The sequence below is a fragment of the Struthio camelus genome, chromosome 3 (genome assembly GCF_040807025.1).
Source record: "Struthio camelus isolate bStrCam1 chromosome 3, bStrCam1.hap1, whole genome shotgun sequence".
Classification (NCBI taxonomy): domain Eukaryota; kingdom Metazoa; phylum Chordata; class Aves; order Struthioniformes; family Struthionidae; genus Struthio; species Struthio camelus.
This window is the reverse complement of record NC_090944.1, coordinates 107,022,883-107,167,061: the sequence shown is the minus strand read 5'-3', so window position 1 is coordinate 107,167,061 and position 144,179 is coordinate 107,022,883. Positions and strand designations below refer to the sequence as shown.

The 144,179-nt window shown below is 40.6% G+C and overlaps 2 long non-coding RNA genes across 2 annotated transcripts; both read left to right on the top strand.

Annotated features, from left to right (window-relative positions):
- The first annotated feature begins 23,968 nt into the window (after nucleotides 1-23,968).
- On the top strand, nucleotides 23,969-142,344 carry LOC138066827 (uncharacterized). The gene is made up of 3 exons (XR_011140348.1): nucleotides 23,969-24,097; nucleotides 87,030-87,081; nucleotides 142,267-142,344. It is a non-coding gene; the product is annotated as an uncharacterized lncRNA (long non-coding RNA).
- LOC104140393 (uncharacterized) lies at nucleotides 62,550-82,748 on the top strand. Its single transcript, XR_693295.2, has 5 exons — nucleotides 62,550-62,720; nucleotides 63,784-63,932; nucleotides 64,039-64,166; nucleotides 81,131-81,222; nucleotides 82,632-82,748. It is a non-coding gene; the product is annotated as an uncharacterized lncRNA (long non-coding RNA).
- Nucleotides 142,345-144,179: the final 1,835 nt, after the last annotated feature.

Sequence of the window (144,179 nt, the reverse complement as noted above, 5' to 3'; positions counted from 1 at the left end):
ACACTTCAGAGCTTTGCTGAAGGGTGAGAGCCTATCGGATTGGAGTTGAATCAAACTATTAATGTTTGCATTTATCTGATATTTATATTACTGTTTTTTCCTGGCTGCTCTCTCAGGATTAGGTCACTGTTCAGCTATACACTACAAATATATAGGACAGTTGATCCTTGTCCTAAGGCTTAAAGCAGAATAAGAGGTAAAAAGGGATAGCTCTAGTCAAATGTAGAGAAAATATACATAGTATATGAAAAGCACCTCTTTCATTTCAGTGTCCCTTAGCCAGTTCTCATCTGAAGGCTTTACGGAAGAAGTAGGGCTTGTAGACACGGGTGAGGGAGGAAGAGTGCTCATGTTACAGATCAGAATAGGCAGATTCTGATTTTAAAATCAGGATCCAAAATCTGTTTGTGGGACTCAGATACGCTTCTAGTTTCCAGAGGACTCTGAACAAGCAAAAGCTCCCAATAGCATGCAGCGCTCTCAAAACCTTGTGTAAGAACACAGGACTGGCTGCGTAGGGTCAGACCGGGAGTCTGTTTAGTTAAATATCTCTGCCAGTGGCCACTTTCAGGAGCCTCAGGCAGACGTAAGAATAGGGTGAAGGTAGGGTAGGATGAGTGTATGCTCCCAGCCCCACAGCTCAGGGACTTCTGGAGCAGACAGGGTGTCCTTGTGTTTAACAGCCTTTTGAGGATCTAAAGACTCAGGTTTCTGTTTGCACAATTCTTGTCCTCCCTACATTGAGGGACAAGAAAAAAATACACAAATGTAGCAAGGGGGAAAATAAAGCAAAGGATGTGACTCAGTGTTGTTGCTCCAAGTGGAGGTGGGGTAGGGGAGAAGCAAGAACAGCATTTGTGAGCTCACATTCTCTAATATTCTTTTACAGCGTTTGCAGCTGTCTTGTAATTAACAAAGAGCAGATTCCTTAAACCATTTGCAATCAGCATGTGTACTCTATGGTTCAACCAGTAAATATGCCTCTGACCTTTCCATTGATATATTGCAGAATCACTAACTTCCCAACCGATGTTTTGTCTGACCATTTACTTGGAGTCTCCAAAGCCCTTAGGCCCCCTCCTTGAGTGAGATGTAGTGTTACAGTGCTTCCAGGTGGAGTGGCTGCTGCAAGGTAGATTTACAGATCTCTGCAAAATGCCTGTGTATACGTGGAAGATGACAGATCTACTGTAATCCCCAAGCTTTTAGCTGCTTTGAAAGAAAATGCACCAGAAGGGCTTTTGCATCGATTTCAGAAGGTGACTTCAGTCAATTAGCTTTGGTTTCCTTTTGTTGATCCGGCACCTAAGCTGGATGACACTTTCTCAGGCTCATTCTCATGTTACATGAATAGTTGTGCTTCATACAAGTTAGAGACTTTTAGTTTCTGAGATGACTGTAATAATTTTGAACTATCCTCTCACTTTGCACAAGAGTCCGGAGTTACTGTTTGTGAGGTATGCTATTCAGTCTTTCCTAGTCTGTCTGTACAGTATCTTCAATTTAGTCACAGTAAGATAGCGGATTTTTGCCCTGTGTTGCAAGCATAGATATTGCACTGACATTTAAATATCCTCCCAATTGATGCAGTGAGACAAAGGGTTAGGACATAAGACATAAGCTGAAAAGTAAAAGCATTTTTTCTAGTACATTCCCTTAAACTGTTTTGTTCTTGTTTCCTATTTTTATTTAATTCACTACTTCTGGTAACTCTTACCTGAGATTAGGACTTTACTGTGCCAGGGCAGTACAAGACCTTTTTGCCTGTAATGAGCTTATATCTAAAAAGAAAAGTGAGTCTAATTAGATGTGTATGGCAAATCAGATTCAATACAGGATTCAGTCCAATAGATTTCAGCAGTCTCTTCTGACCTAAATTATTTTATGATTTTATGAAATAAAGTTAATTATACCCACAGTTGCATACAGGGAATGAAAAATAGAGGTCCTTGCTTTCTGTTGATCCTGAAAAACTGAACTGCTCTCAGGCATAGTCCTAAGTGGCTTGTTTGTAGTCACAGTGCAGGGCAGTCCAGGAAAAGCCTAGGCAGAGAGATGCAGACAGTCTTGCCCTGGACCTGCTTACTCCTTGAGGCAGGAGGGCTATTCAGCTTGCACTCCCTAGCAGGATCAGGTGTTGGCAGAGCTTCCAAGTCAGGGCTAGTTTTCATTTGGGAGGTCTGGAGTGCTGGCAGTGAACGTGCAACCAGCTGCCTTGATTTGAGGGTGGCACACCTGATATCAGCCTATTGTTCCACTGCTAAAACATGCCATACAGTAATCTTATCACTGTCTTGCTACAGTGGTGCTCCAGCATGGCCAGTGCTGCAGAGGAGAGTTATGGTCAGTAGAAAAGGTTTGGGTATATGGGGGAAGCATCTTGCTATCTTGAAAAGCAGCTCCAGTAGCATGAGTTCATTTTGCCCACCTGTTTTCCATGCAGCTGTCTTTTGCCTTTGCCTTTACAGCAGGGGCCTGGGACAATTCAGGAATGGCGTTGCCACTTGGCTGCGCTGCCAGGTGACTGTTCTCGCTCGTAAGCATTGGAGACTGATGGACCCGCACCTTTGGCAGCTGGCTTTGATTCTGCCGTCCCAAGAAAGCTGGTTACCCATGCGTTATTCTATGGTACGGTGCCTTCTCAGCTTGGAGAAGCCCAGGTGTTCTGTCTCCATAGAATAAAATAAAACCAAACAAAAATGAACAAACAGGAAAGAGATATAGGAGCATGAAAAGGTGGGACTATAAATAGAAATATGGTACTGAAACAGCAAAATTTCACCATCATTTTGACACAGAGTCTGCCTTCATGCTCTTACCCTAACGCTTATTATTTCAGCTGATCAGGGACTGTCAATAAGGGGATTCATAATACACCTATCTCCTGCCTCCTCCTTTGTTTTGTTCAGCAAATTGTTTGTGGGCTCTTCCAGATTTCTGAAAGCATATTTGCTTTTTATCTGAAAATATTTTTGCATTGGGACAAATTATATTGCCAGCTGAAGAACAGATTGTCTGCAAAATGCATTCTTTATTAACCGACTCATACTGTCTGCATTGGTCCCTGAGGTCCTATTGATTGCATCTACCCTGTTATGGAGAAACAGCTGGGCAAGACCAGGCCAGAGGCCAGATTTGCTATGCATCCACATGACTTGTGGATCTCATGACCAATTTAGTGAATTTACCCCATCCACCCTTTGGTGATGTAAGGCAATTGGAATCAGGCACAGCAGATGCCCCAGGACCCTTCCACAAAGCATGCCAGAGTCACCTGGTAAAAAGGCAGGAGGATAGGATGTGTCAGCAGTGTGAACTCAGGTTTATTTTTATGTTTACTACAGAGGAAATAAAGAGATGAGGTGTCAAGGCTCTGGGCTTCAGGTCCTTCCCGGACTGCTCTGCCTGCAGGACAGATGTAGCCATTGTATTTCTTCTATTCCAAGAGGGAAGGACGGGAAAGTTTTTAAAAAAGAGCGAGGTAAGGAATCCCTTGGCCTGGGTATGAATTTCCAGATGAATAATTATTAGTGGTAACAACTGCAATGGCAACAGTCACACAATTGCCTTGCTGCTTTCTGAATGGCGAACAGCAAGACACAATGTGCATCTACTAGTCTAAATGAACTAAATGTGATGCTTTCATTCACGAATATAATTGCATATACTTACAAATCAAGCTATTCTGTGTGTTCAAGTCGATGTGATGATAGCAGCAACACTGAAAGTGTTTATGGATATTCTAATTGGAACAAGCAAAAGGAAACCAGTTTCACATAGCCTGTGCTTGAGAGCATTTAAATGTTATATACTGTGAAGTCTTACTGCCTCACTCAATCTCTCTCTGTGTAGTTTCATCACCTGGTTTCTGAGTGCTGTGCACAAATTACCATTACAAGCATGTGCATATATCATATAAACAAAAATTATTTCTTTGTGAAAGCAGCACTCTTCTGGTGCCTGAGAGTGCAAGCAATGACAGGGCATATGTCAAGTGTATCAACAAATCTGTAAGTGTAACCCCTCCTTCCTCAAAAGAGACGAGCATAACTCATTCTTAATAGACCCTCATGGCAATAAAGGTTAACAGCACGCTACCACAGCAGCTATTAGAAGGACCTGCTAAAACCTTAAAAACCTCAGTTAGATTAACTGTTCAGGGGTTTGAAACAGACCGATGCAATCCTGTTCTTGTAAAATCTATAAAGCATGAGTAGGTGGATTGGTTAGGCACTGACGCAGTGACAATACACAATAACTCACGAGTTGGTATCTAGATTGGAGCTCATCTAATTCGTTACCTGTGAAAGCAGCAGTGCCATCTTACACTGTAGCAACCGTGGTCTCCTGGGCTATGCAGCTTGAAAGACCAATGGGAAGTTTTTACACTAAATTTCCAGGTCTTGCTTTCTTTTCCTTCCCCTTGGACCTAGCTTGTACATATTTCTCTTTCCAAACATATTACTCTGCCAAGTCCTTCCCATATGCACAGCTTCCTATGGCTTAATGACCCCGGTACACAACGCAATTTTTTGATCTTACCAACCGTGCCGTTAAAGCCTTCATCAGAAACCTTTTCTACCCTGTGTTATCTTTCAGTTTATTTTCAAAAGCTGAGGTAATTATGTGTGTTACTTAAAATGTGTTTGTGTGTGTGCGTATGAGAGAGAGAGAGAGAGAGAGAGAAATGGCAGCAGGGAAAGCTACAGGGTACATTTGAATTTGCTGGTGCACGGAGTGAATGATGAACTCCTGCTGTCTCTGATGCGGACGCATATTCTCCTTGGGTGCTGGCATGAGCTATTGCTACTAAAATCAAAGGGTATGGCATGCCGCAAGCACAGAAGCTGAACTCTAGTTCCCTAATTCCCCATATCTCCCTGTCAGAAAGTGTTTGCTGGAATTTGGCCCAAAAACTCCCTTTCTTAATTTGTTCTTATAGCTCCTGACTCGTCCCTTCTCCTTGGCCAGTTTTGATCCACAAGCTACCTGCTGTGATACTTTCATAACCTTTCATTTAGTCTGAGCAGACTCTAAACAGACTCATCCCACTTGCCAGGGTGCTCAGCTTCTTGTACAGTTTCCTGTCATTGCCGTGTGAACTTTGGCCTTCTATCACTGCAGTGGAAAAGGCTAATCAAATAGCAGTCAGTAGCCTGGTAAATGTTACTGTGTAAAAAAATCCTCAGCCATCTCATACCTTTTTTTTTTTTCTTGAAGCAAATGGGTGAAAAACTCAGATGCCTTTTATTACTGCCCTGCCAGGGCTGGTTCATTGTGTTTGTTCATGTTCATTTCTATGATGTCCAGCATTTCCAAATATCCGTGTTTGATCATCTCAAAGTCATTCAGAAGTTAAACCTGCCAGTGCCTGTCTTATCTAAGATAAAAAGAAGCTTATTTGATTTAGAGAGCGGGAAAATATGGGTGGACTTCTCTCCGAATAACCTAATTCTACTATCATTGTTAGCTGAATCTCAGGTGTCTATACAGAAGCCTCTAAGCTGGTGGCCCAGCCAGAGAAAGAATCCAGGTTTTGAATGTTATTAATAGAGCACCAAAAAACACTGGCTTAGGTGAGGGCCCAGTGGGCTTAGCCTTGATGAAGAAACAATTTCTCCTGCTAAGAACCTGCAATCTTGACAAGGGATATCTCAAAACCAAGAGATAAATCTTACCTTAATTGGAACAAATTTCTGTCTAAAGACACCTCCAGTTCTGTGTGGAGACCAATGCCATGTGCCAGGACTGCACTGGTGGCCAGACTGCTGTGAACATCTGATTGCAGGGGTCAACTGACAAGCAATGGAAAATAGTACTAGCTGAAGCCAGACTGGAAGCCAGATAGTGAGTGGTGTGATGAAGTAAATAAATGAGCATGGCATTTTACAGGCAAGCATTGGCTTGCTCTGCCCATGCTTTGAATCAGCCAGGACCCTATTTTTGAATACAGTGCTAGGCACGTCCCAGATCCACAGCCCACCAGTAGGGCTTACTAGCTGGTGCTCGGCACTGCGTTGGCTGCATGCACATTGTTGCCAGTGAGGTTTGAATGTAGGTCGAGGGAGTTCCTATTCCTCATAGCAGAGGCAAAGCAAGCTTATGTCACCTGCAAAATATGAAAACATCCTCCACACCACTGCTTTCAATAGGGTGATCACAGTACTAATTCTATGGAGATTGTGAAAAGTGACAAAGAAAAGTAGGTTCATACTGGCCTGCAGCAATCTCTGTATGCAAATTTTCTAGAGGAGTCTCTACCTTCAGTGGCAAATTTGTATGGGCACACAAACGAAGAGGTTGAACCCTACCCTGGGCTTAGTCATTAGCACCCAGCAGTTACCCTTCTACAAACACATGGTTTAGAGAAACAAAAAGAAACGCTCTGCAGAAAGAACATTTGCTTCTGATTAGACAATTTGTTGTGAATTTCTGTATCAATACTCTCAGCAGCATCAAAGGGCACTAGTCTTGACTCCTGCAGAGATATTTCTAGCTTTGCAGTCTCCTCTTAACAATGTGAATCTTTTGTGTTATAAAATTATTTTTTGGTTTTTTTGTTTCTAAGAAGTGTGATGGATTTGGATACTCTGGAAAGGTTTACGACGTAGAGGCCTCAGATCTAAGATACTACTGTTTATTCTGAAGCTCTGTGGTTCACACCCTCAAAGATTACAAAAGAAAGAGAGACTTTACTGAAGTCGATGGCAGTGCTGCTGATCTTGATTCCACATGATTTTACTATAGTTTTTTACTTTTCTGGGACATACAGAGGATGAGGCCTGCCACAAGAAATGTTTGCTTCATCCTCATCCCCAAATCCTAGACCACTGAGTGTTTTCATTTTATGAGGATTATTATCATTTTATTGTCTTTAATGCCTTGAGACATTTTCGTAAATGCTGTACTGCCACACAAAAAGAAGATGATAGAATTTTTAACCTTATGTAAACAAATAGCTGTTGCTTATGTAAGTGGAAGAGAGGAATCTGGGCCACAGCATACCTCAGGTTTTCAGCATAACCAAACCAATCAAAACCTTACTAGTGAGAATTTCCTATCACGCTCTATTCAGCAATATTAATTATGGAAGAATATTCAAGGGGACCTTAAGGTGACCCTTATTCTAAGGTCTGGCACTTCACAGTCAAGTCTTCTAAGACCAGCAAATGCACAAAATGAACAATGACCAAAAGTTCATTGTTCTTTATAAACTCACCCAGTTTGTAGTCCTTCGCAGGGCTGGGCTTTGCTACTACTCACTTGGAAAGAGAGTGAAACTACTTGCATTTTAAACAGAGCAATATCACGAGTTTATTGGCAGTGAATTCCTGTACTTTCCAGTGTGGGACAAATCTTTTGCAACCAGTCATGATGAAATGGTGGTTCAGAACCGGGTCACTGAGAAGGGCACAGTGTGCAGAGAAGGATGATAAAGCAGGATGCAGGGGCTGCAGAGCTTTCTTGGGGACCTCTGCAGGCTGATTGTAAGCTGTAGGTAACAAGGAAAACTTTCTAATTTCAAGCATGCTGGCAAGTCCTGAGGTATCTGTGGAAATTAAAGGTTCTTATAGTGATTTTACAGCCTTGAGATAAGCTAGGCATTCAGAGTAGCCTTGTGGAGTTCACTCTGAAAGGGCTAAAGTCGTTACATCTTTTCTAGCAAATACTGATTGATAAGTTTCCCCCTCACCATGAGTTTGCAAACATGAATTCTATTCAGATGTGACTGAAAACTGGATCCTTCTGAAAATTTGTCCCTATAACTCGCTTCACTAGAGATCTGGAAGACAAATCACATTTTGATATAGTAGTGCTTTCTAAACCTAGGACCTCTGATCCACCAGCTGAGCTAAAAAGACACCGTTTGTTATGTGAGGCGTCAGCATGTTCATCAGCCTGGAAGTGTGGTCCAGAGACCATCAGAGGGAGACACAGCACCATGAGACTGAGAAGGAGTAATAAGACTTTTGGGTTTTTAAGGCAGAAAACCTTAAATGGATTGTCAAACCTATCCGTGGAGGAGGTTGACTCTGCCTGAGAAGGGCTGGCTCTTCTCTCCAGGAGGGCTTCCCTCTTGCATAGGTCTTGGCTGAGATGCTCATGTTGCTCACCTTCATGTACCACCAGAGAACAAGGTAAATGGAGGCTTGGGCTGTAGTTACACCATTCATTCAGACCTAGCTTGGTGTCTGCACATCTCTGCTTTATGCTTTGTATCCATATTTCCACTTCCATATTTAAGTAGTGACTTAGCCAAGTCGTGGGGATCATTCTTGCTATTCCCGATTAATCTATAAAGCCACAAAAGCAATATAAAGCATGAAAAAGACAGTAAAGTGAGGAAAATGTACATATTTTTCTTTACTTTCAGATTTTCCCAGTTCTCTGCATGCTTCAGGTTGTCCATATGAAAGGAGGGCACCCACAGGAAGAAAAGTTGCACGTTGTGAGATCGCAGGCATGAAGATGCAGGAACAGCTTTTGCACTGGGAGGCTAGAAAATTTATTTTTTCTTGATAGTACAAAAATTTTTCTCCAAGTGAGAGAATCTCAGCATAAAATCAGCACAGAAAACACTTGACCTTAACCTAAGAATGGTCACGAGGGTAACTTTCTCCAGAGGCTGACATTTATTTGTTTAAATAGGACTCGCGCTTGCACATTTTTGCTTCTACTTCCATGCTTTCAGTTTCTCAATGAGATGAAGAGCAGAAATAAAGCAAAAGACTTGTAAGTGCTGTTATTGGACTATTTCTGGCTTGAACTGAAGCAGCAGGTGGTTTGTGTCAGTCAAGAAAGCCTGCTAAGAGGCTTAGGGAAATGCGTAAACTTTTAACTGCTTTTGGAACCAAACCTTGTAATTCTCAGTTCTTCTGAGTTCACACATTGTGATACCCATCTGCCACATTGTTAACCTTTTAGAATTGGTGCTTGTAAATTTATGCAGGGAGATGCTGGTGTTCCAGGTTTATACTAGTCCCATTTAACTAACTTCCAAGGAGTCTCTCTATATAATTCTGGTAACAGAAAATCAGGAGGGATACATTTACGTCCATCATTACTGAACAGTGAGCCTGACTGCTCAAAAGTTCGCAAGTCATAAGACACTTCAGTCCCAGTGAAGTGAAAAATTGGACGAAGACCTTTGAGTGGCATATTACATGTTTACTGAAGGCAACTGGACTTTCAAAAGAACTGACAATTTATAGTATATGCGTTTGCCAGCTGTGGAAATAACATCTTTCTGAGGCCACCGGGTTGCAAAGATATCAACCAATTTTCTGGCATAAAATGAAGGGGTCTACACCCTTCCAATATTTATTATCTTTTTATTCTCATGATGTGTGAATGAAATGACCATGTACTTATCAACTCATATCCATCTTAGGCAGGAGAGGAGCTTGTTTAAAAGTAATTCAAAATGCAAAATAATGTACTTCTCTGAGCTAATTTTGCTTAATTGTGTTATTCTGATAACAATGCAGGCTTTGTTATCTCCCATTACTCCATTAAGATTACAAGGAATGTTTTCAATGAACCTTTTTTACAACTTCTCTATACTCAGCTGAGTTAAATGAGTCACATGACATTATGCGCAAGAATCCCTTGGCTTGGTGATAGAAAAGAATATGCTGACCCTTCTGCCACCTACCATGTATATTATTAAGTAAACGGATTATTGGCTGCATACTTCTCAGCTGTGACAAAAGCCCAGGTTTAAATCATGGGCCTCTTCCTGCAGCAGCTGGGGTGGCTGAATATAGAAAAAAATGTTGTTCAGCTATGGACTTGGAGAAATGTTGAACTGCAGGAAGATGTAATTTGGGGGTATGAAGCCAGGCAACTGTTACAATTTTCTGCTTTCTATATACCAACCTTTTTCATTTTTAAGTTTCTGCCATCTGAAGAGACAGTTGCCATTCTGTATGGAAGAGCTGAGGCAGTTAGGGATAGAAAACAGATGTGGTCACATTCTTGCTGTGGTATTTTACTTCAGCTCTTTCCTTCATTGTTGGGTTTTTTTTTCCCTAAGTAGAAGACATTTGGCTTGAGGGTAAGAAATTGTTCTCTGTAGGTAGCAACCATTAATGCTAATGAAACTTAGCGATGGAGCTGCCTTTGAAGAATACCGTTGGTGTCATTCACACATCCTACTTATCACTCTGTGCAGTACTCCTATAGCTCCAAGCAATCCTAATTGGGATTTGGACCCACTATGCTAGGCCCTGTGCAAGCCTTGCAGAAGAACCTTTCTGGCCCTGAAAGTTTCCTTACTCCAAACATCATCTGTCTGTGAAACGTACAGCACCTCAAAAATAACCATATAAAGACACTTTTGTAATTCCCTACAGCATCCCAGATCCCAGAAAAGCAGTGGGAGCAGAATCACTAATGCAGATCTCGCATAGACAAAGGCATTACCATGATGAGGTAGTTATTAGCTTTGCTGTTGTTGTTATGATTATTATTACTTCCTGAGTGCAGACGGAATAAAGTCACTATTTAGGTTTCAGGTTGTAGTCCTAAATGTTTTCTGTATCATCAGTCCAGGGGGAAATGGATTTTCCATTTAGCAGAGTCCAGATGTGAAGCTCTACTGTGGCAGCTCAGGGGGAAAGTAAGAGGGAGTAAAGGTGCTCCTCTGATTCCTGCATCTTTGTACACTTCCCCCTGGTGTTATACGTCTCCTGCTTTGTAAAACCAGTACTCTTCAAACAGTGAATCAGTATGTAAGCTTGACAGTTTATTCTCCTTTCCTTCTAAGGAAAGGAAAGTCCTTCTCTTTTCCTCTTGCTTTTCCTCCCTTCACCCCTTTTCCTAGGCAAGCAGAGCTCTCTGTTGTGTTCGGTGCACCCTTCTGTCAAGGTTTTAGGAGGGATTAAAAACATAATGTAATATACAAATCTCTTGTTCCCCTATACCTGGTGGAAACATAACGCTACTTATTCATATTTCATGGTAAGAGTTTTCAGTTAGCTTAAATCCTCAACAGCAACACACGTTTTGATTTGGCCAGAGTTTCTATGGACAGAATTGGATTGATTTTTATCTTTTTGTAAAGAAGTAGCTGAAATTCAGATGCAAGGTATAATTTCCTTTCAAGAGATAATGCCAACAACAACTCCTGCATTGAAAAAGCTAGCTTAAAATCTTTCTTCAAAAATAATGCTATACTCTAAAGTAACGGTCAGAAGCCACATATAACAGGTTTACTACACATTGTGAGCTACTAATCCAAGCAACTATTGTTTCTCTAGCAACAGAAAGAAATAAAAATGAAAGAGGGAAAAAACCTCAAAAAGCAAAGCTTTTTCCCCTACAATTGCTGAGTTTCTATTCCTATTGTAGTATCATCTGGTCTTGTCTCTTCTCTTCTCTTCTCTTCTTTTCTCTTCGCTTCGCTTCGCTTTTCTGTTTTCTCTTCTCTTTGCCCCTTGCTCCTTACCCCTCATGCCTTTTTACATTTTGCATGGCACTTTTTGCCCAATTTGACAACTCCATTTCACCTTCTTCACTGAACCTGTATCATTTCCTGTTTTCTGTTCCTTTAACGTCATTATATTTGAAAAGAAAGGATCCATATTCAGTGCTGTAGTGATATGATTACCGCTTCCAAACTCATCTCCTCCTTCTGTGAGGCTTCCTGATTGTGTCTGGCGAGGTAAAGAGACTTATTATTTTTCATCCTTCTTCCAGATTAATGTAACTTTCAGTTCCCATCTAAAACTTTCTTCCTTGTCCTTTCTTTTTCCCTCAAGCACAAACATACTGAGTATATGAATGAGGTTTGGAAAGAACCAGCTGGCTGCACAGGCATTTTTCCCCTTCATATTCTCTTTGATGTGAGACTCTGCTGACATATTTTCACTGCCTGGTACTACAGAAACGGAAGTTTCATGGAGTAAATCAAACGTTAGACTGCTGGGTCTTAAAATGATAATTCCCTGGGAGCCTGGGAGGAATTTAATTAATCAGGTCAGTGTACAGGTCTGTGAGATCTAGGCCCAGGAAACAATGCAGAAAGAATTAGGGAGAGCAAAGCAGCCTATGAGTGTAATAAATCAAATTTTAAATGTCAAATATGATATTTCACTTGCTGCCAACGTTTGTATCGAATTAGTTAAATATGGTTAAAATGAACTGGGTAATCACAGAAAATATGTCTGGAAAGGACCTCAGGAAGGTATACAGTTTCTCCTTCTGCCCCAGTGCAGGATCTCACATTTCTAACCTATTCCTGGCAAATATTTATCTAATCCATTTTTTAAAGTCTTTAGTGTTGGAGATTCCACATCTTTCTCAAATAGTCTGTCCCTGTACAGTGCTTTTATTGTTAAAAAGTTTTTTTGTGGTGCTTAACCTCCATCTCTTTCATTGTACTATGTCTAAATGTCCTTGTAGGAAAGTGATTCTGACCTTACATCACATCACATCAGTTCAAATCACAACAACTTAATTGAAGTCAACAGTGTGAGTCCATCACAAGGTGAGAAGTAGACCGTTATCTTTTAAGATCCTCCCAGTAGCGCTAGAGGACGTAATACCACACTGAACACGAGCGTCTCGTACTGGCACTTGGACAAGCCTAGTAACACAACAGGGAGTTTCTTCTGCAGCTGTGTTCTGCAATTTTTTGAGCATGTGAGCTGTGTGAGCCCATACCTGACACGAGCAGGTACCATGTTCGCTTGGCCTTGAGTTATCTAGCAACTTTCGAGCAAATTGATGTCCTTATATGATGAATTTCTAGCATAAATCAGGCTTTTTGAAGACTATGGTGTCCCAGAAAACTGGAATAAGCTTATCCTTTCTCATAGCTTAGGACAAGGAACATATGTGACATTGTTTGATCTGTCTTGACTAGCAGTTAAGGCTTCTTCAAAAGCACTGAGCACTTCCAAACCCTTGCTGGTCAGCCTAAGAGCGTTGAAGCCCCTTGGCACCTGGTGGTTTCCTATGCATCCCTACTTCGTGCTGCCCGAATGAGGCATTTGCAGCAGCCCTTAAAGCCTGGGTGCGTGTCAGAGGGCAACCCTTGCACCGTCTCCTACTTCTCCCGGATGCTGGAGCACTCTCACGGGACTATCTCACATGGCAGACTGTTATTACCTCCTGTCTGCTGGAAGAGCAATAAGGGAGCCAGGCAACTTGCGGAGACGGAAGAGGCACAAGAAGCACGTTCTGGCTTTTGAGCAAGGGACACTAATGAGAAAGAAAATGATAAATATTTGTGTTCATGGTTTTTTGTTTCACTTGCTTGTGCTTTAAACTCAGAGAACATTTTCCTCGTGGTCTAGAGTACTGAGGCAGGTTGGAGAAACAAACATCTGACAACCTCATTTGGGTAAGATTAAGTATACAGAAATTCATTTCACATTTTGTTGCTCTGTGTTCAACCTAAACAACAAAACCCTTATTTGGCCTAATTTGTTTATTGTTGTTGGGCCTGGCAGTGAGGCAAACCCTAACAAGACAAAAGATGTGGGTCCAAGCTGAGCCAGATCTACAAATATGCTTGAACTGTGGGGTTGTGTTTTGCTTCCACAAATCCCATCTTTCTTTTTAGCTCTGCTTTCTCTGTTTTCTCTCTTTCCCCTCCCACCTGCTCTCAAGTTGCGCTGTTCTCTCCTCCCGCACGCTGCCTGTGTGCAAGTGGTGGGGGGCAGCCGTGGCCAGCACAGGAGGCACAAGTTGCTCTTAGCCAATGTCTGCCGTGACATTGTGCCTTGCAGCAGCCAAAAAACTCCATCTCAACGACAGCCCCCAGAGCTTGCCTGGTCCTTTGGGGATGGAGCCAAGGAGCCCCTCAAACGTGCGAGGAGTTTTGAGTCTGCGCAAATTGAACTGGAGAACTCCAAAACCTCAGGACTAAGCATGAGCAGCCTGAGAGGTTTAGCCAGGTTTCATGTGCCTTTTCCAGAGGGGAGCTAATTCCTATACCAAAGTGTCTCAGTGGAGCGCACATTTATTTTTTCAGGCTGAGCAAAATACATTCTGTCATTCTTGGAATGATCACCCCTTTTTGCTCATTGACTTTTGCCCTCAGAAAATTTTGTCTTAGTGAAAGTGAGTGAAAGTGAGGGCAGATAAGCAGCCTGGGGAATGTTGATGAGAATGATCATGTTTAGGAAATGAAATTGGCAACTGAAGATAGAAGCCCTTTTAAAGAAGTACTTCTAATGGGAGAAATTTCACAATCATTGTCCTAGGCAGTGCTATCAGCACTAATGATAATGCTCAAAAGTAAATCTGAGTCTCTCGCGCTAAATTCCAATACGTTTTCTTTAATGGCTATCAATATTAACTCCAAGTTCCCTGGCAAATCCCAAAAGCCATTCATAATTTCGTTTCAGTTAACTTTTATTTGAAGATGTTCAGTGTAGCTGATGCATTTGTTTGTTTGTCTGTATGAAATTATGTAACACAGATGCCTCTGTTTCTGTGTATTGCAACTTTATATTTCTAGGAGCTTCACTTGATTACAGAGATGGAAAGGATTTGATCATGGTTTCTACAGCCTTCTACTTGGGTAAAAGTATTAAAGAGTACTTTTTCCTATATAGTTTAGTTTCCTCCTTTCTTGATGTCTTTTGATATAAAATACAAGCCATAAGGACGAGAAGAGCATGGCGGATATTAGTGCATATCAGAATTTCAATTCAGACGCAAAGTAAAATGAGCATTTCTAATAGGGTTAGGAAAAGATGCAGATAAGGTGAATGCAGAATTGTTATTTACTAAATCCTTCACTGTTAGAACTAAGGAGCACTTGACGAAAGTAATAGGAGAACAGTTTAAAACCGATTAAAGAAAGTACCTTTCACACAGTGGGTAGTGAACTTCCTGGAAGTTGTTGGCCCAGCAGGCTGCAGAGGCAGACAGTATCAGCAGTCTCAAAATGGGATTGGACAAATTTATGGACAACAGCTCTGTAAATGGCCACTAAAGGGAATAGCCAGGCATGTCTAACACCCCCAATCTAACAACAGTGAATACTGAGGAAATACAGAGGGAACAGAGGAGGAAAGCAGCCAGGCTTGTGCGCTCTCTTTGAATAGTCCCTCCTCGTGCCCCTGTTGGGAGCAGAGTGCTGCTGCGCTTCTGGCCTGGAAGGGCTGTTCTTACGCTCTAATGGTAGGCACACCTTTGGGGATAAAAAGTACGGTTTTGTATCTATGTGTCTAGTAACTGCAAGATTTTAATTATTATATTTCACACCACTAATCAGCTTTTGCCGAGGCTAAAATGGACAACACATTGAAAAATAATCCCTACTATATTAATGGGTGTTTTGGAACAGCTGTTTCACACTAGTGCTTTTTTCAGAAAAAAAAATTATATCTTTAATTTAATTTATTTAACATATAGGGGAAAAAAGGTTGAGTAATTAAGAGCCCTATGAAAAGCCATAATGTTCATCTAACAGAGGAATTTAATCACAGTTCTGTTAGGCTTTTTCCTTAAAAAAAAATAAAAAACTTGCTAAATGGATTACTGCTTTTTTAATTAGATGGCTTAATTACAGCTTGTTAATGGAAATATTACATAAATACCTCTCAAAGCCAGACAACCCCATGCATTATCACAAAAGCGAGAATTTGCAGGTGTCCCTAAAAGAGCAACTATTGATATGGGTAAATGGAAAAAGAATAAAAAGCCATAACAAAACAGCTCCTAAATGGTGCAATGACACCTTCATATGGGTAGCCATCGCTATAGGGATGTGTTGACACTCCAGCAATTTACCAGCTTAAACAAAGTTGTTGGTTGCCTGAACATTTCAAAATTCAGGATTTCCTGTGTATTTCCTCTGTGCTGCTTTAAACCTACAGCTGTGGTTATTAACTGCTTTACCTACATGTTCATCTGAATGTTCTGTAGTCACATACAGCTGTCAAGTGTTGGAGATCTGAGCAGTATTTTAAGGTCTTTCCCAGTCTTCTCATGTGCCCTTTAAGTCATCACCGTTCCACCATTAACACAGAGAAAATAAATGATGTTGAAAGTCAATGTATTTATCTACATCGAAAGCTTTCAGGGTTCCAGTTAAAAGACTAACTGTTGATATGGGATTGCTATCATATGTACACAATAGTATTCATATGTATGCAAGCATGTGCAAACATGCTCTTACACATCATTGTGCTTCATATTTGCATATCTGAACAAATATACCTTGGATAAAATGCCTGTTTGTCCTAGTTACATCTATTTTAGCTGCTGATCTTGAAAAATGAGAAAACATTTTAATTAGAAATTCCAGATCTTTTTAACAGGATTAAAAACAAATGTAACCCCAAGCTGTTAGTCACTTTGATAATCTAGCCTTTATGGGTGCATGCATTCCCGCTGGGACATATATGTATACATGCAAACTATAAGAAGCATGTGAACACAACTAAATTCAGGTAGCTGCACATCTATTCCCAAGTATCTGCTCATCTTTATTTAACAAATGCGCAGTGCACTCACACACACACACAGTTACAATCAGAATTGAAGGCATACCACAGATTATGATATATATTCACCCAGCAGAATTTAAGAGCAGTTTGTAAAGTCTTTAAATACTGAAGAGGGAGAAAATGGTTATCTGAGTTTGACAGTTATGAACATGGAGGGAAATATTTAAAGCTTTCCAGAGTACAGCAAGGGGAGAAATAAGACAACAGAATAATTCTAGCTAGGGCCAGGAAATCAATTGAAATGAACTGCAGAGCTGCACTGATTTTTACTAAGAGATGAGCGAATGAGCATCACTGAATGAACAGTCTTGTAAATGATTTTTTCTTGGGGAAATGTAAGAATATTAAAAATATATATATATATTATTTTGAGGTTCGGACAATGGCATAGTTCTGCTTCTGATGAGTCAGTTCTATTTGTAGAAGCATACACAAACTAATAGTTTCTTGCATTGGCTGTGATTTCTCCAAAAGAACTAATTATAGCCCAAGGAAGATTATGAAATTTAGGCCATATTCTCCTTTTCTCTATTTCTAAGCGCTGGATTCGATCAATATACAGTTGTTGATTCACAACCCTTACACAATGTTAAATAACCCCTGCAAACTCTGTGTGGTGGAGAAGTTTTATCTTTCTCAAGAGCCATAGAGACTTAAAGGTCTGAGGAAGCCTCTGGCTAATGGAGACTTTACCAGAGCGAGAGACGGTACTCCTCCTAAGCAAAAGATGGCCGAAGGAAGTACTGAGCAATTTCTCACCGGCTTGGAGAATCTTGCTGTGTTTGGAGTCTCATATACTTGCCTTGCATGGTACCTCCAGCTCAGCAGCTGAACAAGGCCATGCACCCTCATGAGAGGTGCTCAATATTTTCATTAAACTGATGCCCTCTCTTCCTTTGTTAGAATTATCCTTCCAGCATAGCTGAATGACTAATCCTTTGTTTGATGAGGCCTGGGGAGAGGAGGATTGCAGCTTGGACCCTATTTTAATGCTTGTAGGTGGTGCCAGGAGGGACAGCATCCGCTGAGGAACTACTGTAGCTCAGGAGGTCTGGGTTCAACACACGACTTTGAGCTGCCTTGCCTGGAGATGTTCCCTGAGCTGTGTTTCAATACCCCTCAGCAGCCCCTTTATATCAGCTAATCTTCTAAAAAGGAGAGCTCAGAGGCAATCCTAGGGAATGTGCAAAGTGTAATGTCAGCACAGATATGCAAGCTGGAAGGAGAAACTGGGGCCGAGAAAATGCATGGTGGTCTAGCACTCCAAGGGCTTTGCACTCGGGTAAGAGACTGCTTACTGCACAGAATTCAGTGAACTGTATGCAGGGACTTGCTGGCTCTCTCGGAGGTATCCAAGACAGGCCATCAGCATTCATGGGGTTCTCAAACAACAGTCCATAGGTGCGCGCTGTCTTCCTAGGTAGCGGATGGCAGAGATCACTGAAAACAGCTTAGCAGGAATATTCTGACAAAATCAAGTTACATCAGAAAATATAGTTTCCTAAAATGTGTGTATAAATACATATATATATATATATATATATATATATATATATATATATGTATATGTATGTATGTATATGTGTATATGTGTATGTATGTGTGTGTGTATATATACTTTTTTTTTTTTAAAGAGAAAGTTCAGGCTCCATGAGACAGTCCTGTAACAAGCAGCCAGCTCTGAGTCTTGGAAGGGTAATGGGGAGGTGTTATACATGACCATGTTGAGGGGAACTGCAGTTTCAGGTGAAATTTCAAAATGTCCATATTACCTGAAAACCTGAAATCTTTTATTTCTGCCACTTCACATGAAGGAAATGTATCTTACATGGGGTGGGGGTGGGGGGAGCACTTGCATTTTTTGATCCGTTTCATGACCCTGTCTCTTCATTTGCCCTTTTTTAGGTAGGTATCAGTGGTTTGTCAAGCCAATGTTTCCTATCTGGCGCTCAGAAGCCAGCTGAGACATCCTCTTTCCAGTACGAGGCTCTAGTCCCAGACAGCCAGACTGTTGTTATCTACAGTGTGAACTACTTCATTACTTTTCCTCTGCTACTGAAACCATCTGGGAACTTCTAAGCTGGGATGAAGCTCTCCAGTAATCAAAACAACATTTTCCACGACCAATATATTGTATCAATGTTCAGCCAACTGCACTGGCCACTAAATGGATTTTCATTTGAAGTATCAGGCAGTGGTTTGGACTTAGAATTATTTGGCTTAGTATGCTGCTGTCCATTCCTCCCAGTTTCAGCGGGAGGGGATATTGCAGAGTTATTGGTAGGAGTACAATATTGTGTGAGGAGCGTTAGAGGTCATGCTTATTTGAAAAATTGCTACGCACTTGGTATGATAAAAGATGCCTAGATACTACAGTAAAGATACTACAGTAAAGAAGTAGATTCTAGTAAGAGTGGAGATTAGCGCTTATTGTACAGTACTGCAGAGTCCTGGTAAAGTCAGCCTTTCTGAAAATCAAAGAATGTCTCAGCATGGAGAGCTGCATGCTGAGGGCATTTTTCTTGAATCAGTACATGAGTAGTTTAACATACCATAAAACTAAGCAGTGTAACGATGATCATTTCCTACTATATTTGTTGCCAGAAGCCCACGCATTTTATAAAAGCACTGCCAGATAGAAAGTTTTGTCACATTTAGTTCCTCTGAGGATTTATAGGTTGGTAGAAAATTTGCTCTTGGTGAAAAGGGAACTTGTACAAATGGGAGTGATGTTTGCCTAGGAGTAAAATTTGTTTTCACCTTAAAGAACAAAAAAAAAAAAAAATCACAGGAAAGTAGCCAGGAAATATGCTTGCAGCTTTACTAGAGGGAAAAGCTGCATCAAAGCCAGAGCTGGTCATCTTCATTCAGTTCAATCGCTGGTTTGATTTTCTTGTTAACACTCTAACATCTCCAGACTTTGTCCACTAGATGATTTTGATCCTACTGCATCATGGAGAATCTCACAGATTTTCTGTTTTAGCTCAGATGTGGCATTGCAGAAGAGACTTGAGCTTCTCTGCTTTACACATGAGAAGTAACACTTGTCTGTTGATAATCCAAGTACAAAAGTGTCCTCCAAAAACTAGTTGCAGCCTTCCTCCTGGGCTTCTCCCGCCTCCTTATTTTTCCGGTGGTTTCTGTCTCTGTTCTTGCTCTCGATGCAAGTTCCTTCTCTGCAGTGCTTGCTACCTAGAAGGTCCCATCTCTCTCCACCTCACTGAGTCTTCATCTTTTGAGTCCCTGCTGTGGGTGTGCCTTGCCATCCTTGTGACTCCTTTTCCATTTTCTTCTACATCTGTTATTAGACTCATGAGTGAAAGCTATGTTAATTTTCCACTCTATCTTTACAACTTCATTTAATGTATTCTTTATATCAAATTCACTGCTGTCTTTCGATTTTTAATTCTAAATCATTTTAGACAACAATTAGAGGGATGCTACGCAAGATAAGTTTTTATTGTATGGTCTTATTACCCACAGCAAGAGCAACTCCTTCCCCTTCACTTCATGGGCTTCCTAGTCTATTTTTTAGGACCTCAAACAGTTTTGAAGTGGGTAAGCAAAGAGGCTCTGGATTGAGAAGGGTTTTGGTGGTGATGCAGCTCTAGTTTGGGAACAGAGGGAATGCTATACCCAGCCTCAGCTACATGATTCCAGTAATGTCACCTCAGTATTTGTTTTGGAAGATATCATTACACAGCCTGGCCAGCTCTGTACAGGAAAGTCTAAATGTCCCAGAGTGCGTCTGTGGCCCTCATGGTCCCACTCAGCTTTGTGAGCAAGGGTAGGTGGTTGTGCGTCTTTCCTATGGTGCACTGCAGTTTCTTTCCTCAGAGAAAAGTGGTGGCAGTTCCTCACCCTGGTCCCCTGTTGGAGCTGCTGCCTGACCGTATGAAAACATATGTGGACAGAAACAGGACAGCAAAACTAACTGACAGCTCCCATGAGATAGATACTGCAACGTCATTACCTGTTAAAATATTCTGGTTTAGGTTATGAGTTTTTTTCCCAAGAATTTCCTTGAAAAGCACCTTTTTTTTTTTCATGAAACTTTTCTCAATTAAGAACGAGAATTTTGCGAGAATTTTGCAAGAACTTTGCTAGTAAGACCTGTGAATACTAATTAAGAAAACTCAGGAAATCCTTTATGTTGGTTCTACATTTTGGGCCGAAGGTAAACTATCAGTCAGCATCTCCACTGCTGATCTGCCTGTATTAGTGCAGGGGAAAGAAGTCAGATCGCTGCCCAAGGAAGTGGCTTCAAGCCTGCCTGGCATCCATGCAAGGTTCAGGCTCCAGCCCTTCTGCTGTTTTTCTTCTAGGAACATTACTCATATCCTGTATACTTCTTCTCCTTCCTTGCATTTTACATCTTTCAGATGCTGGTACCACTGTCCGCTACCCAGTCTTGTTAATCACTTATATTCCTTCCCCGTCACTGTAGCAATTATGTGGTGCTTGAGTTTACGGGGGAATGTGCAAACATTTCCGAATTAATTATAATAATTGTATATCTTTAGCTTTTTTATTCCTTTTTTCACACCTCAGATCTTCCATCTCCCTAATTTTTTGTTTTTAAAACCTATTGGCTAATTGGGGGAGGAAGAATGGGGAGATTTTGGCATAATATGTCAATTTAATTTAGTGTGAAGGTTATTTCTGTTACCATTTGAAAATTATAGGATCAGGTTGAAAAATTTAGTTGGCTTCTCCATTCTATAAGCATCTTAAATCAACTAATGGGCTGAGTTCTGTGTATGCAAAGGTCTGACTGAAACCTCCATTAACTGTAGGATTTCAGGATCCATTTGACAAGCCATAGGGCTACCTATTTGTTGGACCCTGCTGCTCACTGATCCCCCAGCATGCTCAGATTCAGTGTGAGCAGAATGCATATCTGCAAAATAAGATTTTCCAGGCTCAGGTCTAAGGGATGGATGCAAAGAAATTGGCACTGCCTCATCCTGACTTGTAAGGAGAATGACTTCCTCCTTAACCAAGTGTGAAAGTTAATTCAGACAAAGTGTGAGACAGTAATGAAATGAGAGAAATACATTTTAATTAAAATGTCAGCAAGATAAAGCAAATCAAATCTTAAACCCCCACCATTAGTGTTTCCCCATTGAGCCCTCCTGCCATTGTTCCTCTCTTCGTCTGATTGCTTTTTAATAACAGCTTCTATATGGCCTGTGTAAATAACCCTCTCATTACGGGTGTGCTTGATACATGCAATCAATTTATTGAGGCATTTTCCAGGAGAAATTATCAGGTACAATAAAGCATAATTATTCAAGTACTCATTCATTTTTACAACAGGAGGTTGACCAGGTGCCACCATTGCTTCTGCCAACCTCAGCAATCAGTTTGATGGCATTCAGCTCAAAGCAATATTCCAATGAAGCCAGGCTGGGCAGGCAATGACATTTTCAGGAAGACAGAAATGTTAGAAATTATCTGCAATTTCCCCTCAGAAGTATTCTTTGAAACATCTAGGGAAATTGCATTTTTGATTAGGTGATTTTCTTATAGAATTGTTTATATATGTATGTGTGTGTGTGTGTGTGTGCTGCCTGATCCCTGAAGAAAATATTTTTTTTTTTTTTAAATCACAAAGTGAAGATATATAGGGATAAGGTTAATCAAGATTTGAGATAAAAGTGTGATAAATGACGTAGCAAATGATGGACAACCTTCCTCTACCATAAGGGGAGACGACAACAGTAAGGAGAAATAGTCCAGGTGGGAGGCATATGAGGGCTCCAGCACCCTCAACCATAGCTCTTCTGTGGAAAAGAGGCAGCATTCTGAGGAGGAAATATTTTGGCTTTGAGTTTTACAGTGGAAATGTCAAAGTTTCTACAGAAAATACTTTAGTTCACATTGCTCAAGATCACCTATGTTGTGAAAATTATGAATATCTGGTAGCTTTTCATTCGTAACTGAGAAACGACCTTGGTGTACATAGACCATTTCCTGGTTAGCAGATTTATTCTTATGAATTACCAAGGATGACTGGAAAAAAATGTCTATCTGGAAGAGATATATGGCAATATGATGATCCAGCTGCTTTTCCAAGATGAGAAGGAGTCTATTCAGGGCAGGACCTAGGCAAGGAAGAGAAATTATGCTGGGGATTTGGAAGATGAGGGCTTCTTTCTGAGGCAGAGAAGAACAGGACATTTTTAATGAAGGAGCTAATGCCAAAGCTGATAGCTTTGCTGTAATTGCTTTGTGAAGAACAGGATATCTGTTGTCACAGTAATTACTGCAACATCCCTTACCATTAGTAAATTCACATTTAGTATATGACCTAAGTACAAGTAAAAATGAAAAATATCTTTTTTCCCCCTTTCTATGTGATTAAAGCCAGAAGAGTGAAGTTGTGGCACAAACAAATCATCTTGGCATTTTATCTGGATCCTTTCTCAGTGAACTCGATGTTTTGGTTTCCAGCTCAAAATTAATTTTTCTTCAGCCTGCTAGAAAGATAACCCTGCCAAGCGCATAAAAAGCAAATCACTTCACCATTGCAGTGAAAAGCAGAGGGGAATCAGAAGTCAGTTGGTCATTATTGATGTTGCATTTCTCAGAAGACAGAAATAAAACAGCTAGTTTTCTTTGCATTGTTGACAATATTATGTTTTCAGAAAGCTAATCAGAAAAGACTCAAAAAACTTACTGGGAATACATAAAGGGAAGTACCATGGTTCATTTCTACTATGTTGCTTCTCAGACATAACCAGATTTTAAAATGATGTGGAAATTAATAGCTTCAAAAATCACGTCTGACTGTTACTGAGAATAAAGTCAGCAAAGTAACCTGAAAAATGTTATTTCCACCATTGCATATTTATTCCCTCCAAGGTCTATTTGCTCCTTTTTATATAAGCAAAAGGAAGCTTGTATTTTACTGTGAGTTCAAAGTAGGTCCTCACAATGAAGCCATGTTATTGCTCCTTATGGAAAAAGGAGTTGCTTTATTGATAATATTTTTGACAAAAATAGAAAAGAATTTGTAAATCACGCAAAGCTCAGCTTTACCAAGCTGTCTGGCAAAAATGTTTCTAGCTCACCTTAGTAGGTGTCACCTAGATGCACATTATACTTGCAAAATATTTTTCATACCTTTAGTTGTTGTTGAACTCACCTACTTTGGTTGCCCTGATAAAATATATTATTATATTATAATAATGTATTATAAAGCATGTAATTATACAATATAAATTACTTATCTTTATTTGGAAGATTTGCAGAAAAAATAATCAATATTTGAAGAATTTTGAGTCAGAAATATTCCCGTGAATATTTCCCATTCAATTATTTGTTGTGCTGGTGATGTGAGCCACAAAAAAGAGACTACACCTCCCATGATGCACTATCGTTGGGAAAGAGACACTGATCAGCTGACATTTATCATTGCACTGCATTGTGGATGCTGTAGTCATGATTTGGAGCCCAGCTCATGGGGGAGGGAGAAATCCTGACGGAGGGAGAAATCCTGACGGAGCTCTCAAATCCACAGTCCATAGGAATGATTCTGCCAGAGCCAGCTCAAAACATGCCAGTTTTCTGGCAAACATTGTGTGAAGAATACATTTGCTACAGTGAAACCATTTTTAGTTCAGGTAGGTGAAAACCTTTTGTGGGCTACTATCTGTTATGACGCCTTCTGAAAAGTTGTGCATAGATTGAGTTGGACTAGTTGCTGCCTACTAAATGCTGAAGCTATGCCATATCTCAGTCATGAACGAGACAGAGAGTTGCTAAAGAGCTGCTAGCATGCCTCTGTACAGTGAAGACTACCGGTCATAAGGAGTCTTGGCTTTCAGTCACTTGATGTGGCTGACTTGGGTAGGATATCTTCAGGATTTGTGACCTAATAAGCTAACGTCTTGCAAATTTTTGTACAATGTGCATGCACAGCACGTTGTACAAGTGCATATGGGAAAATGAAATAAACTGAATTAATAAATGTCCTGTTACAAGTGCCACTCTGGGGAGATTTAAAGCAGAGGCTTAGAGGAGAAGCTGTCTATATTTTGAGCTTCTTGAACTATCTAGTCCTGATAATGGAAACGGTTAGCAACAAATGTCAGCATCTGTTCTTTCAGTGGGAGCGACAGCATATTATCTTTTTGCACCCTTGGTGTTATTACAAATGGACCACTGCATGACATTTATAGATGGAAGGCCCAATTTCTTGCTGAGCTTCAATGCTGTTAATGTCCAAAATGTGAGAAACTGACCTTTAAAATGTCTGAGTGAGTGGGCTTTAGGAAAACACAGGTAGAGTGGGAGATAAGTCCAAGTTCTGAGTTTCACTGACAAAAAGTAAATAAGAAATTTCCGGTTAATTTTACCTGAAACTTCACTCTGAGTTTTTCCTAATATCACAGGCTAAGTCACTTGCTAAGATTTAATCTCTTCCTAGGGTTCCTTTCATTAAGACATTTCTATGTTTTCAATTCTAAATTTGGATTCCCCCTGTTAAAAGACTGCTCTCATTTTCCTTGCACCTCTGTAGAGTAAACCCGATTTCACTGCCAAGGAGGGAACTATAATTAACCAGTAGATTCCTGATGTGACCCATCAGGGCTCATTCCGGCAGAACAAATTCCACAAGGATACTTGAACCCACTTTTTCTTTCCCTCTAATAGTCCTTTTATCTGACTTCCCCTTCAGCATAGCTACAGTCCATTCATCAATCCATCTATCTGTTGTTTCATCTCATCCATCTGTCCTTCAGGTCTATCCATTTGGTACATCCATGTATTAGTCATTCATAACTAGCCATCCGTCAAATTCTTCCCATCTATGTATCAGTCAATTTTTTCTATATGCTTTGTCCAATTACTCTCCTACTTAATATATTGATGTTCATGCATAGTAAACTGTTTTATCTTTATACTTTACACATAATTATGTACATTTCTTCATGATTAACAGCAACAGATATTTAGAGTATTGCCTAAGCTAAGGGAAGAAAGGAAAACAGAAAGATGGATTATTTCTAGACGCAAAAATAGAAATGCTTATAGCAGTGAGAACTGACCACACAGGTATCCAGTCCCTGCTCAGGTTGAAATGGTAGGCCTTTCTTTATCGTGTTCTTTTCATAGTTCTTAGGATTTTGCCTCTGGACAAACCACTTTGCAGCACAGCAGAAGAAAAGCAGAATTTACGTCAGTATAAAACTGTTGTGTTGTTTTGTTCTACAGTGTAATGGGCACCCATATGTATGTGATAGGGGATTACAGTAAAAAAAAGTTCTGGTTGTGGAAGAAGATCAAAACAGGCAGACTGGCATACTGCATGCTTGAGGATGGGCAGGCCATAGCAGAACACAGAAAGGTCTCCCTGGACAGCACAGTTTGGATTTTACATTTTATAGGATCTCAAGTAAAGCTGTGGAGATAACAATGAATTTCTGCACAGCACTGCAAAGCAGTGACCTTCCATGTGGCCCTGCAAATCAGTCCATTTTTTCTATGTGTAGCTTGAGTAGCGGGAATTGATTTGAAAAAAATGGAGAAAATACAAATTTAGACAAAAGAAATTATGATAAGATTGGAAGCTAAAAATGATGTGTTATCGCCTAATGCATTCACAATAGCAATATAAATGATGGAGCTCACTATATGAGAAGATGAAGGGATTAGAACAAATAGCCCGAAACAATGGAAGGAAAAGTTTAAGGCTGATAGCAGCAAAAGATTCTTGAACTGAATTCTTACAGCACAGAGCCACTGGAATTAGATGGAGTGTTAAGAGAGGGGAAGAATTGACCTACTTAACTGTGAAAGAAATTGGACAGTAATGAGAAACACACGTAGGAGGAAAGCTTTGGGTGTTTTAGATGCACTGATGGAAGAGCTTTATAGCCCTTCACGCTCCAGGTTTTCATGAGTGTGATGTACAGGTCTGTGGGGGTCCAACAGAAGTGTTATTTGGGAATTCATGTGAGCCCAAGTGGAGCACAGAGTGGAGCAATCTGCATCAAGCATTGCATGTCTCAGACTGGTGTACTCTGTGGCTAGCAAAAGCAGAGAGAAGACATGGCTGTGCCTGAGATGCAGCAGACTTTCAGACCATATCCAATAGGTTGATGAGGGTTTTAGCAACACATTTCCCCCTTTTTTTTTTAATTGCTCCTTTCCTGCTAGCAACAGTTATCTTGCCAGGTTTTCTTTCTCTCTCTGTCTTTCTCTGAAGTCATTTGTCTGTGCAATGTGTTATACTCTCCCATAGGTAGAGAGAGGGTTGAGAATTCCTACTGGATTCAGGAGCTGGTCTGAGTCCTTGGATTTGGGAAACTGTTCCATTAACATGCTGGCTTCATTTTTGGGCACGATCTGGCGTGTACTAGCCCTTCCACATGCACATCTCTCTTGTCCTGGTGTCAAAGGAAACCTCAGGCACTGGGGACAGAGAGAGCCTGGGCATGGACATGCCTGGTCGTAGCATGGATGAAGCTGTACCTTAGAACACAGCATAGATCTTGCCTGACTTCAGACATCTGTCTATTGATGTACTGGTTGCGCTAAGTTCCCATATAACCGCAGAAAAAAAAGATACCCTTCTAGAGTGTGATTCATCTCACCTGAATATAGATGCCAGAAATAGGATGAACAGATCCAGCCCTGAAATTTTTTCTCTTCTTTGATTGTGGACAGGGGCTGGTATAGTGCAGGGGTACATGATAAGCTTTGTCACGTGCACCATACATGTTCTAAGTTCAGCAAGACAAATCACACTGCCAGAGTCAGAGTTCCCTTGCGGGCCGTTCCTGGTGGAGTTCCTCTGTGATCTTCGGATTCATTGCAGCTTACTCCTCGGGTTAGAGTCTGGCTAGCAGACCCCGTCTCTGAATATTAGCAGGACCAGTCCATGAAAAGAAGGAGCTATAGGCTGGGGCAGACATATTCTAAGGTAAGAAACTCCGGGAGGGACGGGGCGAGGAAGAAGGGAAGACATAGACTGGAATGCGCTTACCCTAAAAGGAGCTAATCAGAATGAATTGTCACTTACTTTCTGCCTAACTCAATATAAAAATGTGGTCCTGAAAAATGAGGACGGCTGAATGAGCCTACTGGCTTTTTTATCCCTTCACAGCCATCTTTCAGTGCTTGTATCCCAGGTGGAAGAATGGCTGAATTCCAGCCTTTCCCAGTTAAAATTAGAAGGTAGTGTCACAGTGTGAATCAGGAAAAGTGCTCAGGGTTATTGAGCTGCTCTGAACTGACAGTGCAGGATATTTGTTTGTCACCATTTCTAAGCATTTCTTTTTTGGCTTATTTGCTCTAAGGCTTCTGGTGCATTTGGACATTTGACTATGTAGGAAGTCTTGTATGGCTGTTAATTAGCATTCAGAAGAAATACTTCAGTCTATGCATATTATTTGTGCAGGTTAAGTATTCCTGATAAGACTTCTCAAATCAGACAAGCTGAATTTAACTTAATTAGAACTATGAATACTCATGAAGAAGGTAAAAGGGAGCTTGCCCAAGCTTTTGTACCATGAAAATGAGGAGAAGAAGGGGCATGAAGGGTAAGCGTGTGGGAGGGAAAAATCACCCCCAATCATAAAACAAAGAAGATAAGAAGAGAGAGATGTCATGAAATGCTTGCAGCTATTTCTGTGCTCTTTCACTGTAGCAATGAATGGGGAATGCAAACCTTTGCAGGCTTTGTAGAGTAATCTTCACCTAAGGAGTACTCTAAGGAGCTCATTGGGTTATTTCTAGAAGCAGAAGAAAGGACATAAGTGGACAGAAATATTTTAATTGCTAGTACCTCCAGGCACCTGTGAATACATAGCTGCAAAATCTGCTATGTCATTGTGGTCAACCCTTTGGACGTCTTCTCCTTTTCCTAAAATGAACGGCAGCAAAACATTTTAAATGGGACCATGTTTCATTCTGACATGCTGTTTCATCAGCATCAAAATGTTCCTTGAAAATATGTCAATTCTGATGAAATTTTCATTGGAAAAGAGCTGAAACAAATCACTTCAGCTGTCTTATTTTGTTTTGGTAATGTCAAAACATTTTGTTTTGACAATGTAAAAACATTTCGTTTTGACTGCACCATTTTGATTAATTGATTTTTGTTATATACATATTAATTTTTTATATTGCATTTATACAAGATTCTAAATGGTATATGGTATTGAAGATTGAAGGTTATGCTATAATGCTTTCACATTAACAAAATGAAGTATTTTGATATAATTAAATGAAACGTTTCAACACCAGCCAACCAAAACAATTTGATGCTACCCAAATAAAATATTTTGATAGTTCCAAATGCCTTAGAAATTTGTATATCTGTCAGAAATATGGATATAATGCAGTTTTGTTCCAGTTCAAGAGGAAAACAATTTTTTTAAATTGAATTTTCTTTCACCCCAGAATTTCCATGTCTCCTACTTCTAGAAATCAGATGTATCAAGTGTCAAACTGTTTCCTCCTTTGAGATATGCCTCCACTTTCCATTTAATATCCATATATTTATGGGGTGAATAGGTGATGCAGAAGATACTAAGTTTAGAAATTAGCAATAAAGTGTCTGAGTGCGTGCTGCTGTATGCACATTAGTTCATCAGTTATAAGCGTATGACCTCTACTGTCCTATACATAGGCAGAGGTCCACTGAAGCAAACCAATTTGCTACAAGTGAGCATAGGATGCAGTAGCCAATCTATTCTTTCTGATACGGTCTGTTTCCAGCTGTATCAAAAAACAATGCAAAGAAGATATGGAATTGAAATAGTTACACACACTGATACGACCAAAACCAGAAATAATCATGGGAGACTGATGAATGAAGTACACAGGGGAAAATGGAAAATGTGCTCATGTACCAGTATTTTTCAGCAGCTTTTTCTCTTTTTCAGTTTTCTTTGAGGCTCTTTAGAAGTTACTTTTTATTAGTATAAGAAAATAAAGTATACAGTAATCTGACACTAGCCTTTAATCATACACATAATCCAAGTTCTAGACCAGTTCTCACACTGTTATGTTTACCACAGGGTATGCAGAATTAGGATTAACACAAATAGGTTTTGAGGTACATAGACAGATTTTAAAGGCAAGGAGATGCTCTCCTGAAAAACACAGAATAAGGAAGCTTATCTGACAGAGTCGCTGTCTGGTTGCCCTACGTCTAGAGCTTTGTGTGAAGGTTCAACAGTCAGAACAAAATACAGAAAATAATGAATACATATTCAATTTCTTGTGTCAATACTCAGAAATGTTATAAAAATCCTCTAAAAATGTAAAATGTAGGCATTTCTGAACAAACTCTGCAAACGTTCAAAGAATGGAAAGTAATCTTTGCAACAACGTTTACTTAATTCTTTTCTGAAGTTAAAAGTTTGCTTGAATATTTTATCAAGAGTGCACATTTTGAAAATATGTGACCAATCTTCATATAAAATCACCATAATGATACTCAAAATGTAATTCTGTAATAGCGTAAAGGTAGTTCTCCCTGACCTCCAGAGACAGACAGTTTTGTGTCCTGAAGCACGAAACTGAAAGCTCTTGTGATATTTTCCTGGATAACGGTTAGCAGATGCTAATCCTATACATATACCTGCCGAATTCTTTCTTCAAATTTACAAAGCTTTTTACCTTACTGAGAGAAATAACACTGCAAAACTGAGAGTTGCATAATAAGCAGATTATTTTTACTGATTGCTGTGTTGGAAAATAATGCTCTTTGTCTGTTGTAATCTGCTGCCTTTAAATGTTGTTGAGGACTCCCCTTGCATTGCATGAATGCGCTGGCCTTCCTTATGTGCGACATAGTTATATACCTCTGTGTTATCTCCTCAGCTCCATCTCATGCCCAGGAGACATTTGATTATTCACTTAACCATCAAATATCATAAAATGTTCTAAGACATAAGATGCTGTGAAAGGAAATTTCTGCAATGATTTTGCTTTTACTAAGCTGAATGGGTGGATATCTGCCTGTGTATGTTGTCTATTGCTGCTTGCTAAACCTTCAAAAGGTAAAACTTTTCTTGCCACTCTATCTGTTTTCCTCTTTCTACTTTCCATTGCAGAAACATTCTCTCTGATTTCAAATGATCCCTTAAGGCACATGGGGCTTTCTTTTTGGACAGAGATTCTCTTTAACTCCCAGATGTTTACATTTCAGATTCCATCAATGCATGAGTTGCATCAATTAAAAGAAGGGAATAAAGAAGATGCAAGGAAAGCTGACAGAATATAAAACACCAGCCCTAGGCACAATTCCACTGAAGTTAATAGAAATTTGGTCATTGACTTGCAGCCCTCCAAAAGATGATGTTTTCACTGTAGAGAGCATGACCTGTGATACATGCCCTGGTTGGCAAGGAGGTGGTTAATCCTTCACCTCTGACGACAGACGGTTTGCAGCTGCTTTGGATGATTATAGGAGGCAGGTAAGGCGACCTGTAGAGAATTAACTAGCAGCCCTACTCCCTCTATAAAAGATGAATAACAGTATGAAAAGCTTGGCTGTTTAGAGTCATGTTGTGGTGAGAGGGTTAGCATCTATCTTGACAATAGGGGAAAAAGCAAAACAGTGAGGGATTTGTGGTAAGCAATGATATGCTCTTACAATAGGGTTTTTTTTTTAATCCTGAAATAGGAAAGTTTAAAGTTTGTTAACTTATTTTCACTGTTTCAGTGAGGAAAAGTGTGTTTGTGTTGGGGAGAGGCAAGAGTCCTGCGTCTTCTAAAGAAGAAAACTTTGTAGTATACCTATTGCCCTGCAAAAAATACAGCAGAAATAACATACTGCTGTGGAAGGTGATTAAAATGGAATGCTAGTGGATTTAAAAAAACCTCATAGATGACTTTCCTTTAGGAGAAGGAAGAATGGAGATGCTTAGGTGAAAAGGTAGGAGAAATGCACTGACTTCCAGCTGAAAAAGGGCTAGTGAGTTGGGTTAGCAGACAGCTTATTTCTACCCGCACCTCTTATGAGTAAGCGTCTTGCTGGGCTTTGTTAGACTAAGCAGACTGTTGTTGTGTGTGATCTTTGCTTAGAGGCACATAGAGAAGAATCTGATAAAATATTGTGCTCTAAACCTATTGTGTCTGACCCTTTTTTGTGTGCTTTCAAAGCTCTTTACCTGGGTGGCTGGTTTTGGCTGTGCTGCAGCAGGCCTCGGCTAAATCTGAGCCTCTGACCTGAGAGTTCTCCTGGATTAACTATGCACTCAAAACAGCCTGTGAGGTAGGATTTCATTTTAGGTGTTTAAAGCTCGGGTTAACAAGGTTAGGAGGCGTAAGCTCACGGGGGAGCAGTACTGAATTTGTAGGCAAGATCTGCAGTGAACTTTTTTTGCAGGTTGCAAAGAAAGCAGGGGCCATAGGCAGATAAATGTAGGCATTTGCTTTTAAAAGTCTCTTCTCTGTGCAAATAATGCTACCTGAGCAATAAGGACAAAGAAAGTGGGATGTACCTGTACTGAGTTTCATCCTGCTTTTAACTATTCTACCCTGATAGAGGAGGGAACACAAGGCAGGGAGAAATCACTTCTACTGCTGTTACCAAAATTCTTCTCAGATATGCATTTGAAAGTATAAATTTTGATACCTTTAGGCCTTTCCCGGCACTAAGCAGTTCATGTATCTTGCCATAACTGGGGTATGGCACACTTGTTCAGATTAGTAGTGCAGTGTCGGTAAAAAGGGCATGATACTTGCTTCTAGCCCTTGGGGTTTGGTATGTGATGCACTCTGAGGGGATTTTTTTTAACATACTGGGGTATTTTACAGGAGGGACTGAGGACTCTGGTTTGCTCTCTGTGCAATGAACTATTGGTAAAGGAAAGCTTGCCTACAGGAGGAGTAATGAGGTTCTGTTTGAGGCAGAAGGTAGGGGATGTTCCAGTCTGGGCTCAGCTAGAAGCAACGTAGCACAATTGGTTCTTCTTCCTCCTGTGTCATCTGTGCTCTGCTCGTGAGGTGGCACAGACATGTGTTCCCCTCTTTTCCTCATGCTTTGTTCCTCCCTGTCTCACCCCTTGCAGTGTGTTTGGGTCCATTCCCTGCCTTTTGGCCCTGCCACTGAGCAAAGCTCCCTATCAGGCCCTCTTCCTTGGGACACTGGAGCACAGTACAGGCATAAGCATGCTACTGCTTTGCTCTGAGGTGCAAGTAGTCCTGTGTTGCAAATAGGTTTGCAAAATTGCATCCACATCAGAACAAATGCAATGTGTGGCTGTCTTGTTTGATTTTAGTGGTGTCATGGCAAGTTCCTGTGTAGGAGAAGCCTTTGAGCATTCTGTTTAGTGATATAAACATTTCTTATGAACCTCTTCTGTTGTGTTGAAAAACAAACTTGAACAGATTAGTTGCTTTGTGTGGCTGAGAGGTTAATCCTGCTCTGCATAGGTCTGGGGTTTTATGGGAAGTTTTTTTTTGTTTGTGCAGAAATCGATTAAGAGACAAAAGAAAATCCTCTGAAATACTTAGCTGTAAAGACCCAGATTTTGGGGGGAAAAAAGGGGGGGGGGGGAAGTGTTCCCATCTTCAAGGGGAGTTTCTTGTCCCTATATCCCAAATTGTAGGCTTGTAAAGGGGCTAAATTGTTTTAATGATATTTCTTGGCGTGATAGTGGAAATATTAAACCCATATCCTAGAGTATAAGAATTAACACTATGACTAATCACCTGTAAATACTTTAAATTGGGAAGACTGAATTGGGTAGGAGCCTATAGAAATCCACTGGGAGTACAACATGGTCTGTCCACTGGGTGTCATTCTTGACCCACATCTGGATTAGCTTTCAGCCCTATGTTCTCCTGAAGCAGAACAGCAATTGGAAGCTGAACTTCTGCATACTTTAACAATTCTGTCCTTGTCGTTTCCTGTGGACTATATCGACAGGAGGCATTTGCAGCTCTGTTTTGCTAGAAAATCTTAGCAATAAGTGCTATTTTGTGCCACAGAATCAACTATCTTAATCTTGTTTGTGTCCTCTATAACTCCACACAGAGCTGCTTAGAAGAAGCAAAGGTCCCTTCAAAGTTTTCAGTTCTTGACTGCTTATAGAAAGAACAAGTATCTGCAAGTGCTGTTGCATTTGAAGTTATATCAAAATTATCTTTACAAGAACTAACCTCAAGTCTGTGATCCACACCCAAACCAACTTCAGTATTCTCTGCTTTGGGGAAGATGATTATTTTGCTATAGTATAAGAAATTATTTTTGTTGATCTCTAGTTTGTTTTAACTACCATGCTTATTTAGTTCAGGAGCACTTTCCTCTGAAATTACATTTAACTTCATTGACTAAAGTAAAAATATTACTATATCATGCACTTTTTCTTTACTCTTGGGTATGAATGAGTCAGTAATTTTTTTGTCTTCTCTTCAGAATAAAAGCCCAAGCACTGTAAACAGCTATAGCTCTTTTGCTAAAGAGCATGAGACTGCTGCACTGAAATAAGAGCAAAATGTGCAGTGTTTCCTCCTTGCACAATTAGGCAGTGAGGAAAAACAATTCCTCACTTTTCTGGTGACACAGAGCAATGTTTGCATCTTCAGCAGCCTAAAACAAATGAGTTCTCAATGCCATCTGAAGGTTGGTGGCAGGAAGAAAGACTCTGAATTGGAGCTTAATCTTCAGTTCCTGTTGGGATGAGCCACATTGAAGCACATGGGAGGGATTCTGCTTTTCAGCCTTGCAGGTGCTCAGAAGGACAGGAGTCCTAGCAGGCTGGGACAAAGATGCTGTGAAGGTTTTCACATAAGTTCAAAATAACTTTCCCCCACAAAAAAATGAAGGGTGCAGGATATAGGGTGATGGGGTGAGGATTTCTTGACAGGTAATTTTAGGATTATTTGATATGTTCCCATGACAGGCTGACTACAGACCTTCAAGCTTAAATAACTAGAGGAGTGAAACAGCGCTGAGTTATGTGAGGACTTCACATTCTGACAGAGTAATGGGGATACTAGGAGGAGTCCCAACTTCATCCAAAAGTCACCCCTTCACCTCCTGCACTTCACAAGGGTTTCTGTTAAAGATGGGCACCTACAAAATCGTCTGGGACTGGGAGCTACACGCACTTCGTGTGGATCCATATGGTGTTTGGCACGCAGTAATGTGTGAGAAAACAAGAAACTAATGAAAATGTCAACTTAAAATTTCAGATGTAGTAAAGGAAGGCTGATGGGTGATTTTCTTTTGTTTTGGTTCAGATTGATTCCTCTTTGCTCAGGCTATTTTACTGCTCTTATGTTAGCCAGATAAGAAAGGAGAGGAAGTATTACTATGGGAAAATCCTGCTGTTTTTGCAGGAAAACAGGTTGTGATTTCTTGCATTTGATGAAACTGATACTTTTTCTTCTGACCTTGACAATATCTCTTCCGATTAGAGTCCAGCGGCATGGAAATGGCCTTTACTAGCTGTTGCTGATGTCGAATAAAGATAAAAGTTGAGAATATCGAAAGAAGGGGGAACGACAGGTAACACTGTGGGGGAGGGGGAATGCTAAACAAACTGGCCTCTGAGCATAAAAGTTTGCCCTTAGAGTGATGCCTTAAAAGAGGTAGGGATGGGAAACCTTGTTGTTTTTTTCAAATATAATTTTCACACAATGTTACCCAGAGAAATACAGAAATACATAGCAGCAACATATTGTTTTATTTTCTCTGAGGATGCACTTGGGAAAAAAAAGGAAGCAGAAGGAGGGGGGGGGAAGGAGCACATCTGACTTAACTTTGAATCCAGCACAGAAATATTTTGTGTCTGTTTTCTTCTTTGAAAAGATTGTAACTATATATGTCTACATATTGAGGAAATTAATTTTTTGAGGAATGAGTTCAGAGTACAAGACTTTAAAATGTCTGGGTTTTTTATATGCTATGCTCTGTTTCCCTGTTCATCAAGTTCTGGTTTTTGTAGCAAAGATGCAATAAGTAATGTGACTAGCACCTGTCTCTGTAGTCTTTCCTTTCCTCCTACAATACCCCTCTAGAAACTTAAGAATATAATTTAGAAACATCCTCAGCATTTTCAATTTAATATCTGGCGTAAAAGGAAGGATAAGTTATCCAGTCTTAACAATGCAGTATTTTTAAGCTTTGTATAATGAGACCTTGGCCAAATAGCATATTTTGAGAGCTTTGTGAGGGAGAGTGTTCTTTTTACCTTCTTCACCTGGGAAATATTCTCTACTTAACTAGCTGATTCTCAACTCTTACATACCAGCACTCATTTTGACAATAATGCTTCATCCTTCTATCTAAGGGTTTGAAAGCACCTTAAAGTGTGCATGAGTAAATTTCACTTTTTTTAAGGGAGTAATTTATTGTCTGTGTCTGAGAAGTGAAGCAGAGTCATGCCATTTTTTAAAGCATATTTTTTTCCTAGAGGGCAATAGACATCCTATGCCTCCTGGATCACATGGGTTAGATATTACCTGGAAACAAAAAAAATGAAAACCCAACTGGTTATTAGTGTATAGAAGATTTAGCTAACTATGCTTTTGATGACTAGAATATTGAGTTCACTTACACTTCAAAATATCAGACTTTGATGTTATTTTCCATTGACTCACATCCTTCACATACATAGTATTCATGTGTCTGAATTTCCATCAGACTGAAATGAATGTGTACCTGCAGATTGTAGACAGGTACCTGATTGTACAGATCTCTTGCAGATGTAAAAAACTGATGAAAATGATGCTGCTTTTACTATGAAAGGTTCAAAAGTGTGAGCCTCTTAAAGGCTCAGACAAAATTCAATCGAAACCTTTGGCCTGATTCTTCGCTGCCTTGCAATGGTGCAACCTCATTGACCTCTTACCTACTGTATTAACGCAAGGGGAACTCACAGCCTCATCTAGTGCCCCTGTCCTCTACCATAACAATGCTTCCTGAGCAAGACTAAAGGAGAGACACTAAAACTTGCCTAGATCTAGCTTGTCATAATTTTTTCTCTCCCTCAATTGGCTGAGTTTTATGATTTTTTTCCATACTTTCAGCCAGAAGTTGCTTATGTTTCAAAATCTCAATTAATAGGGTGTTGGTTTTTGTCTGTATTGCAGCTGGCATCCCAGTGAATTTGCCTGCAGTTAACTTGGTGGCCTGCTTTCCTCTGAACTGTATGTCATTGGTAACAACAAGTGACAATCTTGCCATTCCAACAACTTGATAAATCAACCAGGCTTCAAAATAAGTCAGTTTCACCTGTCATAAACATGGCAGGCTTTTTGATTTAAATCCCCAGAATCAAATGTTTCTGACAGAGATCTCAAAGCGCAGAGCTGGCAGGTGCTTGGGGCAGGTCAGACTTCTGCTAGCGCAGACATTTGTAGTGCGGTGGTGTGGAGGTGTGAAGTGGCAGCTTTCCTCCCACTCTCCCGGGCTGTATTTGACTTGCCTTTTGTACGGCTTTTAGAATAAATCAGCTCTTGGCGAGCTCAATCATTTCATGTTAAATGACTTATTGTAACCAACTGCCACATGTAATGCTCACCTCAGGGACCCTCAGTAAAATGAGTAAGTTTCTTGAGGCTGTCTTTAGCAGCAATCAAAACCTCTAAGGTGGCTCCATCTGAGTTCAGTTTAAGATACTGCACAGTAAAAATGAATGGAATGGGCCATTTCTTACAACTGCAATGGCCTGTTGCTGCTGTATGATGGGGAGATGCTTCTCTATACGGGTACCTTGGTGGGCTTAGAGTCAAAGAGACAAATTCTGTCCTCTTACAACTCTGGAGAGGACCGATATGCAGTCACAGACTTCATAGCCATTGGGAATGCCGCTGTAAGTACTGCTGGCAGCTTCAGGACCCTTTCTGCTGTTTGTATTTAAAACAAGGAGTCAATCTTCATTGAAAGCTATTTTATTATTTTAGGGGAATCAGTGTTAACTATGCAAATAAGTATTAAGGTACCTTAGCATAGCTGTATCTGTTCTTATTTCACCTTATCAAGTAAATGATTGCAGTCCTCATAAAGAAACACAACTCCACTGGTAATGTTTCTAAGAGTCCTCAAGGCTTTGTTCTGATCTTATACTCACTTTGAGATTTGATATTAAGAGAGTGACAGCAATTCCTGTTCTATTTTAGAGTGAGGAGAAGAGTCAGTGCAATTTCTCTTGTACATCTAAAAGATTGCTATATGACTCTGATCCAGTTATACTGAGCTTTCTTTATAAACTATTGAGACAAATGGATACTTCCAGATCATGAGTCAGGTGCCTATTTTGGGATGTCTCAAGCCACATGAACACTTCAAGCTTCTGCTAGCACAGCTGTGTTGTTCAAGGCTGGAAAGAAAGATCCCAGGCTGATTTAGTTATATTAATATGCGTTCTATTGTTGATCTAGCTATACTAACAAACCTATGTTTTTCCTATTGTAATAGATGACCTTACCATGCTATTACAAAAGTGTACACTTTTGCAGGAATGCTCTTCTGTGTGCTGATAGTAATGCACTCTCAGGGTTGGCTTTGAAATAGCAATACAGTGTACTAAAATGTCATTACAAAAGTGTAACTAGGGAGAACCTTGATTCCTTCAGGCAGTGAAATTCGTCTGTTCCTTTCTTTTTTAACTTTCTGTTTCTGCCATGAGAAACAGGATTAATATGGGGAGAAATGAACTGGAAGCATCTTGAGCAAGTAGTATTTTGCTTTTGTCCTGGCTGCAGCAATTTTCATTTGCTTTTGGTGAACGTTTGTGTGAGAGAAATGTTATGCTTACCTGAAGTAGAATTGACATTCTTTCCATTTAAAAGATGAAAGCATGATCATGTTATGTTTTTCATAAATATCTGGTAAATTTTTAATGAAAACATAAGTTGATAAACATCTAGGGTTGTTTCCAAAGAGCTTTATAGGGATGCTTAAAATTTGTCAGAATTCTAGAACCTTAATAGAATTATTTCCATAAAATAACATTCCCATTTTGATCAGCTCTCAGAGAAAATGAATTTCAAACCCAAAGCAGAAATGTATTTCTAGTAGAAGTTCACTGTACAATATTGGAGAATGTTGAATCATCAGGGAGCAGGAAAAAATACCATTGGGTTTATATGGCCAGTCACCACAGGTGGTGCCATACATATTAAGACAATTTTTAAACAAATCTCTAAGCTGAAAATTTTTAATTAAAAATAATCTCCAAAAGACTTGTCAACAGTGAAGCACAGAAGTATAGAATGGGAAAAGGCCTCAAGAGACCAAAATGGCTCTCTGCTTTACCTCACATCAAGCATACTGAGAACATCCCTACTGGATATTTGTCCAACCCATTCTTACAAAGCTCCAAGGAAATATCTCTTGCGGTTTTCCCTAGACAGCCTATTCCCATGCTTCATTTAGGTTCAATTTTTCCTTAGTATCTAACTGAAATAACCTTTTTTTCTTAAAGTAAAATTTCTTCAAATATCTCCACTTTCTCTACCCTCACTGGCTGTGGGGATCTATTGATTATTCTACTTTTTATAGCAACTATTTTTAAAATGAGAGAATGTTATTATGTCTCTTTTTAGTCTTTTTCTTAGCTTACACAACACAATTCATTTCCCTTTAGTCTTTTCTCATAGGTTATACCTGTTCATCTTATCATTCTTTTTGCTTTTCTCTTTATGCTCATTTCATTTTAGCTTTCTCAAAATGTGCCATCCAAAGCTGGCTGTAGTTGTCTGTGCCTTGGTACCACCCTGAAGTGAACTGGAATAATGACTGGCTTCTAGTGGGTTTCCAGTTTCTTGATACCATTTTTATTTTTTGATACTGTCTTTCAAAGGGCTTGCATTTTTGTCCAATTTGCTTTTTACACAATTTTTGTAAGCATACTTGTTCCAGTCAATTAAAACCGTTAAGAAAACGAAGGCCAAGCCAAATGTCTGTGGGATAACATTTCAAAATCCTTTCCAGTTTGACCACAATCCAACAGTAATTCTTGACTGCTGTTTTGTAATCATTTGAGAACACATTTCCCTATTATCCTTGTGAGACTGGCTCCTAAATGTTTGGCCTGGTGTGAAGGTCTGGATGATAGACTCACTTGAACATTGGTGCCTTCTTTGGACACTGGAGATTTACTTGTGTTGCATGCTCTTCCAGTTAATAGAGCAAGGATATCAGGACATGTTTGTGTTTTTTAATAGGTCTTGATCTGTTGCCAAAAAATGTTTTCCTTTCAATCTTAATTAAGTTTGGGTTCAGCTTCACTTTGTGGGTCTGGCTTGATTTTTATCCAATGGGTTCTACAAGAGTTCCCAAACAATAACATGCATTTCCCCAAGACTGTGATTCATAGGTAGTTGGAAGGACAGAAGGATATATGATAAGGCATATAAGTCAGGAAAATCATGAGTATATTTGTACTTAATGCAAAAAACCCCACTCTATTTAAATAAAAAGGAAACAAAAGAAAGCAATGAAGACCTGTCATAACTTTGAAACAATGAATATATTTTCTGCCTTCTGTTAGAACATCTTACCTCTACTCTAGATGCCTTTGACACAAGTGCCTAACATACCTGATGAGCTTCACTCTATCTCATAGAATTTTCTTATATTGAAAAAACATGTTGCTGGTGTTGTAAGAATCTTCCTTTTGTCTCAGAAAAACAAATTGGCAATTGAAGAGGATAAATTCATCAGTATGGATTTCAAATCACAATTCTAACTCTTTTCTTTCTAATTTCCTTTTCTGATGTTGGCCTTACTTCTTGTTTTATCTAGGCCTGGGACACCTTGTGTGGGAAATTTCATCCAAGCTGTGAGAACGTTTTTGTGATGGATTTGCATAAATAAGCTTGCTTCCAGGTCTACTTTCTCCACAGCTAGTTCTCCTACTTCTGCTGTTATCTCTAACTTTCAGCAGATCTTGAAGTTTCTGCTAGGCATAGTCTAAAAGCCTTGCAGGATTGGAGGCTTCCTTGAATAGCACAAAGAAATGTGGGAAGGTGAAAGCAAAGCCTTCTGGTGTCCCAAAGACTGGGAAGGATCTGGACATTCAGAATTTGAAAAGAGTATTAGAGGAGAAATGCAGTAGTGAGAAGGGTGAAAAAGAAAGACCAATAGTCTTATCTGATGGGATTTTGTTTAAAGTACTTCTCTGTGCATTAGTAGAGATCTATGAGCAGTCTCTGAAAGCATAAACGTGCCTGTTCTGTATGGATGCAACACCACATAGAAATGCCATCTCTAACAGCAGTATGACCATCCTAATGCAGTTATAGAGATTCTGGCTCCAAAGAGAGTTCATTTGATGCTGACTTCAAGAACTTAGCTGTACAGTATGTCATACAGCATGGGCAGGCTGTCAGAAGGGCCACATGGGAGAAGAACAAAGTGTCATCTGGGGGAGCAAAGTAAGGGAAAAGGTTCATGGGTAAGGATGTAATGCAGAGAGAAGGAAAGTACTCAAAGTGCATGCTTAAACTTTATATTCATTCCCATGATTCATTCTTGGAGGCTTTTATTAGTTCCTTTAAACTCCACCAAAAGTTATCTACATAGGGGAAACTCATTCCTGTGCAAGGACTCTGTGCCACTACAGGAAGAGAAGTTACTTGGTTTTACTTGTGTTTTGTTTTTTATAATCTATAGCAAAACAAATTGCCCACTCTATTAAAATCAAATTGCATTATGTATTTTTAATATACATCTATATGTGGTTACATTTATAAATGCATGCTTGTGTATATGGACCTATATAGATCTATATGCCTCTTTTAATGATATGTCCTAATCTGTGCTGTATTGTTTTAAAAAGCTTTTGTACTGCTTGAGATGAAAGTTGTTGTGTAAATCTAGGGTATTTTTATTATTTTTTTCAAAGCAAACAACATGAAATGTAAGGTATTGACCTTTCAAAGGTATGCCTTGAAGTCTGTAGAATTTGAAGGGGGTAGGGAAGAAGTTTCTTTCAAGTTGTTCCAGGTAAAATAATTCCTTTCAAGAGTGAGAAAAGTATTACTAATTCCACAATTACTCTATATTGTATTAGGACAATAAAAGAGTAAGTCCAACATTTGTCTGGTTCAAAATTACAGGTGCTTAATTTTAAAAAAATTGGCCTTTTTTAAAGTGGAAACTAAAATTTTCCTAAGAATTGCAAATAATTTAAACTGCTGCCACAAAGTCATTACAGAAGGGAGATTAAGTACTTCTGGGGACAATGCATTTTAAAAATGACTTTAAACAAGTAAAATCACAGGATCATTTATTTAAGCGTAAGTGGGAAGAAACCAGCTCTGGTTTCCTCAAGACTTGGATAGGCATGATTTTGTTCTGCTAGATGTTTGTGGAAACTACTGGCATTGCAGATTCTGGTAACTGCAGGTTTCAGGTGGATTTCCTACAAAGGGGTTTTTTTACAGGAAATATTGAGCTCTCAAGCTTGATAGCTACTATTATATTGGTATTCCTGATCCTTCTCAATCTCTTTTAGCTTTTGGTGACTCAAGTCTCAAACTATGAACAACTGACTAGAGGTGGAAAAACGATTTGTTGTATTCCACATACTACAGATCAGGCTTTCTGATGGTGGAGGGGCTGGGAGAAAAAGTTTCATGTTGCACTGTGTTCTGTACTAAATGTGAGCTTATCAGTTATATTAGTAAATAGTATTTATTTTATTGGCCTCAATTTCTTCATGAGGATGTCAGACCTTTCCACCTGCTGACTGTTTATCAGTCAGCCCTGCTGACTGTTTATCAGTGAAGCTGGGTAAGAGGTGGACATCCTGTTTTTTGTGGCTCTGGTGGCTGGGTTTGTGCTATCCACAGGCCCGAACAGACTTCTCTGTAAACTAACGTGAACAGAATCACAGAATGGCCAAGGTTAGAAGGGCCCTCTGGAGATCATCTAGTCCAACTGCCCCGCTCAAGCAGGGTCCTCTACAGCATGTTGTCCAGGATCACATTCAGGTGGGTTTTGAATAACTCTAGGGAAGGAGACTCCACAACCTCTCTGGACAACCTGTTCCAGTGCTTTGTCACCCTCACAGTAAAGAAGTTTTTCCTCATATTCAGGTAGAACATCTTGTGTTTCATTTTGTAACTGTTGCCTCTTGTCCTGTTGCTGGGCATCACTGAGAAGAGTCTGGGCCCATCCTCTTGACACCCCCCCTTCAGATACTTGTACATGTTGATGAGATCCTCCCTCAGTCTTCTCTTCTCCAGGCTGAACAGGCTCAGCTCTCTCAGCCTTTCTTCTCAAAACCTTCTCTAAAATGCAGGTATCATTTGATTATTGTTTCTCTGGATTCCAGGACCCAGCCCTAATTATGAGGATACTGTGAGTAGTTTGTTATCTACAGGAAGCCAATTATTTTTTTCTGCCCTTTTGCTTTAAGCATAGCTTCCATCTCCAAGAAGGAGGTTCGTTCAACCATTCTATTTTAAGAGATGTTCCAAACCCTTTAAAACCCTTTCTACCACCACAGAAAGGTACTGTAAGGCAGGAAGAGACACAGGCATGCACAGATCTGCAGGGGTCAGTAGGCCTCATATGAGACAATAAGCTACCCCTATGGTTGTGTAAGTCCATGTAAATCATATTAAATAATTGCAAAGAGGCAGGGTGAACAATATCCTTTAAAAATGAATCTATATGAATCAGAAGGAGGAGTTACTTTACCAGCTCTAACTCTTAATAGTTGATTTGCTTTTATTCTCCAGCATAATGGGATCATATTCACTGTGATCCTATGGTACTTATCAGACCCCGATATGTTGGAAAAAATGTTTTATGTCATTTAATAAATTAGAGGCTTATATATCAGCTCAAAACTAACACCTGAGGCCATCTGAAGTGGGCTGTTTTCTGTTACATGTAGGACTGATTCCTTTTCTCACAGTGGAAATATGAATATTCAATATGCACTGCACATCAGCTAATTTTCCTGTTTAGCATTTCCAACAGTTGCATCACATTTTTAATTTTCCTCCCTTTGTAATCTTGCCTGAATAAAGGCTCTAGTAATCATTTCTCTTTTTTGCTGAAAGAGAATAACAAACCTGGCAAAAATGGAGACATTCCTTCCTCTGCTCTGCCCAATTCTATAACCAAATTCTTATTTATCTCCTTGAATGAAACTGTCATTCTCAGATGAGAGGAATATTAGAATCTAGCTATTAAATCTGACAGATCTTGTCTTCATAGCAGGACTTGAGTGTGATTCTCTTTTCTTACAATCATTCTGCACCTCAAATTGTACTAATGGCAATGATTTTTCTCCACGTGTTTTCCTGGGGGCTCCTTATGAGTGATGCAAACAATATAAGCAAGGCTTTGGGGGTTTTTTTCCCTCTGCTGAAAGAAAAGACTGCCTACAGTTGGACACAAATGTCAAAATAAGCATTCAGGCCACCCTGAGGACAGAAACTTGCCACTTTGGGGCAGATCTTCCCAAGGCTTCTGTGATAAGGATAGTTTGTAATGTCTAGCAAAGCAATTAAGAAAAAGATTAAAATGCATGAAACTGTCAGGTAAAGTAGATATGCTGATCACTGTTTCTCATAACCTTTTTTACATGTGGTAACTCAAAAGCATCCCTTGATGTTCATATAAACCAAATTTATCATAGCTGATATTAGTAGAGCTATGCACATAAATTACTGTCAACCCCATTTGAGTTTGTGAAGTGTAGTGCATGGAGTTTGGTTACCTAAGTATCTTAGGAATTGATTTATTTCTCATGCTGATTTGACATTGATTTTTGCCAAGTTGCTCCTGCCTAACACCCAGTCTGAGGTGCAATAGAAAACTGGACTCATGCAATTGTCTACTCTCTTTCCAAAGAGATAATGAGCTTGCTTTGGTAAGCAGGGGAATGGAAAAATAGCTGAATGTCAAGATGGCTTTGCTCCCAGTGTCATTTACATTGAAATTGTCCTGTAATGAATGATCTCAAAGTTTTAGATACTGGGAAAAATGAGTAGGCTCAATAAACAAGAGGACCTTCACAACAGGCAAAGTTTATGAAAAGTCCCAGGGAACTGTGGCAGGTTTTGCCCAGATGTTAGCAAGTTTCATGCAGGAGATAGTCATCTGCATAATACCAGGGAAACTTTTAAAAGCAATTCTTCACATCTTATGGAAAATGAGCAATTGGAATCCTCTTCCTCTTCCGCATATCTAGAAGTTTCTATTCTTGCTGCTTCATCTGAATGCTTCATGACCTTACATGGTTTTTATCTTCACTGCACCCCAGTGTTAAGAATTTTTACTATCCCCACTTTTCTCAGGAGAAGTAAAATTAAAGAGTGAGCAATGTAGTTAACATCACCCAGTATGTCACCCACTGAGCCATATTTCTTGTGCCCAAGTCACATGAAGGATCCTGTATGTGTATCTATCCTTTTCCCACACAACAATTCTGTGTCACAGGCTGGACCCAAACAGCTTTTCCTGTGGCAGTGAAACTCAGTTTTGTCTGTGGTATTTTGTCATAGCTGTTGGAGGAGAAAAATAAATTCACCAGGCTGAGCTAGTCACAAGCTTGTTCACACTTCTTTTTAATGTAGAGCATCTGCTCTGCATTATTCTTTGCAGCTGAGTGTCATTCTCTGCCCACTGTTTAAATAAAGGGCAAAATTGCAGCTCCTTCAAAGGCTGATTCACAGAAGAACTTGAGCTTTGATTTATAATTAGAGTGCTGAAAACCTTTCATTACAAACCTGGGAAGAGCCAGGAAAAAAGTCTTCATCTGCTTTCTATCTCACTTCACTGTAAACCTTGTGTGTGTTCATACCTGGCTGTTTCCAGTGTGTTTGATGGTGCTGGTATGAACCAATTTCAAAGGCAATAGGAAATGACCTTTTTCTCCATAACTTAAGGGCAGGGATCTCTGAATTGTGTGAAACCAGCAAAAAGCTCAGCAAATCTGCATGAGTTCAGAAAGAGCCGGCTTTACTCTTGCTTTTGTCTTCTCCCCTCTTTTCTTACTCCTTCCTTCTCCCTGTAAACTAAAAATACTATTTCTGTTTTAGGACTCTGATGCCTGTAGGAGCTACAACTTCATTAGGACTTGTACTGTACTTCTTTCTGTGGAAGAAAAGCTGCCATTTTGCACAACATAGTCAATGCCCCTTCCACCCAGAAGAAGGGAGAATAAACCCATGTTCTGTTATGAAAATGTTTTAGTTCGCTTTTGGCTTCACTTTTTTTTTTAAAAAAAAAAAGCCATGCAGAGGAAAAAGCCAACTTGTGAAGACACATCAAACAAGGATAAGCATGAGCCTTAACTTAAACAAAAACATTCCCTACTCCTATGCATCTTTATAACTCTTCATGTTTGTTTGCTGATTTTTCTCCTCAATTTTTTTTATATTTCCTATTTCATTCCCTTTCTCTTTTCTTGCTTTCTCCTAGAGGTAGTCCTTTTCCAGCTGATGCTTCTTGGCTTCCTCAGGAGAGCTTTTTTTCTCTGAAAAAGGAAAATGTCTTCTCGAAACTCTTCTAAAGAAATGATTACAGCAATATGTAATGTTTCTACATCCAGAAGTAGAAGCTATGGACAGAAACTTACATTTGAAAAGAAAATAATGTATTGGTTCTGCGTAGTTTTTTAGAAGCTGTGCTGTCTTTCTCTACATATTCAAGCCATGCAGCTCTGAAGCTCACTTTCAGTCTTTGAGGCCACTGGATTCGTACTTGCACTATACATCCTGTCATGTACTTTGTCAAGCACCTCCACATTACAGGTGATTTTCCAGTGCTAGCAACAACTGTGTACTTTGGTATCATGTACAGCGCTATGCTAAGCTCAGCTAATCCTGTTGAGAAGACATCTTCACAGCTATTATACCTCTATCAACTTTTCCTACTGCTTCCAGCAACTATTTCTAAGGAGTTTTGAAGGCTAATATTTGTGATTATTAGATATAAATATGATATAGCCTTCCTTCTGCTAATAGTCATATACATTGGATTTTTTTCACATCATATTGTTGAACATCCCTGGTGATGTTCATGTATGACAGGGTATTGCTTTGGTTATTGCTTTGTAAAGTTTAGTAAGGAAGCAGTTTCTCAGTTTCTGGGTCATCTTCTACAGATAACTATATTGGAATAATGAGAATGAGTAATCAGCTTTTGATCATTTGCTATACACTTCATGGAGCAGTCCATGGAAGGCAAATTTTGCGAGTAGATAGCATATTTTAATTCAGTTTGAATATGTAGGTGACAATAAAAACCTTGCTAATAGATTTATAGTTTTTCTGGATTATTTTTACTCTGAGTGTATGTAAAACTGGACAGCAGAAATAGGGAAGAAACAAGGAGGGATATGCTTCTCTGAATGCATCAAGCATGGATGACACACCTGATCTATAGCTGAGTCATTATTACTGCTGCATAATGAGTACTGTTGAGGCTCTGGACTTCAGTCATCAACTATTATCCAAACCCAAGACTTGAGTTTTAAGGGAAGTAATAGCTTTGACTGTGGGTACAGGGGATACTCCTTTTAAGAGCTGGGAAGTGGATTAAGCTGTCAGCAGCACAAACCTGTCATGACTTCTAGGGAAACAGTGGGGACAAATGGATCCATTCATTTTCTGAGCTCAGCATAGTGCAAGATATGAGAACAGCAACCAATCTGTTAGTATGGAAGGGGGAGGGCTTATCTATGTAGATACCACCATAAAAATTAGGGCACTGGATGATGCAGAATTTACAGCCTTTCTTACAGCCTTTCCTTGAAATGAAGGATGTGTATTTCAAATGGATGAAAATTAGGGAATAAGCATTTTACTCTGTGGACAGGAACACTCAGTGTCATTTATTGGTCCCACTACAGGCACATCAGGTTTTATTATCCTGCTCCCAAATGTGATCACTAACAGACATATCAGAAAAAACTGATGAAATGGACTTTTCTGACTGGCCAATAAAGTGCATAAGAATGGACTATTAGGATGTTCTTTGCTGGCTGAATGTGTGCAGCATTTTTATAATGGATCCCAAGCTTCATATAGTGCAACCAAATCTCAACTTTCCTGACCTGTGAAGGTCTAAATTGATTTGAAATCTTTGCTGTTTGGCATGAAGACCACTCCAAAAGTGTCCATTCAGACTTCAGGTTGAATGCTTTGTTCTCCCAGAATCTGGAAAATGAAAGCCCAATCCAGTAATTGGAATAGAAAAGGTTTTCTCTGATGAAATCATCTGATTTTCCTATAGTTCTCTGTCAGCTCTCAGAAATTGATCTAAAAGTTTGAAGTCTGACTACCTTAGAGAGATATCTGAGTGGGACTGTGTTTCTGACAGCTCAGGAAAGAAAGAGAGGGGGGAAGGAGACTATATTGGATGACTGGTGGAGAAGATTATTGGCAGCATACTGACATCAACGTTACCAAAAGCCTTTATTAATCACACCTTCGACTGAGTTACCAAGGCAGCTCACCACCTATTGACTTCTATTTCTCTGAATTTTTGATTTATCTGTCTTCATAGGCTGCTGAAACCCAAATATTCTCAATACTGACATCCTACATCTTTTAGAAAATGTAACCCTTTGGCATCCTGGGGCAAGCAGTAAACAACTTGTGTGCTTTTTGCTCTGATAGATGCATGGTAGAGTTAGCTTTCGCAACAGCTTCTGCTTGAGCAGGGAATATATTAAAAGCATAAAAAGCTTCAATAAAGCCAACCAGTAAAAAGTCAATTTTATACTTTCAAATAAACCTGGGCAGTAGACGTGCTTGAGGAAAAATAGTGAGTAAGCACAGACTTTAATGAAGACAAAAATCAGTTCTGAGTAACACACCTCCCCCCTCTTTGGAGCAGGCTGCATTGCCATCACTGTCGACTCTGTCGCAGCAAAGACTAGCCTACAAGGCTGTAACATCTCCCATGTGCATATCACTAATTAGCTGCAGTGCAGAAGCATGTTAGGATTTTAACTACACAAAGTAACAACCCAAGCGTACGGATTATGACAACAGACAAATTTTAATGTCTCGGAATCATAAAGTGTTGGTAGTTGCAGCGTTCCCCAGCCCACACAGAGAGCAAGGGGAATTTTTTGCGCTGTTAACACTTATTCCTGTTTGAGGATCCCAGAGGATTTGCAAATAGAAAGTGACATTTATCCTGGCTCAAAGGGCTAGCCACAAGGTCTAGACATCACTTAGGTTCCAGTTAAGAGTTTAAATGGTCCATCGGGTTTCTGCATGTGGGTGGATTGCACTCCTAATGAAGTGTGCTTCCCTGGGAAGTAGGTATAATTAAACCCCATTTGCAGATGAGGAAAGGGAGCCATTGAGGGATGAAATGATTTGCCCAAACTCTCAAAATGAGCCAGAAGAAAAGCTGGCAGATAAGCCAAAAATCTCCATTCAGTCATGTACTTCTTCCACGCCACCTAAAAAACCTTACTTTTATGCTCTCTTTGGAACCCATTGGTACCCAAAAACTCACTTATTATCTACAGATGGCCCAGTCATTCTTCCCTTCTCTATTGGTGTCATTTTCATTGTTGCTTTTGTCTTGATCCTTACCAGGCAACCCAACATGCTATTGAGAAAATCACCTTCATTCTTCCTTGGCACTCCTGCATAAACCTCTTCGTGTTTTTCAGTGACAAAAATCCCTGTTATAGCTGAGAGACCAAGAGAGGGGGATAAGGAGAACAGGATTGTGGCAGAGAGTACTTAAGAGACAAGAAGTTGCGTTGCACCTACATTCTGCCTTCTGACTCTTCGGAGCATAGTCCTGCTCAAATGCTAGCTCTTCTTCCTTTAACTCCGCTATTTACTCACTGCTTCTAACCTTCTTTCATGAACTCGGTCTCTGCTCTCCAGTGTACATAATGACAATGTTTATCTTTCAAATCTATTTCAAAAACACCTATTTTATGGGATGTTCTGTCATCCCCTTGCAGGTTTCTTTCTTTCGGTTCCCTTACCTTTTCCTCAGTCATGATTTTAGTTGTTGAAAGCACTCTGAAGCATGAAATGCCTTTGAAGAACTTAGCCTGGTAAGAGCGTTCTATAGAGAACTGGATTTAGCTTCCTACATATTTGATCCCAGCATGAGCTAGTGGGAGGAGAGAGCCAAATGAAGAATGTTCCTTTGCTGTTCCTGAGCTAAGAAAGCCATGGAAAAACTATTTGTTTAACTGGAAGAAAAACCCCTGTGTGGTGGGAAGAACATGAGAATATCATGTAATGCTTTATAGTCACTGTGTATGACTCTCTTCTGTACTTTTATGTTTAGAAGGGATTGAGTGAATGGCTTAAAATCTTTCCTAGGGACTGAGAAAGGTGGGAGTAGTTTGACTCTAATTGTTTAACCTACTGTTGAATGACCTATACACCAGAATACTGAACTACAGACCTGAAGGAAGTTCCTTGCTGGAGACAACAGGGAACATCATCCATTGGGTATCAAATTTTTAACGGTAATCTCCATGCTGGAAACAGTGTTGAAAGACACCTGTGATTAGAACTCCTTTTCACAAGGAAAAGTAAGAGGGTGGGAAGAAGGATGAGGCAGTGAGACACAATGCATTTTCTGCTGCTGCAGCACAGGGCGAGGATAGCCTCTCTGTGGAAATGACTCGTGAACACACAGGGGTTTTGTTCACCTTTTACTGCTGCTGCTCACTGAACTCATAAGAAGGTGAAGTCTCTTTAGGTCTCCCTTAGGAGGAGTAAGTGAGAGTATTGACTCAGAATCGAAAGAGATAAAATGCTGGAGATAGAAAAGGAGAGGTGCAGTCACCTTTTTGCAGGTGCTGTGCTGAAAGCTGGCTCTGAGGGGCGCTGGAGGAAGGCCATGCATCTACAACAGTGTCCTCTTCAGCTTGTATCCGTGGCTCTTCCTTTGACCTTCAAACGTCCCTGACTTTGCTACTGACCTGTTGTTTGAAAAGTACACAAATCACTTCAAGTTGTTTTTGTTACGGTTTTTCTGCCAACCTTCTGTACTGTCTATCTAAATCTATTCATGCTTTGGGTACCGACTAGGACTACAGACCCTGCACAAGGAAAGCGGTTTCCAGCCTCAGCTAGGCTCAGCGTGGATAGCTGAAACATGGTGAGTCACATCCAAGCATCCTTCCTGAATCAGAAATACGATGTCTGTCAGCAGTCCTGGCTTTAGCATGAGGAAGAACTGAATTCTGAGGGATCTCATGATTCAAAGAGAAATTGAATTCAGGAGTAAAGGAATGTGAGGTAGACTGTTTATCGACAGCCTGTATATATTTATGTAAGATATGCTATCTCAACTCTTTTGCAATCAACAAGAAAGAACATCATTTCAGTGAGACAAAAGTCTGAAGACAGTGTGGATGCGCAGGCAGCAGGAAATAAATGTCGTATTTGGGAGATCAGAGAGAGCATCGTTTATCTCCAGTTGACATGCTGTTTTTGTCATCGAGTCAATCACAGCCCTCACTAGGCAAGCCAGAGCTGATGGCTCAGCTTCCTGCTTTTAGCAAAATTACAATAATGAACTTTCCTTTACTCCTTGAAGTACAAGATGTATAGATTAAAAAAATCTGTTATTATCATTAGCCATTCAGCAGGTATGAGTTCTTCTATAAATATCTTTTTCATGCATATTTCTTTCATTAATTCTCTTTTTTTCATATTTTTTTCTTAAAGATCTTTTCCTCTTATCCCTTTTGTTCCTCCTAAGGTCTTAGATGACAGTATTTTTCATTATATTCCTCGCCTTTTTAATCTCTTTGTCTCCATTTATGTAAATTTGGCATGTGAACTTGCAAGATGATGGAGTTATGAAAATCCTTAGAGCCTGCTTTAAAATCTCATGAAGGTCTAATTAAATATTGCACATGCGAAAAGACATATTTTCCGACGTATGTGAAAAAATAAAATTGATTGACATGAGCACTAGATCTTAGATTCAATGTTTTCTGACATAATAAATTTCCGGGTAACCCAGATTTCAAAGTGATTTTTCCCTTCTATTCTGCATGGAGGCATGATTTAAGATAACTCAATCACTTCTTATGTTATACTGTTTTATTCCCTATCAATACAAAGACCAAAACTAAACATGAGCTATTTTAATTCCCTCCTCCCCCAACTTTTCTTTTTTGTTTTTTTTTCCCCAAGGTTAGTTTTTATTTTTGCTGCTTGCTATTTAAAAAGAATGAGCAGTGAAAGAGGAGGGGGAATCTTTAAGGGAGATTATCCTTTTATCACAAGAAAAGTAAATCTCCTAAATCCAACTCAAAATCCACAGTGAGCTGAGATCATCTGCCAAACATGATGGCAAAGGAGAAAAATGAATTCTGTCTCCACTTACTTGATTCAAAGAAGTCTAACACAAAGATATTGCCAGTCCTGCCACTACTATGCCAGCCAGGCTGCAATCTTGTTGAAATTCAGAGGCTTCATTTCTACTGCTAAATAAAATAGCCAGGGACCATTTTCTGGCCCTCAGGCTAAGTGACACAAAATGCCTGCATCCGTACTTGATAGCACTTGGCTCTGGGTCTCCTCTGGGCCTCTTCCTTTGACAGGGGGCTGGGGGGGGGGGGGTGGTCTCTAGGACACAATCATTATTGTAATTTCTTTTATTCAGTTTGAAATGTCCAAAGCAAAGTGAGCGAATGTTGCAGATGTTGCAGCCCATCAGAGAGATGTCTTTATAGTGTGAAACTGATGGTATGTGTTGCATTACTGTGGCTGTAGCATGACAGGTATTTGAAGGTACAAAACCTGCTGGGGTGGTGTTGAAAAACTGTTCAGGGAGGAGGGAGCCAAAACTGTCTATACTGAGCAATGGGTCCACAGAATAAGTGCTATACAATTTCTATAATTGGCTAAAAGTCCTTGCTGAAAAAGTAACGGTATTTTAGCTTGGCTGCTGAATTCAGGGTCTAAATGGATAACTAAATTTTTTTTTTTAGTGCCGAATGCCATGGTCACTGTCAGTTGCAAGCTTCTCTTCCACTCCCAATCTGTGAAACATCTTCAGGACACTACTCTGTTCCACGTTGGAGGGAGCTGTATATCAGTATTAGGTGAAAAAATAATTATGATATAAGTTTTATTAATTTTCAGATCAAATATATTGATAAACATTATACAAATTCTGTTCATCAATAATAAAATTACTTGGGTTTGGAGGTCTGGAATATGAATATGTGGGAGAGGAAAGGAAATTATGAGGCTAAGTTCTGCTTGCAAAGACAATAAAAACAAAGATGAATTACCATCTAAGAGATTTCTGGAAGCATAAAACTGTTATTCTAATGCCCCAAACAATTCAGTCTTTGCACTGGCAGAATTGGAATTTATAGATAAGCTGGAGAGATCAATCTGCAGCAGCCAGAAAGACAACAATTTCTTCTATTTTCCTTTGATCTTTTGATACTTATATCTTTGGATATAAGTGGCTCTGCAGAGGATCCCCCTAGCATTATGATCTTTGCCGTAGATGAAAATCAGAGTCATTTTGTGCATTGGTGTCTGAGGTCAATGCTGTGCAAACTTCAGAGCAGATTTACAGAGCATAGTGTTGTTCTGTTAAGGGCCTCCTTCCATTTCTCTGGAAAGAAGGCACTGCTAGGTTGTGATGGTCAAAAAGATCCCGAAACACTCATTAAAACCACACAGGAGTTCAGTAGGAAGCTCTGATCCCCTTTCTACAAACGGGCAAAGAGTTCAAATTGGGTGTCCACAGTCACACGGGATAGGCGAAAGAACCTGAGGATCCTCTGCTTTTATTGCAACTTCACGACACTAATTCCATCACAGTGGAAAAATTGAGCTGGTGTTTGGGCTGTGATTGTTTGAACCTGCTCCAAAGCTATTAAACATGTAACGATGAATTTGAAATCTCATCAGAATGGCCTTCCAGGTGAAAGTGTGCCAGACCTCTTTGCATCTGACCAAATATTTTCCCTTGTGGAATTTCAACTTCAGGTCTACTAGTCCTGTTTGGAACCAGAAATGTTATGGGCATGGCAGTTGTGATGCACAGTTCTGCAAATCTAGTGAGATCTAATCCTGGCAAAAGATTCAGTTTTATGAGTACCTTGTTTAAAGTAGATCAGCTTGACTCTCCTTTATTTATAATAGGTTTCACCAATTGTGTCTTCAAAATGTCGAAAGTAAAACGCTAACTCTCAGCTGAGGGTGATTGCACTTGTTCCAGGCAAACAACAGAGCTAATAAAGTCAGCAGGAGGCACCATCTTGAATTAACTCCGAGCATCATTACACATTTTTTTATTATTTCCACTTTATTAACTTGGAACCCTCCAGGTAAAGCTAGTTTTCCATTGTACTAAGCAGGAAACGTGTGCTATAAAAAATAGGCACATAAATAAGGCTTATTGACCTCCCTTTACAGAGAGGGAACTGAAGCATGGGAAAAATCGTCCCTTACGTTTTAAGAGATAATGCCAAGAAAACAGCATTCGCATGTATTCCTTACCTTGTCAGAAATACATGTATAGTACAGCTGATGCATATTCATTTGCACTTGATTTCACTGAGTCCTGATTGAAATCCTGTAAGTCCCTGTGGCTCCAGTACACTTTAAGATGTTATCTGAGCTGTCTGTGGCAGGCAAAACCTTGTCATCTCTGTCTGTAGCTGGGTTGTCACAACTTTTACACTTCATGGAAGAGTTTCATTTTCATTGCTAGACGTGTTTTGAAAGTGCCTTCCCATACTGAAAGCAGAGGTCTATAATGGATTTCATTAAGGTAGAACTGTAGTTTCCTAGGAAGCTTCAAAACATTTTTCTCTGCCCTACATGTTGCTGTATCTGGCAGACAGGCATGACCTTATACAGAGGGGCTTTCTATAGATAGATGTTTCACACATACACAAATTTTTAACCAAAGTGTAAAATACAGCTTTTTAAATTATACTCTGCCTGTCATTTCTCTTAGTCCATTAGCTCTCGGAGATACAGACAGCTGGGTCTTCTTTTTTTCTTCTTTTTTCTTCTATTTTTAAAGTTTCTTCCAAAATTATGTTAACAGGGAAGAGATTTTTAGATTATTCTCCCTCTGCTTCCCTCCCTCCTCCCAAAGGACAGTATTTGTTTATAGTTTGTTCTGAGATTTTAGACATATTACTTAACTTCGCCTAAACATTCAAACTATCTACATCTCCATATGACGCTGAACTTTCCAGCCTGAGTGACACCTGTCTCAAACCTCCTTCTCCATCTCTGTGCATCAGAGAGAGATCTAACTTTTGTGGCTCAGTGCCAAACCAGTCTCATGTTCCCATTAGGAATGTGTCAAGGAGGGGCTGAACGCATAAGGCTGGTAAAGTATGGGGCTATCCTGATATCTGCAGAGAAGATGGCAGCCCAGCCAAGCTGAGGTGATTTCACTTATGACTGCAGTCCAGATATAGCCTTTCATAGCTCCATGTCACTTTTCATATCATCCCATGTTAACATCTCCTTTGCTGTGCAGGTGATAGTTTCCTCTTGCATCAGTGTTCCCGATCACAGTGTATTAGTACAAAAAATAGCTAACTCTTTTTGGATAGATAGCTACAAGGTTATGAAGTGGCAAATAGACTCGCAAGGCACTGGATGTTTTCTTGAAAATGGACCTCTCCCTTAGTGTTCAAGACAGCTCTAAGGCTCTGACATGTGTGGAAATGCATGGAAATAAGGATGGGAATGAACTGTGGAAGTCTTAAATAGAAAAGATCCCTTTATCAGGGATTACAACAAGTAAACAAACCCAAAGGCTTTTCTCTGCACAGCATGCTGATGTGATTCTTTCAGATAGGCAACTTAATCTATTGCTACCTGGGAAGACAAGCTAGTCCTCATAATTGTTTCACACATGTTATCCTACCCAGGAGCAGCAAGAAGTAGGCAGTGGATGGCTCTTTTACAACAACCTCATTCATCTGTTCATTCACTTGGCCACGCAGCTCTGAGGGCTTCAGCTCGGCTGTGCTGGAGTTCCTAATGTGGGAGGTTAAGGGAGGCTGGGCCACAGCTGTCCAAGCCTATCAGTTCATCGTCTACCAGGCACTAGAAAGGGGAGAGTTTAGCGGATCCTTCCTGCCACCAATGAAATATTAAGAGGAAATACAGGTGCATGCACGTGAGTGCATGGATAGAAGAAAGGGCTACAATTCAGGTTGATTGTTGGAGAGTAGAGACAAGTATGTGTCATTCCTCTTCTGAGAGACCTTTTCCTGTGCAAAGTATTTCCCTTATTAAAGGAGCTGCTGTTTATTCAAGTGCCTGTTTCTTTGGACACCGATTTTGCTGTTACCCTTCCAAACAAGGTCAATCTCCTGCCTGCTGTGAACCAGTTATCCTCTTCCTCCGGTTCGCTCAGCCATTGTTAGCCATAATCAATGAAGGGAAGAGCTGTCACAGTCATGATTGAGATGAATGACATAGGTGCTGTTCAATCTCTCAAAGCCCAGCTTTCGTGAGATTCATGCAGAGTGCGCTGTTCATGACTCAGTCGGATGCTCTCTTCCTTGTCAGTCAGTTCCTACCCTAATACCATGGCATAGTATGACAAGTGGAGGTTTTGTGCTGTTTGAACATGTTGGTGTTTTGGTCATTAGATAGATCCTGCAGAATATATTTCTTACTTCCCTGTCTTTGCATACAGACACACACAGACACAGAGAGTGTGCTGCATATTGAGCTACAGGCATTTCAGTGAAGCAATGCTGAAATTACCCATCTCCACTTCTGGCTTTGCAAAGACCACTTAGCTGTTCAAAATAATTGACTGATTAAAAAAGGGAAATAACTAAGCTGTCCACTCTTGAACTACTGCTCTAGGATTTAGGGCAGCTGAGTTCACTTCCCACCTTCCAAGATAGGGTACTCTACATGGGCTATTTGAGCAATACACTGCTGTGCATGGGTTTTTCATCAGTCTCAAAATGACCCAATGTGGGTCTTGGACACAGTGAAGCCCTGCCTGTGTCCTCACTGCACTTGAAACAATTAGAAAAGTCAGACTGATTTGATCTGCTTGGAGGACCATGCCGAAAAGAGTGTACCACTTCCAGGAATGAACTAACATTATCAGTAACACTCAAGGCTGTGTAGACAAGCTAGCTTATTTAGTGCTAATTAGTATATGTCCAAAATAGCATTTCCTTGCTTGGAGTTTTCATCCTCATTGTGTCCTTAGGTAAGTCATACAATCCAAATTTAGAAACAGAGTAGAAGTTAGGGATTTAAAGGTCTGGGCTGGTTTTCAGAGATGATGGGCAATCTCAGCTTTCATAGACTTAATTGTGGGCACTCCCTTCTGATGCAAAAAGACAAAACAAAACTAGGTAATTTAGGTTCGATTTTGCTCCTTTCTGCATACTTGCTTCAGTAATAATGAAGAGGCACTTCATCTGAGTCTGTGAGTGTTTGAGGTGAGTACCTCAGCAAGTGCTTCTTATTGAAAGATCTGCATGCCAAATCTAGCTATAGAGTTCTCATTATTCAGTTACTGTTATTATTTACAGTATAACTTTTCTCTCTTATGGCATAGCGTTATAGAGATAGTAGGCTCTTTTGTATGCAAACAGTATCTGAATGTCAAGGACCAAATCTTGCCTCCAGTTGCACTGACGGAAATTAGGTGTAACTCTCGTAAAGTTGCTGGAGTAATTCTGACTTTACCTTAAGGCAAATGAGAACAGAATGTGGCTTCTTGCTGACTAAGTGGAAAGTCAATGAATGCTTTAAACAGGCCAGTTTAAGGGAGCAGGGAGGCTAACACTGACAAATCATTTCTATATTACACCTGGTAATATGCTTTATACTTAAAATGGAACGTACTATCCCAAAACAATGGAATCGCTTGACCATGTGGGATATAATAATCTCTGGAGTGACAACTGAGCAATGGATTCTGGCCTTGAGCTGACAAAATCGTTCTTTCATTCTTTCAAATAAGTTTTTAATATTGCCCTTTAAACTCTGTTTGGTTAAACTGATCAGCATCAGGCTGTCCTTCTTATTTTAGCTGATGTAGTAGGTACAGCATAAATATACCTTTGGAGTTCTTACAGAAAACTGTTCCTGTATCTTTTGTTCCTTTACTGCTGAGCATGCTGCAGTCTAGTGCAGGCGCATACCTTGGTTCAGGGAAACGGCTAGGTTATTTTGGACTGCAGAATATAGATCAGAAGTTATAGGCAGTCTTGTTCTGCCTCCTCAAGAGATGCCCTTTCCTCAAGTGCCTTTTCCATTAAGAAGATTTTAACAGCATAATATTGTATTATATAATTATGACTAATAATGTAATTATTATATTAGAATATTATGGTGCTATCAGGCAGCCCTGGGTCCCATTTGCTCACAGTTAAGAATTTACAGTCTTAAGGCCTATGTTTGGGATGCAATTAAACGTGTCTTTCATTTGGAGAAAATAGTTGATATCTGATGTCTTGGAAAAGCATGGGTTTAAATGCTGTCCTGAACTTTGGCCACAGGGCTGCTCCAGAACCCCCCAAAATCAAAACTGAATCTGCTGTTTTGTTGTATGACTATTGAAAATTACAGCCGTCCTTATTGCTCAGCAGGAAAGAGTGTGCAGTATAATTAAATTAGAGTAAGGTAAACATTGCAAGAAGGCTTCCATGAATAAATACATTTAATCAGTTCATTTCTATGAAGATTAAGTGCAGGTCCCTTGTGTATTCACTTTATGTCATCACCCAGATGTTATGCAATTGGCACAAATTTGGCAAATTTCAAAGGTACATACATAATTTTTTTCAAAAAAAAATCAAAATTTAAATCCCCATATGCTCATATTCGCCTTACAAGTGATCACCCAATCAAGCAATACAAATAATTAACATCTCTAAGATGCTCAGGTTGAACTTTAGAATACCTGTGATCAGTCCACAACTTCAAAACATTTGAAAGAGTGTCATTAAAACACAAAAGTTTCTGAGGGAAAAACAATCTGTTGGTGAATATTTAGCTAGCAAGGAAGGGAAGTTCCCTTCAACATATACACCAAATAATAATAACTACGAAACATAAATATACTATCTTCCCTACTGTTGCCACAATAAAGATGTCAAAAAGAGAAATGAGAAATAGGGAAGTCAATTAGCACACATAATTCACTCCCTACTCCCAGACTGATTTTACTTCTCTATTGCCATCTATTCTTCTGAATTTTTGTGATCTTAAGTTTAAATTTCCTCAAGCCATACAGTATCCATCATGTCCTTTGGGAGGCTATTCTTCAACCTATTGGACCTGAAAAGAAAAATTTTTTCCAAATTTGCTGACTGAATTTTCCTCTGCTCAGTATTATTCAGTGGCAATGGTTTATATTTCTTTTTATAATCCTAAATGATTTATTTTATCCTTGTTGTTTGCAGTATTTGCCTTGCATGACCTCCTCTTATCCCAGCTATTCAGTTCTTTTCATATTATTTTTTTCAGGACTCAGTCCATCTGTCTCTTAATCATTTGTTGTTGCATTTCTCTGAATCCTTTCTAATTTATTGACATCTCTTAGGCTGTAAGATTCTTGTGACTTCATGCAGTGTTCTTAGGGTGGGCAAACCATTTGCTGATTTAAGGCAGTCTCTTCGATCCAATGTCATTGTCTTTCAGACGCACAAGGTCTGTGATTGCTTTCAGTATATATTCAATGTCAGTGCCCTGGCAACTGTGAAATAAGGGAAGCAGCGAACACATGTATATCGTGCTAGCATGCAAGGATGCTTTATCTGTGCCCTCCGGGTGTTCCCTGGTCAACACTAGGTTAAGCACCCCATATCCTCCAACCACAAAAGCAGATCAGATGCAAGTAGGATCGCAGCAGCCACAGATTTCTTGTTCTGCTTCAAGCTGTGTTGAGCAGGTGCAGGGCTGCTTGACAGGACACCCAAACAGCCCTGATCATTTGATTGGCTTCACTTCACATTCCCTTTTACCTCCAGCCATGTTCTTCCCCTTATTCCCTCCCACAAAAAGCCCACCTCTGTTTAACTTTTCCCCACTACCACTGATTTTGTGGACTTTATACCCTTATTTAGTATTTATGATATCATTGTCCTGGCAATTTCTATCTTGGTCATCAGTTTTGTCAAGCTAGTACGTTCCTTGTGTTACCTGTAGTGTCCTACAGTTTCTCATGTGCTATCCTGCTAGTGGTGCCCCAGGTGAGGGTGAGCCATCTACATTGGCATTACTCCCCTTTCATTAACTGTAGCGTCCTGCAGTTCCTGCCTGTTCTTATCTTGTTAATGGCACCACAAGTCAGGATTAGCCCTCTGCATGGATACCTTAGCACATGTTATCATGGACGTTACACCACTTTCTATAAATCAGAATGACAACTTTTGTATTGATGTGCCCCAAACCTATGCCTTGTGGTAGAGCTAATCCTTTATCTGTAGCACCAAGTCCTTTATTATCATCCCCTCTGCAGTTATTCAGCCCTGTTCATGGATGGTGCAACACAGTTCTTGTGCCTGTGCAGCCTCTGCCTTCCCTGTTGTGACCATGAAAATTGTGGTGATATTTTAAAGAACACCAATATTATAACAATTTTAAGTCACCGTTAATTTGGTCTTTCTGAAAAGCTCGCTCTTTTGTTCATGAAAATGAGATGTTTTTAGGGTTAAAGACAGAAATGACAATGGAGGTCTAGTCCAGTTCTAGCAGATTTTCTGCGTTACCGTGGACAAATTGCTGGCCAGTTCTCTTACAGTTCCCTGCCTGTAAAATAAGAACAATGATATTGAACTTACATTATTTATATCCATAAAAGACTCTGAGATCTTTGAGGAGGGAATGTGATAGATATTCAAAATAATCATAATAATTGGACATTCCTCTGAGACCCCCTGTCACCCTTCTGTTTTCATTGCTGCCAGTATAAGATGGCCGCTTCACACAGCCTTCGTGGATATGCCTAGGGTAGCACCTGAAGGTGACCTTGAAAGCAAAGTGCAAGAGGGCCTGTATCAGAGGTAGCATGTATATTTTGAGGGGTGAAAGGAAGGGGTGGAGTACATGACAAGAACACAGAGGAAGCTGTTAACTGCTGAAAATCCTTACCAATATTGACAAGTGAAAACATTTGTCTTCTGGGCCACATAAACGAAAGACACAGTGGCAGGTGTTTTATGTTTTAGTTTATTTTATCTCCTGGTATCCTTTAAAATTAAAACATTGAGGGTAAATTGTGACTCAATAGATAAAACTTTATTTTTCTCATATCACAGTCAGAAACTTTCCTCCACGGTCAGTTACTGTAACAAATCTCATTTTTGCGAGTCACTCTTAGTCTTTAAATTTTTTTGAGTCATCACTTGGGAATCTTGTTTCATAAGTAAATTCAATACACTCAAATTTTGTTTTCACACCTAAATTTGATAGATGTTGTGGAATTTGCAGACCCCTGGCCCATTATAGCTACATTCTCATCTCCCTGTGGCCATTCTGCCTCAGAAATATATTTTTTGTCTCAAGTTCTCCCTCATTCTTGTGCCTGGGAAGGAAAATTCAGGCCCTTCTTTTGGGAGAAGGGGGAATATTTTCCTGGGAAACGGTATTTCTTTATTTCATTTTTGAAAGGTGGTGAAAGGCACTTAATTCTCCCTTGAATGTCTGTGGTGTAGGTAGAGATTCATTCTTGCATGTTACTGACATATGGTTTTATCTATGCCTTAGATTCAGGAACTCCCAGATGCTGAGCTTTCCTCCGCAGGGGGGAACAGATGGTTTCTTCCTCACAGCAGTGGAAATCTTCATGCCTTGGGTGCAGTGTTGATTATCTCAAGGCATGAGGCTTTCTTCTTGCTGAACCTCAGAGAAATTTCTTTTCTCCGAGGAAGCATTTTACTGTGGTGTGTTGTTTTGTTCCTTTGCCTAGTGATGAGGCAGGCTGTAACTCTGCCTTGTCTCTCAGGGTCAGCACCTCTTTTTGGGAGGTCTAAAATTGTTCCACTCATGGCTGGCTTGAGAGCCGTTTCTCCTCTGAAAAATGCTCACCGCTATATCTTGGAGAAGGAAATACCTTCTCTTCTGCCCTTGTATGTTTCATCCCTCTTTATCAGAGAGGACCTCCTATATGGCTGGGCAAGGATGTTGTGAGGAGGATCATTGCGAGTGAGATACTGGCTTGCCTTTGGGCAGCAACGCAGCAGGGTTGCCGTAACATTTAATTTAGCACTGTACTGATTAAACAGGTCCATGTTCTGAATCCGTCTTCACAGTTTTTAAACGGTGAGTCTCATTCGGGAAAACATGACATTAGTTTAAGTTTTCACTTACTTTCATGCCTAAGAAAGATACCATTGGCTGATGAGTGCTATGTGTTGACAGTTCTCTATGGTCTTGGGAGTTTTACTATCAGGATTACAATAGTGATGTTCAGAAAGGAAGGACAACCTTCCTTCCTTCTCCTGATTAAAAGGAGCTGTCTTCTCTCTATGTCCCTTGCAACGTAATCAATAAAAGCTTTCTCTTTCAACCTAGTTTCACTGGTGGTTAATATGTATGGCACATCCTTACCATTTGCTCTCTATATAGAAATAGGGAAATATTCAGAAAATGAAAAACTACTGAAGACAAGAAAGCCTCTGAAAGGCAAAAGAATCCGCATTCCCATTTACCTGAATTTCCCAAAAGTGCAAAATGTGAATGTATGTGTAAGGGCTTTCTAGTGTCGTTCCAGTGTGACTGGGTTTTACTCAGACAGAACCCAGACAGCTAAGGTATTTCAGTACTGGGCAAAAAAGAAGACCTATGTAATGGAGATGGAGAGCCTTTATTTTTGCTGTGAACCTCATAGCAGTTTCAAGCTGGATCTGATTTTTGAATAAATATTCAGGTATTAAATATAATAAAGGTGTTCAATATAATATTCAGGTATTAAATATAATAAATATTCAGGTTATAAATATTCAGGGATTAATTATTATTTTATTAATTCAGACCAGTTAATCCAGTCTTAACTGTAAGTTCTGTGTTTGCATATAAAAGACAAAATTTCTGAGACATGCCCTCCCAACATTTACTCTATATTTTGGCTGTCAGAAGGACTGGGGTAGGTTAACCAGTTCCTTTTTTTTTTTTCTTTTCTTTTTTCTTCTCCTTTCTTTCTCTCTCCAGATGTAAGTGAACAGTGTATTCCTGGAATTATACGAACAGCTAACTTCTGGAGGTGTAGAAAGACAGCTCTGATGTGATCCCATACTCAGTCCTGGGAGTACTGAATACCGTGAGCATGTTGTAGGCATTAGCTTCATAGAGGCTGGAAAATTATTGCTGTTCTGGATCTAAAAGGTCAGTGGATTGCTTGGCCTGCTCATGAGGTTTTTCTGGAGTAGCAGAGATTTACCCATTCTATGCTCAGTAATAGGCCAAAATAATGGCTACATCCCAGGAGCAGGGCTCTGGGTGCCAGGAGGGGGTAGTCTGAAAGCTGACCACAGAGTTGATACCATTCAAGGCCCAGTCAAGTGTGGGACCCTGATTTTCCTACAACTCTTTTTTCCACTCTGACATTGAGGGATCTAACACTTACCTTGGAGTCACATGGCAAGGATCATGTCACTGCTGCTTTCTGGGAAGGTTGCAATTAAGAGAGATGAAATACAAACTCATGTACAAGGATGCCGAGGTGTGAAGCTGCTGTTTGAGCAGACAACAGTGAGCCAGGAACAGCCTCCTTGCACAGAGCACAGTTCAGGGCAGCGCAAACACCAGCTGGTCTCTGACCTGGGATGCCTCTCTTCATGAGAGTAGCTTGAGGGCTGCTTTGGCATCCATATTTTCTCAAGTCTGTGCTCTTTATTAGTAACCTGGCTCTAACTAGACACCATTCCAGAAGCCTTTTGCAAGCATGACAGGGAAAGGCCTGTGCCTATGTGCCAGAGTGGGATCCTGCCAACGTAGGAGCAGTTGCTGCCTAGCTGAGATGGCAAAACCTGCCTTGCCTTCAGAAGCCGAACAGCTAGGACAAGCTGAGTCCCCGTGGGGGCTGGATTCCCCGCGAGCAAGCTCAGGGATACGCCATAATTCGTCTGTAAATCAGCCACCCACCAGGCACTACCAATGAAAGAACACTATTTAACATGGGCGTTACCTGCCAGAGCTGCACTGGGAAATGTCAGGAAAGATGAGTTTTGGCTAATGTGTTCAGTAACACTTGTTAACGGATACGGCAAGTTAGGCCGTATTCAGACTAATAGCTAGGAGATGCTATCATGTATCCATGATTGCTTTTGCTAGTCTGGGAAAGGTACAGGCATAAGCCAAGAAAGGTAACGGCTTGGGAAAGGTACAGGCATAAGCCAAGAAAGGTAACGGCTGTGCTTGCATTTTCTTTGCTGTTTGTCTCACTAAGATTGGACTGGGTTGCATGCCTACTGCTGCCTGCAGATTTGACTATGAAAAAGCAGGTGACACAAGTTTGGATCTCAATGGAAAATGGAGCTCCCATAAGAAGCACAAATATTTCACAGTGTTGTAATTAGAGCACACTAAAGGAGCCTGGTGAGAAAACCTTTTTTATTAGTATCATTAATTTGTTAGTTTTAGAAGAAAAAAATATGAGCTGTACTTTTTAATGTTTTAACTGCCTTCGGATATATTGCTCTAGGTACCCAGAAATGGTGGAATGAACAGAGACTAGAGCTAAGAGGGAGCTGGAAGCCATCTCAAGAGGTCATCTTAACTCATCCTTCTACTCCAAAGCAGAATCAGCTCAACCCAAAGCATTCCTGACAGGTATTTGTTTTATCTGTTCTTCAAGAACTTCAGTGATAAAGATAGCACTATTTCCTATGGCAAACTTTTCCAGTGCTTCACTAGACTTCCTGTTAGGAAATTCCTTTTATTTATTACCCAGCAGGCACACAGACAGATTAATCCTTTGTTCTTTGCAGCATGCTTTTGCATACCATGTTATGTCTTCCTGACATCTTTCCTCTGAGCTTCGCAACTCCTTTTTTATTCTTTTTTTTTTTCCCCTGGTAGGTCATATTTTCTGTATCTCTGGCTTTCTGGTTCCCTTTAGTCTTCTCAGACCAAATGGTCCACACTCTTCTTGGAATCCCATGCCTGAAACTGGATTCAGTATCTCAGGTGAGGTCTTACAAGTAGAAGGATTACCTTCAGTGCCTTCTAGAAAATATCCTCCTTCGTACACCTAAGTGTAACATTAGAGTTGTGAACTTTTTTGATTTCCATAATATGACAATGTTGATTCAAGTTCACATTGTGCCCCATCATGATTTTGGGAACGTCTTCTGCAGAGCGAATGCTTAGCCAGTTGTTCTCTGCCCTGTCTGAAACTGATCATTCCTGCCTGACTACACTATTTTGCACTTGAGCTTATTGAGTCATACCCTTTTAATTTCAGACTGTTTTTCCTTTTTGCAAAGATCACTTTGAATGCTAATTTGAATTCTGGTCTTGTCCTCTGGAGTGCTGCAGCCCCACTCAGCTTGATGTCATCTGTAAATTTAGTAAGGGCACTCTATTTCATCAGTGGGCCTATGAATGAAAGTGCAGACACTGGGATAGTACCCAGCCCTCTGAAACTGCACTTGAGACATCCTCCAGTTTGTCAGAGGACTACTAATCAGAATTTGCTTGGACAGATCTATAATAATACATGAGCATTGCTTAATAGTCTGGGAGTTTTCTGAGCCTGACTCAAAAGGAAATCTGAAATATTACTCTTTTCTCAAACTGAATCTGAACCTAAACTATTGTTCAAAAGTCATTGCTTTTTCTCAAACTAAACTGATTCAAACTTGTTTTTGCTTGAACTGGAACTGAATTTTAACTGTACTGGGGCAGCGTTTTGGATATCAGCCTGGAAATAAACGGAATGGTGTCAGCTGCAAATGGACCCAAACTGGAAATGGTTAAGAACCATTGGTTTAATTCCCTTCTTACAATAATATCATCTAGACTGCATTTCTTCAGCTCACCCATGAAAAATGAGCACACAATGACAAAAGTCCATCCTAGATCAAGGCAAGCTACAGAAAGTAGAGGTAAGGTGATGGTAACATGTGCTGCAGCCAAAGACTGGGACCACTGCTTGGTCCCCCTCTCACCCAGACATAGAGACCAGAAGCCTGCAGCTTTCCTCCTTCCTCCCCACTTGAGCCCTGGCCGCTCTCCCACATGCCCAACCACAGAAAGGACAATTGTTAGTATTGCTGTTGAAATGGGGATGTTTAATGCTTGTATCAGCAATAGTTGTATCACTTCACCTTCCATAATTTTACTAAATATTCTGCAGTTAGCACCACTGGGAATTAGTTTATAACTCATTACCTAAGTTTTCTGTGATTAATTCTATTCTTGTTGTTAATCCTTTACTCTCTTCCCCCTTCTGTATGGTTCACAAAGAGCTAATTCTTACTTTTCCCATGGGAGATTATCAGGCTGGTCCATAAAAACTAAAAAAGATCCTGAATGCTAATACATTCTCTAAAGCAGATCAACTCTGAAACTGCTATGAGGTTTCAGAGTGTTTAAGAAATGTTTAGAGATATTGTAGAGGGAAAGAGCTCAGCCACGTAGAGGACATCTTTGGCAGCACAGTGATGGTAGTCTTAATGGATAGGGTTGAGCTGGGGAGTAGTATTGGAAGAAATGAGGTAAAGCCAAGCTCCAGAAATCTTTAGGGTGTATCAAACAAGCTTTCTGTTTCAAAAAAAGTGTTGCTGTCATGAGAATGATACTTGCAGAATAGAGATCCTTTCCATGTTTAAACTTAACAAGATAAAAGAAGAAAAATCAACTAGAAGGTCCGAAACCCAGGAAGATTTCCCCTCTGATGGAGAGGGGAAATCTCTCTGATGGAGAGATCCTAGGAGTCTATTAGGACTTCACTGTTGCTTATTGCATTTTACCTGGAAGGTGCTCAGATACTAGGAAGATACCTGAGGGTTTGCAATCTGAAAGAGAACTAGACCTTTACCTGTAGTAAATCAGAGTAGCTTCATCAGAGCACATGGTTGCTACTTTCTCTCTTTACCCCATCTGGAGGTCTGTTCTGCGTGATCTCTGCTGGAAAGAAAGACTCTTGTGGGGATTCACCCTGTGTAACATTGTCTATATGCAGAAAAGCAGAAAAGGGCAGTTGTCTGTCTGCAGACAGACAGGAAGGCGTCTCTTCACTTAGAACTGCAGTGCACAGAGAGAACAAAACCCACCTCTTTTCAGTACTATTAGTAAGTAATGCTAATTTATATAGGGCTGCCTAATGAAATCAGTGTCCATGCAGTGATCTTATGCTTTACAGCTGCTGCTAAAGGCTATTTGACCGTACTCCCCAAAGATCGGTTCACAAAATCATAGCTGACTGAAAAGGCACCGGAATAACTTGCTCTGTCCAGTAAAGATTGTGGCAACCTTCCTTTTAAGAGGGTTTTAACCTGGTTATTGGTGATATGACTTAAGTTACCTTTAAGGAAAGGTGCTTCTTCTGTGATTCAGGCAAATAAATCCAGCATCTTTGCAAGATGCTCTTTTGGCTGCAATTAAGTAGTGCCTGATTTTCAACCAAGCTAAGTTAAAACAAATAGTTTCTTCTTTACAGGAAATAAATTAACAACAACAGCGACAATAAAAACCAGCCACTGTCTTTGGTGAAGGGGGGCTGAGGGAGGATCTATGTTGCTGAGCAACCAGCCCAGAGTAGGAATCTAAGCACGCGGGCTAGGAATATAGGAATGTATAGGAATTGTAGGAATATAACCTAAACCTAAACATGAGTAATTCAGCAGCTTCATGAACAGATTATAATTTTGAGCATGAAAAGGACATTTTTTCCAAGAAATCATAGATGCAGCTCAGGAAGGCTTGTGATAGCCCCACAACCTTATTGCCTGAAGTAGATGACAGCCCAAGCATACAATTAATAATTAAATGCGTGACAGCATTACTACTGGGATTAATCCAAATGCCTCACTTTACTAGAGGTGTTTTTTTGCTTGCATGTGGCTAGAGGGATGATCCCCATTAGCTCAACTTTTGTCTTGTTAGTGGTCTCATCTTCCTGTGACCTTAGAGATCGGAATTTCTTCTCATTATGTGACGCGCCACTAGAGGGGCGTCCGGGATTCTTTCGTATTCTGGGATTAGTTGCACTGAACTCGAGAGATCATTCTTTGTCAGATGTAAGAATTTATTAGATCTAAGCGGTTCTACACATATGACGGACACTGGACAACACTAAACCATTAACAGCAGACAATCTACAAGTATAACAAAGCTAAGAAGTATAGTGAAGAATCAAAAACACACACATATCAGAGCTCTATGGTTAAGCCACGGAAGCACAGTACAATGACTGCTCTCGGATGCACGGTATAATGACCGCTCTCGCCCTTTCCTTGTCCTTATGGGCCACCCCTCCGGTATAGTTTTCCCCGGATTGTTCTCACCACGCTCGAGCTGTGCCAAGAGGATTCAGGTTCTCTCTGGCAGTTGGCATCAGGGGCGTCCCCGCTGACGAGTGGGTTGTCGGGTCCGCAGGCCAGCTGACGGTGAGTCCGAGTCCACACAGAGGTGTGTGGCTTACTCTCTTTTATCCTTCCCGGGCTTAGTTCATTAATCAGTGCCAGACCACAGCTGGACAATGGAACAGATGGTCTTAGCTGATAACAGTATGGATGCCGACAGGATGGTCAACAGGATGCTTATCAGTACATTCAGCAGCTATCAGTGCGCATGTTTAACAGTTGCACATTTAACAGCTATCAGTGTGCACAGTCAGCAGCTATCAGTACGCACATTCAACAGCTATCAGTACGCAGTTCCAAGGTATCTAGATGCTTACAGTGTGAGTCTGCGGTGTCACTTCTCCTTTGCTGACTAGGTTTGCTCTGCACTCACGCTGTGCACTCATGAGGCTACGGCAACCCCACAGTGTGGTGGCTCTGGCCGTGGTGCACCCGGGGTTCCTAAACTCTTGGGGAGCACCCCAGAGCAAACCCCTCTTCTACGGGCTGCACCATCCTGAGTCCCACGCTTGCCTGTGTGGCGCCTATCACATTAGTTATAGCTCGGGGTCATACCCAGAGTTGATACAACCTTTTTCTTGTCTAGCTGTTTGAGTTACCATATGGAGTCTCCAACTTTACCGTGTCCTTAGGGAGGGTACTTCTTGTCTACTCTCATTGCTTTATGAAATGAGTCAATGCCTTGAGATTTGTGAGATACAGGTGTGATCTGCTGCTTCATGACTGACAAACCTCTATAGTTAATGAAAATTATGAGTCAGTTCTCATGAACCATACAGCATTGGCTGAATTGTCGTATGAAGATACCTCTCTTTCCCTACAGTCTAGGGAAGGTATCTAGACAACTAATTTGTTCGGCACACCTCACTTCTAGATGAGTAAAATCAGAGGAGCTGAATCCCAGACTTAGGGTAGAAGTAGTAAAAGTATGCAGACAGCTAAAGATGCAGAGAGTCTAGGTGATTTTGATGAACTACTGAATTTTGACAATCCTCCTGTATCTTTAGATGTCAAAGACCCTCTAGAAATCTGAATTTGATTTTTTGAGCCTCAACTCGTCATCTGTGAAATACGAACATTCTTCTTTTCTCCAGAGTATTGACCTATGTACTTAACGTTTCCAAGGCAGGGGCTGCTTTTCAACTTGTATAACTTCAAGTACATGTTTTGGGCTCTGAAAGCTACCATAAGCCAAACAAATAAAAAAGGTTTCATCACAGACTCTGCTGTAATTCTATTCCATTCTTCTGCATAAAGTCCTTTTAGAATCCAAGGGAGGAATAGTCTGTGGACTATCTTCCCTCTTGAGCTAAGTGGTGCTGGCCTTCTTAGATAAGAAAAGAGAGGCCTGGGGATGCACAGTACAAAGAAAAACTTTCCAATGCCGTTATCCAAGTTTTGAGATGAATAGACAATGCCAGTATCTAGATCTGCCAACATTACTCCTTTCACTTGCCCAGACTTCTATATGAAAATAATCTGTGCCTTGAAAGAGGGAGAAGGCAGTATTGGAAAACTGGGGATTTAGAGAAAATGAGCTATATTTTTAAAAGCCCGCTTAGAGGGGCTTAACTCTAGACTTTTAATAATAGTTGTAAGGTAATTCACAGTAGATTGAAAACATTCCATCTAAGGGGTATTTCTTAGCCTCTCATCACATCAGCCTCTCTGGTGATGATCTCCAGCCTATTATATTCAAATTAGCTGGGAATGTGAGTAGAGCGTCTTACGAAGGAAGTAGTGGTCAAAAGCAGTGAAGTTATGGTTATTGGATAGTTCTCATCCTCAAATCTCTTTTCATTCAAACCATAACTTTCCCAAAAGATATTTTGGACTGCCAATGATATACTGTTTTTCGGTTCAGTAAAATTATCTTCAGTTTGGGGGCAAATGAGAAAGAAAATATCTTCATACTGGGGTTTTGGTTTTGGTTTGGGGTGTTTTTTGGGGTTTTTTTGGATCAAGTACATGGAGAGAGTAGCTACAGGCATGTTTGCCTAACTGAGAAGGATGAAAAACGCATGTTCTTTGAAAGACTAAGTTAAAGGCAGAATGAGAAAATGCTGCTAAAGCTGCGTATGGGGCTTTTAAAGCAAGATATAGGTGATATAAGTATCAAATACATATTAAGAGACAAAGAATGAAAAGAAGCAAAAGTAGTAAGGGAGGACAAAGAGAAGGCAATGGAAAGTGGGTAAATAAGGATGTGCAGAATGTGTGGAAATTTAACTAGAAATATACGCTAATTCATATAACCAAGTGTTCCGTATTAAAATTGTACAGGCAACACTAACCAGTATTTCCTGACGTTTTGGTAGTTTTGCCCTCACATTCTTTGTGCGTGCGCATATATAGCCCATGCTAGTATTATCTTATGTGCTAGTCCCATGTAATGTGAAAAGAGGACTTTGAAACTCCTGAATAGCATTTAAAATGGCTATAAGCTATGTGGAAAATCTAGAAAACTCATAGTTTTTAAGGTTTTGTTTTAACAAATATAAACATGCAGCAAACATGAGACTTTTCAACAGGGCCTGTCTCCTTTCCCTAATCTGTGCAGAATCTATTGATTCTGTTACATTCTCTTCCTGTTTGTCTTGCCTTAGATTTTCCTTGATTCAGCTTTCAAAGGACTGTGTCTATGGTACCCCTTCTTCACCTCCTTTTGGGGAAAGAAGAGGGAGGAGGAAAAAATGATTTAGTAGGGCTAAAATCATCCAGTCAGAACTGATCTTTTAAAAGCTCCTGTCTGCAACGCAATGATCACTCCACACGCTGGACCGTTCTTGGATTGCTCCCCTAGTCTTCTCAGCATCTCACTTGTGAACAAGAAGATGACTATTAACTGCAAAGATTTAAATATAAATATTATTTTCATTTAAAACCAGTGTTGTCCAGATAAAAATGACAATGAGTGAAAGAAGGGACTGTCAAAGGCATATGTAGCCTACGATCTAAGAATAAGAATTGGGTGTTTACCTGACATTTACGTCTTTGGAAATCCCCCAAAATAAGAGTTTCAGTGAATTCATTTTCTGTTTGATCACTGCCAATGATTATTCTGTCAAACAAATATATTGGGCATGTGTATTTCCCTAGTTTTTTCTGTTTCATTCTAGTTGGACATTTGATAAGTCATTTTTTGTCTTTTAAGAGATTCATTCCAGGGGACATTTAGCACTTAATGCTTTTATGAGAGTCTCAACTCTTTAGGAAAAGACTGAAGAATTTAGAAAGAAACTTTATTTAACTGAGACCATATCCTCTCTACACATACCTGCATGGCTCTTACTCCCTGCTAGGACAGCGTGTGCGTGCTTGAGCAGGGACAGAGTGCAAAGGATTATTTTGCTACCCAAGTGTTGCTCACAGTTTCACCATAAGCCCTGCAAAGCGTGGTGCCTCTGGGTGCACCAGAGCTAGGATCCATTTCCCAAAAGGGATGGTGAAGTCCTCATGATCTGGACATGTGCTGCAATCGCTGAAGGGCTGTAACAAGAGGTTTGGGCCCCTGACATGCATGGGGCTACAGGGCAGGCAGACAGTTCTGCAAAGGCCTAACCTTTAAGGTTTTTCAGTCTCTGCCATACACCGTCCACAGTTATACACACTTGCTCTTAAGTAAGGCTTGTTAAGGATATTTAAAGATCATTTGTGGTGCCAGCTGGTTTGGTAGGCATTTGAAAGCTTCACTTTCCCCTACTCTTACTTTCATTGTTTATACTCCCTCAAAGGGTATGCAGAATGCTGAAAATGAGAAAGTTGCATCTTTTTACATAAGGACAAGAATAGCAGGATCTTATCCTGATGCCTGGAAGAAGAGAGGGACAAATCTGGAAAAAGTGATGAGATCAAGTTCTCACAATGCTGGGCACAAGACTATTAGAAGGGGGAAAGGCAGGAAACCTGTGAGTGGGATGAAACATCTGACTCTCGTTCTGGAAACACTAATAAACAAGCAAAAGGAATGGGTATCTCATATTTTGGATATATTTGCATCAAAAGGACTTGGGAAACAAAAAAGTATTTCAAGATGACTCTGTTCTTCTGCCACTAAAGATTTATCACTGTCAGCCGTGAATAGAGCTTGTAATGCTACCAAATCTTTTTTTCTGGGAGAATCCCCACTGACTTCTGTTACTTTCAGAATTTGGCATTTGCTAATGAAAAGCCCAGTCTGTGGATTGTTGCTCTCTCTCATATTTGAGGTTTCAGTGGGAAATGGAGATATCCATTACCTTGTCGGGTGACATCTTCAATCATGCACTCAGAACCCTGGAAAAATTATTGTTGACTTACAGGAAAGTATATGTCAGGATGCTGCCATGGCAGGAACCACGTTTTTAACTTTGGGTCTTTACAGTTACATACAGGCACCCTGTGAACATTTTCCTATACACCCTGAGGAGCTGAGTGCCTGCTTACTTCTGACAAGGCACCCACCAGCATTTTAAAGCAACTAGAGACCTTTGCAAGTGTAGCGCATAGCTTCTAAGTGTTGTATTTTTCTTCTGAGAGGTGTTGGCTGCCCTTAGCTCCTGCTGTGTTTAATGAGATAAGAAAGCACTAGAAATCCTCACACAAGAGACATATCAGCAGTAGCACTAGGGGAAGTCTTAGATTCTGACACTTTCTGACATCCCAGAAGACTGCTCTGGCCACTTAGCCAGGCTTTTTAGGAAATAAGAAAAGAGGGAACAGGAAGTGGTTAGGATTTACTTTATCTCCACTTTTGACTTTTAGTAAAAATGGCTCCCACTGGGAAAAGGTTTTAACATACAGCTTTCCAAACTGCAGACCTTCTCGTCTGCATATTTTGGAAGGATAAGATTTCTGGGCTGTTTTTTGGGGGTGGAGGGTTTTTTTTCTGTTTTTTGCTTGCTAGTTTTGGCAACTTTCAGGTAATTGATGTATACGGGAACATTTGCAGTTCAAGTCTTAATGACCACAAAAACCCCGTGGAAGAAGTATGATGGACTTTGAGTCTGGTAAGAAATCAGGGACTGCATACAGAGGTGAAATTATCATACCAGTCTATTGAATGAATGATTTAGATCCCAGAAGGCAGGTCACTTTCTGCTTTGTCTAACCTATTCCACACATTCTCTACCCAAAGAAATTTGAACAAACAAAGCCTGTAACAAAAGCCTGCCTAAATCTTCATGTAAGAGATTCCCCCAATCTTCTCTGCTTCTTTTAAGTTTGACAGCAAAAGAGGCAACTCACAGCAGAAGCATGTCATCATAATCGTCCTATGCTGGCACTTCTCCGGCCCCTGCATGAGTGAAGTTTGCACTGGGAAGCTGTGTCAGCACTGGGAAAAACTGATGTGGTTGCAGCTCATCTTTACCAAGCTTATTGTAAATTCTGTTAATAGCAATGCTAGTGTTTCAGATACTCATTGTAAAGGCATAAGGCGCAGCTGCTCTCCCCACTCTTTCCCTCTCTCTATCTAACTGAAAATATCAGGTTTTCAGCTGCTATAAATTGGTGTAGCATCACTGGTACCAGTGAAATATGTTATTTACTTCATCTGAAGATCTAATTCACAGGCACCGTGTGAAGATTAAGAGAAAAAAATGCATCTCAATACATGGAAATATTCAGAAATAGCTGACTTCAGCAATCTGACATAAAATAAATTAAGTGAAAGCAAATCTCACAAGCTATTGCTTGAATTTACAGTCCCACAAACTAGTGATTTCTACCTATTTTCAGGCTCAAAGTGGATTTAAAAAATGCAAACCCCTTCTGCAAAAAACAGACTTTATTAAAAATGTCCTGTGTGAAGATCTATGGTGAACTTGGGCCAAAGACCTAACTCTTTTGAAATAAATATGCTAATTATTAAGCATATTTTATTAGCAGTTTTAAGCACACAGTTTTCAGTAAGTTTACTGCAGAGTTTTAGATTGCTTTTGCTACTGCAGTATTTGGAAATCCTTGTGCTAGGAAGTACTTGTCAATAGTTAGTTTACTGTGATCATAATAGAGATCATAAAGTTGTATTAGAATAAAGAGTATATTAATAGTAAAGTGATTAATTTCGTCAGACTCTCAAGTAAATCCCAAGGGATATTCCTGCATTTCTTAAGGCTGTGTGAAGTGCAATTATGGGTCACATCAGAAATCTATCCAGCCCTGAATGTTGCTTCCAACAGGGATCAGCAGCAAATACTTAGCATGAATGAGAGAAATGGAGAACAGAGAGGATGGATCTTCCTTGGTGTTCTAAGCCAGCTTCTGACTTCTTTAGAGAAGGCAAAAGCCAGATGTTGCATCACTCCCAGTACGTTTAATGCCCCACTAATAGAGCTGTCCCCAGGAGCTATCTGGGTCAGTTTTGAATATGTTTAAACTTTCGCTCTCCTCTACATCCTGCAATAATGCATTTTGCAGTTTCACTGAAAGTTGTGTGAAAATAGTTTTATTTATTTATTCTTTCTGATAATAGCATTGAGGCAGATCTAGCTCTTATATTCACACAAAATAGCTTATAATTACTGCCTGTTTTCTGATAGATTCTATTTAAGATTTTGTAGACCTCTTCAATGATTTCCCCCAGTCTTCCCTTTTCTTTTCCAAAATGAAGAGCTGTAAGCTGTATTCATGTGGAATCTGTTTTATATTTCTAATCACCCTTATCATAACTTTAGTTCTCTACTGTATCCTTTTCAAGACGGATTAAATTGGATTGTGTTCAAGATGTGAGTACGCCGTGGATTTATACAGTGATGCGAAGATATTTTCTGCTTTGTTCTCTATCCAGTTCCTAATAACTTCTAGCATTAGATTTTCTTTTATGATCATTGCAGAACATTGTGCTAGCATTTTCAGGGAACCATTCAAATATTTTCTGAATGGTGATAGCTAATTTAGATCCCATCATCATTTATGCCTGCTTACATGGGAAGTTTCCCTTGTGTATTACTCTGCATTTCATCAACATCTGAATTTCATCTGCCATTCTAGTGCCCAGGCAAATCATGTCACAGAAATTAATACTTAGAAAAATTGTAATTTTGAAAAGTCAGAAATGATGGGTTAGACATTTCTGAGTCAAAATGTTTCAGTCTAAAATTAAATATTAACTCTAGTGAAGGCATGACATTAAACTCTGTCTTTGCTTTGTGTTATGTTGCTTCATGGCAATTACAGCATTATGTATGTCCTTCATTCTTCTGTTCTTTCTCATGGATATTGTTCCATAGCTGGACAAAGATTTCTATACCAAGCGAGTTGTATTTGAGGAAATTTACCAAGAAAGGCATTCAGGTAAACTGTGTTGGGTTTATTCAAAATACAGTGTATTCAGAAAGTGAATTTTAGATTTGCAGACCTGAGCTGTAGACTTAGGAGCAGACTTGTGTTAAAAAAACTATATGATTTGTATCAATCAAAGTCAAAGAACAATCTAAATTCTGACTATTAAATGTTCTTAATGAGTCATTTAGCAGCAGCTTCAGACTAGGACTCTAAAGTCTTATTCTGGTGCTGAACTTAAGCTGTCAGCAACCCACTCAAAAAGTGTAAAGTTAAATAGCTGAAGAATTGGCTTTCAAGACTAGTTCACTGGTTGTACTCTACATCAAGCAACAATAAACTTCAGGAATGGACTACCTCATGTTCAGGCAGAAAAAATAGCAAAATGCATCAGAAAAGTTTTTTTCCAAAGACTGAGTTACTCAACTGTTGTAAGATTACTTGCTCAATATTATTCTATTCTGAATATAGATAGATAGAGTAATATCATGCGTGCAGGTTATTCTGTAGGTTTCAGTGAAGTAGGTCTACTTATATGAGCAAATTTACAGAATTCATCAGTATTTTCAGAATATCATCCTTAAATAAGTCTTAGAGCAAGGGGTAAGAGTGAATATTGTGATATGATTTCAGGATAGAATACAAATTTTTTTTCTCATTTCAAAATTGTTAGAAAGTTTAAATGAAAAGAAAAAAAAAAAGGAAAAATGCTACTTCCCTCCTTTGACTAGTTGTTACTCTTATCACTGATGACATCCTAACATTTCTAGGAAGGTAGAAGATGAAAGCTACAGCCTTATGAATTCTCTCATAGTAGGCGACTATTCTCTCTATGAGGGGTATAGATGTTTTGAGAGCAAAAAAAATCCACCTAAGGTAGGCAGGTCCATAAAAAAATACTGTAGCACCTTGTATACTGTATTTTCATGGTGACACTATCAGTGTCAGAAACTTTTGCTATAATATTAGCAGAACCTTAGCTTCTCGGTTCATAGTTGGGTAACCACTCTGCAGCCTATATCGTGAACACCTCTGTCGCTACTACATAAGAAAATAAGGCAAATAAAAAGAAGGAGAAAGGAAAAATGGTTGCAGCAGTCTAGATTTTTCTTAATGCAGCCGAGAAACAGAAGGATTGAGCGAATTGTATAGCGCTCTCATTATTTTCATGTAACTGTTTGCTGCTGCACTCAGCACTGCAGCAGCTTTGATTTCACACCTTTAGATCACTAGGAGATTAGCAATATGATCTGTGATGGACCCATGTCACTGTGCCAGACAAGACGCCATCAATGGTACTTTCACCCTATTTTCTCTCTTCAGGAGGGCATGGCAGGGTCTAAGGAGCCTGGTCTCTGAAGGGCAGGGCAAGGGAAGGGTGTAGACTGGGGTTTGATTGTAGCACGTCCCTGAAGTCAACTGCCCTATAGACCATTTTAGATTCCCTCTCTCCTGTCAAAGCAAACCAACCTGTCAGAAGGAGCAAAGCAACTTGTCAGGAGGAATAGCCCATTTCATTTTAATTAACAAATTATAAATGAGATTTAATACTGTGCTGCTGCACACCCACAAAGGTGTACTTGCACATCTGCTAACCGAGCATTTGCCAAGGTTACCGTATGTAACATGAGATATGGAGTAAAGAGGCTCTTAATGCTCTTGCTTGAGATCCACTGACTTTTACTGGTTTTGCTGCACCATATAAAAAAAGGGCTTTTACACTGATTGCCACACATTCAGGCTGTCAAATAACCACAAAACCATTTTCCATGTTTTTTACGCCTCTCCTGCTGGTTAACGAATGGATGGCATTTGAAGGGGCTGTCCAAAGTGCTGTTGAGTATGCTAGTAATTACCTTTTAGCTTATATTTGCAAATGGGTATATTTTTGAACACCTTCCTCAAAGAAAAGGAACCAATATCCAATCTGAATGAGTTCTCTGTTTTGTGGAGGATTGATAGCCCTGCAGAACTAGAAGAGAGCAAGAACATACCTACAGGAAAAGAGCGCTTTTCCTTTCTTGCTGACATGCATGGTAGGCTGTAGCACAGATGGATGTGGCATTCCTGGCTCTTGCCATCGGAGCTTCTCTCCCTCACAGCGTTTGTCAACATGGGGATTGAGCTCCCGGTCTCTTCTGTCCTGCGTGAAGGAGCCAAGCCAGTAGCTAGAGCACCATCACTGTCCTTTTGGTCACTTACTCTCAGCAACATGGTGCTACTCCAATCTGAGATCTGGCATACTTCAGAGATGCCTTTGGGAAGTGAGAAAATGACATTTGGGACCACACTGTCGTTACTTAGGTGGGGAGCCTGGATGCTAGAGGAGTCCAAAGGCTTTTATATTAACAGTATACAGTTTCTGAAATCACCTCCTTTGCTGCCTCCCCTGAGGCGAAAGGGGCTATGCAGCCATGTCTGATGGAGCCAAGGCAAGTAATAATCCAGCTATTTTTTTCCGCTTGAACAATGTAAAGGACACAGGACATAATGTGACAATCTTATCATGCATTTTTAAAAGGTGTTAATACCTTCTGCCTGCAGTGCGGATGAATGTATATCCTGCACCTAGACTCTCTCTCTCTCATTTCTCCACTGGGCCTCAGTGTTGGTCAGTTAGCCTAGACTCAGCAGTTTTCTGATCTTTCTTCTTAGAAAGAGGAAATATGCCCAGTTTTGACCACATAATGTTCATGTGTGTGTACAGTGACTCAGTGCTGAACAAGCATGGATGATATGTCAACATAACAGCCATGAAACTGTCCAGTTCCCCATGCAAGCAGTGAGACATCTGGCCTTAGACTGAAAGTGTTGCAGTACCTTCAGTTGCATTATACCAGCCATGGCAATATCTTGCCAGATTGGCAGCCAAACTCAAACGTGACATTTCCATTTGTTTTTTTATCATTAATTTCTTCCCTTCTGGGATTTCAGTTTCTTTACCAGAGAACTTCAAACAAAATGACTCAAGATACCTCAAATACAAATGGGAAAATTTGGTTGTATATTCATATGTGTATGAATATAGAACAGATAAATCAGTAAAAGATCTACTTCCAATAAAATACACTTGTTCAATTCAAAACCCCAGCTGATATCAAACGTAGCATGTAGAAATGTAGATGATTTCATTCATAACTCTGACTTAAATGATATGCAGAAATGTGGGTAGTAAAAATGATTGTGCAACGTCAGAGCCATGGAAAATACATGTGAAAGAACACGAGTGTCATGAAGAAAATGAGTGAGATTGCTGGCACCAGAGACTGGCATTTTAACTGCATTCATGATCTGGGCGCTGCACAGCTGGCAGCTCCCCAGGGCGGCTGCTGGTGCGGCAGAGCCAGTTCTGGTCACCAGGACCTGTCCGCCATCCCAAGGGAGCAGGACCTAGGGACAGCTGGGGCAACCAGCCCCGGGGGGGATGGGGGCATCAGGCACTGCCATGGGGATGGGATAGGCCAAGGCTGGGCTAGGCGGTCACCAGCAGGTCGCGCTGGGGTTGATGAGGGTGACTGTGTCAGATACAGCCCCATGATGGCCAGATGTCTGTGTGCAGGAGAGTTTGTGAGCCAGACTCAGAGTTCTCCATCCCCCTATATGAATGATTGTGATGATGAGCATATGCCTTGCAGAAAACAGAATCACATTCATGGTGTCACAGACTCTCAAATGTCACCATAAAGGGAAACCTGCTGTGTTTCTGAAGCAGAGGAAAAGCTACTTTTCCTCCTGTCCCAAAGTCTTCATCTCCTATCCATATGGAGGCAACAATTAGGAATATTGCCTTGCTTACAGATATAGCCTGAGTAACGGTGTATTTCTGAGAGATGCTGGACAGCCTACGGCTTTCTCTTGTCTTCTGAAACTGGTGAGTCTTCTTCTGTAGCCTTTAAGGAGATGGTTGGTATCTTAAAGACCCTAATTACTATGATCACACAGAAAATTTGACTGTGAGAAGATACTGTGCCATTAAAAGGCTTATTTAAGCCAGTGTTCTCCTCTGAAAAGACTATTCTGCATGAGGAAGTATTCAGTTAGTGGTACAATTCCCTTGAAGTGATCTTGTGACCACTCATTAATTGCTATTTTTGTAATTATCATGTACATTAACGACATGCACAGATGATACATGGATGAGCAGCAGCATCAGCAGAGGAGGGGATTGAAATCTCACAGAAAAAGAAAGGATATTATCAACAGGTCTGAAATAACTGAAACGGACAAATAAGACAAAGTGTAAGGGGATGCTTTTAGGGCAAACAGGAAATTATTCTATAAAATCAGGACCATCCTTTGGAAATGAGAAATGTATATAATTGATCATTTTCAGAATTTCTATAACTAATCAATGTATTATGAGCATGAAAAAAGCAAATGCCATCCTACAATGCATCAGCTGCGATGTTTAAAATACGGAGAAGGGATTGGCAACACCATCTGGCAGGAAGCAAGAGAAATACAGCTGGATGTCTGTGTCCAATTCCGGTCAGCTAAGTGAAGGGAGGATACATGGGAATGCCACCAGTCATAGGGAAAGTGGGATTGCGGGAATGCATGAATGTGATTTGTGAGAGACTAGGAATGGTGGTATAGTCTAGGTTCACAAAACAAATGCTTAGAGGACATGATTGCTCTCTAGAAACAGATCAGGAGGTGAACACTAGCTAATAAGGAGCTGGACTTGTTAGCATATGATAGGCTGGAGTTATTTCAGAAACTTTTTTCTCCTGTAAGCCTATGATCCAAGCCTATGATCCTAGCACTTCTTAGTGCTTGACACAAGATCAACTCATTTTCCTTGGGGGTCTGAAAATCCTACTTGAATCGCATTTAAAGATTGGACCACATAAGATGCCTCGGCTATGAAAGTAGCTTGAAGTAATGGTGAGATTTGACTTGGTTTTGGTGCTGCTAAAATACCAGGAATGAGATCTGTTTTCAGAGCTGTCAGAGAAGTCTCACAGGCTGCAAAAGTGAGAAGTAGATTGCAAGTTACCCAACAAGCAATATAGGTACTTACACAGAAGTGAGTCTCGGTGCACCGCTCCTAATGTGTGAAGTGCAAGCAGTACAAACTCTATACAGCACACAGACAAGCTTTGGCAGTCCTTAGTGCTGGCAATGGGATAACTGGGGCATAGGACTTTCTTTTGGAGAACACTCATCAGTTTCTTGTGCAGCTTTGCTCCCTACAGTGCTGTATATTTATATGTTCACACGTTACCCAGCTTTTTTGGAACTGCAGGACCAATTTTACTGAGGACATTTTTGGTTCTGCTGCCTCCTGCACCCGGACAAACTTCATATGCCTTTCAGGTAGTCTCATTTGCTGTTTTTTTTTTTTTTTTTTTTTTTTGCTGTACACACTTTAGTTAAGAGATGAAAACAGAACAAGTTAGTGATACAAATACTAAGCAATAAAAAGCACTAATAAAACATTTAGGAACTGCAAAATAAGTTTGAGTTTGAGAAACGTTCGTATTTCAGGTGGACCCCTTCTCTCACTGCAAGCATTTACGTTCATTCAATGACTAGACCCTTTTATTTATTAGAAAAATGATTTGCACTTCACTGTACATATTTCTTGATGACTGTTCAGAAATTGCTGCTGTACAAGATCTGTTTTTTTTAAATCTCCAGAGTAACTATGCAGATGCACTGTGAAGCAGGCATCTAGATGGATCTAGACTTTTTAACGTTTGAAAGACACGTAGCATAACCCAGCTGTCAGCTCATGGGCCAGATCTCATTCCCAGAGAGTAGGAGTTCAGGTAACATGTACTGACCAAGCAGTTCAATATCCGCTCCTGAGCTTCCCAGCCTTAGCACTAGCCAGGTGCTACACTGCAACAGCTATAACCCATAGAAGGGGTGGAGGAGCTGGGGATTCAGCTCCCTCAATGGCTGAGGTTATACTCATCTGCACTTATTTCCACTCAGCCACTGGCCAGGCGTCATGGACAGGTTCACCTGCATGTGCAGTCCAGACCTTGCAATGTGTGAATGGGAGTCTTGAAGAGAGAAGAAAAGTGGTAAGCATTTGCTTTAAACAACCTACAGGCTTGGAAGGAAACAGGGATGTTGAGTGCAGCTACATCATTGTAGCCATAGGCTAAGAGGCAGAGGTGTCAAGAAATTGGCTGCCTATGGCAGAGGAGAACTCTGAGATACAGAGTCACAGGTGCCTGAAGTCAAGCTTTGCTTTCCCCAACCCAGCCTCAGGACTCTACCACCTTTATTCCAGCTGACTGACACACAGTGGCTTGTGCTGGAAGGCTGTCCTCCCAGTGCAGTAGATCGCTGCCGACTGCCTGGCTCCCTGCAGGGGGAGAATCTCCACCAAGAGTCCAAACCCATTTGAGCTCGCTGCAGAAGCACAGAGTGAAAAGGTCAGGCTCAAGGTGGTAATGTTTCAAGGTTGAGCTCTGTAAAAAAGACTGAGCAGAAGGCCTAGTATATAAGGTCTTCAGAGAGCTAGTTAAAGACTAATGCTCCAAGAGGGGATACTGAAAGGTTAATAGTATTTTATACCCTGGAAATTTGAAACAGCACTGTACAGTGTAAACCAGAACCAACTGTGCCTTTTTTCTTTTACAGTTCACATATTGCAAGACAAAGTCTTTTTCATGTCATTTTGATTAAAAGTCTTCTATTCTGCATACTTTTTGATCTTTCAGTGGCTATCAGCATAGAGATTTCTACTGTGAGAAACACAAGCTCTCCTACTTCACTGTCTGTTGCAGTAAGAAATGCGAACAAACATACCTATCTGCAAATTTTCAAAATGAGCTTAAGAACTGGAGTGTTTACTTTTGGTGTTGCACCAATAAAACATTTTAAAGCGGACTCCATTTTCAGTAAATGCTGATTAGCTGTCCTACAAAAAAAAAAAAAAGACTTCTGAAATTGTAATCCCTTGTGTTACATTTAGAAGAGCTGGTGATCCAATTTCTAACTATAATGTGTCATGAAATATGAGCTACTTGTATATGGTAGGATAGATATTAAAAAAAAGATAAAGCTCATTAACAGTCCTGATCTAAGGAAGGGAAAATTTTCATTGAAAAAGGTTTTTTTGGATGAAATTCTGATTGTTTGTATTTGGTGATACAACTTCATATCTAATATAGGACGGCCTAGCAGAATTATTAATCTATTAAGAAATAAACATTCTTTCAGGATCAGTGAATTTTTCCAATTGTTTTGGCGCCAGTGATCAGAAAGAGGAGAAAAATAATGGAACAATATATGTGTTGGTAAAGTCTGTTGATGGCAGAAGCCAGTGTCACAACAAACCGGAAGCTGACATCACGAGCTGAAGTGATGTAACATCACGCTGGGGCCAAACTTAGCACTTCTCAAGCTCCAAGTGTCTTTGAAATTACTGTACTCCTCAGGAAAATATCTTCAAAAGGATTATTTACCATTATATCTTTGACAGGCTGAATCATCCTCCCAGCTGAAGGAAATTTTTAGAAGATCAAATGGCTTCAAATACATTCAGAAAGACAGTATGTGGTATAAAATTTTAGAATAAAAATGTATGAAAGTTAACATTGTGTGCAATTTCTGTTTACAAAAGAGACCTAAAATATGCGCAGGTCCCAGTGTACAAATTGTACCTTTTGAAATTTCAGAGTAAAACCACAATCTGAGTTCTTCCGCCTCCCTTCTTTAGTGCTCAGAGCATTGGTAAATGAAGAGCAGATCCTTTCGTTAGCTACAGGTACATGCTATAAAGATGTGCTCAAATGGAGGAACGTAGGATTACTCATATGACAAGGTGTTGTGCCCTGAATCTGGAGCTGTGGGGTATAACTCTGTGCTTTTCCACTAGTTCCCTATGTGCCCTGAGGCAAATCATTTCTGTGCCTCAGTTTCTTTAACTGTGAAAAATGTCTTCACAATATCACTTTGGAAAAAGCTTTACACATAAGCGGCATACAAGAGTGGGTTGTTTTTACATAGACTTTACATCTCAGAATAGACTCCTCTCTTGTACCATCTTTTTGAACCCACTAGAATCAAAAAGTCACATGGATGCATTTGAAGTCCTGTATATTTCAGGAAATAGTCAAAGTCAGTGACTTGGTTAGCACCTTTTTGGCTAAGGTTCGGAGGAATGGTTTAATTACAGGTCATAGGTCTGGGGGGTTGATCACAGGTTTTTCTTGTCCGTGCTTCTGTCTGAATGGGAGCTAGCTCAGTGTTCATCTAAGTGAGAGGCAGACCTGTTTTATTGCTGATAGAGGTAAGTCCTGTGAGGTAAACAGCATTTTAGTGGTCATGTTTTCCTCTTGAATTCGGAGATTTGGCCATTGCCAGAAGCTTCTGGATCTCAAGCACTGATTTCCCTCAGACAAGAGGAAGCTCCAGCACGTGTTTAACTTAAGTGGTGCTGCTTCGATTTCTAACACGACTTTCAAGCTGTCTGGGCGGGAGCGCACACTCCGTTGTTTCAAGGAAAGGCACCACTGCAATGCTGAGTGAGGGGTTAAGAGAGGATACTCACGCTTTCCTCCAGCCATCTCCTCCAACCAGCTTTGTTTCGCAGGCCTACTTTATAAATCAAGACAATCCCATAAGTAAAACCTGTTTTCCCTCATAGCCGCCCTGCATCCCAGGCATAGAAAGAACAAGTGGAGATAAAATGATATACACAGCTGTCAGTATAGATCCTTCAAAGTAACTAAAAGAATTCATTGTTTGACTTGGATCGTCATCCAATTCTGAGTGACGTTAGGGAAAATTTTGCTGGTTATACTTGCATATACTTCCACTCCAGAATTAAAGCTTCATTTTTGTCTCTTTTCCTATTTTAGATTACAACGCTTCCAAAATAATATTAATAAAGTAATAAAAGCCACATCGTAATAGCTAAGTGTTTATAGAGATATTTATGCTGATATCAGTATAGCAATGGGCTGATATAACTTTTCTACATTGACAAGCCCTTAAAAATACGAGAGGTTCAGCCTTTTATGTCTTCAGGGAAAAGAACTAGCTAGAATGTTAAAGAGAAAAATTTTTTTACCTTTTGTTTTGATAAATCCCACTTCTAATCTTCCGAGGAACTCTAAGTTAAACAAAATCAGTAGAATTATTAAGATTGCCAGAATATTTGCAGTAACCAGCTGCCTGCATAATAAGTGACACAGCTGTATAGTTCACCAAAGGTCTGCTAAGGCTTTTCAGACCATATAAATCCTTCTTTCTTTGCTCATTCTGCTTATTAAAATGAAGGCACTATTGTGAGCATTACAGCATTCGTTTAGCAGTCAAAGCAAGAAGCTTGGGGTGGGGGCAGGAAGAAACCCCCTCAATCTTGCAAGGGAAAACTGCGCTGAAAGTATGTTTTAGCCAGCTGGAATTATGTTACAGTAGCCTGAATAGAAAAGAGGTCATTCAGATTTATTGAAGGATATAGTGAAAATCAGAGGTCCACACTTCACAGCTGGCATGCTTTACAAAAGGCCAAAGGTGGCAGCTGAATTAATAGGATCCATAATATCAAAAAGACATAGGCAGCTGATGGATCTATATGGAACGGAAAAAAGACTCAATTGACAACAGGCAATGGAGAAATGATTTAAAATAAACTGGAAAGAGCATAAGATGCAGTTAATTTTTGTCAGATTATCTACATGTGTGGTGCCCATTTACTTCTCGAACGAGGACGAATGTTGAAATGTATGGATATCTGATATATTCTCTAATATATATTAGGAAATATTTGAACAGTTATGTCTTTAAATTCATCAACTCCTATAAAGTGACAGTGGTAAAAAGTAGTGGTAGAGCTTTCCATAACAATCAAATTAAATGTCACAGAAGAGGCCTTGCCATGTTTTCCATGTAGATCTCAGCAACATCATTACTTTCTGTGTGCAGCTGATATCCCTGTGAAATAAAAGAATAGAAGAATTAGCAAATATCATTCCAGCACCACTGTAACAAGGACCTGTATTCTCAATAAAAGAATAGAAGAATTAGCAAATATCATTCCAGCACCACTGTAACAAGGACCTGTATTCTTAAAATTCAATCTTCTTGTTGCTTAGGATTTCCTGCAAATGGTACTCGAAGCCATGGGATGAGAATATAGCAACACTGCGTGGCCAAAATGAAGCATGATGTAAAATGCGGTAAATAATAGGACTCACGAAAATAAGTGTAAGAAGTAGAACAATCACAGACCAAAGAGAAGAACATTTCAAATAATTTTATGCACTCAAGTCAGCGGTACTGGATAATCTCCATTACAGTACTAAAAGAACTAAAAGTAAGACTGTAGGTAACCATCATCCTCAGATAGTACTATATCCTTGGAGAATGGCAAATGGGGTGCCTGAATTCAGGAAAGAGGGCAGAAAAGATCCATGAATGACAGACCTGTTAATCTGGGCTCAATAGCATGAAGAGCTCTATGACTTAATTTTAAATGGAAGGATAATTAAATATGAGTAAGAACATGGAAATGGGACAAAGTATGATACGGGGTTGAAAAAGTAGATTGTACCAGATTAACCTGGTCTCATTTTGTTAAAGTAATTGGTTTTCTAAAGAAAGAAAGAAAATATGGTAAACCTAATTCATTGGGATCAAGGCAAAGCATTCAGTAAGGAACCACAAGATAAAATACTGTGTAAACTGGAGAAGACAGAGTTCAGTAGAAAACTTGAACTTGGCAAGAGCTAGTTAAAATGGAGTCAACAGTATGTGATACATAAAAGAGAGCTATCAAACTGGAGGGAGGTTAGTAGAAAGTTCATCAAAGATCTGTCTTGGTACCAATCTTAGGGACTTTCACCAGAGATGTTTTCGGCTAACTATACTTGGCTAACTATTTAACTAGCATTCAAAATAACTTCAGCACGAGGAATAAGAGAGAAGCGGTCAACTTGATAGGCTGGAAAAACAGAAATGAAACTTCATTTAAAGGTACAAACTCAAATGCTAATGAAAGTATTGATAAGATTCCTGCAAACAGGTAGGATGGCATTCCATGAAAGGGCCAGGGAGCAAAAAATTGTTTCATTTATTAGCACATCACAGGGTGAGTATATTGTTGTAAGTCACAATCATATCACGTCAATCACAGTCATACCAGTATGTTACGACTGAATCAGTAGATGTGTACCAGGAAAAATATTTCTAGTAAACATCAGCAAGCGTTACTCCATGATTCATGGCTCTGCTGGGGTCCTGTGTACAACACTTTGCTTATTCATGTTGAGGGAGGCTGTAGTCAAACTGGAAAGGTGCAATGTGGGCTACAGGAGGGCAGGAAATGGAAAAGCTGCTCTCCTCTGAGAGGACCGACGGCACAGCTGAAACAGGGTCAGTGTCTCATCCCAGAATGTATCCAAACATATCACTGGACAGTGTGCTGTTTCAGAGTGCCCTTCATTTCCCAGCCCAGTCTCTGCTCTCTCAACAGCCCTCCTTTTTGCTTGTTTCAAGCGCTGTTATCTAACTGTTTTCAGTGATTGCACGTGAGAGGGAAGGGGAACGAATATGCAGATGTCCATCAAGAGACACAAGAAATGGGCCTGAATTGTGAGCCTAAGTCAAATGGTTGGGAATGTCTGAAAGAATCATAATGAAACTAAACATTTTATTAGTCTGCCCCATATGTCAGCTGCAGCACTTCCAAAACCTGTCCCAAATTACACACACATGTAAGGGCTCTACCCAGCCAGGGAAAGAAAGCAAGACCGACAGTGATAATGTCATGGACTTGGCACACAGCAATACCCATGAAACTCATGAACACATTCAGTTTCTCACATCCTTCTTTTGTTAAGTATTACTAATTGATTAACCCTCACTTCCACAGATCCCCGGAGCTCTGGGAACGATCTGAAATGCTTATGTAAGAACTGAAAAAGGTAAGTGAGCTTAAGATGCTGGAAATGTAGCTCAGGCTTAAATCTGGCTTGCGCACGTCTTCCCATACCTACCTGATACATGAGAGAAGATATATAGAAGGGGTCTCAGTCTTAGTCAATACAGTAGATATTTGAGATTTACTTGTTAAAAGTTATAGATGACACAGCTATTCTGAGCCAGTTGTTCTCTGACTGCAATGACCATGTCCCATCCCCTCAGCCCCCAAGATTATTTCTCTGTTTGCTGCAAAAGTGCAGTGAATTCATATTTTTCTGTGAGCGTTAGGGTGCTGACAGGTCTCAGCAGCTTAGCTATACAGTTGCTATCATGTTGGCATATGAAATCGCTCTCTCATGCTGTTTCTTGAAAGCGAAGATAAGTGCAGCCATGCACAGCTAAGAGGGGCCTTTTATTGAGAAGGCTGATTTAGCAGTGGAGACAATCATATTTTTCATACCTCTGGATAATTAGAATAAGTTGACTGGGCAAGCAGCCAAGATGGAGTTTATACAGACGATGGATTTCCCCTGAGTTTGCCCTTTTAAAACATCAAGTTTTGAGGGAAGATTAGGCTTGTTGTAGAGTCTCAGTCTTTTGAAGCCTGTCTGGGAGGTGAAGGAGAAACTTCACTGTGGGCAAAAGGAGTAGGGGTCCTCAAGAAGAAGGTACCGGGCTGGGATGGCTGGATCCTGGGTTCAGTATTTAGATGCATGGAGGAGCCTTTCCATGTATATCTTCGGCTGGTGCCACTTTCTCTCTGGTGAGCTGGAAATATTTCAGATGGAGATGAGGAGTTAGGGTCAAGGATGATTTTTGTGAGTGCTCCAGCTGAAATAAAAAAAACATGAGAGCTCTTCCAGTCCTGACCAGTTCAGTTTGTGTGATAGAGGAGCTGCCTCAGGTGGTACAGCCACTCCGGAGAAATGGCTGTTTATATAGATTTGAAAACTCACCAGTCATTGTGTTGCTCTTATTTCCAAGATATTTAAAAGCTGCCTATGAGCACCTTCTGAGGAACCTGAGGGATGCAGCTAATTTCCAGCCAATTGAACAGTTTAATTGGTACTATACGGTGTTAGGGCAGATGGGGGTGTAGGAAAGAGATCTTAGTTAAGTACATCAAGGACCTCTATTATATGACACTTGTCTCACGCGGTGATTCTCAGACCTTTTCAGCAGTGACTTTACTTAACAGCATCTATTAACTTCATTATTCATGTTAGGTTTATGTCTTCTAAAATGGTAAGAGGTATGCTGACAGTTCTGTTTTGGGGATAGATGGTTCTGCTCTCCATATTCCTGTGCCTCTAATGTAAATCCAGATTACACTCTTTCTGAAATACGTCTCTCTGTTTTGTGTTCCACTTTTCATGCTACTAGAAGCACCCGTATAAATGATTTATACTGTAACAGTAGTTTCAAAAAGAATTTTATGCTTGGGACTATAATCTCAGAAGGCTGCACTGTCTTATTAAAGTGTGATCCTCTGTGTTTTATTTGCAACTACTATTTCTAAAATATTGCTGTACCTCTACCTTGCATAAACAGTTGCTGCAAATCCGTAACTATTCTGAGCAAGTGACCACTTAGAAATTATGAGAAAAATGTATATGCTTTCCTCAAATCTTCAAAATATAGAAAAGAAGAGTGTATCCATACTAATGATTCATATAGAGATTTCAACAGTACCTAAAATAATAAAAAGAGGGCACATTATTCTGTCTAGCACAGTTCCTATGGTTTAAGTAGTCTGCTTGGTTTTGCCGTCTGTTGTTGCAAGCTTCAATTCAATCTGAGCCAATGTTTTGGCTGAAAAGGGAGGTTATATATGTTTTTGCATAAAAACTGTGTGAAAATAGTGAATTAGTTTCAAGTGCTTTAGATATGAAACATCCAGGAAAATCTATAGCCTCTTGTGGATTTGGTGTAAGTACTGAGACCTAATCTAGGGTTTACTCAGAGGTTAAGGGGTTTTAGGGTAGCCTCGCAAATAGATGGCTTAACAGTGAGTGCATTTTTTTTTTCTGAAAATGTTGCAAAGGCATGCTGCTACATTTCAGTCACACAGGCAGCCCTTGTTACACAACACATGAAGCATTACAGGTTTTGAGCACTTCAGTTACAATATTTTAAGATTTTTTTAATCACATACTCTTACCTCTAATTGTTAGGGGAGAAATGTAGGGTCCTGCTCCAGTAGCCAGCTATATTCTCACCTATAAACCCACATATGCCTTTGAAAGTCCTTTAAAATGCCCTCTTATAGCCAGTAGTTCACTGATTCATTCCAGATATTTCACTGAATAGGATACAGCCCTCACCTTTATCCTGCCTCTGTGGTAGCACTCTCTGGTGTCTCATAAATCCCTTCTCTCATAAAAAAAAAAAAAAAAAAAAAGAGAGAGAGAGAGAGAGAGCGAGCCTGCTCTGGGTTCAATCCAGCTCATCTTCCAAAATGAAAACAGAAAACATAAATTTTGTTCCATTGTGATATGGGAATTCCTCAGCTGGTTAGGCCTTTATTTCAACATTTGTTTGCCTTTCTTGCAAAATAACTGTAGTTGTACTTTGTGGTGGTGGCTTCAGACTGAGATCTTGCTCACATGCCTAGTTATTCCGCCATTTCTGTAACAAGTTGTGGGTCAGTCTCTGTTCATCCTGCTTGCTCTCCCTTCTCACAGCCTGAACACCAAAGGCATGACTTCTCCCTCCTCCTCAACACAAAGAGCCTTCCTACTACTCAGCAGCTTTACCTGTTATCTCAGTAACACATTTTCAAATTTCATAACAGATTTTTCAAATGCCATCACTCAGCTGTCCTTTTTTTCAGCTGAGAATGTATTGTCATTCTGCCTTGAATTGGGTCCACTTACTCTGTTATGTGTGATTATCAGATAATATACTTGAGGATGCAGTCCTGATGGGAGAAATTCAAGTTAAATCATACAAAGTTCTCTGTGCATACTACAGTATATGTAGAGAAAGAACTTATACGCATACAAAATAGGAGACAATCTTTCCCATGTTCAGACTTAGACTAAATATAGAAGCTCCCTCTTTCTGTGGGCAGGACTCTGATCCCAGCTGGAACACTGCTAGAGGTATGTGCTTTTATAGTAAAACATGTATTACTACTCAATTAGAACTTTATTGTGTTGAAAGAGTCACCACCAGGGGGACAGGAGGCAATTATTTTGCCAGCTTTTAGCTGGGAGGGATGTGTTTTTTCTAGGACCCAGTTTTGCCTTTTAAGGACTTCACTGCAGCATAATTTGAATCGTTTCCTGCATCATTCCAGTTTTACCTTAGTGTTATTGAAAATAGTCTGCCTTTGGAGGGCTGTCCTTAGAGAATGGATTCCTAAGTAAACAGGCACCTGATACATTGGGTTTATCCTTTTAGAAAGAGCCTCTTTGAATGACAGAAATCCTGTGTTTATCTTAGAGTCATGGGACCAAGGAGAAGATCTTCCTTTTGTGCTCCCCCTACTTGCAATAAACCTTTGCTGTTTGATTTGGTGCTTGCAGCCTCAGCATTTTGAGGACATGCCCCCCTGACTTTCTGCACAATCCTTGGGACTGGAATCTCTGCAAAATGCCTTTCGCTCTCAGAATTCAGTAAGTCTAAAATAGTTTTGGAATTGCTAAATAAGAGCAGGTGATTAAAATGCTGTGTGTGTAGAGGTGCAGGTAAAACTCCAGACTCTGGGAATTCACAGTGAAGAGATCAGCCTCCTTCTCTCTTTGCTCATCCCTTACCAGGCTTCCTCTTTTTCATCCTCTTTTCTCTCTTGCTTTCAACTGCTGTCTCTTTCCTCTCTCACTTCTTACACAGAATTTTATTTTGAAGGTAAACTTTATAACAGTTGAATAAGGAATCAGCCCACTGGGGCCTTTGCACTTGACAGAGTGGCTGTGGTATCACGGGGAACCTTGTCAGACTCTCTGTGGAACAAAAGACACACAATTACTGTATCCAGTAATTGTGCTGATGCACAGTGCTGATGCTGTGACATGATAAAAAAGACATTAGAATAAATGGAAAAGAAAGAAAAGGAAATGGATGGTTTGTGCTTAAATGTATAAAGTACAGCAGTGGGGGGCTGAATGTCAAAAGGATGCTTCACATGGAGCAGCATTTCCCTACCCAGCACCTTGCTCTGTTTCCAGTAGCTGGAGCTCACAGCACTAACAAACTGCACTCCTCACTCCCCTGAAGGGAGGGGTGGCAGGGCAAGGACATTAGGGTTGGTAGTTTTGGTCCTGTTTCCAGGGTTTGGGTCCAACAGCTCGCTCCCACAGCGTGTGTCCCCAGGCAAATCCTTCCCACTCACCCCATTCTCCAGTGGGAGCTTGTGATCCTCTCTGCAACACTTGCTGCCCTTTGGAATGACCCGTCCTTTCCTCCCACTGCCGGCACCTCTTTTCTTTTCCTCACTGTCACCCATTAGGTTGTCACATTCATTTCCAGCTCAAAAGGCTTTCCAGTTCAGTTTTCTCTTCATTATCTTCACTCCATTTCTGCACATTGCTTTCTCTTACCCATTTATCTGCTGCTGATTCCCAGACTGCACCCTAGTTAACAAGGCACTTTCCGGCTGCGTGAGCTCTGTAGATCACTGCTTGCTCTCCATTTCCCTACACAATCTGATACTCATTTTCGTTAGGATATTTTATGCCACTGTGGCTGTGTACTGCAGCTTTAAAGTGGGAATAAGTGGAATTGATGTAGGAAGAGATTTTCAAAGGCACAAATGGTACCCAGATATCTGACTCTTGATCACTCTTAATGGCAATTGGGTATGTGATTGGTGTTTATTCCTTTGAATATCTCCTCCACTCTTTTTAGACCGTGAAACACCTTCAAAAGTAATGAGAATCAGACCCAGAATTATAATTTCCTTGCACTTCCCAGGATGAACTTTCTCTAGGGCTAGACGATAAATGCTCTGCTCTGCTCTGCTTGTGTTACTTTTCTTCCTTGGACCAAATCCAGAAGTCAGTTGAGTTGGTGGATATGTACCCAGCTAAGGAGAAATTCAAACTGACTCAAGATTTTCATATCTGAAGCAAAGAGATGTTCATCTGAGTGGAGGATGGTGTGTGATTTATCTCCTCTTTACAGCATCAGTCAGTACACTTTGTATAATTCACCATTTCAAGACAGAATGAGCAGTATCCGTTTATAATTGTGCCTGCATACCCATGCTATCAAATGCCCTCCTCTAATCAATGATGACAGAACCATTAGAAGAAATTACTGATCATATCAGATCTCAGACTTCAGCCTATTTATGTTTCAGTTGGTTTTTTTTAATCTCATTTCATTCACCACACCCATCTGCAGCAGTTACCTTGCTTTGTGTCCCATTTCAACTTCTGCTTGTCGTAATGCTGTATGTGTTAGAGGAAGGTGACTTTGCAGAGAGATCAAGCAGCCAGAGAAACAAGGAGCTGAAACTATGGAGAGGGTTTTCTCATTTTGAATGCGGAGACATTTAGTTCTATGGGAAAAAAAGATGGATAAAAATTTCTTTCCCTTTTGGAAGTGACCTTATCCCTTCCAATTCGCCCGGAAACTCTGCTACCACTGTATAACTCAAATTCTGGGCTCAGTACGAGAGCTGGATAAAAAAACCCTATCATAGGGCTATAGAAATTAAATAAGATGGTAATGGTGAATTGGCTTGCAAATTCAGAGAGAACATGTGATGCCAGATTATCTACAATGACGCAAACCACTGTTTCTCTCCTTTCCTTAATGTGCAAGTATTAGGCTTCACTGCTTCTCTGCAGCCTTGTAGGGAGGTTTCTTCCCTTTCGTATTCAAAGTTGCCCAGCTGGGGCACAGGAGGGGGGGGTGTCTTTTCTTTAGCTGGGTGTCGTGTAATAATTTTCCATCTTGGCCTGTGAATAAGGGATCACAAATGTAGTAAGTTGGGGAGCCATTAGAATGGCCTGGGATCAAACTGGGAACCACAAGGAGTGGGTCACGCAATTTAAGTCAGAGCTTAGTAACTAATGCTAGAACAGCCTTTCTCCCTTAAAGACTGAGTACAGATGAGGGAAAAGATTCAGTAACATACACTCACCAGTGGGCTGCACAAAGCCAGGACGTAAGAAAGGTTCCAGTATAGGAACTCCTCATTGAAAACTGTTTCTACCCTGGTGCTAAGAATATTTTAAAATCCTATTTTAATTATCAATCTGTCTGCATTTATGAAAAGATTAAAATGTTTCTGAAAAGCCACATTACAATTAAGGCAACACAGTTAAGCTGTAATTGGCAAGATCCTCATTTACACTGAGATTCCTTTAAGACCTCTTTGTGTGGGCAGAATGTTGCAAAGCGCAATTACATTTCATTAACACTCACCTTAAAGCCCCTTATAGTATCGGAGCAGTAGAAGGGCATTACTGTGAAAATAAGAATCTAGTCCAAGTACTCAGTGGTCTCAATTCCTATTTGCGTTATGGCCAATTTTCCTTAGTTTGTCAATTTTAAAAGACAGCAAATCCTCTTTACCCACTTTTTAAGGCTTCTTTTTCGGAGGAAAGTGGTATCAAAGCTATTAGTGTAAATGAAAATCAGACCCAACATCCAGATGTTTAGTTCCTCATTTCTGAATTAATCAGAGGAGGATGGCAATAAAGCCCCTTTTCAATTAAATCAGTTCCAGTAGACTGATTGTGTGCGTGTGCACGAGCGTGTGAGTGAGGCCTGAGCTTCCAGGAGCTCCACACTCCGGCTCCTGGGGGACCCTCATTGCCATGGCCAAGAAAGGGATGAGGGCCAAGGTCTTTAAAATAGAGCTGATGATTGAAGAAGTTTCCAGAAGAGCTGGGGTTTTTTTGGGTAACCACATTCTGTCCATTCAAAGCAAAACAACCCTAAAATACTAAAAGTGTTCTTCCTCTACGACTGAAAGCAGAAAGTTGCCATTCAGAAATATTAAATCTCCCCATGGGCAGGACCAGCTCTACCTAAATGATTCTTGACAGATGTTTATCCAGCCTGTTCTTCAAGGACCAATGGATGCTGCACAGACTTCCCCAGACAATCTATTTATTTCAGTAGTTCATTATCTTTACTTTTAAGATGTTTAATTTGGCTCTCCCTTGCTGCAGTAAAGTCTAAGATCTTTACTTGTCTCTTATCTGTGATAGAAAAGAGATTATTGTTTTCCTCTCTATGCCAGAATTTTAGCATGTCTATCCTCAATCTGATCTTCCGTGCTGCACCCTGAACTCTCCGTTCAGTCCACAGCTTCCTCAAAACAGTGGTAAAATAGACTGACAGAGGCCTTACCCATGCCTAGGAGAGAAGGAGAGGCTGCCCGACTGTCTTTACTGTTTTAATTTGACATTAAACTTCACTCCTTTGAGGCACTATATGACCCAGGAGTTGTAGGTCAAGGTTTTCAGCTCCTACTCTACACGGTTTGGTATGCCCAGCTAGACTACATATCACATGTTGCATTGTGTCCGTGATGTGCCTATTCAGAGCCAAAAGGCTAAGTTTTTAAAGTTTTATTCCAAATTTTAAAAAAGACAAACAAGCCGGCCAAAACCTCTTTCACAGTTTTTCTTTGCTATCTGTCATATATGACCTCTTACTACAGCTAGGAGTCATAGCTATCTTTCAATGGAAGAGAAGTGAGGAGGAGACTTCCATGTTGCATTCATTCAATGGAGAAGGACTTCCATATTAAATGTTACCTATCCATTTTGCTTAACTAGAGATGGGTCTTGATTAGAGATGAGTCTTGTGTAAAAAGGAGAGCTCAGCTTCAGATTTGTTTGCAATTCAGGGTGCTCTTCTGTTCTTGACCAGACCCAGACATCCTAATACTGTACCATTTGAACCTTGCTACTGGGTTTCGTCCAAGCAGAAGCTGTTCCATATCAAACGAACCTGTCTCTGTATGTATACCTCTATGCAGGGCTTTCCTTGCTCGAATAATTTACATCTGGTTAAAGAAAAAGAATCTCAGAGCTGAGCAAGAGCAAAGGGCTCACGGATAGTGCTTCTAGCTGCTTTGTGTTGGATCAGTTCCTTGTTAAATAATTAAACCTTATAATCTTGATCCTCTGATAATTATTTATGAACGTGATTTGTTGACATTAGTTATTTGAACATTGCTCTTTGAAACGCTGGCTATGGCACTCTGCTACTTGGTGAGCCAGAGTTATCAAAATTTTAGACTGTAAGCTGCAGTCCCCAAAGCATTCCCAAGTTTGCTGAGACAAAAGGGCCTTACCTGATTCACGTCTGTACTTTCTCTATACACTTCCTCTTCTTCTCTCTGCCTTTTAAAACTGTATTAAAGGATGTGATGGTGTTGGAGCTGCTTTTTTTCAAATCACTCATGAAAAAGGGCTGCTGATTACTTACAGTAATTAAATACCCCTAGAGTGCTTCATAAGAATGAAGGTACAAACCCAAGAATCTGGAGAATCAAATGTAGGAAATTAAATTTAGGCTGCTGAAACATTCACTTCATCAGGCCTGCCTTGTCCCGCACTATTGTGAAGTGTTGCTGAGAGTTGTTAAGAAGTTATCATGTTCCACTCCAGAGACAGTTTAATTTCACTGGTGGATAAAATCTACTGATCTCTATGAATCTTTTGTACGTTTCATCAAAGAGGATTTTCAGTGCCAATAGAAAATAATAATGCAAATCCACTGAAGACACTGGCATTCTGATGAGTGCTATTGTTTCAAATAAGAACAAAAGCTAGACTTTTTAGCTTATTTTTGAAAAAGTGAAAGAGGTAGAAGACAGTAATCTGCCCACCTCAAATTAGTCAAAGGTCTATGCTCTTCATCTGTGGGAAATTTAGACCCAAAATTCCACTTAATCTGAAACTGAGACTTGAATCTGGGTCTCTGTTTTTCCATGGGCAGGTGCCTTCACAATTTTGCTCTCCTTGTTTTGAGCACAAGTTCCGTTCTAGACCTGAGAATGTCAAAACTGATCATTTCTATGATGGAGTGGTCTATTTTTGCTATTCATTTCAGGTTCCCTTTAGAGTCCATGGGGAAAGGCAACAGGTGTGATTTATCTGATCTGCTTTAGACTTCTATTTAGAGCAAGATGAACTGTATCCTAGAAGTGCCTGCTTCTCTCCATTGGCTATAAAGGTACCCTAGAGTCAGTTACTAAGATGTAAATACTTATGTGCCTCGTACTCTGACTCTTTTCAGCCCTAAAGGTGAGAATAATGCAAAGCCACCGATAAAGGACACTTAACCTGGCCAGAATTGTGGACCTAAATTCTTCCCTACTGTTATGGACTTGGATTACGTTCTCATTCAAAGACTGGTCTGGACTTTATGGCATATCTTATTTCTTTGTATATTGGGATACTTCTGGAGAGATTCATATCTATGATGAAAATATTTTATTTTCTTGGAGAGAAAATCCATTTTAAAAGGAAAAATGTCAGAAGATCCAGATGAGGTTTGTACCTCACTAAACCATATGACAACCTCCTCCACTCCACCCACCTTTAAGGATGTACGTTGATCCAGGTGGTGACCAGCTCATACTTTTCCCTAAGAAAAAGGGCTTTTTTTTGTACTGCCAAATATAGTAAATCAGTCTTTATGATACTCACAGGCTTAAGGTCAGCAAAGAATCGAGCATGGTGCATCTCACGTATGCACAGAATACAGATGGATGTATTCTGGATCATTTGCTACCCACTTTCCCTGGACAGAATTGTCAGGGCTGCCTTTGAACGTCTTCCTTGCCTTGTCAGTTCCCTTCATAATGAGTGGTAGCCTCCCTAAAACACCAGACCTACTGAGATCACAGTGAAGCTATTTCTCACTTTTTTTTGCCAAGATCTCCCAGCCCTCTGATAGAAATCTTATCAGGAGAGTGAAGAATAAAAATCGGAGAAAGAAAGGGAATTGGATGTCTACAAAGCTCTGGTGTCTCATGCTGTCAGTCCCTTTAACCTTCACAAGCAAGAATTATTTAAAAGATTAAAAACAGGCTAGAGAGTGCCCTTCTGTTCCTTTGTATAGTCATCTTTTTATTGCCATGACAGCTATGTTTCCCATAGGCACTGCGAGTGTGATTGCTGCTCCTCAAGAAATACACCACTTTGTTAACCTGCCAGGCTCTCTAGCTACCACTGAGGTTCCGAACGTAAATCAGTGGAAACATCTGAAGTAGCAAATCCATTGGCTTTATGGACATCATTTATTATAAATTACATTTCTTCCTAGAAAGACCTGATTGTGGTGGCCCATCAGAGCTGTTAAAGTTCCTGCTTTTTTGAGAAAACTCTATATTGTCCTTTATGCTTGCACTGCCCATCTCACTAATCTCGCTGCAAAGCCCAGTGGGGAAGAGGATCCTCCAAGAGAGGGGAAGGGATCTGGGTGCTTGACTTCTTCACATCACGTCCCTGTGTTCTTTTTGGCTGCTACTGGGATAAATGAGCAGCGCTTTGCTGTACTACATGTATTCTTGTATTATATCTGTCCTGCAGCTGCACACAGCCACACAAATCAAAGACCAAATTTCTATTGCCTCTGGAATTGTGCAGGAAAACAGCTAATAAGTTGCTCCTGCCTCAATGAGTTTATGCTCTAAGGTGTAACAAGAGGCAGCAAATGAATATGGGTCCAGGAAGGGGGAGAACAAGCTAGTGCTGCAGCACACAGTTGTAAAAGCAAAATAATTGCCTTTTAAATTCTTATGTTTATATCTCTGCAGAGCCTGAAGTGCCCCAATCAAAACCAGTGACGCCTTGTGTTGTGCTGCAAATACTAACAAAAGTAGACTGTTCCTGCTGCAAACATCTCTCATTCTGAAAAGTCAAAGCAAACACAAAGTAGGAAATGAAAAAATGTGACATGGGAAATAAATGACTTTCCCCCCAAAATACATCTTATTAGGGCTTTGCAAAGCTGCCAGGCCCCAAGTTCATGTCTCTATCTCCCAAACGGAAATAAGGCGTTTGATCAGAAGCTGGCTATGATGGTTAAAATTTACTTCCAGAGTGCAGAGTGGGTATGAGAATCTAGCCTCCTCTCTTGTGATATATATTTCAGATGCCCACCAATAAAATACTTTTTGCTATGATTATTATTCTGCCCTGAGCTCCCCTTTTGCGCTCAAGTCAGAAGCTTAATTTTATTTTCACACCCAAGGTGCTTGGCACCTTGCAGACAATTCACACTTCACCTGTAATTAGATTATTATTATTTTTAAAATATCCAGCAGCTAGTAAGGCAATTGATATCAGTCATATTAACACTTCAGCTCTGGGGGTCAGAGACTAGGATAAAGTGAAGAAAAGATGATGGCAAATCTGTCTGTCTATTCATCCTTCCTGCCCTCTTTCTTCCCTCTCTCCTTTACTTCTCTTTTTTTTTCCCTAGTGAAAGAAAAAAGAGGTATGCTTTCCTATTAGAGCTGCTGATGTACTTCGTTTGAAATAAAACCCAGAGAATTCTGCAAAAAAACATGATACCATAAAACAAGAGTAGATTTATGGAAAGATGAGTTAGTGGTTTTGTTTCTGTGTGCTTTTGGTAACTGAGTGGATGTTTAAATATTGCTGCATGGTGGTCTACAGCAGTGATGATGCACTGTTCTCCGCAGATGATCCCTTCAACGTGTAGGAAGTGGATGAGAAAGAGGATTGACACTGGGAACGCCAGGAGGTAAAGGTTAGAGCGAAATGCAAAGCAATGATATTTTTTGGCCCCTAAGAACTGCTCATGGGCTGCTCTGTTTGCTGGTGGAAGGTGTAGCCACCAAGACTGCAAGAGGTTATGAAAATCTGGGCCTTGTGGAGCTGAGAAGTTACTCCATGGGTCAGGGAGAAGGTTGAGGTCACCAGAAGGCGTTCATCCCCTTGGGAAGGAAAGGTTGCAGAGCAGCAAGGCAAGCTGGCAACAGGCATCACCTGGGAAGGCTGCAGCCACTCAGCAGTGTCAGTATCGAAGACACCCACGGGCGCTGGAGAAACTGAGGGTGAGCAGGAGGGATGGAAGGGGAGAGCCAGGCGGAAGGACACACCATGAAACAAGGCTCTTCTCCCTTGTCTGAAGGAGGTTTAGGGATTCATATCCTGCCTCCGGCACAGCTCAGGGAAATCCCAGTCCCTGAGAGATGAGGAGGTTTGGAAGACTTGACAGTCTATGGAAACCCCAGCGGTTACGTTGTCAAAGACAATGAAGTGATTTTAGATATTAAAACTCACTTTCAAAGCAATGTAGGCTCTTTTATTTAAGATCTTTAAAAAACGTTCCCCTAACTCATTACAGGCACAGTAAGCAATTACAATATCCCTAAGTGCTCCTGAATCTCAGTGTTCCCAAATAAAGAGTTCTTTCCTCTGCATTTAAACAGAATTTAAGATCACATAGTTTGGTGATATAAAATCAGTTTGTTACAATTCATCAGGAATTTTCATAAAAGAGTTTTCTCATTTTTATGGAAAATTCTAGGCTTCTCAACAGTACATTTGGATGGAAAAAGTTTGATTTTGCCATTTGAAATTTTTGAAGTATTCTGTTTCAACTGGGTATTTTAAAACAAAAGAAACCTTTAGGAATATTCTGGTCTGTATGAAAGTCTAATATTTCAACTCTTCAGTACCAATTCCAGAAAAAAAAAGTTCTAAGTGTAGGAATTTTCCGTGGTCTATGAATTCCAATTTTAAATCAGCTATCGTTCCCATGTTTCTTGTGTATATGATTTTAATCCTGTGTTTCTAAAGCATGTAATGCAATTAATATTCAAGCAAAACTCCCACTGATTTCTTATATTAAGAATATTGAACCTGGCTGGCATCACTGATATAATTTGAGAGAAGATTTTCACCCACCATGTAGAAATACTGCTCCTAAATCCAGGCAGCCCTACACTATCACTAACACTCTAAAGTAACACATACTTCATCCCCTTCTGGCTAAGACCTAATAGTTTCCCATGATAAGCTCATTGTAATTTAATCCATCCCTATTTCTAAGCATACTAAGCATTCTGCACCAGTCAATTACATTTAGCAGCTTTGGCACAGACGGTGACATAGATTGGAGAGTGGGAGTTCATGTTTCCATTAAAGGTTTAAAAGGGTTCACTAGTCCAACCTGGTCTTTCTTTGAAAACTTCTGAATTATAGAACAAACTCAGAAGAGAGATCAGTTATTAATAACTGCCTTGAAAAATTAAAAGAAAAGTGTGAAATGATAACCGTACTGCTAGCTGTAAAGAAATCCTTCAGATGCAACTTGCTGGATGATACAGTTATGGTAATTTTTTTGTATTTGGAAATTAACATTTGTCCTTCAAAGTCTCCAGTCTTGGACTCATGAGATTACAAAAAATTCACAGCCTTCATTGATAAAAAGAAGATTTATAGTCCTTGAGTTTGGGAACTGGAGGAGTTAGAGACTATAAACAGTAATATATCAAGCACCAGAAAGCAAAATGAAAGACTTAAACACATTTTATTTACATCCTAATATATAGCATTTTATACGTTACAAAATAATATCTAATTATTTTTTAAATCTCATTAGGACTCTCGCAGCTGTCAAGAGTCTGGAATGGCAGGTGGTATTTTAGAGACTGGATAAAGTGTGGTCTGTAACAAGAATGTTTAAAATGGGAACAGCCAGCCTTTAGCAAGATGTGCTAGTTATGTGTCCCTATATACGAGTAGTATATTACTATAAGGCAGAGAGAATTCAGTTGAGTAGTGCTCCAGTGCTTCAAGGGTAACACTAAATTGATTACTCAAATTATTATGCCTGCAGATATGCTTGTTGAATTCCTTTTGCACTGAATGCATATTTCAGGCCCTAAGCACATGGGAATTTTGAGGTTAAAATGCCATAAATATTTATAGATAAAAGTAATAAAGGTAGCCTTTCAGACCTTAAATTTTATTCAGGTGGTGACTCCAAACAGATATTGCCTTTGAAAGCTAGAATTTGATAAAAACGTATTTTCTCCCATCTTTTACCTGTCTTGTCTCTTTTGATTGTGAACTGCTTGCTGTAGGGGCTGTCTCTTACTAAGTGAGTGTACAGTGCCTACCACAACAGAGCCTTGACTCTTTTCTGGGGTATCTAAACAGCATTGCAAAGCCGATAAATAATTGAGTTGTACATCATTCACTTTGGCAGTTAGGGAGAATAGATCCTTTCAATGCAGGAATTACTGAATGATGTTTTTATAAAGTACATAGTCATGGTAGTCCCTCTTGACCTAAAAAAAACAATTATTTGGAATAGGACTTGTGATAGCAAAAGGTTTTTTTTTTTCTACCTGGCTGGAAAAGCAGTAGCACTGAATGGTCATATGAATGTACCCAGAATGATATGTACTTTCAGGCTCTGAGGGGATTTCAACTTGTGCTGAATGTTTTAAGCATAACAGTGTCTACGCTGCCTGGTGCTCAACCTCAGACACAGAAGGGAAAATATATGATGGGTCTCATATCTCAGTGATAGCCTGGACTATTGTTTCATGAACTTTCAGCTGTACGTAACAGATTACTCAATGGTACGTTCAGTGCAATCTTTGACTCATACAGAGTCCTCAGGTGTAGGACTTGGACCTTTCCTGAGATGGCTGAATAGGTTTGTGAAAATTTGTAAGCAGAATTCACACAGCAGCCCTCAAAACATATTCTCTCTCCTCCTCAGCTATTACCTGAACTGCCTGGTATCAAACAAGCTAAATCCATCCTTACCAAAGGAGTTACAGATTGCTTTCCAACACTATATTTTGCATATACTATCAGCCAGTGGTGATGTCTGTATTGGAATTAACTTATTACTGAAAACACGTAACAGTTTCTTCTGACATTTTTAATGCAGCATTGAGTTAATGGTGTTAGTTGATGAAAAAATCGAATACATTATTGCTTAAGGGAAAGATAATAGAATTTGATAAATGAGGATAAGGAATGGTGCTTTTTTGGCACTGATCCATTGTCACTTATCTGCCTTTCCGCTAAACTGCTAGCAGCAAGTGAGACATTACCGATTGTAGGTTTACTACAAGATGTGGACTGGGGTGAGATGGCTTAAGGTTCAGTTCATGTCTCAATTCAGATATTCTGATTCCAGAGCTCTTACAATTGATTTGGTCCATCTGAGCAATTTGATGTCATCTGAATTAAGCATTTAGTTTAATCCTGGCAAGAGAGAAGGAGTAATGTATGAAATCATGGCAGAAAGCTAGCAACAAAGGCGATATGATTGGAGTCGCATGATCCAACCTCTATTTTAGGCTTAATTCGTCATACTACGTCAACACTTTCTTCTTCAATTTCCCCTTGTATAGGATGAAAATAATAATCTACTTCAATGTGGCACAGTTCATCAGCTCTATTAGTGACTGCAAGATTCCCCAAGATTTGCAGATGCATTAAGCCACAGAACTGTCAACTAAAACTACTAATTCCCTCATGTTAGAAGGAAATTTATAGATCCATAAAAAGTAAAGCTGGAAAATATCACAAAAGGTCCTCTAATCTGTCCTGCTTTCCTGAGGATGAATGAACTTCTACTTAAACCATTCCTGATAGATGTTTGTCTAGCCTATTTTTAAAATGGTGAGGAATACAGATACCACTGCCCCTTAAGTAATTTGTTTTGGAGCTTGCTTGGATTTTACATTAGGAAAGTCTTCCTAATATTGAGACTTAACTCTGCCTTCCTGCAGCTTAAGCCCATTTCCTTATCCTCTCTATAGCTGACAGAAGTCATTTACTTCTCTTGATATCATGTATGGAAATTGCATGTGAGGAAATAAAACACCATTTTGCAATAGTAAGTGGGAGGCACAGTGGTACTATGGGCTATTTTACTGTAGTTATACTGTAAACTACTGTTTTAACAGCAGTCTCACTTAAGAAAAAAAGAATTTTATAAAACAGTAATTTAGGGTCGATTCAAAGGCCACTGAAATCAGTGGGGATGTTTTACATTGACTTTTTTTAGGCTTTGCTGCTGAAAATGAAGTAATTTTCAAAATCAGAAGTGATTTAATCCTGTGTCCTGCCAGAGGAGTATACCTATAGCAATTCACTTGGGAATTTTGTCTGGTGCTGTTTTCTGGCTGCTTTTTTAACAGAGTTGTCCTTCCTTTTCCTCAAAGGGAGAAAGAGGTCTTACATGACGTTGCAGGCATTTAATCAAAATCAGTACTTTGCTTTGCCATTAATGCCACTGAAATTAATAGGCCATTTCTGAATTAAAATATTATTTGTTATGAAACTGTAGCTAGGTCTCATATACCATGAGTTTCATGTGAATGTTATGTTAGTGATTTTTTAATTCATCACAGGGTGTAAGTGAACAAAAATCTGTAACAGTCCTGCTAATCCCTGTCCTCAGTAGTCCCAGATACTGGGTGCACTTTACAGGGAACAAATCAACAGAGAAGTCAAATGTGAAGGCTACATATGCGTGTTTTCTTTTTCTGGCCATACTCACTTGAAATAAATCATTAATCTGTGGGCCAAACAGCACTTCTGAACTCAGCCACTTGTGGGGAGCGTGTGTGCAGTCAATTGACCTTTGTCCTCTCCTCTCACAGCTGGAGTTTTGCTGGCAAACAGCAGGGCTAGAGATGAACCTAAGCAAATCAGCAATACCAGCTGATGCGAGAGGAGGTGTACTCTGCTCCCCGACAGCGGAGCTGCAACGGCAGGCAGAGGTCTTTCCTCCTGAGCTGATCTCAGCACAGCTCTGACAAGCTCAGCCTCAGAAGAGGTTTGACTTGGTGCCCCGGCCGAGCTGCTGCACGCAGACCATGACAATTTTGATTCCCGCTTCCCTGTGCTAACTTGCAGAGAGCACAGTGAACGAGGCCAGGGGATTTGCTCCCCCAAATGCCCAAACCCAGAGCAGGGTGAAAGCAGTTTTGTCTGTGCTGTGCTTCCCAACTCTTTCCTGAGCGCTCTCCCCTGCAGTACCCTGCCAGAGCGCATGGCTGATCCTACCCTCCGACCTGCCCTTCATGCAAAATGACGTGCCCATGTTGCTACATGAGCTGATGACTCGTGTGAGTCTGTGCCGCACTCTCAGACCTAAACCTCCTGCGATGTTGAAGGGGGAGCCTGAGCATCTGCAACTTGAGTGCCCAACATTATTTTTCAGCTGCCCAGTATTAAACATCCTTGAAAACAACCTTGCATCCAAATGGGAGGATACTTATCTCCTAAGAGGAACTGTGTGATTTGGGCCTGTAATATACGTTTTCACGGTCTCTCACACGTACACAGACAAAGCAGACTTCTTACCCCAAATTAATAGAATCTCTGCTTAAAATTGCCAGTGGCACAACCAATTATCCACTTAAAAATCCAACAGGAAAGATATGAGATTGGACAAACCAGAATGCGGCAGCAAAAAAGGCTTTCAGTCAGATGCCCTGGAGTAACAAATATAAAAGTACGCAGAGATTGCTCTCTAGATCCATCTTGCAAAACGTAGTCTTCTAACACCACAGTGTTCCTTGGTGGCTGCAGCTGTGCTAGGAAAAGTCATTTTCACAAAGGCTATTGCATCTGCAGAGCCCAGAGAATAGCCTTTATCGCTTTGGAGGCACTGCTCAGCTGAAAGCGTTCTGTCCCTTGTCTCTGGGCTGCGATCTCTGCTCTGAACTTTTGCAGTGATCTGCCAGAAGGGAAGAGATGGTGACAAGTGAAATATATGGAATGGCATCTTGAATAGAGCCTGCAGAGAGGAATTTATACAGCCACATGAGGGAGAAAACAAAAGATGAAACAGGCAAAGATTCATAGGCAGAGGCTGCTAGTTTGGGACCTTTCCACCACCACAAACTTACACTAAACTCTCTGAAACAGTAACTACTTCAGCCGTGCATAAGATCTGGAGGGTCCGAGGAATGCTAGTAGCTGGGAGGAGCTGCAAACTGCAATAGTTTTCCTAAGTCAATGTAGGATTTGGGCTCATTAGACCCCCCCTCCCCACCCCATATTCCAATCTTGACTCATGCTGTCTTTGCAGTCTGTCGGTTAAAACTGTTGGGAATTGCGAAGGTCACCCCAAGACTGTCTTGTAGACTGTCTCTTGCTCTGGCCGATACTGGACATGCATCTCTGGCAGCCTGTTAGCAAAATCATTGCTTCTGTCCTATGCAGAAGGGCTGATCTAGCCACTGCTGTTTCTGCACTACTTCCCCTTAGGTGCCGTGCTCCCTGCTTGTGCCTCAAAATGTTCGTAACCGTTGTTCTGGCACTGCTTAGCAATAGTACTAGCAAAGCCTTTGATTGGTTTCCAATGTACAGTTTCAGGGAGAAAGAGAAACAGAAGGAGGAGTGGAATATTTGTTCAGGATCAGTGAACAACCACTGACTTTCCTTAGGCATTTGCATCCAGATCCCTGGAAGGATTTAGCACTAACTTCCATTAAAATCAGTGTGGATTAGGTACTTTTTAGAACTCAGGCTTTAGATAGTAAGCAGTTCAGAGCGCTGATCAGTGTCGTCAGACATTGGGAGTATCTTCCTGAACTTAAGCAGAATAGCTGCAGGAAGAAGAATAGGATTATAACTACAGCTATACTTGGAGGTGTTGTAGGAAGTTATGAGTAAAGAAGTTTCTCTCCCGGACAGAGTCACAGGGCTCTCTCTTGATTTTTTAATGGCTCTTATTTGATTTCGTATCGACTCCAAGAAAATCCATGCTACCTATCTTTTCAAAGACTTGAAAGGAGAGGGGCAGATAGATGGGTGGATGGAATCAAAATATCAGACAGGTAATATAATCCATTTTATCAGAAGGCAAGGCATCTGAAACCATGAAGCCATCAGCTCTCCTTGGAGAGATGGTGCACTTCCAGTGTCATCGATTTTCCAGGATGCAAATCATGCTAAACACTTTGCATTCCCTTCATTTAGCTTCTGGAACTTAAAAAGTTCCACTGTTGTTTTGGGGAAAAGGCTGCGGCTGAATTCCCAGAGCTGCTGAGTTGCTCTGCTGCATACTGAACCACTAAATAAGAGAAAGACAGAGAAAAATCCATGTGTGAACAGGAAAGTGAGTTTGGGTGGGTAAGGCCTGGATTGTATTTCCGTTGCCGTCAAGTGATACCAGGAATACATATAAGATCAAAATAGGATTTGTCACACATTAAACCCAGGATTGTTAACTACCTTGAACTCTGGAGATTGAAGGGACCTTGTTTTCTCACGATTTTGATGTCCTCAGAGGAATGGGACTTGCTCACATTTTCTCCTCCATTCTGATGTATTGTGAATGCTAACTCAAACACAAGGACCAGATCTGAAAGACAGGGAGTATCTGTGCTCCTCTCTTCCAGAGATAAAGCACTCACAAGATAAGAGGAGACAGCAGAACACGTTTGTCTTGTCAAATGACACTTAAATGGGAGTTCAACTTCTTAACTGTTGTGTTTGTACAAATTTAGCATATGGAGCGATACTGGCAAGCACCCCTGAAAAGTTTCTGAGCTCTAGCATGTGCACCAGGTGTTTTTCTTCCCTACGTGTTCCTGCATGATCTCTATGCAGCCAGAGGCAGAACAAGCCGATTTCAGCAGCATGGCTGCAGCTACGGCATGAGGAAGGTAACAGTCAGGAGGATATGCTACTGGCATGACCTGGCATCCATATCGCCTGCTTCCTGGGATGGATCCCATGGCATCTGTACATCTTAACGTTTCTCTATGGAACACCATGGACTAGGCCATTATACCACGTTTTTTTACAAAATATAGTGGGAGTCTATTGGTACAAGCCACTTTACAGAATCATTTAGGATAGAAAAAAAGACAAATGCAGCTGGCCATTTGGATGAAATCAGAGTAGTTAATTATTTATTATTGATCAGTCACATAAACTGGACAGCCTAGGGAGCTTACACAGCAGTGAAAGATGATACCCTCAAGTGCTTGTGGCCGAAAAATATCACTTTCTTGTCTGTGACATAAGAGCAGACAACTGCTACCCTTTCAGATGTAACTGAAAAAACAACAAGCTCTTGGATCAGGGATCCTATCTGGGCCCTGGGGGCACCCCCAGCCCTCCTTGTCCCTGCCTACTGCTGGGATCTCCCTTGCCCAGCCCCAGGCCCATCTCAGCCCAGCCCAGGGCTGTCAGTCCCTGCCCTGCAACACCGACACCGCAGCAGTGCCTGGCCACAGGCTTCAGTGAGACACAGGCTTTTGTACTAGTTCCAGACAAAAAGCAGTGAATTCCCATACTCTGTACATTCGCAGAACACATGCACACACCCAGGATATTGATTCCTGTATCTAGATCTATATGTATCTACAGCTACCTTCCTCATATATCCTGTATAAAATCATTCCCCCAGCTGATATCCTACTTTCTCACAAAACCTCTAAAAAGGAAAGAAATAGCTTGGAAAATCTGGCAGTCTTTTGCTTCATTTATTCACACATACAGGGTTTCCCATGCTTCACATTCCCTGGTCCAAAAGTTAGGAGTAGTTGTTGCCTTCTGGTCGTTTACTTAAATGGTTCCTAAATTTCTAGTAGTGTTTTACTTGTCTTTGTAACAAGATATTGACATGACAGGAGGATTTATTTGTTAAAGGCAATCGGAAGAGAAAAAGCCCTTGTTCCCTAAGCAAATAAACAAGCTCTGTTCAATGACTATTCTGTAAGAAAGTTAAAATCAAGGTGATGGGACAGGTCGCCTCATTTAAGAATTGTTTCTACTCAAGAACCATCCCTTAAGTAGATTATGCGGTGGTTCTGCATGTTTTCTCCTTTCTTCTGCCTCTCTCTTCAGCACGATTTATCAGACACTCTGGCCGTGGCAGAGGCTTGAAGGAAGTGGGTCATCCTACAATTAGCTCATTTATTCAGAACAATATCTTAGTCTTTTTTTCAGGCTTAATAAAATACAATTATTACAGTGTCTCTCCTTGTGATTCACTCAGAAGATGTTTACAGACAAGGCACTCCGCGGGTCTCTGGTATTATTGCTCTCCAATGAAATAGACCAAATTCTGCCAGTTGTAATTACAGATCCGTATCTTATTCTTTCTCCTCTTTTTCTTTCTAGTTTTTCTTTATTACCCCAAACAGATTTTAACAGTGGCTTCTCATAGTGTGGCATCATCTAGGGCTGCAGAAAAATTGTCTCCAGGACCAGTTCAGCTGTGTTATGAACTGAAATTCAAGTTTATCTGCTGTACATTACAATTATATCCTTTTTGAATCTGCATTTATGAACAGCAGCACATTATTACACTAGGAGATAGCATTCCTTGTATGAAATACATATTAAATATGCCCCTTTATATAGCTCTGTCCCCCATAACAACCTGAGCTTGCTGATGGTGATAACTACTCACAGCAAACTCCTTTCACCAGACTCATTTGGCTAGTGGCTGTGAATGCAAGTGAGAACAGACTTCACAGGATCTTTTTGTACGAGTAAAGACTTTCTCCTAAGACTGTAAGAGATTTCATGCAAGGTTTGCTGAGTGAAATTATCTGGCCCTCAGGAGTCAGAAAAGAGGGTCGGAATTGTCCTTCTTGACTTGAAAGGGAACTATCTGTAATTAAAAAAAGGCTGCGGTCAATGGAAGAGTGTCTGTATGCTACAGTGGGCTTTGAGTTAGCTAGTCTGCAGTGCTCCATCATCCCTGCTTTTCCTCTCTTCCTTCTCTGTGTACCGTTTAGGTATCTATCCAACTTACCAGGCCCAATACAGATGGATTTTCCATGTGAACCACTTCTTATCAGAGATGAGAGTCAATTTTGACACCAAAAAATCCTTACTAAGATCCTTTTTTAAATGTTAAAATGGTGTAGAACAAGAGATATTAGCTGTGCTGTATCATCCCAATGAGACAACTTTTATGATATCCTCTAGACTCATACTCTGAAGCGTGAGATATTGAGAGATTTTTCAATTTTTGCTTAGGGTACAGATTTAGAGGGACATACAAGAAGGGATGAGTGAGCCCTGCTTGTGCTCTGAGCGGGTCAGGCAGAAGCCAGTTACAGTGCAAAAACAGATCATTGTGCTGCTGTTACTTACACTTGTTCCTGAGCTTGTAAGACCAGCTGTTCACCAGGGCGTAGTAGATGAAACTCAAGAAACACCTTAATGTAGCTTTATGGCCTTTGACTGGAATTGGCTTACACCTAGCATATGGAAAACGTGGGAGAAGGAAGGTTTCTGTGCTTGCGGTTGGCTGTGTAGACGTGCCCTTGGTAACACTCCAGAAATTATGCTCATTAATGTGATTATGGTAATAATTTTTATCTTTGGATCATAAGGCTTTTCTGCTTGCATGTTTGAGTTTGCCTCGTCCATTTTATTCAGTCTTAGATTTCACAAGTATTGCTGCTCTGAAGGATTATTGTTTTGCTTTTTACTCTCTGGTATTTTCCTTGTGAAATGCTACCCCAGTTATATCTCAGGGGAGTTGCGGTTCAACTGTCCCGTTGTCCTGTCCTACTCTCCAAGGTGTGCTTTCCGTTTAGACAGACCCTCCCAGCCTTGAACTGCAGACTTTTTTTCTTGTGAGGAGGAAAGGTATATAACAGTACAGAATCAGGGGAATATTATGTGACTAGTGGACAAATTCAGCTTCCTCCTGCTATCTGAATTCCATTTTTCACGTCTCTAAAAATGGAGATAATACAGTTTGCCTACTTTTATATTATTTTTTGACTTCCTCAAATGAATGATGTCACATAACTGCAATATATAAACTTTAAAACTGTTGTGTATTTATTTCCTTTGTTTCCCTCTACAACTCACAAAGAGGTTACAACAACATGTTAGTAATAAGAGGAGAAGCAGGCAATGAATTTTGATTGCATGTAAATGCCCCTAGGAATATTGGTTTTGTATATATATGTATGTATAGTGTATTTGAATTGAAGAGAAAACCCTAGAAAATATGATGTGTACCAGCAAAATTCCTTCAAAGCAAAATTACTCAAGGACTCCATAAAGCATCAATTATTTTTACCATTTACTATTTCTTTTATTTAACCAACTGCAATTATTTTCCTAGCCTGGCATTTTGTCCTATGGCCGTCTAGGACAAGAGGTATAACGTAATGTATCCTGAGAGCTCAGTGCGACCTGAAGTCTGGTTTATAACCTTCCTCTCCTTGTAACTGCAGGGCGAGGACAAACCTGATCAAATGTAATTTTTTATTATTATTTTTGGAGATCTCAAGAAAGCAATTTCTATTCAGCTAGCAAGAGACAGTCAAGTACAAGTAAACATGATGGTTGTGGACATTTATTTCACAGTTAAGCCTTTATTACCAAAGGCACAAGTCAGAATGCATCACATGCGTTAAACACAAGTCAATTCCTTGAGCAGCAATTTGACTGCTTGCAGTCATTGGTGAGAACTGGGGGCTGGGAGCTAGGACTTCTGGTTTCTTATTTTAGCATGAATTACTTCATGGCAGCTTTACTTCACAGTATCTCAGTTTCCCCAGCTGTGAAATGATGATAAGAATGAGATATTATGAGTTTAAGGACAGATGCTGACACCTTTATTCAGAACTGAGCGCTACCATCGATTTCAGTCTGAGGAAAGGGTAACAGCATCTGGCCATTAGTGTTTATAAAGCAACTAGATGCTTGGCTGATGGATTAGATTAGATTTCAGTGCTTAGATGCTACCATGAAGGGTTCTTCAACACGTTTAAAGTAGATTAGATAAAGAAAGTGTTTGAGAGCTCTGGATAAACAAGATGCAGCGAATCCTGATGATGGTGGAAAGAGCATATACAAGGACAAATAATAAGCAGAAAAAGAGGCTCTACCCAGAACAAGACAGAGAACATTTTGGGTTTTTTTTTTCATTTAGTTTTTGAAAAGAAAATAATAATGAGGGGAAGACAAAGTCCAGGTAAAATGAAAACATGATTTGAGTTGGCTTTTTTCCACCTCAATGTGAATTAAAAAAGAAAAACTTAATATGCATTCTTTATTCTTGGAGGCATTTAGCCCTTTTATTTAAACTTTTTCTACTTGGAATATTTTCCTCTTTTTTTAAAATAGAAATACTCTTTGAAGTGAAAGGTTGAAAAATATCACTTTACAAATTCTAAAGGAAATATTATGGCATTTTTCAAAATGCAAAGCTGTCCAAACTGAATGTTTCAATGTTTTCCAGTATTTTCATTGCATTCATGTTTAATTTACCATGCTACCATTCATGGAGAAAAAAAGCTAAAAATGCCCAGCTCTGTTCAGCTGCTCCCTCTGACAGGGCATACATACACTGCCAGCAGCAATCTGTTTCCCGATTGTGGTTTGCTGTGCAGATACCACCTATGTGCTCTTCAAGTGTAACTTTAGGCTCTGTCTCCCTGGGCGAGGGGGAAAGGAAGGTGTTGAGAGCACAACTTGACTATTCATGTAGCCACTACTGTATTTTTCATTCTGGCCTAATGAGAAAAAATGAAACTGTTAACAGTTTAATGTTGAATTCTGGGTTTTACACTGTGACTCAGAGAGCTCATTCTCCAAGGCAGTGCAGGGAACTGTGGCGTGGCCACAAGCACGGTAGAGGGGAGAGTCCTTCTTAGCCAGTTCAGACAGAGCCAGTCCAGCTTGTGATTTAGAGCTAAAGTAACTTTAAACCAGAGGGATGACTGGGATTTTCATCCTTCCAGGTCTATACAGGCCAGATGGTTTTGCTTGACTCTGTTTTTCCCAGGATGCTGAACTTGAGCATGTTTTATAGAAAGATACCTACTGTCATCCTAAAGACTTCATGTAATAATGAACTATTGCCTTCTCTTGCTTACTCTTTTAGTGTTTAATTACTTTTGCCGCAAGGAAATTTTTTCCTGTTTCAGAGCGGTATTTCATCATTTACAGTCGCTGGCTCTTTTAATGCCTTTCTGCAAAAGACTGAGAAGTTCCTCATTATCTTCTCTTTTTCCACAAGTAATTAACTATGGAGAGTGGCTATGTCACCCCTCTGAAAGTGTTTCTGCTGTATAACTTCCAGATTTTGGCCAATTTCTCTGGCAAATGAGATAGATTTCCTCATCTCTTAGTTCCTAAGAGATGAGGAAAAGAGATGAGCAAGAGAGAAACGCAGGGCTCCTCTAGCGCTGCTGGCCACTAGAGCTGCTCAGCCATGGAGGAGCACGGTAACGAACACTACAGCCTTTTGGAGTAGGGAGTTTTGGCCCCTCTGTCTTTTCCTGTGCATTATGGGACCAGGAACGCTTTACTTAGCGCTGAGTAAGTGGTATGGCTTTTTGTTCAGTAAAATCCCAGTAAGTCCTTCAGGACCTAGACATCCAAAGAAAGATATGACAGCTACTTAAGCAGCATATGATTTGATCTTTTAAATGGCCAAAAAGCATAAATGCAGAGTCATTTGACCACAGCAGTCACAGAGGAAGGGAGTGATCCCAGCACCTAGAAAGTAGGACTTCTTCCCATCCGCTGCTGCTCAGGGGCCCATCTCCCTTCATTCGCTTTTCTAAATGCAGCGTGAACACTTCACCTTCAATTAATTAAAGCCTCACAAACTGTAAGCTGAGCATTTCAAATAGGGAAATGATTATGTCGTATGGAGGGTCAGAGATTGATGGCCCCCCAGAGGCCTCTAGGATCATGCAAGCCTCAATATTTTTTCCAAGTCCATCAAAAATATCCCCCTGCAAGCTCTCTGCCATTCAGGGGATCGTTCTTCACAGCTGCGAGGAGGCCTAAACAGGCTTCACAGGAAAAGTGAGAACGGGGCAAGGATGGAGCTGATGGAAATGAATTCTTCATGGTGGAATGGAAGTCCAGTGACCTGAGCTCATAATGAGAAATAAAGGCTTAAGCAGGATAGGAGCAAATTGTGAAAGGGCAACAAACGTATGGAATAAGCTACAAAGGAAGGTGAATGAATGGAGCCCAGAATACCAACGCAGCCCAGGGGTACGCAGTGTGCCATAACAAATCTGTTGAGCGAGGCTTTGTGAGTTGTTGATAGACTAACAGTGAAGAAGAAATTCAGGTCTCCCCAGCTGCCTCTGCCAGAGCCAGCCAGTTGAGCTGAAGGAAAATCTTCACTAGCAGTCAGGGTTTGTGAGTCATAAAGGCACATCCTGAAGGAAATCTAATTTCTCCCAGTGGATCACAGCAATCCCATTCTGTCTCACCCACGCACCTTTCTCCCCAAACTGATCACAATGAAGCAGAGTTAGAAAAAAAGGAAAAGGTTTGAGACTCATACATTAAAAGTGACAGCTTAGCGCTTTCTGTCTTAGAGGCATGACGAAGGTCCTCCTTCATTTTCCAGCCACCTCCCAGAGGAAAACAGTGCTGAGTCTAAGTTACAGGTCTAGAAACAAACATGGATCAGGGTGCAATGACTTTCTTTAAACTATGGTTTGACAATTACATTGGACTCTGGGAAAAAAACTGATTTTTAAACTTTCCTTTCAGTTTATCTCATTTTTCATTTTTATCCATATGAAAAAAACAAAGCGGAAGTTTTTAAATTAAGCTTAGGAAAGAGAGAAAATAATTTTACCAATTTCTTTTCCCATTTTTACTAAGAAGGAGACAGGAAGGATGAAAACAAAATGATATTTTCTAAACTCTCTTCTACTTTGATACTTGTCAGAAGTATTTTGAAACAAAATAAATATTTACTTTACAAATGCTTATTTGGTGAAATAAGTATTTTTGAATTAAAAAGGAATTTTTATATGAAATTTCTTTCTATCTATCTCTAATATAAATGGTATTTCCAGTGTCTGACTCTAACTGGCTCTCTTTCCATCTAATGATCAGCTTTAGAAACCCGATCGTAAGCTGTACGCAGGTCCTAAAGAGTCCCAGAAGGTCCATTTCATCTATTTGCGGCTTTGCCATTGCTATTCCTTTGCCATCACCACCTGTGATGGTTCACTCAAAGTCGCTCAAGTTCATTTAAATCTCTCAAGATGCTCCCGTTTCTTTTGTCCTTGGTGTTCAGGTTTCTTCCCTGTTTCCCATGAAGCCCCCTTCACCAGGGGGCTCTGGGAGCCCTTCCACCTCAGCCCGCACGCTGTGCTCCCCATCTCATCTGGGTGAGTGTGGGCAAGACTTGGACATGGTGACAGATGGGCTCCTCTGCAGAAATTGTGGGGTCTGAAAGTGCCTGTGGAGCAGCTTGGCATTTTTTACCTTCAGCTGGAAACACTTAGGAAGAGCAGTGCACCTACATCAGTTCAGATATGCTATGAAAGGAAAAATCATAGCACAAACATGTGCCACTTTCCACGTCCTGCCCTTGCATAGTCTCTTTTTTCAAATTTCAATCAGTTCAGTGCACCTCTGGCAGCAGTTGAAGACTGGATAAACAGATTCAAAACATCCCGTCTTGGTTTTCTTTGCTATGTAAGCTGATTGAAAATAAACACAGGACTAATATGCAAAAACATTCACATGATGTCTGTCTGCTTAAAACTGTAGGTAGTGAAATTAGTTTAGGCAAGCTGGGTGTGGGCCAGAATGCAAAAAGATGCATTTTAAATGGCCACCAATTCAATTGCACTAAACAGCTCATTGATATCCTGTACTTATAGTGGCTGAATACCTGTGATGGTTCATTAGTTTTTATCAACAGCCATTATGAAATCATTGTGCTGCTTTCATGTGTGAATGGGACGTTTCTGCAGACCTATGGGAAAATGATAGGGCAGCAGAGGAGTGAGGGCACCAGGTCCCACTGTAGGTGCTCTCCTTGTAGATGGGAGGAGGGAAGTAGGAGTGAGAGCACTCGGCAGAGATGTGTGTGGATGAGAAGACCTTCCTTGAGGGGTCAGACTTTGGAAGGAGAAGTGTCAAACATTGGAAGGAGAAGTAACTGCTCTGGAGTAGAAGGAGGAGGATGATAGATGGCTTGTTTGTTCATTGGTTTAAGCATGTGAAAGAACATTACTGTACATAGAAATCAGTGTTGCACAGCTCTGGCTTGTTCTGGGCACAAGACAAATAGCTGCTGTGAAAATCTCCACTTATTCTCTGTTCTGCTAAAGCAGTTTACCCCCATTTTCCACAACCATTGTTTCTGCAGTCCTGACAAGACACCCAAATTTTGTCTTGCCTTGCTGTTTTGCATATTTCAGAGCCTGATTCCAAATATTAAAATCACAGGTTTTCCCTCCTGTATTTATATGCAGCTCTTAAGCAAGAGTGACATCTTTTATATTGGATACGCAGTATGGATGCTCATACAACAGTTGTATGAAAGTTACTTCCTTACATAATTCTTCTCTAAACAAGAATGCATTTTTTTAAGGAACCTTTTGAAAATCTTTTCAGCTGATTTTTTAATATCCTTAAAGCATGAAACTTCAACCTCTCCTGTAAAACAAATGGTGGTTCTTGTAAAGACAGCTACCTTACTTTCATTTTTAACCTGAGATGTGATTTCTTCTCAAGTCCCGAGGCTTTAATGAGAGGAGAAGGCTAACTGATGAACCTGGAACACCCCTCAACCCCTTCGCATTACAAGTACATACAGTAGAGCAGGCTGCCACTCACAATACAAATGGGCAACATCCAAACTTTGACATCAGCATCTTTTCTATAGGCTTGTGTTGATTTGTGAGGAAGGCCTCTTAAGACCTTTCCTTTAGAGCTATCGTGACAAAAGATTTAAAAAAAAATCCTTCCAAATCTGTGGACTCTCTCCCCTGAAATTTCATTTTTTAAATGATTAGAAAAACATTCAAGATACTGCAGTCGACGCACTAGTCACATGAGTATGATTTAAAGGAAAAAGAAACCGTAGCACCAGCTGAAAAACACCCAGAACAAACATGCAACAGGGGAAAATAAGAAGGCTTGCATATTCAGTTATGCCTGCAAACATTTACTCTGTTGAAATGGCTAAGGAAAACTCATATATTCTGGACTCTGAATGATCTGTTGAAAAATGACTCCTCTTGCAGGGCTTTTTTCTGAGCTTTGGAAGAAGGTTCTGGTCTGGTGCTGTTTTACATCCAATGCAACATGGAAGAAGCTTTACGGCTCTTAATATAGTCTTTTGTCTCTCATGGAAAATCTAATCTGATTTCACTCTTTAGGCGACACAGCTGAGGATAATTATCCATTTCTGTCACATACTCAAGAATGCTGACTGCTCCGTGGGAGGATAGGAGGAGCGAATGTAGAAAACTGACCACAGTAATAGAATATTAAAATCAAGGGAAAAAAAGCTGATGATTTCTGTCTTGGAGACTGCAGAGCGGGCTGTGACTATTTTATCTTTTGTCTTGCTTTTGCTTGAATAAAGACCAGTGTGCTAGCCCTGACAATGTCTGCCAGGTCTCTGTCACAGAAAAAAGGGCAATATGTATTTCAGTGAGTCTTGCGTATACCTGAAGACAGGGATGGCAAGATAGAAGAGAGGAGGGAAAAGTTCCTAAAGAAAATGAGGAGGGGAAGAGGGGTAGAGAAGTGACTGGACTACCAAAAATATGGTTGCTAGCAAGGCAAAATACCACCTAGGCAGCATAAAGCTCTTTGATCAAGGATGCTTTCACATCCCAGCGTGCCCCTTCCACCTGCTACCGTACAGTGTCTGCTGACCTTACAACTCCTCACTGCCATCTGCATGTTCATGGGGCAACATCTTTGGCATCGCGTGCTCCAGCAGCTCCCTTTCCCATGGGGCAGCCCTGCCTCCTGCCGTCCCACCCAGCCCTTCTGCCAGCCCTGAGCACTTGTGACCTTCAAAAAGCAAAGCCGACCCAAACGCTGCGCTTCAGTCCTTTCCTTGAGGTTTTCAAAGAGCTTTCAATTTGCACACTGTCTGGTTAATAATATATGAATGTATATATTTGCTGCTCACCGTGTTTAACTTGGTGTGTTTGTTTTATGTGTTATGAGACACAGCTAATGTGTTTACACTCGTGGTTCAGCATCTCGAACAGGTCATCAAAATGTCCCCGTTTACTGCATTGATTCATTAAACAGCTCATGGAAATGGCTTCTGTTAGTCCATTTTCTTATATGTAGTAATAAAATCAGAACATACACATGTCAAAATCCCCATATACAAGTGTACTAAAATCCACACATAAAGCGAAATAAAGTCTTCCTCTGTGTGTGTGTGAGTCTAAGCACAGCAAACTCAGTCATCCTGCTTAAAACCACTAGTACGCTTCAAAAAATGCCCCCAAACGTCTAAATAGGAACCTGGTGCATCATTGAATTTATGTCTTGGTGCAGTTGATATTTCTTTGAATATTCTCTCCAGATGTTCAGGAGAAGACTTTCTCTCTCTCCCACAAATGACACTGAAGTTTTGTAAAATACAATTAGTAATTGTACCAGGGAAAGGTATTTCCCATCAGTGTCCAACTTCAGCAGATTCCTCCTGTTTTCCTGTTCATAATTTTCTGGACCCTTCCATTTGCACCGTGCAGCCACTCAGGTATTGCAACATCACACGCTTCTCCTACCCAGGGTGCTGTCAAAATAGTCCATTAAAGGAGGAAAAAGTAGGTAGCATAACTACTGCAGATGGACTAGAAAAATAGTAACACTGTTTTCATTTATAAAGGCCATGAAGCTATATTGCCATGGTGGGGGTGGGGGGGTGGGGGGGAAGACAAGGCTTGCAATCTCCTAGCTTCATTGCAATAGGCAGAAATCCTGCACACTTGGCAAACTCTAGGGTTTTGTGTAGAGGATATATTACAGGTACTCAAGTCATACTTATGGCTGCATCCAATGCACTTGGGAGCCATAACCATACCTATCCATGAATAAAATTCTGTGTATTGTCTAGTCTTCTGTCTCAATAAGACTGCACATTTTTATAGTCAGCACGTGCCTCTTTTGCAGCTTTGCTGCCACTGGTTGAATCAGCACCACAGATGTGGTTAGTTGTTGACCAGCAATGAGCAGATGAGCTTTCAGATTGCAGCAGTCGTAGATGCCTCATTATAGAGTGAAAAGGATTATTATGTAAATTTTCCACCAGCACAGTTCCAGGTGAGGCCTTCACTTATATCTGGGAAAGAATCAGGCAGCATGTCAATGCTCTCCTGTCATTTCTAGCCATGCCAGATATGTAACAGAGTTTCGTCCAATGATCAGCGATGTCTGGCGGAGTCCAAAAAAAAGGCTGACTGAATGAATGCATTCTGGAAGAATAATCTAGGAGAACTTCTGTGAACTTTTAACCTCCTCATCCTCCCCAAACACAACTATTAGTCTAGAGCTGAAATTATCAAATGACAATATATGCTTGAAGCAGTCTGGTCATATGCCTACAGTGTTCTTTGTCTGCCTGAAAATGCAATGAAAAATGTCCAGGTTTGTAAAGATCAGCAAAGATGATACAAGAAAGGAGCACTGATAACATTAATTTTTATTTATTTTCTATTGATTTTTTTATTTATTTATTGGTTCATTTCTCTGTTATGAGGTTAGTGGCCCTGAACATGGAACAAAGAAATTCCCTACCTTCTAGGCTTTATTTATGCCATTTAATTCACAGCATTTCTATTTCAGCCCCTATGGTGCTGGCCAAGAAAGTGGTTGCTTGGCCATTGGATTGATGGTCAGTGATTTAGGCTGTGCCAAATCTGTAGTGAATTTCAAGAACAGGTAAAGGAATGGTGTGTTCCAGCATTCACCAAGGAATAAGTTAAAGATTCCTTAGGTTCATCAGCAGTAATGTCCTTTCGTTTGCCCGAGATGGCGGTACCACTGCTATAAAGTAGCTATTAGCAAAGTATAGTCCTGCTCTTTTATTGTGCTACTTATCTTATCACCTGAAATCATTCTCTTTTCTCTGGATAAGGAAGTCTCTGAGTGAGCTAGAATAATATTATATTTGCCAGCTACACTTCTATTTTATATGTTACGTGGTAAACAAGTGAATATTTACTTTGGAGAAAAACACCCAAGTTCACTGAGTCAGTGAAGGAAAGAAATTTAGAACACCTTATGCACTGCTCTTCTTTCTAGGTGGGGATGCACATGGAAAATGTAAACCATGTGAAATGTTCATGGCCAGAAGCATACATTTAAATCTAGTGACCTTTATAAAACTATTTTCTTTTATTTTGTTCCTGCTTGTATGCTAAAAATTAACTCCAACTTGGATATTAGATCCAAGGATTTTAAGAGCTGATCACAGCTCTTCTCAGGTGGTGCTGGCATTGGCCGTATCAGTGTCATTAGCTGTGTCACGGCCTAACTGTAACTGCATCAGGCAGGTGAGCTGTGCTGCAACACCTACATGGGTTCAGCTGGCCGTAGGGTGAGGGTTGAGAGGAAGGTAGGCTGAAGTCCAGATCCATAAAGGTATCCTGACCTCCGCCTGGCGCTGACTCTGAAATGAGCTGAATGTCTGCAGTGGGAGAAGAGGTGTCCGTACCACCCCTGCGTTGCCATGCCTTCAGGACCTCCTACTGCACCAGCCAGTGCATAGGGGCTTGCAGCCTCCTTCATCCCCACTTCAACCCCCACTGCAGTTCTTTAAGTCTCCTGATACCTCAGAGAGATCTATAAATATTTATGGTTGCAGGCTGACATGACTTTCTCAAAGTCGCAGAAGATGTGCATCGTGGAGCAGAAAGCTCATTTTGCTGTAACCACTGGGTCATCCTTCCTTGTTAAACAGTCACTCCCTGCTGCCCAGTAGCATGGTCGTGGGGGTGAGCGCAGCTCTAACGGCAGCCAGCCCTGCGCTTGCCGGGGGGGCAGCTGTTACCACCACTGAACTGGTGCCTGTTTGGTCCTTTTTTTCTAACCTTGGCTTTGCGAATGCAGACAGAGCAGCATTTCTGTGCCAGGGCTGCAATTTGGGTCTGCTGGCTCAGGCAGAGGAGCAATAACAAATTCCAAATGCTTTTAAGGTGCATCGACTTTCAGAACTGGTAGAAGCAGTCATTTTTCATTTATTTATTTATTTGTTGGGCATAGTGTCTTGTGTGTACTGAATTATTTTTCTCCCTTTACTCGCAACAGACTGCAGAGTAGATTAATAATGTATTATTAATAAGAAACTTTTTCATTAATTGAACACAACAAAACAAAATAAAACAAAAAGAGTGCATGAAAGTGAATTACAAAACAAATAAATTGAAGGGCTGATCTTTTCCCTGGTGGAAAATGACAGGTGGCAAGGAGGTGATGAGGCCAAAAAGAGCTAGGATTGGTCCCTGTGATTTCAACGGGAAGGGGACTAGGTTCTCGGGCTGTATCGAGTTCAAGGAAATATGTCAGGTCTGTGAGAGTGAGAAAAGGGGAGGGAGGGACTAAAGCAATGACATGTCTCTGAGATAAGCCGCCTGTGCAGGGGGCTGGAAAAATGCCTTCTACAGCACTTCTCAACCTTCCTAGAGAAAGGAGAAATTTGCTCTTACCATCAGTCTCAATATGGAGGGAAGTTAACACAGCTGAGTCACAGCTGAGCGCTCAGGGGAGCACTTTTGTCTGGTACCTTCTCACTTATGTGGCCACTCCGAAAAGAAAAGAACTCTCCATGCAAACACTTTCCTTTCCAGAACTGCTGCATATTTAGACAGGGACAAAGCGCAGAATTGAATAAAACCATCTGCAAGGCAAGTTTTGAAAATTTGACACAAAAAAGAAGAGAGACTGTCTATTCACCCTATAGCTGAGCAGTCTGTGCTAGTCTTTTTTTTTTTCAAAGTCTTTATTTGAATATCTTTAGAAAAATATCTTCTTTGGTGGTTAAAATTAAAATGAAACTTAAAAAAAAAAATCTAAGGCTACAGAGGCAAGCTTTGTGAGTGGATAGATTAGAGTTAAGGCTCATTTGCAGGAGAAAAGCCAGCACAATATTTGCAGTGAGAACAGAAAGGATCTTGCCCCCACTCTTTTTTTTTTTAATAGAGGTAGTTTGGGGAAAATTTCTAATGAATCCTATCCAACCATAAAATCATGTAGAAAATGAATCGTATCTGACAATAAAATAAAAGTGAACCAAATTACAAGGTTCCTATATTCGCAGGACAAATTAATTTCATGTTTGGAATACTAATTGTTCGCTGTAGGGCCTGCAACTATTTATTGTCATTGCTTCATTTGTCACCAGAAGGACTTTACATACAGCAAACAGTATGTTTTTGGCTGTAGCATCAAAGTGAAGGGAACAGAGCCTCACAGAGCAGAAACAGGAGCTCCCTGCATGCTGCCCAATCTGTTCCCTGGGATAGTTTGTGTGGAAAGGCTTTGAACAGAGCGCACTTTGTCCTTTGAGGTTTGAGGTAGGAAGAAAGTGAACCTTGATGGGAGTTATAATTGGCCCTCAAGAATACCATCTGATACACGTTTTCCACACCTCCTTGTGAAAGGCAGAGGGACCAGCCACGGCCAGTGAGTCTGGTGTGTCAGAGGAGCCCATTTATCTCCCTGTAGGTAACTTACCCTTAAGATCTAAGAGGCAGCTGTCTTTTGGCCTGGCTTCAAGGACCAACTGCTCTTCGTCCCCAGAGGATTGCTGCAAAGAGCCTTTGGTAGTTCAAAGGCGATGCCACGAGAGAAAAAAATGTTGGTACCACACTGAAATGTGAGCAAAAAATAAATAAAACACCTTTACCCAAACCAAGGAGTTTTTAAAAAATACGCAGTAGAAATTTGCTTAACCATGTGAATGCTGTGTGTACATACAAATTATGAGAAAGATACTAAACTAAAAAAGCAGTTTACAGAAATGATAATTCAGTGGGAGAGTTTGAACGTGTCAGTCCTGCTCAATCCCATCAATGCTTCTGTTTCTAGGAGGGAGAAAGAGAAGTTATTGTGCCTAACAGTGAGCTTAACACAACCATTTTTCCTGAAGAGAGTTCATTCTGAAATTCAGTAAGGCCTCTTCTGAGCTGCCAGTGGGTCCCTGTATCTCCTAAGCATTCAAGTATGGTACTAACTGGCAGGTGAAGTACCCTGCTTTTGCATGACACCAAGGCCGCCTGATATGTGAATTTAGTTCAGAGCTGCTTGACTGTCTCCATCTTCCCTAGGCCCTTCTAGCTGCATTGAATTCACTTCTGATGAATTCCCCACTGAGCCAAGGTTAGCAAAACAAAAAGACCAGGCTCTGATGGCCAAGACCATTTTGTGCTCCTCTAATGTTGTTGCTGGGCCTGGGCAACACAGTGCTGAAAATGCAACGAACGAGGGGCTGTGTCTTGTCTAGAGTCCCTGTCCTAGCACCCACAAAGCAAAGGCAGCAGTGCTGGGGAATTTCTTAGGTAGGACGGACAAGGCCTAAAAGGGCTGAAGCAGCATGCCGAACCCAGGCTTCCTGCAGGGTCAGAAATATGCTTGGCCTTTTGAATGGCCTGTAGAAAAAGAGGGACCAAATAGGAGAAACATCTGGAACTAATAAAGGTGCTGAAAGACGTGATCATTCACTGAGGAAGGCTGAGCGCTGCAGCCCTAGTCAATGTCCCGACAAGACACATTAATGCTCCTCTTTCCAAGGGGGAGAAATGAGACGTTATAGTCCCCAGTAGGGACTTCAGAATAACTGTTTTCCATGAAGATAAAATTATGAGAAAAAGCCTGAATTATGGGAAAGTTGAAGCTCAGAGTTTGCCACTAGGGCCTCTCTCCTACCCCATGTAGAGAGGGGGAACTTTGACAGCCAATGGTTCACACAGCACACCCTGTTTCATCTGTCCCTTCACCGTAGTCTATCTTCTATTTTCTGTCATTTCTTTGCCCTGACAAAGGCATGTTTGCAGGGGTTTGGCTTTTGCTGCAAAGCTGACTCACGTCAGAGGAAGCGTTTTTCCCACTGATTGAGATGAAGTTTTGGTTAAGAGAGTGCGTATACATCTCCCATTTTCCTCCTGCTGGTGTTTTGCCCTGACTTGCTCCATGTCAATGTTTTGTACGCTTGCTCATTCTACTGGTCCCTTTCTTCCAGGTATTTAAACGGTTGTTGTCATTCTATGTGAAATTAATTCTAAATACTTTGGCTTTGGATTTCCCACAGCTTACGAGGATTTTGGCTTAAAATACATGTCTGCCAGGAAGACACAGATTTACTGTGTTGATGGCTGTAGCCTTCCAATTGCCGTTCAGTCTTTCCTACTCGGTATCAGCCCCTGCAGGCCACACAGTCCTGGTCATGGACTGTGCACGTGGCTTCAGGGCTGGACCTATCCAGCATGCTTTTCCAAGGCCTAGCCTTGGCTTAGAGTTCAACTTGTGTGGAGGGAGCCAGGTGGGTGGCCCTGGGGGGCCCTAGGGGCCTAGGGGGGCACCTAAAAGAGAAAAAGAATGAACTGAGTTTTCATAAGAAGGGATTTTTAAACGGATGAGAGAGAACTCCTTCTGAAATGGAAAAAAAGAAGGCATGCAAAAATAATGCAATATCACTGAGGAAAATAACTACTGAAATTTCCAGAAAATGTTGAATGATTACAGTGGCAACATTTCTGAATGAATAGGATGAATGGAGTAAATCTAGACTGGACAGAGCAGTGGGATGTGTGGAGAAGATAAATGTTGCACATAGCAGTGATGGCTTCTTGCATTTTGTTCCACTGGATTTGACCTTCCCTGCCTAAAGACCTTAGGCTCTAAAAATTTTCTCAGAGTAATAAAAAGGAAAATCCTCCATCAACTTCACAGAGCAGAGAAGAGCAGAGTCTCTTTTATACCTGCACTAAAGAAGAATATAGTGCTCTTGTTCACATTCTTCTATCTTTGCAGGTAGAAGAGCTCTAAGAGCTTTGCCAGGCATGAAAAGAAAGATGTGCAAATAGAGAGAGGACCTTGTAGGAGAACAGAAACCTGGAGGTCTAGAGAAAAGAGAGAGAGCTGTGGAGAAGGAAAAGAACAGGAAGGGAAGGAGAAAGAGATCAGGATTTTGTTAGAAGAGACTTCACCTAAAGTTTCACTAGGAGTGAAGTAGAATCTATCCCCCAAAAAATTCAGACATATGTTAGAGAGTTACCTGTGCTCTGCAGTCCCATTTTGTTACCACTGGCACCCAACAATTTCTTCTAACTCTCATTTCTACTTTTTCTACGAGTTGAGATGCTGCTAGACAGCTCAGCAAAATAACGATTTGTCTACTACAATTTTCCTAATAGCTGCAAACATGGGGGTTTTTTGATAGACAAATCTATTATCACTGTAACTATCAAATAATGCGCTGCTTAATAATGTTCAGCTCTCTTCATCTAGCTATCAGAAATCCAATAAAAAGTGAGTAATATGTTCTGTGAAGTATTTTTGCAAGCATCTTCCTACCAAAGACCTTGTGCAGACATGGACAGCTTCTTGTGGACATGTTCAATACTGCAAACTTGTAGCCTGAGATCGGTACAGCCATGGACTGCCAAATGAGCAGACCCCTCTGCTGGCATCTCCCATGGCCTAGCGCGGTTATCAGCTACCGCTGAATTACTGCAGATCCAGCATGTTGGAAAGGGAACTGCTGCCTCTCTCGGAGGCAAAATAGTTTGCTTCTGCCAGTAACAGCCCTGCTCCTTGATCAGCTGAGCCAGCAGAAACTGGGATCAAGTGCTTCTGCACACAAAGATACCCCTAAGCAGTACTCTCCTGCCTCTGTGTGAACTGGCAGTTCATACCATCAGGCAACCAGCAGCTGCTCCTCACTGAGGTAAGATACCATCCATTAGCTGATCACTGGTCTCTGGTTTCTGCATGCAGCTGAAGTCTGGAACCATATTCCCAGCCGGAGCAGTGTTCTGATAATTTAAACCGTTTTCCTTGCATAGCATGCTGATCACAGGTGACAGCTCATTAACTCTCTTATTTGACCACGAAAGGGGTGCAGCAGCAGTGAAAGCTATGCTCTAACCTTATCAATGTGCAGCAGTGGTATTATCATTACTCACGAGGAATCACTCTTTCCATGGCTGTAATATGAGTGCCAAGGTAGGCGCCATGTGAGTTGATCTTGAGGATGTGGACACGTGTTTTGGGTGGTACGGACTAAGACCTCAAAAGTCATCGCACAAAACCCACCACCCTCTCGCAGTTTCTTTTGACTAAAGGCAGGAACAAACTTTACAGCTAGAGGGAGAAAGGAAAGAGCTACATGACTCTTTATTCAGCCCATCTGCCAGTAAACAAATGTTTATGGAGCAAGACCCACAAGAAAGCATACTATGAACTTTCAAAAAGATGAACTCAAGATCTTTAGAGAAAATGAAGGACTAGGAAAATTTCCTTCCTCAGGCAGTCAGAACTATTATACCATGATAATAATAATAATTAAAAAGCGTGCCCCATGTGCTTGAGGTTACAAAGGAGGAAAAAATCAGATTTCATAGAAACATTACATCTTGAAATGCAGTGCAAATAAAAAGGATTTTTATAACATAATTACATTCCCATTAATATGTTAATCTCTTATATACAGACATAGAGAAGCAAATATATTACTTTAAATAATTAACTCTGTAGTGAGGTTTTATTGCTGGGAAAGGAGATTTCTCTATGGCAGGGTATTTAACATTTTAATTAAACTCTTTCTGATGGATGTTTACTGTTGCTTCTATTTCTGCTTAAAACAAACCCATACGATTAGGAGAAAATGCAATTTTTATCACAAGAAAGGAATGATTTCCTTCTAAAGGAAAGACTGGGGTTCCCTCTCCTTTGCTGCCTCGGCTAGCGTACAGTAATGCTGCAGAGTGTTTAAAGAGACCTGCATTTCTTATGAAAAGGTTCCATTTTACTTTCTTTTTTACTTTTCATAATTTCTTTCCTTTTATGCCACTGAATGCTAACATCGTGTTTGGCCTTCACTAGAAGATTGTTTATGTTTTGGTGAGAGAAGAGAACTCGTGAAGGATGTAAAAAAACAAACAAACAAATGCTTCACAGATAAAGGCTGCTAAAGGAACTAGTAGCATGGGAGAAGTCTCCCTAAGGAATTGCAGCATCACAGAATCAAAATTATCTAAGAATAAGAAATAAAAAAATGAGTAGAAAAGAATAAGGCTGAAAGCCATAAAAAAATGAAAAAAAAAAAAAAAAGGACTAGTAAGAATCACTAAGCAGAGAACCTGGACAATATATTCCACTCTGAAAAGAAGTCATCAAACTTTATGCATGAACTGGCACTTGAGCTTGATGCCTGAAATGATAAAGAAAAGCCTTTGGAGATAGACATCTGCTATCCAGACCTGAAGACTGGATATAGACAAGTTAACCCCGTACTGGCTTTCTCTGGTAAACTCAAGCATGACTCTAGGGAAAAACATGAGAGTGGGAAGAAAACATACAGTCTCCATGGTTCATAGACGGTCCTTAAAGTTGCTAAACGGAGAGTCGGATCTGAGGGTAGCTTCTGTCAGCGTGACACCCGCCCCTTGGCAACAGTCCTGCAACCCCCCTGCTTCACTTCAGACAGCCGTCTGACCAGCCACAGTGTGGTGCACAGCCGTCTCACAACCCAGGCAGCTCTTGAGGTGATAGACAACAGATCAGCATTTCTTCTCTGGTCCCCTGAGCAACCCAATACCACCCTGTTATTTTGGTCCTCTCATTTTGTAAAGAGTTAGAAGCTGTGCCAGTGATTTCAGAACAAATCTATTGGCAAACGTTTTTTTTAAAGCATCAAAAGTCCTATAAATGACAAACACAAGACTCCCTCCGCAAGTCATCTAGACAGCACATGTAAAATATCTGTGTTGAATAATTTATATGGGAAGAGGCTATTCAGGCACTTCTAACAGCTCTGGGCTCTATTCAGCAACAGTGAGAGATGAGCACTGAGGCTATTTGCCTTGAAAAGAATTAAATAAATAAAGGAAAGCTCTGTTATACTAGCATTAAAAATGTTTTATTTAAAAAAAAAAAAAGTAAATGAAGGCAAAAGTCTGAGCCACTCTGCCCTCTCACTGGCAGGGATTTTAAGTACTGAAAAATGCACACGTGCTAAGGATAGTACATTACACTTTACTGAAGTGAACAGCCCCAGGCCCAGCAGAGTTCATCTGTGGAAAATTACAATGCTCTGGAGCCTGTTTCTAACACTGGGACCTTTCAGGTGATGGTGTGGACCAGTTGGTTTAGCACCAGCAGGTATTCTTTCATTGAACATGCAATCCCTGTGGCATTGGCAGAGAAGGCAACTGTCATACATATACTACAAATCCCACTCCTGAGGGTAGGAAGAGACAGCTGGAGAAGCGTGAATGGCAGGACTCCAGCTAGCCCAGGGCATGCAGCTAATGCAGGGCACTTCTAGGTGGGCCTCTAATTACATGATGATGAGTTGAATAGCTGGGGAGGGAGAGGAAGGGAGGGAAAATGGGGAGGGAAAATTTCTTTATCCTAAAGAGCAACAAAGAAAATGGGCGAACATTGGAGACTGCAGAGCAGCCTTGCCTAGGGGTCTCCCAGACTACCTGCCCATGAGCAGCCCAGTGAATAACCCTGAGATCATGTGCACATCAAGTTCCTACATTAGCCTTTGGACAGCCAGGAGGATGAGGCCTTATAAAATAGTTTGTTTGAATCCGTCGCTAAAGTAGGAGGAGGAGGAAGAAGGAGGCTGCTTTGGGCAAGATAGGAGGTGGAGAAGGTCACTGCTGGTTCAGCTGGAATGTCAGTCTGACAAACTGGTGCAGTGGAGCAAGGAGTGTAAAAACACCAGGGCTGTGGCTTTCGGCTCATCTTTGAAAGAGGCAGCAGGCAGGGCAGCACTTCAGGAGATATGGGCTTCAGGTTTGATCGATATTCTCCTGAGACTTGTAGTCACTTTTGATCTGGAAGTCACATGCAGAGATTGGTTAGCGCTATACTACATGTAATGTTATCTGTCATCGTGTCTCTTCCTGAGGCAGAACAGACATGATCCTAGGCTACCAAAACACTGGCACAAGCTAAAGTTAACATAACAGAAAAATGATAGCAAGGTAGTCACAGTGTCACCAGGTAATCTTTTTCTTGACACAGTAGACAGGAGTTACATCTAAAAATGAAAGCTTCTACCACCAAGTCTGACCAACCATTCACAGGGATAAGGAGACCTCTAAAGTAAAATAATTGATTGTGACAAAGGTCCAACAAAAATTTTTCATTCCTAGGGTCCATTTCACAGCTGCTACCCATGGATCAACTCCAGATGACTCTACAGCTTGTCTTCCTGTGCTTGTCCACTCTGCTAGATTCATTCAAGCCAGATTTGCCCACTCACTTTTACTCCTATTGAGTAGTGCCCTGCTGCAGTTTCAGTGGGCTTACTTGCTGATGTGGAATGCTGCTATATTGTAACCATGTATTTTCCTTCTCTGTTTTCTTCTTTCCTCTTCTTCAGACATCATCATCAGGGATTCAAATGCCCATGAGTCATACGAAACTTCAAATCCCTATCTTAATTTTACAAGATGGTATCTGTCTTTATTTATATCTGTAAGTGTAATACGTAAAGCTGCAAACACTTGGTCTGAAGAATGCTAAGCAAAACAGAGTTGTATTTCACTGCCAAGATGCTTTTAACCAATTCCTAGAGAATTTCCTCTATCAGTAATAAGATTCTCAAACAGAAAGAATAAGGTAGTTATTTAAGAGTAAGACAGGCTTTTATTTTTGATTTGGAGAGCACAAAAGCCAAGAACAAACAAAAGCCGAGTCACCACAAAAGAACAGCATGCCTTCTCTGTAATGTACAGAGAAGGAAATGGCTGCCAGCAGGGACTTCAGTGATCTCAAGGCACTTTACGTGGAAAAAAAGCCCTAAGAGCCAGATATAACAGCACTGAAGCCCACCATCCGAGCCCTCCCTGGGTGCCCCTGGGTCCTGGCTGTCCGGCAGGCAGTGCACTACTCCTCTCGTTTGTGAAGGTCAGTGGCTGGCCGTGCTGAGGTGCTACTGCCTCTGCAGGAGATCCTGCTGCGGTTCCCACACCTGGCTGTGAGCGGGACCTCTAGCAAGCTAATAAAAAGAGCACCTTTGCTGTATGCCAGGCTGGTGGGAAGTGAGGAGCTACAAGAGGGTTTTACAGGTATGCCCCCACGGCAGCATGAGGGAGGACACTGGCCTTGCTGTACTGTCTGTCCTCACAGGAAGAGCTGTGGCACTGCTGGTGTTCCTTTCCTCTACCTCTTCCTTTCTGAAGGACAATTAAAGCTATTGTATTATGTAAATACAGAAGCTCCACCCCATTCTGTGAAAGTGCCATAAAAGAAGGTACAAAAGGCTCTGTGGCCTCCTGATGTGCTGAAGAGGGAAAGGCATTTTGGCACTCTAAACATCATCACTCCCTCTCCTCAGTCCTCTCTGTGAGGGCAAGTCTTTGTGACCCCTCTTAAATAACACTAATTACACTCCTTTTAAATAACACTAATTTTTAAATAAATCCTAGCATGTCTTTATGATGGAGAAAAACAGAAAGCAAATCCTGCTGGTGTGCTGAACTGATTTTTCAGAGATAGCAACAAGCAGTTTTCAAAGGGAGCTAGCTGTCTTTGTCCTCATTAAATAGGGACAGAGGGAAATGGAAAAACAGGTGTGAATTCCTTAACATCTTCTGGACAGATAATGATAGGAGGATTGTTCTGGAATTTAGGGTGAAGTGTCCTAGCCATGAGCTCTATCCAAAAAAAAAGTGTTCAGTTGCAACGAGTTTGAAGAGCAATAACCCAAGTAGCAACAAATCTTCGGGTCCTTTAGGAGCTCTCCTAGACTCCTGCAACTTTGGTCACATTACATCCACTGTACCTTAATTCTCCCACTGCTGAAACAAAGATGAACTGGTAGCAGCATTACTACCAGACATGAGTAACTCTTCCGGAAGCTCCTCAAGAACCTCAGATACAGGAGGTGGACTGAAGAGCAGAGCTGCTAATTATTTTAAAGCTTATTCTTGTTAATATTAATCAAAATGTCGAGCTGACTCTAATCTAACTGATGAAGACAGAACTTTCACAGTAGGAAATGCTTTAAAGTTCACCATGCGTACATGACAAATTTACTGTATGTTTTCTGCTTGCTGTCTCTGTGCGTGTGCCTGAGTGAATTTCTTTTGCTGTTTCTACTAATTGTTGGAACTACTTCCAGTGGCTTTAAACAAGCGTTGACTCGATCCTGCTGTGACATCTTAATGCTGAATGTTTGATATCACAGTTTGCTAGGAGACACAGATAAAGTAATAAAAAGCTATTCAGGATCCTACCTGATTGGTTCAGAGTGGGGCTATGAAGACACAGCCTGACCTAGAAAATGTATTTAATAGACCAAAAGGGAAGCTTTTAAAAAATGCATAAATACATGTATAAGTGGATTTGAAATATGCATTTGCAGGAGCCAAAACAAGATATTCCTGGAGAGAATGGGCTATCTCCTGGGAAAACATTGCGTGTTTCATAACCTTCCACGGATGGTTTGATTTTGCTTTAGGAACCAGCAAGAAATTCAGTGCAAAAATAAATAAATCTACATTTCATGTAAACATTGCCAGTGGAACAAAAGATTTGATGCAAACTGACAAAAGCCAAGAGATTATAAATGCCTTACCACTACTCTTGTTCCTGAATTTGTGCCTCTAATGACAGCATGCATTTGTGTGACAACGGTGAGTATGTGGAGTGACAGCTGTACCATGACATTTCTTACAGATTTTGTCATTTTGATCATTGTGTCCCTGACTGCTAGGAACTGTTTGAACTAAATCACTAGATCCAGACAGACAAACACAGCACGATTTCCCCTTATCACTCTGCCAGCATTTTCTGTCACTGGTGGTTCTAGGAGGCACCAGGATGGACCAGGGCCTTGCTGAGCAACGGGCTGCCCAGAGGAAAAGGCCAAAGCAGTAATTGCAAAGTATCGTACAGCAGCAGTGGTCTCACTCGTCTGCGGAAGTCCGTAACTTTCTGAAAGTTGACGATAACATCCTGATCCATGAGCAGAGATGCCAGTACTTGAGGAAACCAGGAACTTGGTAATCTATTAAATCTAAAGGATAAATTTTCAGACCAGAATTTTGAGAAGCTCTTGCTGATAATCAGTCAAGAGTTCTTGCTGATAATCAGTCAAAAGTTGCCGGATTCTGTGTTTTCCAGCTGCTAAACTTTGCTTATAGAAGCCAAAAAATCCACTGGAGATTTTACTAATGTTACTTTCCTATGTTAGCGGTAGATGTAACAAGCGTGACAAATAAATAGACTTTATCTCCCAAAATCTGATACTACAGGATAAAGGTAACCACTTCTTTATAAATCAAGTCCATATCCTTCTGACCTAGCTAGAGGTACTGCTCTGCAGTAGTAACTTCTTTTCAATGTGAACACTGTTCTGAGTACCCCAGCATTTGGCTGTCCAGCTGTGACACAGACCGCTCTCTAAAAAATGTTGCATACCTCAATGTCCATTGATGTTGGTGCTGTTGGAGTTCACTTCTAGCTTCATGGAAGGGGTCATGGGAGCAGCCCAAGATGCACACGGTTGAGCAGAAGGGTCCTCTCTACTGAAGATATGCAGAGACTCCTGCTGAGTATCCTGTATCGGCTGGATTAAGGTTGGGGCCACCAGCTAATATGAGCAGCTCTTCTAGAAAACCTGAGTGTAAATCAGTTGCTCAGAACCACTCAGGAAGTCTCGTGAAGAGGAATTACAGTTCATGCTTCTGGCACACAGTCATGCCTTAGCCATTTTTTTTTTCTCCTAAGCATGTCTCAATTTTAGAAGCATCTACAGATTATCTCTTGTCCAAGCTTGTTCTGGGTCTGATGTACACAGACATACACAGATGTTTTACACAGATATACACAGATATTTTTGGTTTTGGCAGGTATTTTGCATTTTAGTTGTTATTACCAGGAACCCCAAGGGATCTTTATAGGAGAAAACATCAAATGGAAATATTCTCATTGAGTTTTAGCAACATGTAACTAACAAACCACTTTGCCTCCCACACCCGAAATTTTAAAGGCTTAGTGTAGTTTTAGTTTCTCTCCATTCAAACTTTACTTCCCAGTGCCAAAACACTACTGAGGCTACTAGAACTTCAGGAACAGGCCTGCACCTGAAACATTTCCAAATTATGTTTTACTATCTCAAGGCCTGGGTAATACTGATAGCGTCGTACCTACACCGTTCTCGGTACCTGAATATCATTATTGTCTCACGACTGGCTGTAAGCCTTTATAAAATCAAGGACTACCTATTGACTGCCTTATAGACAGATGTCAAGATATTAAAAATCAGTCATCATAACCCTTACTGTTAGCCTTAGCCAGGGGACAAGATGGGTCATGGTAAGGGATTGCTTCTCTCTAAAAAGATCCCCATTTATCCCTGTCTGTACAGAGTATGATGCAGATTGTGACCCTTGACAAACAGAGGAGTCGGAGTTGGAGTTTGAACTGTACGTGAGACTCTTTGCTTATCCACAGCTGTAGTTGTTTTCACCAGCACCTCCTGAAGCAATACCTGGTGAAGGGATCTGATTTTTAAATTCTGTGTCATCCTTTAAAGCAATATAGCCCCCCCCCCTTTTTTTTTTCCTCCTATTAAAGGACCTCAAACTTGTTTAGGAAAAAAAGCCATAGGCCACCATATACTGTGGGTGGAAGAGCTGTCATTTGCAATGATAAAATGTTATTAATTTAAAAAACAGCTTGCTGCTTTTATTCTCTGCTCCCTCCTACTCGCTGACACTTTTAAGGGTGGAATCTAAAATTATTTATATGTTTCCCACAGCCATTTCAAACTTTGACATCCTATTGGTCCATAGTCTGAGGTTTTTGACTAGGAATGTAACCACAAGCATCTCTATGAAATCTGGTCTTATGGACTTACATTGTTATTCACATATGAAGCTTTTGACTGACCTAAGCAAACTATTAATGACTCCAAAGCCCTTCTCTTTAAATTGTCTCTTCATCCCAAGCTTTCAGGTATCTCCTGTTACTTTCCTCCACGGCTGATCCACAGATTATTTTTATTATCCCTTGGTCCCTATTATCTAAAAGGTAATACATTCATCATCCATGAAGCTGGGATCATCTCTTCTCAAGAGATCAATCACTATGTGACAGCATCTTACTGGAAATTGTCTGTATTGCTGTAGCCTCCTGGAGCCCTGACCAATACAATGCATCCGTGCACTGGAGGCTGGATACAGGCAAAACATAAACTTAAAATAACTATGGTCTTTGTTTCAAATGAAACACAGTACAACAGTAAAGCAAAGACAACCAGCTCCAGAATGAAGAGAGAAGGTGTGTGAGTATAAGAATTTTTGTTGCTGGATGCTTGCTTTCTTTTTTTTTTCCTCTCTTTTCCTTTTCCTTCCTTCCCTCCCTCCCCATACAGTCACAGTAAATATGCTTTTCAGAGGTGAAGGGATAGCTGGGGAGCAGAAGCCATTGAGGGAGGGTCAGTGGTACTAGTCATTTAGCTAGTAGCGCTCTGGAAGAGCCCAACTTTCCAGATTTCACCTATCCGTTCAGAGCAGGGGGCAGGCTCTGGGAGAAAAGTCCTGCTGGCAGTGATCTGGCTGCAGAAGATGTTTTGCTTTCCAGGCTGTCAGTCTGGCACATTGCACTGCCACCGAATTCACTTAGAGAAAAAGAAGCAACAGCGCTAAAAGATGGGAGGTTTATTATGAGCTGAGTTCTGTCTCTGATGGAAGGCTCCATAAAAAAATGCCGTGCTCCTTAGGTGTAGTGGAGAATCAGATGATATTTGCTTCTGGCAGCACGTCAGAGACATTTTGGGGATAAAATCAAGAGATGGATAACATGAAAGCCTGGTAGTCAGGCCAGGAAAACAAATAGGGCTGAGGAAATCATTTAAATTGCCTCGAAAGCTTTTTGGTCCTCTTAAGAACCAACAGTAGAAATGAATTTTTTTTTTTTTTAGTTCAGGAAAAGAAACAGTTCTATAGATTTCTTCTGTACGTTTTTATTTAGCAGGTAGTGTATGTTTCTCCAACACATGGTGGAGCCTGGAGGCAAGACTGTGCCTGCCCATCATGCCCTCTGAAGGAGGATGAAAAAGGCAGTGCCACTGTGGGGCAAAGGGGTACCAGAGTAGGCTGCTGGTGGTTGTGAGCGGTGCTTGTGATGGCTGCAAGCGCAAGGAACACGTCCCTGCTTCTGCTGACACCGTTGTCCTACCAGACTGTGCAGAGATTAGGAAAACTCTTCCTTAAAGAAGAGAAAACCATACATTCCCACAAAAGGAATGTTTTATGGAATTATTTCTCCCCCCTCTCTTCCCTACCAGAAACACACACACACACACACACACACACACACACACACACACACACCCATTCACACACATCAGACAGTTAATCTGTAAACATTTTCTACTGCAGTTTCTACTGCTGGAAGAACACTGAAATTTTGTGAAAGTATACAAAGCTACAGAATTCAAATCACTCTGCTCTTTTCCATAACTGGATTTGGCCTGAAAATTTCTTTTCTGTTCACTTGTTATTCTTGTTATTTTTCTATTTCCATAGTTATCATCGCACAGAGAGAAAATGACTTCCCCAAGGGAAAAAACTAATATATCACAGAGTCAGGGATGGTGCAAAGAGTTTTAAGAGCACTACTTAAACCTGTCATCCTTGGTGACTTCCTATTCTCTTTCACAGTCTGGATTGTAGGCCATATTTTTTTCCTGTGACACAGCCACTGCTGCAAAGTCAGGCAGTTCCCCCCAGCTTGTCCCAGTCTGTTCACTTAGATCAGGGCTGAGCCTATTCCAGAAACCTGGGCCCACTTCCCCTGCAGTCTCTCCTGGTGCATCACTGCTTTCCGACAGGGCGTTTGCCTATCAGAGGCTGCTGACAGTCATAGTCATTGATCCAGGTTTCTTTATGAAATGCATGGACCAGATCCCCCTGGCAGCAGGTTAAAGGATTAAAAATTGTAATTTGAGATATGAAAGCAGAAAGAAAAAAACTCTGCTTTTTTTCTGTCTAGTATTACCCCTATTCTCACCCTGTCCACTGAGATACCTGCTTTACAAAGAGTACCTAAATAAAGGCAAAAGTTAAAGTTAGATGTTTGCTATTGGAATCAATAATCATCAAAAATGTCAGCTGAGACAGGACTTTTGATCTATGGTTTGAAATTGCCTCAGGTTAAACCAAGACCTTGGATCCAAACGTGCCTGGGATGCAGGTTTTTCAGAAAGTGAATTCAGCCTTATGAATACAGAAAATCACTAATGGATAGTCTATTAAGGCAAGGGAAAAAAATAAAAATGAAAATAACAAAAAATAGAGTCCTGAAGATAGGACCCAAGCTGCTATCATTTACTAATGAACAACCTGTCAGCATCAGTTAAAGCCTCTATGTGCTGGGCAGGAGACCAGAGATTAGACCCTTTGCGCAGCTTCCCTGGGGACAACGTAGAGAGGCTGACTGACACCAGGCAAAGCTCTGCCCTTCTGCTTTCGTATCCAATTGCATTTTCCTTCAAAAGTACAAACTTGCTGATACCTTTCAGTATAAAACAAAGTCACCATTGTGCTTTATAACTTCAGCAATGAGTAAATATATATTTACTTAGCTAGGACTTGCAGTGCTAAGTGGAGACAACGTATGAGCAGGTTGTTTTTGCTCTCTGGGTTAGTATAGCCTGTGGAAATTGGCAGCGCTTTGTAATAACAGTCAAATCAGTCGTCCTTCCTCGGTATTCAGAGTAACGACAATAATCATGATGAATTTGTTGTTGATGCTTGCATGGATGTAGTTGGCAGCAGTGTGGGAAATGCATTCCTCTTTAGCGTTGGTTAATGTTCAAAACCCAGAATGAGTCAGGGACAGTTCACTGGTGATGAGCCACCTCAGGTGCAAATGGTTCCCGCTCATGCACAGAGCTTAGATGACAAGAGTGAATGTTGCTGGCTATGATAAGCTAAGGATAATAAAATCAACCTGTCTCTGTTGTGCAGGTTTGAGGGGAAGATTCTCACTGCATTTCATTCTGCAGATCACAGGAGACTCCCTCTTTAAAGAATATTTATTTTAGTGGGGAAAATTCTCTAGACAATCCAACATTTACTATATCAATCTATCCAAGGAAATCCTGCTCCAAGAGGATGCGCATGCAGGCAGGCTGTTATGAGCAATTGAACCAAAGGGATTTGTAATTCATAATCACAACAGGCTAAAAATGATAATCAATAGATTCATCATCCCAATCTGAAACCCTGAGGATAATTTCCTGGGCAATAAAAGAAACCAATAGCTTGTTCTGTCCTCTTATTTGGAAATAGCTGTGCAAAGCTAAAAGTAAGATAATGGATAGAAAAATTCAGGATTGCATTAGGTAAGGACAATCTCGATTTAATATTGATAGTCAGAGATTCAGGGCATCTGTTGGTCCTGATCCCTTTATTCACCCTTTATGCACCCTAGATGAAATTCACCCCTATTTAGGCAATCAGCCTTTAAATTACTCATGATGTCGGAAATAAGGCTTAAATGAGAACCTGAAGGATTTTTAAATCTTATGCTTGTGCTATGCACAGCAGTGAATTTCCTCTCAGGGACTAGTTTGTCTGAGTTCAGTTCTCTTCCTCACTGTAGTAGGAGGATCTCTTACCAGCTCTTCTCACAATCAGTAGCAAGAAACTACTCCTTACTGAGGACTGTTTATCGGCACATTTTCTTCAAGCATCAGATTTCAACCCTATGTAGAAAAAAATGAATAGGGTCCTTTCTGAAATTCTCTCCTCCCTGTTTTACGGAGACTTCTGCGGAGGCTTTTGAGATGGCAGGATGGATTTTGTTGGAAAGTCAAAGTACCTTATAAGAACAATTATTCAGAAAGTTATGAACATGTATCATTCCACAGTTATAATGGTTTCGTAATCTCAACTATAATCTTTTCTATCATAAAGCTGTGCAGCCTGGTTTACTGTCAATTCCAAAAGAGAATTTAAAATGTTTATTTGGAGTCAAATGAAACATCCGTTAAAATCTCAAGCACTTAGAAACAGATTTAAATAAAAATAAGAAAAATATGAGCCAGAAAGCTGTTTTGAATGAGAAAGTCTAAATTTAATTTTTTAGAAAGTGTCAGATTTATTACACTTTTTTCCTGCATGATTTTCTTCCTCTCCCCGTTCTGTAATAGAGAATTTGGTATAACAGATTGAATTGAAGATTAATATCAGCATCCTCAGATCTTTCCAAAACCTATTTAGGTTGAAGAAGTTTCACTAGGTTTGCTGTCACGTGCATTTTATGAAGAAAAAAAAAAAGTATCAGAAAAGTATCCGTGGTTCAGACCGAAAGTAGTTAACGGTCATTCACACAAATAATACTATCTATTTTAATGATGCTAAAGCTATGTGAGTAACTGTTAATTCACTTTCAGAGAGGGTTCTTTGTCCAGCCTAATGTTAACCTTTGCCTGGAACCTGGCAATTCCCTTTGAGGCTAATACACACAGAGAGACAGAACAACACTAAGGTGTTATTACATAGGGAGAGACAGAGTAACAGCTCAGCCCCCTTTGGAGTGGATGGTGCTCTGCTTAGGCGGGAAGGAAATGTTTTACACTGAGAAATACATTTCCTATGATACATGTGGTAAATTCTTTAATACTAATAAGTGAAATTGATATATCTTAATGAACTTACGCAGATGCTAGCCATTAAGAACAAACAATAAGAAACAGTAAAATTAGTACCACTACTCAGCTTTTACATATGTTTTTCCACTTCCCAATCTCAGAAGACTTTAAAGATCTCTGGAGTAGCAAGCCACACAACACCTCTAGCACTTATGTAAGGAATTTGTGATTCTCTCCTAATTACTGAAAGGAAAACAATGGCACAAGGAGATTTAATGATTCACCCAAGGTCAAGCAACAAGCTATTGTGGGAGCTAGATTAGTACCTGTGTCTTTTTATGCCCTCTTCCTATCCTCACCACAAAACTAGACTGTTTCCTCAGAGTAGCACGCTGTCTGATAAGGGTACATCAAGATGATAAGCCAGATAATGGTAAGTATAGCAAAGTAATTAAGTGGGGAACCGTCAAATGAGGCTTGCCAGTCCAGCAAGGGATTGACCCGGGGACCTTTTCATCTCAAAGCAGCAGGGCTACCTATTGTGCTAAAGAAGCAGCTCTTTAGGTGAAATCATCAAGAGCAAGTGCGGAGAAGCAACAAAACTTAGACTACCAGCTATTCACAGCTGGCCACTCATCCAGACTGCTGAGAGGCCTAAATCAGCTTAGCTCCTACACAGAGAAGACATCAAGCACCAGCGGGCTGTTTACTCTCTGTCAGACAAGTGCGTTTCTGCTTTTCACTCTTGACAAATGTTAGCTACTCATAAGTTAGATATTTGTCACACTGAGGAGCAAATCAGTCACAGCACACGGCCAGAGAGTCAATGTCCATCCGAGCCGAAGGCCAGCTCTGCACCCAGCAGAGGAGGCTCCAGTCCTAGCTGCGGTTTTAACTAGCACCTAACTGATGTGACAGGCATGCACTACTGCAGCTGCACCAAATAGCAGAAGTATCAGGACGCAAGGAGCGCCACTGTAGTCCTGGGCTGCTGGGACACAACCCAGTGTTGGTGGATTCACTTCACCGTACTAATAGCAGTGAGGGCAGGAAAGGAGGTTGCATCCATCATTTCCTCTTGTGCCAATTTTCTGATCGTGTGTAACTGGATCAAAGCTCTTAATAGCCATGTCTGAACTTTTTCCAGGTGAGGAAAACATGGGCTACTTGGGTGGAGCTTCCTGTGGTAATTTCAGCCCAAGTTGGGGAAGGATGATACCATGTTGAATTCCCATGACTGAGTGAAGACAAAGGACGTGAGATTAATTCTGACGGTTCATCATTTTCACTACACTGTCTTAATATCTCTTTAAAAATGTTATCAGATTCTATAAACTTTTTATTATAAAGTGTTACTGTGTTAGTATTAATAGACAATACCCCAATAAAACCTTTTTGTTCAATAGCTGTGAGTAGGTCTTTTCATATAGTCTACACTGTTCACATAAAGAAGGTTCACTTTAAAAAATGTAGCTGGCTACTGGAATATGGAGACTTTTAAACATTAAAGTGAGACTGTTGTCCATAGCCTAAAAAAGAGCTTTGCACGACTTACATGACACTTCCAGAGGTTACAGCCTCATCTTTCTTCTTCTTCCAAAAGGTAGCACCTTTAGCAGCAAGGCACTTATAACACTGCTCTGAAACAGTGGTTTGGTGCTAATTCAAAGGGAGGATTGGGATCCATGGAACACCCAGCACTGCTTCTCCCAGGTGCTTTCCGTTTTCCGAGTGTCCATTCAGCTCAGTTTAAGAGTGCTAACAAAAAAATCACAGGCTGAGGTGTGGGCAACTGCAAGAAGACAGCTATATTTAGCCATAACTAAATCATCTTCCCACTTATGTCCCAAATAAATGAATGAATGAATAAATAAAGTGTAAATCATCTCATAGGAAGCGGTATTGTGGAGAGCTCTAAAAATAAACACAAATGAATTAAAAGCATCATCTGAGGTAAAACGAAATATCAGGAGTCAGATTGTAGGGCTGATTTAAGATAATCATAATGTGGTTTTCAAATACATTTGCAGTTGAGAGCTATGGTGAGCAAGAGAAAAAAATGGACCACTTAGAAATAATAATAGCAGTCAACTATGACCTGGATGTGGAAGCAGAGCTGTGAAAAAACATTCTTTCGTCTTTACTTCTATCTCTGCTCATCACGAGGAGACATTTACCCATGACCAGGGTCAGATCCCCTTGCCTGATAGAAGAAGCTTTGGAAAATGTATGGACAATTAGCGCTAAGGGAAAAGATGAAGATGGAGCGTCCTTAGAGTCGTGCATGCTTTATCTCAAAGATTCACAATGTGAAAATGACAGGACGGACCTAATGATGAATCACTTTTCCCAGCTAAGATGGTAAAAAACCCCAGCAGCCTAGCCCTTTCAGCAGCCAGCTTTAGCTGCCTGTGACGAAAGCCCAAAGCTTCAAAGGATGGTCTAAGTCATTTCAAATGAGCTAGATTCATCCCTCCATCCTAGCACCTGAACAGCAGCACACCTGTACCTTACCTAGCACCCCTGTACATGTGCATCTACAGAAGCTGCTGAGGACCAACTGGAAATAACCGTGAGGGAGGCCCTACTCTTATTAAGATATCAGAGGCTCCTTGTGCGTGATAACTTCTCACCTTATATCCCAGAGGTTACTCGTGCATAAATTTCACTCAGGACTCTCCCTTTGCAGAGATTCGTGTTTCCCATTTTACCTCATTGTCTATGACCCCAGTCCACCCAGACTGAGTCATAGCTGGAGACGTGCCACATGCATGTGTGCATGGGACCCGGACAGGTAGCAGGAAAGGCTATGGGTACCTTGAGCCCTTGAGCTATATGCTTTCTCCTCCCTCAGAGCCCCAAAAGCCAGTCTCTTTTCAGGCCTAGAGGTCTCACATACCAATCGGAGGACTCAATCTCCTCGTGTCTCACATCCTGGCCATTGCCTTCCCTTGCCTCCAGTACTCCAGGAGCAGCTGTGCTTGACACGCAGATTCTCAGAACAGGGAGAGGTGGCAGCTCTTCACTTCTAATGGCAGAATGTGCTGCTAGGAGCAGTATGAGGATTATAGTAACGTGGCATCTGTAAGAAAGGTTAAGAATATGAGAGTAGACATAACTAGGTCAGAGCAAAGATCAGCCTAACATAATATCCATGCTTCAACACTGGCCGGAAGTAGAAGCCTGAGGAAGAAATAGAACAGGCAGAAGAACATATCTAAAACTCTGCGCCTACTGCATTCCTACTCTCAAACTTTTTCAAGTCAAGGGCTTCTGACTTGAGACAAAACTGATTTCTGCATATTTAGTAAGCTTCGATAGGTTTCTTTTCCAAACACTTTCCAGTTTCCTCTTGAGGCCACACCACGACCCTTTGGAAAGGAGTGCTGCAAGTCACTATGTTTTTTATGAAACAAACCTTGTGCTAGTTTTGAATCTGGCCTCCGGTAACTCCATCAGATGCCTCTAGCCCTTGTTTTGGTAGAGTCAGCAAACAGTCTATCCCTTTCTTCCCATTCTGTGCTGCTCATGATAGATTGCTAAATATCCTCCTTCCAGGATCTCTTTTCCAGACCAAAGAGTCTCAGCATACTCAGAGCCAAAGCTCACCAAGGTTGTGTGGAACTGTTCTCCATTTTAGACAGCAGAGGTCCCTGCCACTGAACAAAGTTGTCACCTTCATCCTCTCTCAACACCTGGGTCCCTGCGAGTCAGGTGACAGATGGGTGCTGGTGGGTCAGGCATCATGCCATGGGGAAGATCATACTCCATTGATACTTCATATAGGCTTATTTCTCATACAGAAGCCATCTCACACCTTTGGTGAAACATTTCCAGTGCTTCTGTGAGTCAGGAGACATGGAATTGCAAACCATACTCAATATATTGCCAAGCCATGGATTCATCTAGTGGCAAAATGATGTTCCTAGTATGTAATGTGTTGGGTTGGTTTTTTTTTTTTCTTGATTGCTATGATACACTGAGCCACAGTTTTCATATTTTAACCCCAAAGTCCTGAGACACTAGCGTCAGCATTATGCCTGTCATTTTGCATGTGAAGTTCAGAGTATTATTCCCTGGATCTGGATGACTTTACATTTGTCTGCACTGAATTTCACCAGTTATGTTATTGCTCGGTCATTCACCCTTGTAAGGTCGTTCTGTTAGGCTGAGTGGCTGGTAATGTAACGGTAGATGAAGTTACAAACAAGACCAAATAGCAAAAGGCGGGGGAGCCCCCCCGGCCCCATCAAAGAGTGTTTTTGGTTTATTGCTCTATTAACTGTATGAGTTAGTGCAGGTAGAGTTTGTTCCTGTGTTTTCAGAGCTGAAATACCAAGTAGGAGTTTCTAGCTCTGAGGAGCAGGCTACCTTCCTCTGGTCAAGCATCTAATACAGAGAAAGAAAACATTGTGAGTGTAACCAAAATATTGTCTTGTCTGGACCCATGACTTCAGGATTTAGCCCATAACCTTTCATTTCACACTGTATTATCCACTCTTTCATTCTAATTTTCTTCTTCCTCTTTTTCCAGGACACCAATGAGTAAAAAATAGCAATTAGGCAACTTCTAGTGGTTACTCAGATATTTCCTAGTGTGTTTTAAGTCTCCAGATACCTTTTCTGAGAAACACTGATACGTACTGCAATATTTTTTGTGTGTTTTGTTCCAGGTCCCTCTCTGATGCAGTGCTGGAACCTATGTTCAATAGACGTAAAACCAGAAAAGACTAATGCATTTCTTCACCTTGTTGACCCACTTAATGGCAAGATAACTGAATGCTACTGAGCTAAGTAACTGGAAATAAGGGGTGGGGGAATTTGGTCTCGTCATTTTCTGGGTTCATTTCCTGTCACAGAGGAAGATTGACTTTCCAGTCCAGGGTGAATGGGATGCTGGAATACAATGTCGTGCCCTGTGGTGACTAGTGCCGCATCAGTCCTGTTAAATCCGCCCATACAGCTCGTATCTCGCTCCCCTCCCTTAACCCCGACAAGTCTGGGTGCAGGAGCAAAGCCGTAGGTTGCTCGGTGGCCGTGGGGAATGTTCCCCATGCACGATGCCTAACCCACCGGGGCCCTTCAGTTGCCTGACCCACAGGGACCCAGGTGCAGAGAGAGGAAAAGGGTGGCAACTTTGTTCAGTGGCAGGGACGCTTTCTGCCTGAAAAGGAGACGATTTCCCTGCAACCTCAATAAGCTTTGGCTCAGTCCCTCGGGACGTGTGCTGGCGTGCAGCACGATGGTTACTGCTGAGAGAAAACTGATGTTCCACCCTCCCAGGAAATCACACTTGCTTACCAGCCGAAGGAGATCCATTTCTACCTCTGGTTTTTCCTTGCATGTGAATGGATGGGTTTGTGTCTCTGGGCACTGCATCCAGAGCTCATGGACATTCAGCGTGCAGTTGGTTATCCTCAGTGTGTAGCACAGAAACTCCCTATGTGATCTGCTGTTTCATAGTGTGGAAAATAATTTCCACATGCTCTCCCCTTCCCTTCACTTTCAATGTAGGTAATTAAAAGTATCAAAAGGAAGTATCACTGTCTTATTGCATTCCTCATTTATATGAATATAATACACCAGGAAATTATTTCAGGCATGAAAGAAACAGGAAAACCAGCCTAGCAGTGGTCTAGTCCATGCTGCAATTTTGTAGATAAGAGAATAGAGACCTAACTCTTAATAAATAAAAAAAAGTCAATAACATTTTAATGGAAGTAAAGAATTAAATTAATGGATATAGTACATATATTTCTATGATTAACTGTCTATGCAACTTATTTTTTCAGCAGGTATAAATTAAGGTCCCTATTAGTGTAAGCATTCATAGCTGCTTATAGTTTACAGTACCTTGAATCAGAGTCTTGTCCTAATAATTGCGCATTTTTCAGTGCTGGAGTGAACTCATTTAGGAACGCTTTTGTCAAATTAGAAGTTTAATGTAAAAGGAAGCTTATTATCAGCACGCCAGCACTTGCTTTGCAAAAATGTGCGTTCATGTATTTTACGAAGGCAATGCACTAGAAAAGCTCATGGGAAAGAAAAGGAAATGGAAAAATATTCCATGTAGTTGGACAGTGTGTCTGTGAGTGAAACCCAGGTCTCCTGCTGCTTTTTTGTAGCCTTGTAGCTTACTTGCTGCTGGATGGAGGATTCCCCATTCGTAAAATAGGAATATCACTGCTGAAACACTTGCAATGAAAAAGTTTGTTTGTAGGACTGGCATTTGCTCATGAGCAGTTCTACTTATATCAGCAGGACACCACACAAGTGGTGAGCTGAGCATAAGATCACTTCAAGGACTTAGACATACAGATTTTTTGTCAGCATTCTTTAAAGTATATTAAATGCTTTCAATCTGCAATGTTTATTGACAAGAGTCAGTTTTTCCATTAAAGTATGATAATGAAATATTCATAGACATTAACAGAAAAATGACACAATAAAGCAAGCTAAGGCTAAATGTCTAATTAAAATACACTGTCCTAAGCAAGAGAACAAAAGCAACAATTCAGCACAGAAGTCTTACATCTAGGAAGTAGCACAAAATAATAAACACAGGAAAAATTGCCAATTTTTGCAG